Source organism: Hippocampus guttulatus, chromosome 3 (genome assembly GCF_054856545.1).
Source record: "Hippocampus guttulatus isolate MCC_2025c chromosome 3, RoL_Hgut_1.0, whole genome shotgun sequence".
In the NCBI taxonomy this organism is placed as follows: Eukaryota; Metazoa; Chordata; class Actinopteri; order Syngnathiformes; family Syngnathidae; genus Hippocampus; species Hippocampus guttulatus.
Window position 1 is genome coordinate 22,800,404 of NC_141263.1, and position 121,896 is coordinate 22,922,299.

General features: G+C 43.4%; 8 protein-coding genes across 20 annotated transcripts; 3 read left to right on the top strand and 5 right to left on the bottom strand.

Moving 5' to 3' along the window:
- Positions 1-6,464: 6,464 nt before the first annotated feature.
- On the top strand, positions 6,465-15,150 carry brd7 (bromodomain containing 7). 6 transcript variants are annotated; one of them, XM_086107467.1, is made up of 17 exons: positions 6,465-6,579; positions 7,653-7,846; positions 7,915-8,008; positions 8,090-8,150; positions 8,696-8,840; positions 9,942-10,052; positions 10,126-10,289; positions 10,976-11,084; positions 11,164-11,242; positions 11,745-11,852; positions 11,942-12,077; positions 12,395-12,509; positions 12,596-12,637; positions 13,951-14,017; positions 14,139-14,276; positions 14,660-14,791; positions 15,002-15,150. In XM_086107467.1, exons 1-17 carry the CDS (start codon positions 6,531-6,533, stop codon positions 15,073-15,075), a joined length of 1,818 nt encoding a protein of 605 aa, XP_085963593.1. In that variant the 5' UTR covers positions 6,465-6,530; the 3' UTR covers positions 15,076-15,150. The 6 variants fall into 6 exon arrangements, with proteins under 6 accessions (XP_085963593.1, XP_085963595.1, XP_085963596.1 ...); XM_086107469.1 differs by having other exon boundaries at positions 14,142-14,276; XM_086107470.1 differs by having other exon boundaries at positions 12,599-12,637.
- Positions 15,151-15,157: 7 nt separating this feature from the next.
- adcy7 (adenylate cyclase 7) lies at positions 15,158-56,369 on the bottom strand. Of its 3 annotated transcripts, none has more exons than XM_086107465.1 (27): positions 56,198-56,369; positions 35,766-36,280; positions 33,853-34,050; positions 32,935-33,099; positions 32,395-32,544; positions 30,795-30,955; positions 29,001-29,112; positions 28,324-28,451; positions 27,139-27,297; positions 26,631-26,763; positions 25,974-26,162; positions 25,549-25,592; positions 25,250-25,309; positions 23,947-24,024; positions 22,433-22,502; positions 22,237-22,334; positions 22,074-22,158; positions 21,026-21,163; positions 20,830-20,940; positions 20,528-20,724; positions 18,963-19,074; positions 18,686-18,844; positions 18,402-18,548; positions 18,194-18,301; positions 17,606-17,720; positions 16,365-16,489; positions 15,158-16,246 (listed from the first exon to the last, which is right to left on the bottom strand). In XM_086107465.1, the coding sequence occupies exons 2-27, from the start codon at positions 35,928-35,930 to the stop codon at positions 16,100-16,102; spliced, it is 3,354 nt and encodes a 1,117-aa protein (XP_085963591.1). In that variant the 5' UTR covers positions 35,931-36,280; positions 56,198-56,369; the 3' UTR covers positions 15,158-16,099. The 3 variants fall into 3 exon arrangements, 2 of the variants coding, with proteins under 2 accessions (XP_085963591.1, XP_085963592.1); XR_015100494.1 differs by having other exon boundaries at positions 16,223-16,246; positions 17,606-17,715; XM_086107466.1 differs by lacking the exon at positions 25,250-25,309.
- Positions 56,370-57,200: 831 nt separating this feature from the next.
- tent4b (terminal nucleotidyltransferase 4B) lies at positions 57,201-78,922 on the bottom strand. The gene is made up of 12 exons (XM_086107473.1): positions 78,158-78,922; positions 68,731-68,854; positions 67,092-67,138; positions 65,679-65,799; positions 64,443-64,550; positions 64,243-64,371; positions 63,667-63,877; positions 62,883-63,009; positions 62,547-62,650; positions 61,710-61,939; positions 60,505-60,651; positions 57,201-59,137 (listed from the first exon to the last, which is right to left on the bottom strand). Exons 1-12 carry the CDS (start codon positions 78,613-78,615, stop codon positions 58,988-58,990), a joined length of 1,956 nt encoding a protein of 651 aa, XP_085963599.1. The 5' UTR covers positions 78,616-78,922; the 3' UTR covers positions 57,201-58,987.
- An 826-nt stretch (positions 78,923-79,748) lies between these two features.
- Positions 79,749-91,126, bottom strand: heatr3 (HEAT repeat containing 3). Of its 2 annotated transcripts, XM_086107476.1 has the most exons (16): positions 90,857-91,126; positions 89,748-89,920; positions 88,886-88,973; positions 88,003-88,103; positions 87,079-87,188; positions 86,852-86,992; positions 85,450-85,551; positions 85,271-85,383; positions 84,126-84,216; positions 83,853-83,995; positions 82,812-82,894; positions 82,604-82,740; positions 82,218-82,306; positions 81,984-82,127; positions 81,532-81,708; positions 79,749-81,391 (listed from the first exon to the last, which is right to left on the bottom strand). In XM_086107476.1, the coding sequence occupies exons 1-16, from the start codon at positions 91,001-91,003 to the stop codon at positions 81,278-81,280; spliced, it is 1,953 nt and encodes a 650-aa protein (XP_085963602.1). In that variant the 5' UTR covers positions 91,004-91,126; the 3' UTR covers positions 79,749-81,277. The 2 variants fall into 2 exon arrangements, with proteins under 2 accessions (XP_085963602.1, XP_085963600.1); XM_086107474.1 differs by having other exon boundaries at positions 85,271-85,551.
- Positions 91,127-91,798: 672 nt separating this feature from the next.
- Positions 91,799-93,325, bottom strand: cnep1r1 (CTD nuclear envelope phosphatase 1 regulatory subunit 1). Its single transcript, XM_086107477.1, has 6 exons — positions 93,259-93,325; positions 92,903-92,974; positions 92,745-92,818; positions 92,451-92,560; positions 92,151-92,205; positions 91,799-92,067 (listed from the first exon to the last, which is right to left on the bottom strand). Exons 1-6 carry the CDS (start codon positions 93,281-93,283, stop codon positions 92,026-92,028), a joined length of 378 nt encoding a protein of 125 aa, XP_085963603.1. The 5' UTR covers positions 93,284-93,325; the 3' UTR covers positions 91,799-92,025.
- A 1,005-nt stretch (positions 93,326-94,330) lies between these two features.
- LOC147207877 (arylamine N-acetyltransferase, pineal gland isozyme NAT-10-like) lies at positions 94,331-96,463 on the bottom strand. Of its 2 annotated transcripts, none has more exons than XM_086106702.1 (2): positions 96,394-96,463; positions 94,331-95,784 (listed from the first exon to the last, which is right to left on the bottom strand). In XM_086106702.1, the coding sequence occupies exon 2, from the start codon at positions 95,777-95,779 to the stop codon at positions 94,907-94,909; it is 873 nt and encodes a 290-aa protein (XP_085962828.1). In that variant the 5' UTR covers positions 95,780-95,784; positions 96,394-96,463; the 3' UTR covers positions 94,331-94,906. The 2 variants fall into 2 exon arrangements, with proteins under 2 accessions (XP_085962828.1, XP_085962829.1); XM_086106703.1 differs by lacking the exon at positions 96,394-96,463 and adding an exon at positions 96,183-96,382.
- Positions 96,464-97,347: 884 nt separating this feature from the next.
- sdr42e1 (short chain dehydrogenase/reductase family 42E, member 1) lies at positions 97,348-100,688 on the top strand. 3 transcript variants are annotated; one of them, XM_086107763.1, is made up of 3 exons: positions 97,348-97,534; positions 97,845-97,913; positions 98,927-100,688. In XM_086107763.1, the coding sequence occupies exons 2-3, from the start codon at positions 97,852-97,854 to the stop codon at positions 100,023-100,025; spliced, it is 1,161 nt and encodes a 386-aa protein (XP_085963889.1). In that variant the 5' UTR covers positions 97,348-97,534; positions 97,845-97,851; the 3' UTR covers positions 100,026-100,688. The 3 variants fall into 3 exon arrangements, with proteins under 3 accessions (XP_085963889.1, XP_085963888.1, XP_085963890.1); XM_086107764.1 differs by lacking the exon at positions 97,348-97,534 and adding an exon at positions 97,553-97,604; XM_086107762.1 differs by lacking the exon at positions 97,348-97,534 and having other exon boundaries at positions 97,541-97,913.
- Positions 100,689-102,386: 1,698 nt separating this feature from the next.
- wtip (WT1 interacting protein) lies at positions 102,387-121,013 on the top strand. Of its 2 annotated transcripts, XR_015100495.1 has the most exons (9): positions 102,387-104,164; positions 108,230-108,331; positions 115,741-115,808; positions 116,339-116,401; positions 117,204-117,334; positions 118,195-118,246; positions 118,345-118,413; positions 118,632-118,980; positions 119,086-121,013. XR_015100495.1 is itself a non-coding variant. In XM_086107478.1 (8 exons), exons 1-8 carry the CDS (start codon positions 102,901-102,903, stop codon positions 118,782-118,784), a joined length of 1,902 nt encoding a protein of 633 aa, XP_085963604.1. In that variant the 5' UTR covers positions 102,387-102,900; the 3' UTR covers positions 118,785-121,013. The 2 variants fall into 2 exon arrangements, 1 of the variants encoding a protein (XP_085963604.1); XM_086107478.1 differs by having other exon boundaries at positions 118,632-121,013.
- Positions 121,014-121,896: the final 883 nt, after the last annotated feature.

Genomic DNA, 121,896 nt, shown 5'->3' on the forward strand with positions numbered 1-121,896 from the left:
AATGTATTATTCCGTTTCTGGAGACTCAATTATCACTGAGGGTTCCTTAAAAGGAGGCGGGTGTCATGTCATACACAACAGGGAGATGCTGTGTGTGCGTGCGTGCGTGTGTGTGTGTGTGTGTGTGTGTGTGTGAGCAATACAAGAAAGGTGTGTGTGCGTTAAGACCAAGGATTTCTGACGATCACAGCCTCGATTCTCCTCCCGAGCATCTGAAGACAGATGGGGGTCGTGGGGACGGGGGTGCGTTCAAAGCGGGCGAGCGAGCGCAGTGTCGACGGTGCGTCAGATCCTTTCACGTTTGAAAAGTTGTTTCGAGAGCAGAAGAAAGCCTTAGTGAAAAAAAGTAAGGGGTCCAAACCCGCTGTCTGTTTAAAAAAAAAAAAAAAATCACCCACTTCAGCAAGCTTGGAGCTAGGAGCAGACCCCCGCTGCTATGATCCTTCAAAGAAACAATCTCAATCTTTAGCAATGATTTTTTATATAGTTTTTAAAAAAAATCTTTGAATACTCAATAAATCTTCCTTTTTTTCAAAATCTGTGAATCATTTTTTGGCTCCTTTCTTGCATCCTTGTCAATCTGATATACACTGAAAACAAATCGGTCTTCGATAGATACCAATGGCTATGCAATTGTAAATGTTGAACAGGTTTAACATTTACGTCTTGCGATTGGTTGGCAACCAGTTCAGGGTGCACCCCGCCTACTGCCCGAAGACAGCTGCCTAGCAGGCACGTGTCCCGTGTGAGGATAAGCAGATTAGAAAACGGATGGCTGGATGGACGGATGGACATTTACGATTGTCGGCCTCAACTGTTTTCTGAGCATATAGGGTGGGGGAAAAAGACTCTGAACACACCCCACACCATAGGATAATCGCTCAAAGTAATCTTTGGAGACAATTGGACCTTTGCAGAAGGGTCGAATCAATCTCAAAATGCCCTGATTATCAATAAGCGCACCACACTATAGTTCGATTATTTTGTGGCTTTACACTTGTCATATTATTTTTGTCTTCCTCACTTTACGACAGAACTTATTCGTCATGTTACAACTTCATTCTGCTAACTTCTTTCGACAACTAAACAAAACAGTCTGCAGTGAGCCCGCAAGCACTAACATCTTCCCTGCTGGTCAAAATAAAAGGAGCCACGTGATTCTGAAATTCCAATACGGGAGGAAACGGGACATATACGCGACGGGATGACGATAATTGTCTGGTTTGGGCCGAGCAATGCCCGGCCGGCGAGTAAAGCTCAATTACCAGCAGCCATTATTGTACTGTGCCTGTGGCGTGGAGGAATGGCATTACAAAAGGTGTGCCTGGACAAAAGCGAGCGGCGGAGGTGGGAGCCCCCCCGTCACGCTGCTTTTTGCCATGAGCCCTGACAGATGGCGTAGGCCCCGTCTGAGGCCACAGCAATGAGTGTCTTCAAAGGGCTTGTGTAATGTGATGCTGCATCAGAGCCACATAAACACACACATGCACACACAACAATATAAAATTTAAAAAAAAGAAATGATCAGGCAGGCTTGCTTGTTTGGCTTCTTGTCCTTTGAAGGAATCAAGTGATGAATGTTCCCTTTATCCCTACTGAAAAACCAATACATTTGTGTTTAAACCTCTGCCCACCACAATGACTTGTTTTATGATTCATCTTTCTTTTTTTTTTTTAAACTCATTTTATTCTGTGTGCCTGACTCTTAGTTTTCTTTTTCGGTATTTGTATGCACAAGTGTTATTGTTCGAGTTTGGCATTGATATAATAAATATCATGATATTAATGATTTTTATGATTCTCACCATCTCTTTGCCCCTCGTTCAGGATTTGTTTTTTCCTCACTTTGTGGCTACTTCATTTAAAAAATAATTTGTCTTTATCTATTCATTGAAATAAAAAATATATATATTGATCCTCAGTATCTTTTATTTACTGACATATAAAATCCTTTGTGGTTTTCTATGATTTCTGAACTAATGGGTCAATTAAAAACAACAACAATAACAATAGCATCAATTAGCTTTTTCAGCAAATTCAGTCTGAACCAACAGTAATTTGGCTTTGGCCATGTTGTAGAGTTCGGGAAGGGCTTTCTGGGAAAAAATGCTTGCGCATTGGGAGTCTGTGATTAAGGGCTGTATAAATAAACATGCCTTGACTACAATGGATAGCTAAAGTTGCACATCTATCACTGGGGTGGACAGATATTCAGAAGCCGTTTTCTTTGAAATGCATGAGTCTTGACGTGAAAGTTGCACATCAATCACTGCAGTACACAACGACTCTAAAGCATTTTCTTTCCACATGCTGAGTTTTGAAGGCGAGGTTGAGCATCAGTCACAACTGTAGACAACTAATCAAAAGTTTTATCCCATCCATGCGAGTCTTGATTTGACAGTGTATGCGATGAGACACTAATTGATGCACAACTGATGTACAAATTAAACAGTTCATCCATCCATCCATCTTCTACCGCTTATCCGGGGCCGGGTCGCGGGGGCAACAGCTTTAGCAGGGAAGCCCAGACTTCCCTCTCCCTAGCTACTTCTTTCAGCTCTCCCCGGGGGATCCCGAGGCGTTCCCAGGCCAGCTGGGTGACATAGTCACTCCAGCGTGTCCTGGGTCTTCCTCGGGGTCTCCTCCCGGTGGGACATGCCCGGAACACCTCACCAGGGAGGCGTTCAGGAGGCATCCGAATCAGATGCCCAAGCCACCTCATCTGGCTCCTCTCGATGTGGAGGAGAAGCGGCTCGACTCTGAGCCCCTCCCGGATGACCGAGCTTCTCACCTTATCTCTAAGGGAGAGCCCGGACACCCTGCGGAGAAAACTCATTTCGGCCGCTTGTATCCGGGATCTCGTTCTTTCGGTCACGACCCATAGCTCGTGACCATAGATGAGGGTTGGAACGTAGATCGACCGGTAAATTGAGAGCTTCGCCCTTTGGCTCAGCTCCTTCTTCACCACGACAGACTGATACAACGTCCGCATCACAGCAGACGCTGCACCGATCCGCCTGTCGATCTCTCGCTCCCTCCTGCCCTCACTCGTGAACAAGACCCCAAGATACTTAAACTCCTCCACTTGGGGCAAGATCTCTCCCCCGACCCGGAGGGGGCACTCCACCCTTTTCCGACTGAGGACCATGGTTTCAGATTTGGAGGTGCTGATTTTCATCCCAACCGCTTCACACTCAGCTGCGAAACGCTCCAGTGAGAGTTGGAGAGCCCCGTTTGAAGGAGCCAACAGCACCACATCATCTGCAAAAAGCAGGGATGCAATACTGAGGCCACCAAAACGGACGCCCTCAACGCTTCGGCTGCGCCTAGAAATTCTGTCCATAAAGATTATAAACAGAATCGGCGACAAAGGGCAGCCTTGGCGGAGTCCTACCCTCACTGGAAACGATTCCGACTTACTGCCGGCAATGCGAACCAAACTCTGACATCGGTGGTATAGTGACCGAATAGCCCGTATCAGGGGGTTCGGTACCCCATACCCACGAAGCACCCCCCACAGAACTCCCAGAGGGACACGGTCAAACGCCTTCTCCAAGTCCACAAAACACATGTAGACTGGTTGGGCGAATTCCCACATACCCTCGAGGACCCTGCTAAGGGTGTAGAGCTGGTCCACTGTTCCACGGCCGGGACGAAAACCACACTGCTCCTCCTCAATCTGAGGCTCGACTTCCTGACGGACCCTCCTCTCCAGCACCCCTGAATAGACCTTACCAGGGAGGCTGAGGAGTGTGATCCCTCTGTAGTTGGAACACACCCTCCGGTCCCCCTTTTTAAAAAGAGGGACTACCACCCCGGTCTGCCAATCCAGAGGCACTCTCCCCGTTGACCACGCGATGTTGCAGAGGCGTGTCAACCAGGACAGCCCCACAACATCCAGAGCCTTGAGGAACTCCGGGCGGATCTCATCCACCCCTGGGGCCCTGCCACCGAGGAGCTTTTTAACCACATCGGTGACTTCAACCACAGAGATAGGAGAGCCCACCTCAGGGTCCTCAGACTCTGCTTCCTCCAAGGAAGACGTGTTGGTGGAGTTGAGGAGGTCTTCGAAGTACTCTGCCCACCGGTTCACAACGTCCCGAGTCGAAGTCAGCAGTGCCCCATCCCCACTGTACACAGTGTTAGTGGTGCACTGCTTCCCCCTCCTGAGACGTCGGATGGTGGACCAGAATTTCCTCGAAGCCGTCCGGAAGTCGGCTTCCATGGCCTCACCGAACTCTTCCCACGCTCGGGTTTTTGCCTCGGCGACCACCGAAGCTGCGTTCCGCTTGGCCAGTCGATACCCGCCAGCTGCCTCTGGGGTCCCACAGGCCATAAAGGCTCGATAGGACTCCTTCTTCAGCTTGACGGCATCCCTTACTGCTGGTGTCCACCAGCGAGTACGAGGGTTGCCGCCACGACAGGCACCAACCACCTTACGGCCACAACTCAGATTGGCCGCCTCAACAATAGAGGCACGGAACATGGTCCACTCGGACTCAATGTCCCCCGTCTCCCCCGGAACATGGGAAAAGCTCTGTCGGAGGTGGGAGTTGAAACTCCTTCTGACAGGGGATTCTGCCAGACGCTCCCAACAAACCCTCACAATACGTTTGGGTCTGCCAGGACGGACCGGCATCTTCCCCCACCATCGGAGCCTACTCACCACCAGGTGGTGATCAGTTGACAGCTCCGCCCCTCTCTTCACCCGAGTGTCCAAAACATGCGGCCGCAAATCCGATGATACAACCACAAGGTCGATCATCGAACTACGGCCTAGGGTGTCCTGGTGCCAAGTGCACATATGGACACCCTTATGTTTGAACAAGGTGTTCGTTATGGACAATCCGTGGCGAGCACAGAAGTCCAATAACAAAACACCACTCGAGTTCTGATCGGGGGGGCCGTTCCTCCCAATCACGCCCCTCCAGGTCTCACTGTCATTGCCCACGTGAGCATTGAAGTCCCCCAGCAGAACAAGGGAGTCCCCAGCAGGAGTACTCTCCAGCACACCCTCCAAGGACTCCAAAAAGGGTGGGTATGCTGAGCTGCCGTTTGGTGCATATGCACAAACAACAGTCAGGACCCGTCCCCCCACCCGAAGGCGGAGGGAAGCAACCCTCTCGTCTACCGGTGTGAACCCCAATGTACAGGCACTGAGCCGGGGGGCAATGAGTATGCCCACACCTGCTCTGCGCCTCTCACCATGAGCAACTCCAGAGTGGAAGAGAGTCCAACCCCTCTCGAGAGAACTAGTACCAGAACCCAGGCTGTGTGTGGAGGCAAGTCCGACTATATCCAGTCGGAACTTCTCTACCTCACACACCAGCTCGGGCTCCTTCCCTGCCAGAGAGGTGACATTCCATGTCCCAAGAGCTAGCTTCTGCAGCCGAGGATCGGACCGCCAGGGTCCCCGCCTTTGGCTGCCGCCCAGCTCGCATTGCACCCGACCCCTTTGACCCCTCCCACGGGTGGTGAGACCATGAGAAGGGGGACCCACGTTGCCTCTTCGGGCTGAGCCCGGCCGGGCCCCATGGGTGTAGGCCCGGCCACCAGGCGCTCGCCAACGAGCCCCACCTCCAGGCCTGGCTCCAGAGGGGGGCCCCGGTGACCCGCGTCCGGGCAAGGGAAACTGAGATCCTTTAATTTTTTTTATCATAAGGGGTCTTGGAGCCGTGCTTTGTCTGGTCCCTCACCTAGAACCTGTTTGCCATGGGTGACCCTGCCAGGGGCATAAAGCCCCAGACAACTTAGCTCCTAGGATCATTGGGACACACAAACCCCTCCACCACGGTAAGGTGACGGCTCACGGAGAGGAAATTAAACAGTTGTCCATTGTAAAAAGAAAATAAAAAAAAACGTTAACATCTTCTTTTTTCATGAATGTGGGAATTGATTTTACATGTTCAAAACAGTGAATCTTGTCCGGTCCGGACCTCGGCAGCGCTTAAAACCACTTGACCCTAGAATTGCCCCCGTGGTGATTCAAATTGTGGTTTCCCAATAAGAACGACAAAGGTTGAAGGTGAGTTCTTTATGTGTGTGAGGGTCAATCGCCTGGTGTGCAGATGTAAGTTGTCGACTGTACATTTTGCCCGATTGCCTATTTCATTCGCATTCGGCCGTGTTGCTCTGTGTGCAGTGGGACTTGGGCTTATGGGCTTGAGTTAGTGTTTAATGTAAGGAATTACAGTTGATTGCAGAAGTTAGGTTTTGTGATTAAAGGTTAGGGTTTAGTTTATGCTGTTGGGGTTTGGGACAAAGGTTGGAGTTACACGACATCAGGACGGAGCCTACCTCAACTTTTGAAGCTCCCGAGGGCACGCGTAGTTGATGGAAAACACAAGAAGTAGGTTTTGTAGCGTCATTCCGCTCCCTGGTGGCGAGAAAATAAGTAACCTCCAAGCGCCATTACCTCCGCCTCGCCACTAAGTGGCGACCGAGGATGCACTTCCGCAGAGCTTCCTGTCTGCTTTAAGACAGACCAAAGTCCCCCCTAGCGACGGTACTGCCTGAACAAAATACAAACAATGGGAAAGAAACACAAGAAACACAAGTCAGACAAACACGCATATGAAGGTATTTGATCAATGTATATATTTAACTCCTCGCAACTCAAGGTACTATTTTTCTTCGTCGTTTTCGTTTCAATACTTGATGGTCAGGCGCGAAGGAACGGTCATATATTTCACCGAGGACTTAGCTTCGATGCTAATATCATAACCTCAACTAATAACCACATATATGTGATTATCCTAAACTGAATGTTGAAAATATGATTTTTAGATCAAAACTTCCCGGTGTGTATATTATTGTTCCTTTTACGGTAATTACACGTTTGTAGCTGTCACTGCCCAGAATGTTGTCATTACCTGATAACTGAGCGTCAGCATTTCGATGGGTTTTGCCGTTAGTTTGCCAGCTAGCTAGTTAGCGTGTCTCTCTGGGCTTTTGCCGTTGGCTGTCCAGCGTTTGTCTGGCTGTGGTTTTCGTCGCCTAGTAACCGCTGCGTTTCTATTTTATGATATAACTATGTATGTTGCTGAATTGAAGGCTGCCCATGAGCGTGCAGAGGTCTATCTTAAGTCAGGTGAGTTAAGTCTACTTGAGTCGTGAGCTGTTAAACAGTCCAGTCAGACGTATAATTAGGATCATTTATTATTGTCAAGCTCACTTATGACGTAGTATAGCCGACATGACGCATTTTATTTAACATTAAGAGCAATCTTGCTTCTACTTTTCGGCCTACTCAAGTGACACTTCATTTAAGAAACGCAAAATGCGTCTTAAAATGACTTTAAAAAATCGCCTGCCTCAGCTGCATACGTCTACATTTTATCACGTTAAAAGTGTTGATTTAATATTTCACTTTATTAGGGCTTATTTTTACACGTGTTCACAAAAGGAATGTTGCCCCACGAGAAATCAAGACATTTTCAATGGAGTTCATCCAAGTTCATCCTGATTAAAACAAATATATAATACAAGTTTTGAAGCTTCTATGCTATCTGGAGGAATAAACCAAAACCTGAAAGAAGAAAGTTCACCAAAGCTTTTTTTCCAATAATGTCATTTGTAGAAGAAAAAAAACATGTTTCATTTGAAGGCCATATCATCCAGCACTTGCCTGTCGGCGATTGTTGTTTGTGCAGAATACGCAGAGAGACCGCTCAAGCTGGTTTTAAAGGTGTCTGGCAATGAGGTGACCACGGGGAGCTCCAGCCGGGACACTTTTTACGATGACCAGTCGCCGGACTGTGATAAGGCCAAAGACAAGAAGAAGAAGAAAAAGAAGGACAAAGAGAGGAACTGTGGCACACCTGAAAGCGACAAAGGAAAGAAGAAGGTACTGAAGCATCTGTTTTATTGGTGATTTTTTTTAAAACTGGGGTTTAATTGGGGTTGTGATGGTAGGTGATCAAAAAGAAGAAAGGCCATGATGGGGATGGAGAAGACGAACGGGAAAACTGCAGGACTCCCATCCGATCAGAGCTGGATAAACTGGAAGGTACCTTAAAACAGGCATCAGTCTTTACAGTTCATTATGTTATTATTATTATTTATTTTGTTTTGTTAATGACATCTTCAGCAGAGAAAGAACAAACACCCCTACAAGAAGCGGCGAACCAGCTCATCAGACAGCTTCAGAGGTATGCCACCATTTTGTTGACACGGCCTGATGGTTATTGCTCACAACTACAGCAGTATCTTAACCTTCAGGTGCCCAAAATCGGCAGTTTTTCACCTTTTGTGTTGTTGCCTGGTCATTTATTTTGCTTTGTGCAGCCATATGCAAGCATTGCATTAACTGTCTTTGCTGCAGTTAAATTTTGTGCTACTTGTGTGAGTCTATTACTTGATAGCGGCACCGCTTACCTTTAAGATTCTGCAGACATAGTACGTCAAATAACTAAAGTATCAAACGTATCTGTGTTTAAGTTTGAATATCAATCTTAGTGGTATGAGCGGTATTGACAACTCAAACCTTATCGATCCCCCACGAGCCGGTGTAATGGCGGTCTCATCACAGCATTTTGGTGTTCTTTTTGTTGTACTGTATGGAATGGATTAATGGCGTTTCAATTAATTCCGTGGGGAATATACGAGTGATCTTCGTCACAGAACGAGTTAAGTCAAAGTAACCACTATTCTAATGTATGTATTAATTATGTCACGTGATTTTTGTCATGGACAGGAAAGACCCGAGTGCGTTTTTCACCTTCCCCGTGACAGACCTGATCGCTCCGGGCTACTCGGCCGTCATCAAGCAGCCCATGGACTTCAGCACCATGAAAGACAAAGTCAAGAAACAAGACTACACTTCCTTGGACGAGCTCAAGGTAGGAGTGTTTGTTAAGTATGCACAACAAGTTATATGGGAATATTAAAATAATGGACCCTTTTACATGATGGTAAAATGGCAGACTCCACATTTATTTAGGTTATTGTGCCCCCTGCTGTTACATTTGAGAGTTGCATTTAGTGGCAGGAAGTGGTTCATGTTGATTAACTCAAAAATGGTGTTCATCAGCGATGGATGTGTGGACAATAAAGGCTGTTGAAGATTGGTCGACTCGTCAAGTCTTTCTAAACTAGGAAGAAAACCTTCAAGGAGCAGTTACACTGACTACGACACGGGTTTCGGCTCTCGCGGGTTCTTTTTGGAACGTAACACCCGCGATAAACGAGGGTTCACAGTAACACACTAAAACGACAGCTATACTAATATTTTTTTATTTTATTTTTTCAAATTTATTAACAATTGCGTGTTGAAGACCCGTTTTTAAAAAAATATTCCTGTCATGTTTTTTTTTTTTCCTTCAACATTAAAAAGGTAACAACATTAGGACAGTTAAAGTTCAGGACAGCAAGGTAATCATTTTTCAACATTCTCAAATTTCCTACTTTTACCACAATTCTTCATTTTTTTTTCATGGAAATAAAACCCATAAAAATGATCGGGGGGAAATTTGAATAATTTCACTCATCCTTCCACAATACTCTACCGATTCAAAACCATTCCAACTTCAAAATTTTCATGAAATTCAGGACATCTTGGATAGCATTTTTCACATCCCCAAAATTACCACCTGACAACATTCCAAAAGAAAAGTAGACATATTTCTTTACCTTCTCCTTTCACCTTTTTCAACTGGTTCAAACCTCCTCAGCTCATACAGCTCATCTTGGGAAATATTTTTCTGACCTCCAATATTTTTAGTGGAGAAACACTTTCCATGACAGCATTTCTAAATGAATAAATAAATTGTAAAAATGTGCCTCAGTTATTCAAACAAAGCTTTTTTTTTTTCAGTCTCATGTTTAAAATAAATACATACGGTAACTTAAATGAATTGCACAGGATTTTAGTTCAGCTTTGCAATTTATACCAAAATTGCATTCTCCAGTTGTCAATGTTGTCATTGACTTCAATGTTGCAGATTGACTTCAGGACAATGTGCGAAAACGCCATGGCGTACAACAAGCCCGAAACCATCTACCACAAAGCCGCTCGGAAGCTGCTGCACTCAGGCATGAAAATCCTCAGCAAGGTACACAAATGAGATCCACCACACTGGGGCAGCAGAACGCTTTCCACGCTTTACGCCATTCCTCCACCTACAGGAGCGTCTGGAGAGCCTGAAGCAGAGCATTGAGTTCATGTCCGGTCTGGAGCCATCTGACAAGGCCACCCGGAAGTGCCAGGCTCAAGGGCTGACCTGCCTGGTGACCAAAAGAGAAGCCAGTACCGAGGGCAGCGAGCGCTCGCAGACCCCCGGCACGCCCAGGTTCCCTTCAACCTCTTCCGACCGCTTTTCTCTGACCTTTTATCTTACAACACTCATTATCTGCCGGAATGTTATTTTTTTATGAGCTCTGATTCCCCCTTTAAACGCTTGTTGCGCGAGGCCGCAGACAGAGAACGCCAGGAATGTCTTTTCAGCGTGTCCTGTCTCGTTCTGTGACGTCTTTGTGTGCGTCTTTGTCGTTCTGCTGACTACCAAAAACACATGTGACGCCAAGTATCAAACCGGCAGGTGTGCAGAAACATCTTTCCCACCACGTTACACTGAATTCTTAAGTCATTTACAACCGCTGCAGGAACGGGAATTACAGGCGCACACTTCAGAAGTGGAATGATGTCTATAGCCAAATGCCAACATACTGTTAGTTTGTTCACAGCTAGAATGCTCGCAACCTGCCGACACCCGTGTCATCTAATCCAGGTTGCTCCCATACAAATTGTTGGAATATTGGTTGCCATTCAACCGTAGAAATAGAATACAATACGGGTGGGGGCAAGCACGCTCGACGTTCGCAAGCTAGCATTCTGCTTGTAAATGGTCATTTTATTTATATTTTAAGTGTTTTGCAACCACAAAAGAAGTCCTAATGATTCACATTGTACTCTGAGCAGACTGAAAAGTAGCACAGCAAACCAAAGGCTCTTTTGTCGCCTTTCATTTACGGGCAGACCAGACAAGGACGCCAAGGAAGAAGAGGCTGAGAAAGAGCTTGAGGAAATCCGCAAGGTCATCGAGGAGTCTGGGGGGAAACTGTCCAACCGAATGCTGCAGTGCGACGTGAGCAAACATGTCTGACACGATGCCATGAATGCCTTGATTGAGGTCTGTCTCCATTTTTTTTTTATTTCTCCCACAGTTGGAGTTTAGCAGGCAGAGGCAGTCTGATGGCTCGACAACTCTGGCTTTTGTCAACCCGGCTGATCCGTCAGTAGGAGGTAAACTCGTTAAAAACAACTGCCGTGATACTATGGCATTTGTTGATCAAAACACCTAAGACAAGCATCCACTCAAACTCCTTTGCTGTCGCGCATAAGATGCTAAAAACCAATAGAGGGCATATTTGCAAGACATCTAGGATGTTTAAATCCCATTCCAGACAGGGCTCACATACAGAAAAGTAGCAAAAGCTGAATATTGTCACAACTTTACATTCTGAATTGGGTATTTAGCTGTGTCAGCGACAGGCTCTCCTGCAATGTAAAGGAAAAAAAAAAGTTTAACAACAATAATTGCTTTCAACACACCCGCACGGGAGAAGGGACTGTCAGGTGCTTAAAATTACGGTAAATAAAGAAACCGCCCCTTCTTCCCTCCATTTCCAGCATTCGTGTACACACAAAATAGCAAAAGTGTCGCATCAGAGCCGAAACAAATCATTGAGAATTTCTCTGCCTTTGCCTTTAACTTCGAACCCCTTTCATGTGATCGCTTCCACAGAGGCGGGATACTGCAGCGTCAAGCTCGGCATGATGTCCACCCGCTTGCAAAGCGGCGTCAACTGCCTCCAGGGCTTCCGGGAGGACAAGAGGAACCGCATCACCCCAGGTAACCCCCCCCCCCCCCCCCCCCAAAAAAAACTATACTCTTAAATTCTCCACTGACGCCGACACAAAACCATCTTGTCCGCTTCTCAGTATCCTACATGAGCTACGGGCCGTTCACATCATACGCGCCCGCCTACGACTCCAGCTTCTCCAATGTAAGTAAGGATGACTCGGACCTCATCTACAGCCTCTACGGGGACGAGTCCAGCCTGCAGGGCTCAGACAGGTCAGTTTGTGCTTCCGTAGCAGAAGCATTTTGAGTCGAGTACCGTGACGTGAACCTTCTTGATAATAAATGAGCACAAAGTGTTTGTGTGACCGAGCGATATTGTATGACTTAACTGACTATCGTATAACTTGCTTCACACAAGAAATGACTTGACTCGACTTGCTCGATTTGGACCGCGCTAACTAGGGCCTTGCATGAATCTTGAAAATTTAGACTCGTTGACCTACTGATGACTTGCACGTACGTGACTTACTCCTATCTTTATTCAATAGCTATTATAATAACTAATAAATGAGATCAACACGTGTGGTCAGCAGCTTGTCGGAGTTCCTGTCCAAGTCAGATGAGTATGTGTACAAAATGGCCGACAACCTTCTGGACGCCATGACTAATGGCGAGCATTCGAAAAAGCTGAAGGAGACCCAACCAGTAAGCCTCTGCCCCTGTTTCTTTTAAACACTATGTCCTATTTAGCTTATCACAACAGGAACTTGATTGTGCTTGCGTGTGCCCAGCAGGTGGAGGAGCCTTCCCAAGAGGAAAAAGCTGACGCAGAGGTGAGTCAAGTGTGTTTTTGGATTCAGAGGGTCCACGCGCCTGTTCACCACCGCTTACATTCCAGTGCAAAATGTCAGTGAAAGTGGAGAGGGGAAAAAAAAAAAGAAGAGCCTCACCCGCATGTCATGCTTGGAAGTCAAAGCGCATGTTCTACTGAGCAGCTGTGTCAACATGGCGGCCGCTCACTGTGATCCAAATGGAAACATCTTCAAAACGCAGCCAGCCGAGACCCTGGAGGGGAATTTTGTGTTTTCATTTGCCGCCTGCTGACTGGCCACTGACAGCGCGCACACACTTAGTCTGTATTGTTTGCCATTCTTGGCCTCCCTCCAGTTAACTCTCATCCTCTCGGCTTGCCAGTGACAGCTTATTCCACGTATACATTTCTGCAAGCAGGGTTGCCTGTGAAATCTCTTCAAAAGGGGGCTGCCGTCGTCAGGTTTATAGCCAGTCATCAAATTTTGCTGCCATGCTGAACAAACTCAAATATTTATACCTCAGTGTCGCACATCAGTCTAGTATATATGGTTTAAATTTGGCGGCGATCAAACAAATTTTCTCTCAATTCCTTATTTAAGGACCCCCAAAAAATGTCCAAAATGGCCCCTTCTTGACTAAAATGGCTAACTCCTTGTGTCTCATAGTGGGAGTGGTCCATGTTTGCATGCATTGAAGAATAGAAAAGAATAATTACAATTTGGCGTCATCCCAGCCGTTTGACTCGTATAAAGTTCAAATCTTGTATATTCACAATTTTATCTTTGAATAGCATTTGCATTGGGATGGATACTCAAATAGGGAAATATTTGATAGCTGCAGCCCTACCTTGAGCAATGGCCACAAATAATCGAAATGGCCACTTCAAACGGAAAAGGCGGACTTGCAGGGCCTGATGACAAGTCGTCAAAGCTCACAAGAAAGGTCTGAAGAAGTCATGTCTGAAAAAGCACATGAAGTCTCATTTTATGCCGTTTTATGGGCCGTTTGTAGAGGCCCTTTAAAAAAACACATCGTAGCGATTTTATTCAATTGCTACCAAAAGTGAAACACGAGTATTAGCCAGATGGACGATGCTAGTATATGAAACCAATGAGTTTTTGTCATCGCATGTGGGCAAAGCCTGGTGGGCAATGATTTATGACTAGACATAAAACAAAGGCATTCAGAGACTGTCCTTACTGGCAGAAATGTTAAACAACTCTTCTAACATGGCTGCCTCCGACTAAAATGGCAGACTACCTGCGAGTGTATCAACAGTACCTTTACGTTTCCTCAGTTGTCCCACATGGATTGCTTATTTTTCCTACTTTAGCCACTCCGACCTGACGCTTCGGGCTGCAATAAAACGGAGCCTCTTGCTGCTGAGGAGCTCTCTGGAGGTATACACACATACACAAAAGAAAAACCCTTCAACACAAGAGACGTGAATCAAAGAGAACCAGATGTGCTTCATTGAGGATCAATAACATTGATTGTGTGCATTGTGTGTTGTCGTGGCAGCAGACGTGCAGCGGAAACTGGACGAGACCACGCGGCTCCTGCGGGAACTGCACGAGGCGCAGAGGGAACGTCTGAGTGCCAAACAGCCGCCCAACATGATTTGCCTGCATGCGCCCAGCGCTAAGGAGCTGGAGCTGGGTAAAAAAAAAAAAAAAAATCTGAATAATAATCCTTGTATATTATTAGTAGCGTCATTTCTGGACTACAAGCCACAACTTTTTCCACACGGTATGAGCCCTGCGGCTTCAACTCTTTTGAAATGCTTTTTTAACCTTCCCAGTGTCCCCCAAAACTTGACATTTTGAAGGCCGATCATTTTGCCAAATCTTCACAATAAACTTCAAATTATCAGCACTTTCAGTGAGCTAGACTTTTCAAGGTGTTTGCTTTTAAAATGACGTCAAATTTTTGTGCTCCCCTTGTATTTCCACACACACGAAAATGGACGTTGAACAGAAAAGTCTGACTGTACAATTTTTTTTTTTCAAACCATAAAATGTCATGTTTTTGTCTGTCTGCAGCTGAGAACGTGATGGGCAACCTGGCCGAGTTGACGGGCCGAGTGGCCCCGCGTGACATCAGCAGCATTTGGGCCATCAGGAAGGCCATGGGCATCGTGCTCCCTCCCGAGCACCTCATCGACCTCACCACGGGTGAAGACCTTCGTCTTGCGCAAGCTTTTATGGTCAAACGGCAAAACAAATATCACAAAAACCTCCATGTGCTAGAGAAAAAACATTTTTGAAAGTGGCAACAAATACACATTTAAGCGATACATAAATCCACATATACTTTAAAATTTGCTGTCAACCGGCGTAACCAGCATTGTTTTGAACCTCACGTAACGTCCGTGTTCGTTTCAGTGCACGAGATGGCTGAACCCATGGACACCACGCCAAGCAGTCAGGACGCACTGCCCATCACAGCCGTTGAGTAGCTTAAACATTTTTTTTTGTACAAAATAAAAATCCTCATTGTGTCACATTCAATAAACTTATTTTTAATTCACAAACTTCAGACCCCTTGTGAATAATTTATTTAGAACATTTTGTTCATAAGCAAGAAACGGTCACCTATATAACAGTGTTAATCATAATATCCACACACAGACACGATGGTTGGTGGAATAAGGCCACGAGATGAATGCTCCAGAATCGCTCCTTGAGAGGAGAAATGCCTCACACGTAAGCAAGAAGCAGGCATGACGACAACACACCGGACATGAGATCATGCTTGTCGACGACGCAGCTATAAAGATTGTCCCATTAAAAATACACAAAACATGACCTGCCGAACCACAACACGTGGGTCTTGCTCATTACACAGTAACAAAGCCGACAAAATGATCCACAAACAGAATCCGTTATGTAGACTTTTTACAAAAAGTCTACATAAAAAGGGTTTAGTACATGAGATTTTCTTTCATGGTCATTAAGTACAAAGGTTACAGGCCGTTTTTCCCGATCTTGTCCTCCAAAGGCCATAAGACAAGTTAACAAGTGCATGTATCCTGTAAATGTGTGGAATTTTGGTGGTCCACAATATGAGTCCCCCAAATCAGCCCCACAACATAACTTTAAAAAAGTCGCACGGACGTTTCAAAGACCTTTTCCCAGAATTGACCGACAACTCAGTTCCGTCGTCATCGTGTCAGCAAATGATAAAATCCAGCATGGATGTTTATCACAAAAGGATGTACCAAAATCCACGAAGAACCTATGCTGGGAAACACACAGGTAGTCAGGCGTTTATGTTTGTACGGACCCCACCCCAATTTCCAGTTAATTTGAAATATAACCCATCTTGAGCTCATCCAGCGCAGTTTGACACAATTTCCTGTATTTGCAGCACCACCATCGGCCCACAGCTGTATTACAGTCACTCCTTGTGCTGCGGGAGGAGGGGGCGCGCAAACACTTGCCTCGCAAGTGTTGCATTTTTTGCAGCGTGACCTCCCGATCTCAGCTGAGGCCCATTCCTTGCTGCTTGCTTGTGTCCGTACACACAAAGAAGGTCTTGAGCTCGCCTTTGCCTTTCACGCTGATGAAGCCGCGGCACTCGCATGAGTAGCCCAGCCTGTGAAGCACGTCCGACGTCTCCGCCGTCACCTGCCGGTCAAACGCGCACACGATTCACTCACTTTTTTTGGTTTGGCTTGACACTTGAGCGAAGCGTGAGGTCAACTTTTCTTTGTGTTGCCTGCCAACATTCCAAGCTCGGACATACTTGTATCTTTCCCAGCTCGCCGGTGCTCTCCATCCTGCTGGCCACGTTGACCGTGTTGCCCCAGATATCGTATTGAGGCTTCCTGGCACCGATAACGCCAGCGATCACGGGACCGTGGTTAATACCTGCGTGATGATCAACCGACCACAAAGAAAAGTTAAAACGTTCACCGTGATGAACACACCTGCCTAATTTGGTGGATCATCACATTTTTGCCATTGTGATCAGGTCACACGCAATGGCCAAAATTAAAATGTTTTGCAATTTCGAGTCGCCCATTTGTCGTGATTGAAATTTGGTCGGAACGGGACAAAATGTCGAAGACAAATGGCAGACGTCCCTGTGAGTGACCCACGGTATGGCGTTTGGTGATGGTAGTACACAGTTAATGGCATTCAGGCTTATTTTAATCAACGAAAACTAATGCAAAACTGAAATCGAAAAAAAAAAATGATGCACGAAATACTTGATGAATAGATTGGAGTTAATGCCTTCCCTCGGAGGGCCGTTCTGAGAGTGAAACCGAGTAAATGTTTAAAATCATTACATCGTATTATTACTTATACACAAACAAATTGTTGGATTACTCATTTTGAAAATAAAATATTTTTTTGGTTGGTTGTTCAATTATTGTTTGAGTCTAAACAGGATAACAAAATCATTCCAAAATCTCAACGTGATTCATCACACATGACAAATTGACATTTCAGTACAGATTATAGCAAGGATCATGAAAGTTGACGCACATGATTTGCTTTCGCCGGACACATAAAATGACGTGGTGGACCGGATCTGGCCCCCGGGCCTTGATTTAGACACCTATGATTTTGAGCATTCAATCAACCCTTGGAATGTGGGAGGAAAGCGGAGTGTGTGGAGAAAACCTGCACAGGCACGGGAACAACATGCTAACCCCACACAGGAAGGCCGGGGCCGGTTTCGAACCCGTGATCTCTCTACTGTGAGGCGGACATGCGAAACAGTTGTTCACCGTGCTGCATCTATCTATCTATGTGTGTGAGTGTGTGTGTGTGTGTCCACATCCACACAGAACACCAGCACATGGGGGTGGGGGGGGCAGGAAAATGATGTCTTTTATAGGCTGATAAATCAAGTGCGTAATTGTCAAGTGCTGATGAAATTTGGCAGTGGGCAAGTCACGGGAGATGATACAAGCTTTCTCTTCCATCCTCACACTCTCACTCGCAACAGTTAGCGTGTCGATTTGAGTGCACACTCACCCACGCGCAGCCTGAAGCTGTTGAAGGAATGTCGGTTGATGCCGTCCAACTTGCCGACGAGAGCCACGGCGAACTCCACCATGATGCCGATCTGCGCCTGCTGACGCTCCCTGTCCTGGAACAAACGAATGCCGTTCGGCAAGATGCCACGCATTTGGTCACGTGGACGAGGGGCAGAGAGAGCCAAAATAGTTGTCGAGAATATCTCTCAAAAGTCAAATGCATCCACAAGTGGAGGCGACAGTGCATCAATAGCGATCAAGTTCCTCCATCGCTTTCTGTTCTTTGTCTCCATTAGAGTCCTGCACACTCATGGTCCGTCATCCATGGAGTTTTCGCAGATGTTTATGTTTTATAAATATTTACTGTATATTTTGTAAGCCTATTTTTTTTTATGGGGGGTAACTATCACATATAACAAATATTTCATGGAAAATCCACGTTGCATGTTTATCAGCACTTTTGAGGAGAAGGGAAAAAAAAAAAGGGATTTTCGCTATTCGCGCAATATCCCCCCGCAAATGGCGGGGGCCCGATGTATGTATTGTATCAGGGGAGGGATGGTATTTCATATGCAACAGTGCCCACCTGGTTGTTCTCCTGACCAAGCGTCCCGCTGAGTCCCGCCGCCGCCATGTACGTGCTGCCGATGGTCTTGATCTTCTCGACGCCGCTGAACTTGGGCTTGGACAGCAGCTGTCGGGAGAAGAACGCCATCATCCTGTCAGGCCACGATTCAATCGCGTGCTCCCAAGCCGCGCAGAAGCAAAGAAGCAACGGGACGCCTCTGGTGAACCTCGTCGAAGTCGGCAATGATCTCGTTGAGGAGCCGCAGGCATTCCAGGCCCTCTTTGTTGATATCGCACTCGGTGTAGAACTCCTTGAAGTCGGGCACCGAGGCGAACATCACGCACACGCAGTCATACGATTTGTAGTAGAGATCCTGTTCGGGGAAGGAAAGAAGATTTCCAGAGAGTGCATTCACGCAGCCGTTGCGGCTTAACACGGTCACATAATTACAAATGCTTCCCGATACAAATAAGGATGTGCTGCCGTTTTGGGGACGGCCTGACGTCTCACCTCGTTTTTCTTGTTCTCGCCGACAAAGAGCGAGGCCACGTGAGCGGGCAGCACGTTCTCAAGCAGCAAGCGGTTGAGGTTCTCCCGGGTCTCGATCTCGTCCTGCTCTGTGCGGTTCTTGTACTTGAGCAGGAAGTCCTGGCGAAAGCACGACTCGTTCTGACGTTGACATGCACGCGTGGACGCACGCACACGCACACACGCACACACACACACAAGGATTGGTTTGGAAACGAGGATGATGATGATGATGATGAAGAGTAGAGTGGGCGAGCACCTGTTGCGAGATGATGAGCATGGTGACGAGGAACAAGGTGATGTAGATGCAGCTCATCACCTGGGGGTGCTTCACCAGGCCCACCAGCCTCACCATCGACTCGTCGGATAGGCTGCAGACAACAAAGACTTTTCAGACACTAAAACACAATTTTTTTTTTTTACTACATTTAAATATTTCTCTTTCATATCTCTTATTTATGGCTCCACATTGTTGTTTTTTTTTGCCCCTTGCATTTTTTGTATTTTTATATTCGAAATTTTTACTTTGAGAATTTGTACTTTCAATCATTGAAATTTTTCTGACATTCTATTTTTAATTAGTATTTTTATTTAAAAGATTTAGATTTTATATATTATTTGAATTCTTGTTCAACTTTTGTTGATTTTCTCATTTCGTGTAAATGACTCTAGTTTCCTAATTTTAATTTTTTTCATGATTCATTTTTTATTTTGTATTTCCATTTTACTTTTTCATTTTAATTCACATTTTTTTGGTCATTTTTGTAAATTTGCATTTTAACTTCTTAATTTGAGTTTGCTTTGTTCACATTTTTCTTCAGTTTGTCTTTTAGTTCTTGTTTTTAAAATATAGTTTTTCATTTAGAAAGCAATTTCAATTATTTTCATTTTCATTCTTAATTTTCCTTACTGCAATTTTTTTTGTTATGCAAATGTTTCTCTTATTTCCATATTCTTATGTTCATGTGTACCCTTGTTTTTTTTCCATGTTTAATTTTTTCCCCAAAATGTTTCTATTTGCATCGGGAACAACATGGAAGGAGTCGTGTTCTATTTTGTGTGTAAACAGGTACCTCACGAATTCCAATGACTGTACATACAAACATTTTTCCAGATTAGAAAAAGCAGCAATTTATTTAAGAAAGGCATTTATTTTATTTTTCTTAGGAGACCACTTCCATGCCTTGGATCACATCAACAAACTTTTTTCTGTGATTGTAGATGAAGTAATCGCGAATTGTATTACATAGGACGCGCCTCCCCCACAGGAGACTGCCATGTGTCGCCGCCATCTTTCTGCTACGGCTACCCGGAGGAGACAAACTTACCGACTCCTCAACATGATGCCTACAGCATGTGTAACAGAGGCCATGAATTTTTATTTTACTGCATCACTTGAGGGAATGTTTGAAAGTCATTGGGATGACATTTTGCTTATCCCCTCTGCTGAAGATATTAGCGGTCGGCTTGTGAAATTTGGTTTCTCTGGGGTACCGTAGTACGCGTTCTTCAATATGCATGCGCTTCGAGTTTAGGTCCTTTAATACTATCAGTTCACCACTAGATGGGACTAAATTCTACATCTGTAGTGTCAACTTTTTTTAATGCACATTTTAATATGGATTTATACATGACCCACATAAGGCCCGGAAAGCTTGCTCCGGACCACCTGTCCATCACAATAGCGGTTGCGTAACAGTCTTTCCTACATAAGGCTATAAATCCCTCCTCTATGTGATCAGATACTTGGCTTTTCTACACAGCGCCTTTTTTTAAATTTAATTATTATTTCATTACCGACCTTATCGTGGTATCGAGTCCCACCTGCTGCAGTTGCCCTCTCCGGTAATCTGAGCGTGGAGGACATCTGCGTAGGCCACAAAGAGCCGCTTGTTGGTGCTGAGGATGATGATGTAGTAGACGCTGGACGAAAGGGCGAGGAAGAGCACTTTGAGCTCCAAACTGACGCGCAGGAACACGCCACAAGCCATCAGGGATAGGATGCAGCAGTACACAGAATACTGGCGGGAGAGCCACAGTGGAGACAATTTTAAGTCATATCTATTAGCGTGTTGAACAAAAGTAGATGTCAAAAGTTGATTTAAAAAAAATAAATAAAGACTCACAGGCAGATAGAAGAGTCCTTCCTGTAATCCCAGACGTTGGGAATCGTTTCTGTGACCCAGGGCAGAAACGTCACCACTGGAACAGTCTGGAAAATGTGTCTGGATGAAGCACTGCAGGATGGAAGGAAAGGAAAGTCGGAAAACTGAGCCAAAGAGCAACCTTTTTTTTTTTTAATGAAAACGGGGTCTTGTTCACCAGGTTGAAGATTGCCAAGAGAACGATGACGGCAGTGGTGATGGCGGCCAGGGGGAGGCGCACACACGGCTTCTTCACCACCGCCTCAGAGACTGACGCCAGCCATTGGCAGCCTGACAGCTTCTCTGGAAACATGCGCTACGCGCACACACACACAAGCAGGCAGAGAAGTTCCATGGAGAAAGAAGATATCCGACTTTTATTGTCACATGTGATCTGTGAGGGTCGACTATTCCCGTCAAGGACGCAAATCACTGGGTTAGCTACAGAAAGTAGCAGTGTTATTTTGTCATTTGGGGCCCTGAGACCCTCCACATTTGCAAAGCTTTGGAATATGTTTATCATCAACTAAAAATGCGAATAATAGTATCTTCAGCATTTTTCGGAGCGAGTTAAAAGTCCTTAATATCCTTCTTGAGAATTGCTACACAAGTCAATCATCGTAAACGCGATACTGTCACCGATAAGAACATTTATCAACATTTAACCGAGCTGACCACTACGCTCGCTTTAATGTTCAAATCTTACTTATGAAGAGCGTCACTCGTGTCACTCTTCACTTCATCTCGACTGCATCCTCGACGAACACCGACAGCGGTGCTACTGCTTCCTGGCAAGAGCGACTGGCTCTTTGGGTTCCGCGACACAAATTTGGCGTCGCCCCGATGAAGGTTAAAATCTTTGGTAGTTTTGATATAGATTGTTATTTCTATCGCCTTCTCCTCCTCTCCATTCCACTGGGATGACGCCGGGTTTTTTTCTTTTGTCAGTTAAATTGAAAAACTGCCAACGTGGCCGCCAACGCCACCTACAGTACGTCCTTCCATTGCCTTTGATAGGGACGTCGCCCCTGCCCTACCTGGCTGTCCTGGTCTCTATTTTGGCCTGAGATGTTGTTATAAGGTGAAACATAACATAATTATTTTATTGTTTTCTTTTTCACAATGAATTCTTTTTCAGCATCGGCTCCCTCGAGCTCGATGTCAAATCAAGTTATTATTATACGGTAACACGTCAAGGTATGTCCGACCCGGCCCGCCGCGCCGACCTGTATATGAGCTGCAAAACAGATGGTCAGGGTCAGCAGCAGGACACACGCCAACGCCGCAAACGTCACTCCGAGTATCTGCCGACTGACAGTTATACAAAGCGGTTGGTTGTCAGTTGGCCTCCCATTTTTCTGCACTAATTTCACTGCTGCTGATACTCACTCTCCGGTGACTAACATCTGGATGGAAAAGATGCAGAGGAAGATGACGGCGGCGCAGCCCACGTAGTGCTTGAACATTGGCAAATCCAAGGCTCGGTACTTTGGAGACAATGAGAGAGCATTTGAACGAGAACCAAAATGAGGACAAGGGTACAAGAGGGCTTTTTTTTTGTTATTTGTTTTTTGGTTCAACGTACCTGTTTTTCTAGGTCTTTCTTTGGAAACCAGATGGCTAAACTGCCGCTCTCCTCAGACTTGTACCACTGCCTTGGGGAAGGAGGAGAAAACCAAAAATAAAACAGACCGCTGTGTTAAGTGCGGCAGTTGCTGTCTAAAAGCACCGTGATCTTTTGTGAAATAGAATACCGAGAAGTAATGGATGATTAGAAGAATTAAAATCAAAATGATTTTTCGTAAAACATCTATAATTAATGCTAATTATTCAAGCAAATAATTCATTTATCGCGATTGAATGGATTAAAAAAAATGATAGTTATGTTCTTAAAATAAACCACCCGGGTTCAAATCTCAGCTCAGGCCGTCCTGGGTACAATGTTGACCATACTGTCATATCACATGACAATCTGCCTCACTGGTGGCATGTCGGGGCATTTGTTTTGCAGAAATGTTTCACAGTCAAGAGGTTCTGGGGTCGAATATGGGTCATCGTACATATTTGGAGGACTGAAGTCAAGATGGCGCCCGAGTAGGCAGCCGTCAGCAAGTGCTCTCATGTGCCTTGCTTTTTTTGTTGTTTTTTGGTTTGTTTTGTCACTTTGTGTTTGTTGTTACGTCGTGTGGACCTGATGTGGACTTTTTTCAGCATTTCTTGGCCACGACATTCATCAAGGAGGAGACTCTGTGCTCGGTGGTTGCGCCTTCTCGGCAGCATGAGTATACCAGCACTGTTTTTGCCTGGGAGGAATGTCGGCGCCATTTGACTGTCGTTGCTGGACTGTCCCGGGGCGCTTGTGTCTTGCGCCTGTAATGGGCAGCATTTTTCACAGCCCCGCTTTGTTCAGCGGAGAGATCGGTGCTGTTGAACGGTCTGCGGCTGGATGGATGTAAGGCTTGAGGAGCCGACGATGAGAAGAAAGGAGCGTTAGCGCGGAGCGTCGATGCGGATGTGGAACTGGGAGTCGCGGCTTGGAATTGAAGTGGATTTACATGGGACAGGAGATGTGAGCCAATCTCTTTTTCGTCAATGGACGCTACAGCTTCGTGTTTGCTTCCAAAACTTAGCTTGTAGCAGACGTGTGCACATTTTCAGCATGACGTCTCTGATCCACTGGTGAAAGGACACTTTGATCCTCTCCTCTTTCATCTAGAACTGCTTCAGACAACCAAGTGTATGCAGAAAAGTGGTGAAGATTGCACGACTGTCTGTGTCCTATGTGTTGTGTTGTGTTATTTTTGTTATTTTGACTTCAAAATGGCGCCGCGAGAGTGGCTGCCTTTCCAGCAGCTCCTATATTTTGTTGTTCTACTTCTTCCTTTCATAACTTTGCTGCTGTGAATTGGGAATTTCTCCATTGCGAGACTAATAAAGGTTTTTCTTTTTCTCTTTTTCTCATTTCTTACACTTGGATGAGAGCTGAAACTTGATCAAGGGTTTATGAGGGCGGCGGTTTGATCGCATGTCCATGACTTTCTATGGGATTTGTGTTTGGGTTTGTCGTGTTTTCTGAGGTTGCCTTTGGAATGGACCTACTTGCTGCCCAGTTCGTCGATGGTGGTTGTCATCTCGTTGTGCAGCTCCTCATCAAAGCGACTCTTTTGTGACTTGTTCCTGCGCCGATGAAACAGACGCCATTAATGAAAGAAAAAGAGACATACGGCCGGGGATGGGGAGTTAACGGCCGCTCTGTGCACATTAGTCAAAGAGAAAAAGGAGACAGTGCCTGTATAGATCATGCCTGTGGTGCACACAGAGGGGGAGGGAGTTAACCGGATGCTGTGAGTTAGATGAGCGGTTCAGGGGGCTATGGAAAGCCCACTTAGGCTATCTGGCAGGAAGGAAGCCCTTGCACAGATGCACACAGCAGATACATACGCACCCCGCCCTGGTTCGACCTCAGGGGAGCGCGTCGGCGTGATTCTGTGAAGGAGGTTTAGCGGTGTCACGTAGTGAGTCGGAACGAAGAGTGCGACGGCCCTGCCGGGGTTAGTGTTGGGGCGTTAGGACTTGAAGCTTAGATAGTAGTTCTCACCCAACTTCAAGTTAAAACCATTTACTCAAGTGAATTATTGTATTACCTCAAATAGTGGCCATACCTCCAATACAGTGTTGCGTCATTTTTGTTGAGCCGAGGCACATGCACGACTCGAAAGAAGTTTGAGATATTGGGCTCTCGGGTTCTCGCACTCAGGCCCGATCCATGTCTAATATCAAAATATTGCCATGGCGCCACCTACTGGCATCTTGAAATATGTTGAATGGAGGGGATGTCCTAGTCTCATCGGAAAAAACTGCTTGATCGCCATCATGTGACATCGACAGGCAATTTATACCATTTATTTGGGGGTGGGCCTCAATTGGGGATTTTTGCTGTTCAAGGTGCAAATAGTGGTCAATGAGGACACCGACCAGACTCACCAGGGAAGATCTATGAAATGGCGAGACCACATAAAACATTACTTTGAATATAATACTACACATTCTTACAGGAAACACTTACTTTGCTTTTAAATCTCTTCTATGCTTCTGAGGGTTTTGTTTGTTGTTGTTGATTTTTTACTTTGCGAAGCGCATTGAGCTAGCTACCTTTTGTATGCGCGATATGAATGCCTTGCCTTACACCCGACACATGCTACAACAAAGTACAGTATAAGCACATTTAAAACTGAAATCTGCGATGAAGGGGAACACTGTATTCCATAAATTTACAAATGCAAGCCCCACTATTTGCGACAATACAATGAATTAGTGAGTCAGAGCGGTACTTTTTTCAAAAGTACATGTTTCTTAATTTCAGGCTGAGAACTCCTGATCTGTGCCAGGGGCCCAAACTCACTTATGGCTGGTGAACGAGGCCGTGGACAAGGAGAACTGCTCTTCTAGTGACTCATCAAAGCTGTCACAGGAGGAGTGCAACAAGTAATAACACAAAGCACATCACAAACACAGCAGGTAGCGGAGCTGCCATGGCAATCAACGGACAATCACTACCCTGGCACAAATAGAGCTGGTTGACTGTCTTTGGAAATCATGTGAATGTTGACTATTTACAGCAAAGTTGACTTTAGCGATGCTGCAATGCATGATCAAAATACAGGTCGCGGGAGGTTCACTTTTCATAGATTTATTTTTTACCTCTCGGTGATCTTGGAGCTGGGTGCTGTTCGCAATGGGATGTCCTGAAAAAACAAACAAACAATGGCTTATGCAATGTACTGTTTATTGTGGAAAAACTGCAGAAAGAAACAATCTGACTTTTTATTTCAAACTGGATTTTTTTTCTGGGAATGGGCGAGTGCTGACATCAGACACCGCATCAGGCCGATACCTGCCTTATTTCAAAGTATCGGGTACTCATGAACGATGCCGATAGTCGCCAACGATACTTGAGGCGAAACATCGAGTAAGTCCTCCTTGCCAATAGTTGGCGCTACAGGAGGGTCTTTGTTCACGCACATCTGCCACTGAGCCATCCTGTTTAGTTTTATTGTGCGAGGTGGTTAATCATCACAGATAACTAATCATTGGCAGATTTTCTGAAGTCCTGCTTTCCTGCTTACCTTACTGAGTGACTTTCCATTGCTGAGGGGGTCCACGGCGAAACCCTCTCGGCTCTGCAGGTGCGCAAACGGCTTGACGGCCCCCCAGGACTCCAGGTACCGCGTCATGCGCACGGACGCCCGCATCTTCAGACCGTCGTTCACCCGAGGCTTGGGGACGCTGCGGCCGCTCTGCGTCGGATCTTTGGACTCATCAGAGGTATACATCGCCTTTTAAAATGTTATGCAGCGGTAGATAACCTTTTCACACTGCACTCGCTCGGTGGCAAAGTGTCGCTCGGCAGGGCGGACAGATGACGGCGCCCCTGGTGGCCGGCGCGCACATATTTGGAAGTGCTGACGTAGTAGCGACTTGTCGCAGCATTAGCGTCGGAGTCACAAGACGTAATCTATATATACATATATGTAAAGAAGTATAAACTATAAAGAAACAAATCGTGTTCCCTTAATTGCTACCAATTTCTTTTCCACTTGGAGCACTGGGAAGTCAAGGCGCCGCAGTATTTGAGATGTACAGTGAGCAGTATATTCGTATCCAGATCGGCCTCCATACACCCACACATAATGGCAACATACATTTTTAAAGCTATGCTTTCAAGTGCCCGCATAACAACCATCAAGCGCCTTTTCAAGTGACACAGAAGGTCGTAAACTCACCCGAGGGTCAATAACGAGGTAGGTTCTGACGTTGAGCTCCTTGAGATATTGATCCCGCAGCTGCCCCTCGCCCTCCTCTACTTCGTACGCCTTGTTCAAGTGCTTCAGAGTCGCCTCGGTGATGTGAACACGTCTGGAATGACCGCGATAATGTTTGCTTTTTTTTTCTTTCTTTCTTTTGGAACTGCTTTTGGCCATGAGTTGACGTTTAGTAAATGATGCGACAAAAACAGAAAAATGTCAAGAGAGTATTATTGTGGCTGTCAAGTAAAATATGTATTTTCACATTATGGGACGCTCCCCCCCCCCCCCAAAAAAAAAAAACAATGGACATTTTCTTTTGCGTTGTATTTAAACCAGATTTTTTTTTCCTATGAAGAACATTTAACAAAGGACTAAAAATGTGTTTATTATGAACATATATACAGTATATATATGTATATATATATATATATTCCCTTCTTTTTAATAAATATTTAATTTCACCTGCATAGTTAGCGGCACTTACCCCGGGAGGCCTCCCGACTCCATGTGATTGGCCAGTGTCACATCATGTGACCATACGTCAAACTGCCACTTGCGCAGACCGATCACGCCGCACAGCACATTGCCCGAGTGCACACCCACTCTCATGTTGATGTCCACGCCGGTGGCGTCTCGTACCTGCCTGCCACACATTTTTAAAAAAAAAAGAAAAAAATCACAAAAACAAGGCTTTACCACGACGACTAAGGTCATTTTTGCAGAACTTGCTATGAACCTTCCCCTGAGAACAATGTACTAATAGCTAATAGCTACTGTTGGTCAACTTTTATGTATCATCCTGATCTAGGGATGTCAAACGGTGAAGAGAGAGGAATTCATTAAATATGAATCCTGATTTAAGAAGAAATTCAGTTGTATCTCCACAGATCAAAAACTTGTGAACTTTGATGTTCAGCTAGAGAACATCAAATTGTGCAAAAAGTACTGAAACACTGAAGTGGTGGACACGTCCATTCAAACGTTTAGGGAAGGCCAAACTAAGTTCACCTGGAGAGGTTGAGAAGTTATAGTGCATTTTAGGTTCAGCTTGTAAATTCTCCTAAAAACCCAGTATACCAAACAGGGGTTTCCTTGACTTCCCAGTTGAATTTGCCAAGCTCAAAAAACTCATTTGACTCAAATTAAATTGATGTAATCCATTGAAATCAATTGGAATTCCATTAATCTGTTCGAGCCCCCCCTGTAAAAACCACCTCCAAAATGCTGTTACGCATTTTTAAGAAGGAGAAATAGCATTGCATTTTACACAAACATCAAACCATCATAAAAGGGAATGAAACTAGCTTTATGTATGAAGTCCCAATAACGACATTGCTCCTCAGCCGGGCGCTTTTAAATGGGCGGGGCCAATTGAGTGGCATCCGGAAAATTTGGGTTTGTCTTTTTGTTTAGTGCAATAAACGGCTGAAAGTATAGTCTGTTACTGGGAGTCTTTTTATTTTATTTTTTTTTTTAACTTCACTAATGTGGATGGCGTAATCTAAAACTTGCATGTAAATATGATTTTGGCCGATGAAACAATGCAAAAACATAAAATTAAACACAACAAAAAAAGACAAGTGACAACTTGTAACGTAGACTCGTACCAACATGTCGTCCCTTGTTTTCTTGTTATTAATGGAGTCACTTGATTATTTACATAACTCACTTAATGGCTTCGCACATGTCCAGGCCCATTTTCACACAATTCTTGGCATGTTTGGGCAAAGACACCGGCAGGCCTGAGACGCAATAATAGCAGTCGCCCAGGATCTTGATCCTCATGCACTCGTTTTCCTGGAAAGATGTGCACGCATGAAGAGTATTTAGTGAAGCCCCGCACTGTTCATGGCGGGTTGACATTTTACTAACTCGCCCATCACACTGTTGGTAAAAATCTGTAATATCGACAGACCATATGAATATTTGAAAAATATTTTTACTCCTTTGAACACAAACAAAATTGCAAGCATAGAATGATCCATATAATTTGCATTCGTGTGCTACAATGCGCCTTTAAGAGGCAGCGCCAGCGGGGTGACGCGTGACGGCGCCTGAAAGTGACTCGGTGTGAGCTGTGGCTGACAGCAGCGTGTGCATTTTTTTTTGTTTGCTCATTGTGGCTGCGTCTTCCCGTTTAATAAACAGCTGAACAGTACAATACCAAGTGTGGCTCTCCTTCCCCACATGAGAGGGCATTACAGATTTTCACAATAACAGGCGGCGATTATCGCGAGAGATTAAAAGATCGGAAATAATACAACGGTCATATCACAATTTATCTCAAGTGAAACTAGAGTCAAAACAAAATAAAAAGAAGACTGCAAGAAGTAAATACAAACTGACCTTGGCAATTTGGTCAAACTTTCCAAACAGTTCGTTGAGCATGACGACGAGCTCCTTGGGGGAACAGTCGCTGGCCAATCGAGTGAAGCCCACAATGTCGGCGTAGAGAATACTGAAAAGAAGAGCACGTTATCCTAGAAAACACGGCCAACCTTGGAAGCTCAATGCCACGCAAGTCCAAACTGCTCGGAATTCATGAAACATGTGAGGGATTGAAATACTCCTTTAATGTTGCACAAAAATATGCTCGAAGCTTGGCACGCCTATCTTTGGGAAGTTTTGCCGATCACACTTTTTACCAGTTTGGATGGAGATCGTTGGTGCGCAGCCATTTTCAGATCTCTCCACACATGTTCAATCAGATTTTGGACTCTGGCTGGGCCACTCAAGGACAGTCACGGAGTTGTCATGAAGCCCTTCCTTTTTTTGTCTTGGCTGTTTAATTAGGGTCTTTGTCTCATCAGACCACAAAATGTTCTGATTGGTGGAATCAAAGATGCTTTGGAAGGTTCTCATCTCTCCACAGAAGACTGCTCCATTTTGAGCTTTGTGGCAAAGGCTGTGAATACTATGCACATATGATTTCTTTAAAAAAAAAATTAAATACCAAAAAAAACAAAAAAAGGTCTTTATGGTGTTGTGTGTAGAATTTTGAGGAAAACAATTTATTCCACTTTGGAATGAGGCTGTAACGTAACAAAATGGGGAAAAGGTGAAGCGCTGTGAATACTTTCTGGATGCACAGTAAATAAAATAAACGTATAAATTATTAACGCAAAAAAGAAATCCCAAAAATTTTACGCCGGTGACAGTTTGACACCGCAAATGTTGAATTCCATTATTTCCACTGTCCAGTATACTAGTGGGAACATTGAACGAGCTGTCAGCCTGGACTGCTAAGACGGAAAAAAAACAACAACCCCATATCGCCTCTCCTACTCCATAATGACTTGGACAAAATGGGTCAGGTTCTAGAAGGAGAGACTCATGCCACAAAAAGCCACAATGAATGCTTTGACCGGAGAAATTATAAGTGGAGCGGCAGACTTGCAACGTTTTGCTCGACACCTTTTCTCACTGTGAGACAGACGGACTGATGCCTCCGCGGCCTCCTCTTGAAATACACACACGCCCGCGCACACACACACACACAAAATGCCCGTCTCTCTCAAACACACACACACACACACACACACACAGCACTGAGAGTGCTCAGTGACTGGTGATCAATCCCCTGGTGAACATAAAGACAGGCCAGACTAAAAGGAATACAGTACTATACAGTAACTCATTTCCCAACGGAAATAATAACGAGTCAAGTGAATCGTTTGGTTGGGCCAGGAGACGCACTATAAAATGCATTTCTATGAATGAAGCATAGCGGGGATCTCATCTTTCTCAGCATCCATTAGAAAAAAAAGTGTGTGTGTTTGTATATATATATATATACACATAAATGGGATTTCTTACAGGCTGATGCACGACAATTGTGGTGCGTAGGTGGATCAGTTGGCTGGAAGCAAACTAATCTGTCATCCAGACAGAAATCTGTTGTCATGTTGGAATGATGCCGTTTCAAATAAGTGATGTAGTAAAATAAAATGCCGTCCACTTGCCAGAGGCTAAACTGCACCATTTCATTACAGAGTAGTATAGTATAGAAAAAAAATCTGAAAACAGATACGCTGACAATGATTTTGTAAATGTGAAAAAAAAACAAATCACTGGTTGGTTTACAACCAACCGTGACAAGGAAATGGATCCGTTTCTTTGAGTGGCATTTGTATTTGGTACCTGACGTTTTCATGACGTTTGACGTAAAGGCTGTGGAAGTTATTGTCTTTAACCAGCCGCTGTTGCTCCTCCTTGTCTTTGCAGTCCTGCAAGCGTTCCATGATGGCCAGCTTCATCTTCATGGAGATGTAGACCGGCAGCACAGACTGCAGCAGGTTCTCCTGCAAAACACCAAAAGGCATTTGTGGAACTTGCCTTGATGTTGGACAGCGGTAGGATGCAGATATTTTTGAGTCCTGAATCTGGAATGTTACTTTGAAGCAAAATAAATCGTGGAGCGTGGATTGTCATCTAGAAAGGCAGCACTTCATCATGAGGATTAATGAAATAATACGAGAGGAAAAAAAAAAATAATTTAAAAAAATACATATAATAATAATAATAATAAATAAATAAGATGAAATTCCTGGTTGGATTGAATGTGACTGGTGAAATGCAATAATGAAATATTACTGAATTATGCGGAATGATGTGAACATCTGAAAGTTGTAACGATGTGAATTTAAAAAATATATATATAGTAATGAGTTGAAGAGTTTCAAGTAGGAGCAGTTCGAGTTGCCTTTTCTTTTGAAATTTTGGGGGAAAAAATAGGGATGAGATGAGCAGGTGTGAATGCCTCAAAAATTATGCAAATCTTATTTTGGGGCTTTTATTTTTGAAGCGAGCGAAAATGTGGTGTAGGGATAAACTGAGCAGTTTAAAGTTGGATCGTTTGAATCAGTCAAAAAAAATGTCATGATTAGAGGTTATTCAAAAAACAAAATCTTAAAATTTTGGTTAGTAATTCGTAATTTAGAGTAAAAAAATGTAGTAGCGATGAGCAGAACATTTTAAACATGGAATGGTTTGAATCTGTAATGAAATCAGAAAGCAAGTTAACATTCTAATAATTGGCTTTGATTTGGCAATTTTGAAAAATGTATTAGGAAGGCGATCACACACACACTAAAGTCCACAAATGCAGTGTTAAAGATCCCACGGAGGTGATCGTCAGCATTGTTGACAAAAATAGAGAAATATTTCAAAAGATGACTCCGGCGGAGGCAGAAAACTAATTAATGCAGACTTGGCTCGTCACAATGACAAACATCCTCAAGCGAGGTCAACTGGGGGCCGGCCAAGGATTGAGCTTCCCGGAGATCAAAGTAAACCGTGCTGAAGATGAAGAGGACCATCATAGCGATGCTCTTTATTACCGGTAACTCGGCATGTCTGCCATGTTTGCTTTCTGTGTTTGTTCAGTGAGATGAAATCAAAGCAGTAAAATCTATAAAAAGGAGAAATACTGTGCTTTATTATATTTGACTGTATGACATTAGAGTCATAAAGTGAATGTGTGTGGGGGGACGGGGGGGTGGGATTGCCAAAGCGATCAGGTGTCATGTCATTAAAAACATTTTCACTCATGAAGGCAGCACTTCAATTGCCACACCATGTGTGATTATTAAATTGAAATTTCAGTTATGATGACAACTGTTTGTTGACGAGTGATCGAGTTTCAGAATTGCGAGAAATTTCGGAATCCATTTTATCCCCGGTAAGTAAGCGTAAATGCTGCCTGGCCTGATACAGAGCGTCCGTAAGGATCTAACCGAACCTGTTGTCTCTTCTCGATTTCCAGCTTCATGCGCATGCTGAGGCATCGGAGCGTGTCCTGAAAGGTCTGCCTGAGGGTTTTCTCCATGAGGACCTTGTGAAATGCTCCCACCACGCTGCCACAAAGGAACACCACCACATTGGACAGCAGCTACGCACAAATGCACAAACAGAAAACAAAAAAACGCAGTGAAAGCAAACAGAATCATTAGATGGAAATCATGTGACGTGAACAGCTAATATTACTGCTGTACCGAGAAGCTCAGAGAGGAGCGAATTCTCCAATACCTTATATCTGTCTGTCTGTATTAGACTGCCCCCAAGTGGCCAAAGTGTATACTTTTCCACATAAAATGACATCATCTTGCAGTATTGCTATAATATTCTTCTAACATTACAACGTTTTTCTGCACGTGGTGAAGGTGAGACACAGCAATTTTTCAGGTCATGTGCGGGGTCTGGCACATGGGTTGATATGTTTAAAAAATAAGTTGTCCAGTGTGGTCCCCGCTTAAGATGAGAGGTTGCTGTAATGTTTCACCTGGTTGGCGAGGTGCGGCGTGGGCACGTCGCTGTACATGGTGAGCCGCAATGTGAGCGCAACGATGTGGGACAGCGATGAGAGCGCGCTCAGTGCCACCGCGTACCACCATGGGAATGGCAGCATGGTGTACACAGTGAAGATGATGAACAGGAAGAATGGCACCTATGGGAAAAAAGGTAGTCTGTCTTCAGTGTCACTGTCTTCTTGCAGTGTCATGAAATTCATTTTCTTGCATTTCCGTTACATTGTTCTTGCAAAATGTCAAAAAAAAATTGCAAGATCATTATACTTTCTCAAAATTACCCATAGTATATTCCTAATTAGCTTTTTTTTGGTTTTGTTTTTTAATTTCCATTTTCCCCCCCGAATTCAAACTTTTTTTTCTCATAAAATATTTTCTTACACTATTGGGCCATCATTCTCACAAAATGACACCTTCTCTTCTGCATAGTCTTTTTCTTGAAACATTCCCAAAATATAAAGACAGGTTTTTGCAATGACATTCTTGTAATATTCTGCCCCCCACCCCTCTGAAATGCTCTTCTCTTGCAAGATTGCGGCATTATCTTAGAATAAAAAGTCCCGTTCTTTCTCTTTCAATTATATCACCTTACTGACAACCTGACAGTTTCTCTTGCAATATTGTGACATTATTCTTGCAAAATTCCACCGTAACTCATTCAGTACCAGCCAATTCTGGACCAAGTCTGAAAAGACGTTTAAAAACGTCTTTGGGAGTGAATGAGTTAAATATAAAAATAAATTTTCTTGTCATATCGCTGTATTATTTTTGCAAAACTGCAGCTTTTTTTCCCCCTCAGTAAATCGCTCTTGCAACAATCTCTACATTATTCTCATTACTCACGAAACATTTTTTGTTGAATGACTTTCATTTTGCGCAAGTGATGGTTTCACCTGGTCCCACGGGAGGACGACGGGCCCGCTGAAGATGAAGGTGAAGCCCATGGCCAGGTGCGCCGCCCACACCAGCAGGCCAAGTGGCCGGCGCCAACGTTGGGACAGCATTTCGGTGCACACCAGCACGAAGACGGCCAGGAAGACGCACAGGCCGCCGCTCGCCACGCTCACAAAGGCGCAGTGCTCCTGGGCGCTCTGAAAACGTTCACAGCCTCATGAACACCTCGAAAGCATAAGGACAATAAAGACGGTCGCAGATATTCTTATGTAAGAGCACTCAGCCATCAGAGCGGCTGCAAAATCAATACCGGAGCACGACTACACTCCTAATGGCTTTGAGGAGGTACAGATCCACTAAAATGCTGAGAACCCCCCCCCCCCCCCCCCATGTAATTATAAGCTCAACAAGCTACTAATACATCTTCCCAAGGGACATTACTTGAGAAATGAAATATAGATTTATTTATTTTTTGGCAAACAGACCACCCATTCATCTTTTTTTTTCTTTGAACTTGTCCTTCAATGATGTGATGAATGACAATAGAAACGAAATCAATAATAATATTAAAGTAGGAGTTGAATATTTTGAAGAAATGTATAAGACAGACAAACAAAACAGCAGCAACAATAACTGGTCATTCATACGTTCATTCATTGATTGTGATCGTCAGGGTTGGTCGAACCTAAGGGGGCTTAATGAAACTGTAAATGTTTATCTTTTGGAAAATGCTACGTACTTTCTGAACTCGTTTTTGGCAGTGCTGCGCTGAATAGGAGGCGACCCAAAGCTCAGCATACAACCACGTGGTTTAGAAGAGACAATGTAGGGTTGAAAGCAATGGAGTTAAAAACAGACTGCTCCAAATCTGTAGTAATGGATCTTTGCTTGGTGAAGGCCATCAGCGCTGGGTATTTGCAGCGTTCTGGTTACCACAGCAACCTTTTTTTTTTAAAGGCCCCACATCACTCACTGCTTCTTATTTTGCGCTGGGAGACTTGACAAGGCAGGGGCGGGAAAAAAAAAAAACAATCCTTGTGAATGAACGAACTGTACTGGAAGCCACATGAAAGGCCGCTAGCTATTCTATTCTGATTAACATTGCAGAGCTTTCCTTTAACCATAAACAAAAGTCCCTATAATTACTATATTGATGCATTGCTCGATGGGAGGGTGGACACGATCATTTTTTTCAGACTTGATAAATTGTCATTTACATGCATGCTTGTTTACACACACACACACACACACACGCCTGCCCCCGTATGAAGTTGAGTATACCGTGTTGCACATCTGGATGGAGTAGAATGAACCCCCTCATATTTGTGGTTGGGCATGCGTAAATTTGTGGATTTCTCATGGGGACTTCCGTTTCGCTGAAAAAGTCAACTATTTGTTGTTTTTTGTTCCAGACCAAAGCCATGCCTACTGTCAAAAAAAAAAAAAAAAAAAGTTTCGGCACCATCTGGGCGTCAAGTAAGTTGGACTGAGGGAAGTAGCTTCAATTGAGCATTAATTCAGGTCATAGCTTTATTTCCAGTCAAAGAAAAAAGGCAATTACAAACTTTTTGCGTGAACAAGTCTCAAGTAGTTTCCTGTCTTATCCTTCAAGTCAAAGTTGCCACTTTTACACGCATTGACAAGAGTGTGCGCAAACTGTTATCGTAGGTGAGCATGCGATTTAGCGCTGCCTATTAGGGATCTTTGTAAAAGATGATAATCTTATAAATCAAGCGCACCGTTAGCATGAGCAACTTGTTCAGAGCAAACATCCGATTTACTCCCGCAATTTAGGACCTTAGTAAATCGGGCCCTGTGAGAGCACTCAGCACACCACACCCTTATTTTGTCACCACGTGGTTCCCGCAAAGATGTTTAAAAAAAAACAGTGCATGTGTAAACAGAGACTTACCAGTCCGAGAGCGAAGAAGAGAACCAGGAGGACACCGCAGGAGATCATGGAAAGGCCCAGCAGGAGCACCAGTGGCTGGTACTGGCTGATGCATGAGAACTTGCGGTAGAGTGCCTCGTTCTTGAGTTCCTGGTCATTCAACAAGTATTTCCCTTTGGCTGGCATGGCCAAGTGTGGTAAAAAATGTTGCTATTTAAAAAAAAAAAGGGGGGGGGGGAATAGGTTTGTGGTCCTTGCTAGCTCATGGCACTCCAATGAAATTTGTCCCCATCATCTTGCATCTTGAATGTACTCCTGTCTACTTCTTGAATCTGAAGTTGTGTCTGCCAGCTACAGCTCTCTGGAGTAATAAGGGAGGCTCGGAGGATTTAGATACGCAGGAGGGAGGGCGACTGGAGACCGGGGAGGAGAGGTAACAGAAGAACAGAAGCCGGCAAGGGCATCAGAAGAGGTCATCAACGCCGGGATTGGGCTCGCGACACAGCAACAAGGACGGCTTCATACTGGCAACATACCTGAATGGAAGAGACAAACTCAGGTTTGAATTCGATCCAAAATGGCATAGCTGTGATGGTGATCAAACTATCAGAGTTAATCAGTCATTAAAGCTTGCTTTTTTTAGTATTGTAGCTAACAGCGTCTACATTCAAGGCGGCTGCTTTAGCTAACCTGAACCGGCCCTTCTGCGAATGCTAACTAAACCGAACCCTAACTAACCCAATCTTGAACGAAACAAATTAGCCCTAAGGAAACATTTTAGGCTTAACTCTTCCCGCGGTCAATTGTGTGATTGTATCGTGGAATTGTGGGTAAGAAGTGGGAAAACAGATTTGAAAGCAGGAACGCGCTGTACGTGGTCAGAAACATTGACATTGTGTTCACTCTTTGTAATTGTACTTTGGTTAATCTGGATTTCATTTTTTGGGCTGTTTACAATGTGCTTTGGGCTTTCGACTGACGTTCCAAGTGTGTATTTTAGCAGGAGCCTCAATGAAGTGTTTGGAAATAAACTATGAACGTGTTTATTGACACACCAGCATGCGTTTCCTCGTCCTTGGCTCAAAGAAGGCAGCCGCATTAATAATGGGGCAATGCTGCCCAATTTGTGTCCTTTATTGGGAGCATAATACAAACAATAGACTGGAACGGAATGACGTCCTATAGGAGTGGCGAGGGCAACCCACATGACTTGACGTTACCCCCGGCTGACCTGACAAAAACAAAAACGACATCAACTGAAAATGGGAACATAAAAGGTGACTTCTGACAGTGAGCACGTCGTATTCCCACTAAGTGGGCCCGCCATGACCTCACCCCGTGCACATGTGACTGACTAACATGCAAATTAATAAAGCTTACAGGAATACACCTACATTGCTAGTAATACTGTGACCCCCCCCAACCACCCCCTCTTTGTACTGCTACCAAACCTTTCGTTACAATAGAGTCGCAAGAGAGCTACGCGAGCGTATAAGGATTAATTCAACTCCTTTTAAAGTTTTTTTTTTTTTTTAAATGTTGGTTAGCATACGGGCGGCCCGGTAGTCCAGTGGTTAGCACGTCGGCTTCACAGTGCAGAGGTACCGGGTTCGATTCCAGCTCCGGCCTCCCTGTGTGGAGTTTGCATGTTCTCCCGGGCCTGCGTGGGTTTTCTCCGGGTGCTCCGGTTTCCTCCCACATTCCAAAAACATGCATGGCAGGTTGATTGGAAGCTCTAAATTGTCCCTAGGTGTGTGTGGGCGTGGATGGTTGTTCGTCTCTGTGTGCCCTGCGATTGGCTGGCAACTGATTCAGGGTGTCCCCCGCCTACTGCCCGAAGACGGCTGGGATAGGCTCCAGCACCCCCCGCGACCCTAGTGAGGATCAAGCGGTTCGGAAAATGAATGAATGAATGAATGGTTAGCATACGTGTATGACAATTTAAAAATATATTTTTTTAATGTGACTTGAGTGACGTAGCTCCATCCAGCCCTAACCGTAACTAACCCTAACTGTAAGGTGCTAACCACTAGTCCACCGCGCGCTGCGCCAACTGTACATTTCCGGCTAATTCTTTTCAGAGCGAGGCAAGCAGGTTGCAAGCTCACCGGAGACAAGGTGGACTTTGCGCCACTGTCAATAGAAAGCTCATTTCCGCCAGCTGTTCATATGTGTAGGACATGTTTGTCCTTCGCATAGCAACAGATGCGACGGGCCATAAAAAAAAAAGAGAAGGAGGGTCAGGCAGTGGAGCAGCCGAACAGCGTACGGGAACGGACTTAATGCGATGAAGCGCGTCGTCATCATGGAGCGGGCGTGATGACTGGGGAGTTTACGAGAGCCCGGACAACAATAACAAAGCAGACTGTGCCTACAGATAATGCCACGAACACAATGTGTGGCTTACTAAAAGCCCGGCGGCGGAAGACAACGCACATAGGCAGAGGTGGGGAATCACGGCCTTGTCTGTAAAAGCCGGTGCTTTTCGTACCATTTTCCCCTTGTGTTGTTCTGAATGGAGTAGAGGAATGAAGCTGACCCGACCCCCACCCGGTTGGCATCTGCAGCCTCTTTCACAAAGAGTTCCTGCAAATTGCAGTACCAGAGTCATAACAAGCGATCAGACATTTATATGCCTCAGACTTTTTACACAGAACCCAGCAAAGGTGGCCTTTCTAAAAGCAACACCGCATCCCGCAAAACTTTCATCACCTTTCTATGACATGTTTACACATGGCAACAAAAGTCAACAATATGTCTACAGTACTTTCACAGATCGTGCGTTTTTTTTTTTTAAAAACTTTTTTACTCTGGTGTCCTGCCTCGATGATGGCACTGATGCTACCTTACAGGGCAAAATATTGGTATTTGGAATTTGGAAGAAATGCTCGCCGCTTTATTGCAGCTCTGATGCAGCTCGTTTTTGGAGAAAGCTTCCTGGCTATTTACACAGCAGGAATCAGTCAGCCACTAAATGTCAGATCTAATGTACTTTCAAACTGACTACATGAGAGCGGCGTAAAACAGTTTCTTGTAAATGTCACCAGAAATTCCTGTTGAAATAGATCAGGCATATTTTCTATATATGTCTTTATGGTGGCATCCTTGAAAACATTCAATTCAGTTCCGTGTTGACGATTTAAAGGCAGACATCAACATTTTCCTGTAATATCAGCGTATCCATATCAGGTCCATGAACGCAACACATGAGTTTAAGCATGAATTTAAAGTTTATGGGGAAATTGGTTTTTAATAGTATATACAAAAAAAGTGTTGGCTCTCTCGAGTTTTTGCCCATCCGTCAAGTTTAAAATTAAACAACCAAATCGAATTTTTGTGAGCTGCCTACTTCCCAAAATGTGGCTGATTTATTTAATGGCGCATTGTGTTTCGCCAAGATCTGCATCTGCATTTCTAGCGCCGGCTGGACGACAAGCAAGCAGAACCATGTCAAAGCTAAAAAGGTAAGCAGAGCTGCCCTGTGAGCATAGACACATCATGGATAGCTAGGCTAAATTAAGTTGGTTCTCTATTATTATTATTATGTTTGGCAGTGTGTCCACTGCATGCACCACATGTAAAAATCTGCCCGCAGTCATCACGGTAATGAAAGCTTAGCGCCACAGTAGAATGGCGGCCAGTGGTTTCAACCAGACTGTTAAAAGTGGTTGTTAAATGTACTGTAATTCTTGAGAAGTTGTGCACAGTATGTCTGGAATTGCATCATGTCGGGTATCGAAGCTCTGTGTCCAACTAAACGTGAACAATAGACTAGGTGTGGAAAACGCAAGGACGGGAGATTTTACTGCCACACGTCTAACGTTACCATGGCCCCACCAGTCTCGAAGAAGGAACAACAGTGAGGGCCGATGACGTACTGACTGAGAGGGGGGATGAATGGGCAGTCGGGTCTTTTCAAAGCTTGGCAACGGAGGGCGACGGCATCGCAGCCTTTTTCGACTGGCGTCACCGAACCCTGAAAACAAAGCCGAGGAACGTCAGCGAGGACTCGGTGTCCGAGATGCTGTTCACTTAGGCATGAAAAACAAAAAGAAAGAGAGAGAGAAAGAATAAATTGGGAGTCTAATTTTTTTCATGCTGTAAGAAATATTGTCAAGTCTGTTAAGTCAATAAAGACCCAAGCAGCTCGGTAAAAATAACGGTTTGTGCATCTTGCCTCACAACTCAAGGTTGTGGGTTCGAAAGGTTGATTGATGACTCTAAATTGTACATAGGTGTGACTGTGACATGGCCCCAAAGCACTTCCAGTCTTCAAAAACTGGATTTATGGACCATGAAGTGAACCAAATACTCTGCTACTTATAAGTTCGCCACTGGACTTGTCGCAGTTTTCAAAGTCAATTCCAACCGTTCCTGTCGTTCAGTCAACAACATTTGTATTTTTGAAAATATTTTAAAATTGTTGGGAAAAAAAGGGGAGAAAAAAAATCTGGAAATATTCAAATCAGTGTGTGCCGGACCTGACGAGTAAGCAGGGGTGGACCGTACTTATCTTCGGAGTTCAGAAGGTTGAAAAAAAGTATCGTGCTTAAGCAGCTTACATTCTGAGCCTCATGTGCTTAACAACACACTGTAACTTTAACGTTTGGTTCTTGATTGACTTGAACATTTTTGCTCATTTTTAAATGTCATTTTTGTGAAATTTTCTCTCAAAATGCACTTCCCCTCCAGTTTCTTTCGAACCACAAAATCAACTAAACACCAGCAAAACTACAAATTCCAAGTCTAACTTCCTCTTTTGACCAAATCTCACACCAAAGTCCCAATTTTCAAAAATACGCTTCTCGTTAATATGACACAAGCATAACAAAGTACATCATGTATTTGCCCGCATGTAATCTTTCGCAAAGCGACAAAGCATGCATTGTCTTGATTAACATCCCGTCATTTTTTTTTTCCAACATCACGTCAGTTAATCGACTGTTATGTTTCCCTGTCAACCGAGGCACTTCATTCAAACGTCTATTGTTCATTGTGCCTTTATTTACAGTATATGCAAATTTTCCAGCAGACACAGCAGCATATTATGCAATGTATTAAAGTAGGCCACTGTATGTGTGTGTGTAATATATCTCTCAATCAAATGACTAGCAAGGTTGGTGTTTGGTGGAATCTGATTTCTGTCGCAAGAGAAATCAAGACTCTTCCAAATGTGGATAAAAATTAGCCTACATACACGATACTCATATACGGTATGAACATATACGATAGATCCTAAAAAAAAATGGGTATAGGCAGCAAATTGGAATTGGGCATACGTACCATTTTTTTGTTGCCTATACCACAACCGATTCATCTCATGAAAAGGAGAGAAGCATTAGAAAAGCCAAAAGAAAGTGATTAAAAAAAAAAACAGTGACTCAAGAGCAGACGTCTGTTGGATTCTATCTCTTTATGGACATTTGTAATGTAGGTGGTACTGGTCTAGGTGATTGCATCCCCAAAACGATTACTTGAAATGATCACCATAGAAACAAGCAAAGGCCAGTCTGTCATTGTGTGGTGACTGAACAGATTTTCCTTCTTCTGGGATCGCTAATATATGATGTGGTCAAATCTTGAGCCAAACCTCAGCTTGGCTATTTCTTTTCTTTTTTTTTTTCTTTTTAAATCCCTTCCGCAGCAAAGGCAAAGGGGCCGAGCAGCTCCTTTTTGCAAAAAAAAAAAAAAAAAGCACATTGCTGCTTTTATAGCATCTCTTTGTGTTGGCATTCAATAAGAGACAAAAGGGTGACCTCTGGAAGGGAAAGCCAAGAGACACATTTCTCAGCCTGTGCTGAGCTACCGTCAAAAGGGCTCGAAAAAAAAAAAAAAAAAGGCAGACGTGAACAAATGCCCCAAACCTCTCACGTCTCTTTTAGTGCACACATGATTTCATCCAGTTAGGATTCTCTCGTGGGCCACTACGGGTGTCCCAATACACCAGCAATCACGTTTGGGTATGCTTGTTTTTTTTACTCTTTGGTATCTAAATACAAAACTTAAGGGTGCTTTTCTTTGATGGGAAGTTCAACCTCAATGGCGTCTTTTTTTTTTTCAGGGAAGTAAACCGTTGACAATTTCTTCTTTAAAGGGAAGTACAGTGCAAATCCGTGCTTTCATTTTTTGGAGAAGTGCACATCAACAGCCCCTTCCCCTCCCCCAAGGACTGGAATGTGCAACATCAATACTTTGTCTTCTGTGCACAAAAGTGAAACATGGAAAATTTGCCTTTATTTATTTATTTGTTTTTGCGGAACGTGCACTGTACAAACCTTTGAATCGAAACTCAGAAGTGTGATGCAGACGCGCCAAGCGATAGTACGCACCGTGCTTCCAAGTGAGACCCGATTGACATAAAATGGCAGTTTTGACCAATGCGAGGTAGACGTTACTTTCACGCTACCTTCCCAGACTACCTCATGGACCTCCATCAGCAGATGACTGATGAGTGTAGCAATGCAGCGGGCAGATTGGATTAGGAGCCCGGTCCTTGCCCCCCTATGCTGCGCTCCCAGCCTCGTGTAACGATATTGAATTAGCTTCGTTTGATGCTGGAACCACTAACAACATTAACACACCGCTGTATCAGTGTTGATTTAAAATGCCGCGCGCATAACAATAATAAATAACTGACGTGCGAGACAAAGACAAAGCGTTGATGATAAAACGCATTTGCATCACGCCGGAACCGCGTGACCATTAATTGACAATTGTTGAGTCCAAGAAGGAATTATTGATTTTTAGGGCATATAGAATGGGGCCTAAACATATCAGCTGTGAGACAAATCCGATATTGAAATAGCCCTGATTGAATTACGTCGGGGCCATTTCCTTCTCAAATGCTGTTTGGTATTGAAAAACACTTGCACGCTCACAAAACAAACATGCTATCATGCATCGCTTATGCCGATGCTTGACTTAACGAGCCAAGGACAAATTATTAAATGTGATGAGGAACTGACGGATGATGCATATTTTCTTTTCTGTCCCACTTATTTAAGAAGGCTTTTTTGTTTGTTTATTGAATGACTGTAGTATGAATTTTCTGGAGGATATTCATTGTAGACGTGGATTGCAGTTTTGGTCCCGCATTTTTCGAATAGTTATTTTAATGTTCAATGTTAATGAAACTGATGTCCTGGGCTTATCCCCCCCGCCCCCCGGGGCACTATCGTGAGTGAATCCTGGGAGGAAAAAATGGTGAGTTTTTGGGCATATTGAAGCCCTTTGCATTTCTCCCCATGGAACCTCCGCGCAGCTATTAATTGAAAAACTCCCCTATTTGTGGCTGTCAGCATATTTTTGTGCTCTTTCTGTAAAGCCCTGAAATGCTGCCAAAGGGCTGGTCAGTAAGAAAGTAGCCAACGATATTTTGTGTCACTGGCTGTGAACGTGACACACATGCCAGGGTGCGATTATCACTTTGGGTGCATTTATCGAAAAGAAAATCGGAATGAGTCTTGAAATTATTCATTCATTCATTTTCCGATCCACTTTATCCTCACGAGGGTCGCCGGGGGTGCTGCAGCCTATCCCAGCTGTCTTCAGGCAGTAGGCGGGGGATACCCTGAACCGGTTGCCAGCCAATCGCAGGGCACACAGAGACGATCAACCATCCGCGCTCACACTCACACCTCGGGACAATTTAGAGTCTTCAATCGGGCTGCCATGCATGTTTTTGGAATGTGGGAGGAAACCGGAGTACCCGGAGAAAACCCACGCAGGCCCGCGGAGAACATGCAAACTCTACACAGGGACCGCCGGGGCGCCTATTGAAATTAAATTACCATAAATTGTTTTGGGATCATCGTTTGGGCTATAATTTGGGTTTCAGATAATAATGGCAAACACTCCCCATTAATATGCGAGGACTACTTTAATAATAAGTGATTCCGAGGAAGACTTTGCACTATACGGTTCTCGGTTCTTCATGATAACAAAAAAAAAAAAAAAAATGTAATCACGTGATTCGAAGAGTCACGAGACCCGTTTCGGTCATGTTTTCAACATCATCATTGCCACGGCGACATTCTGTCATTCTACGACCTCACAAAGTTCCTAAAGAAGGACTTCAAAGCCTCCATGCCGGTCTTTACGCACCCAACTTACCATCCTGATACATCGAGAGCCCAAACGCGACAAGAAGGGTGCTACCAGCCTGCCACCAGAGCAGGCTAACCCTGCAACAAGATGGCCTTTCTTTCCAGCCTGTGGAAAGCTTTGGCGCTTCTCCACAGGATGGCAACGCAAGTGGTGGTCAGCGTGTTTTTTGGTACTCTGGTGAAGCAGGTAAACGGCCTGAAGGACCAGCTTTGGATGGTGAACTTGAGGATGGAGCTCCAGTGTCAGAGGGTGCAGGAGCTCTCGGCCGAGCTGCAGCGAAAGGAGGAGGACAACAAGCCCCTGTGGGAGCAGGTCGAGTACCTGACCAATCGGCTCCAGGCCGAGAGGAACGACGCCAACGCGGAGAGGAAGCGGCGGCGAGAGGAGGCGGCCAAGTGTTTGGCGGAGGAGAGGCGGCGGGCGGGAGCCCGACGGAGGCGTGAACGGGAGGACCTCCTTAAGGATATCAAACTGTTCCAGATCAAGTCCAGGGACAACCAGAAGAGGCTGGAGGAAGAGCTGGCGGCCAAGGCGGCGCAACTCGAAGCCAGCAAAGAACGTGGGCGACGGTTCCAGGAGACTCTGAGGAAGGAGAGGGCGTCGGCGGCCCGGGGCAAGGCGCAAATTGGACCGCTTCGGGGCAAGACTTCACAAGACTAAAAGGTGGGGACACCAACGGTGTTAACAAGACTGGACTTCAACTAAACGTCGTGAGTTTCCTGAGACATTTGAAAATCTGCATTTTCCAGTCGTCGCGCTTTTTGTTTTTGAAAGAAAAGTGACTTTTTGTAGAATGAGTTCAAACCTGGCAACCCACCAGTGGGCTATGAGGGTGGAGTATAAAGGTCATCTCAAGAAACAAGGATCACAGAGCCGAAGAATACGTTTGATTACAGGATGAGGTTTTTGATTGAATCGGGAAAAAGCAAATGGCAACAAACTACAACATCTAATGCTATCGATCACCATTAACTCATTCATTCCCAAAGACGTTTTTAAACGTCTTTTCAGACTTGGTCTAGAATTGACTGGTACTGAATAAGTTAAACTCACTCCTAGTACGTTCATCGACTTCAGTTTAGTTCAGCGATAGCTGATTCAAAGCTTCACGAAGCTTCGCGTCACAACTAACTTATGCAAAGGACGGAAACTGAGTTCAAATTGGCTCATGTGTGAATAGTTGTTGTAACTGAACAAGAATGCCCTCTATGACCTGATTTATGACCTGCTTGATCCAAGTAATAACTTCACTTGATTTGTTTGAAAGATCGTGAGGATTCAAATCGACTGATTAGATTTTTGCCAAACTGATTAGGCGCTTGATTGGAACTTCATTTGGCTCACACCTTTGGAACGTCCACTTCCGGCACCTTCCAATTTTTGGTCCCGTACCAGCACAACACGCGCTTGCCTTGAAGAAGGAAGTTATTTACAGCGTACCGGTACATGTTTCGTGAGCACGAACTAACGTCGCAATCTTTCTTTGGTCAAATGTTGTTGTTTTGGATAAAAAGACAATAAAAATGATTCTGAGTTTGCTTCCGGCCATGGAGACTATATTTTACTTGAGGCAGAGCATCACTCACACACAACTTGGAAGATTGCTGCTTCTGTCCTTCAAAATACAACTCAATGACTCTGATTATTGTTTTTATTCCAGAACTAAACATTTGCTGAATTGATATGATGGCATAACAGCGCAGCTCAACTTGAGTTTATTTATAGAGCACTTGGGGGAAAGAAAAAAACCCAGCTGCAGCTGTAACCAAAGTGCTGGACAGAAGCGCTAACATAAAACGCGCCAAATAAAATATTCTATTCGAATTAAAACAGAGAAGAAGCTAACAATGTGAATTAGTCGGTTTAATAGTCTATTCTTGTAATATATTTTTCAAGTTGCGTAATTTGTTATAAGTAAAAAAAACATTACTTGGGTGACGTCTCTGATCCACTGGTGAAAGGACACTTTGATCCTCTCCTCTTTCATCTAGAACTGCTTCAGACAACAAAGTGTATGCAGAAAAGTGCTGAAGATTGCACGACTGTCTGTGTCCTGTGTTGTGTTGTGTTATTTTTGTTATTTTGACTTCAAAATGGCGCCGCGAGAGTGGCTGCCTTTCCAGCAGCTCCTATATTTTATTGTTCTACTTCTTCCTTTCATAACTTTGCTGCTGTGATTGGGAATTTCTCCATTGCGAGACTAATAAAGGTTTTCTTATCTTATCTTAAAATTACAACTTTTATCTGCTGAAAAAATAGAACTTTATTTTATTTTGAAAATACAACATAAACCAACTTCATTACTTACTACTTTACTAAAAGAATAAAATTTTACGAAAAAACAGATTCATCCGCCGTCCTCCAATATGATTATGCCCAGAAAAAAAAAGCTTATTAATTCACACAAAAAAAAAACTTAGAATATTGCTACACTTTTGCTTGAGGACACAAATTAAATCTTATTCAGGTCCCTTGAATGGCCACATATAAATTGAAGTACGAATTCTGATCTATCTGGCTACGCAAATGATCCGCAACGTCAGTCGCTGTGATTCGTTAAAAAAAAAATGAAAAAGTTAAAAAGCTCAACTGTGGTGGAACAACACGAAAGCAGCGACTGAAGCCTCGTCATTGTGACTCATCATGACAAAGCAAAGCAGCGGTTTATGATATCTCACTTGTTTTTTTGGACAGCGCCAAAGCATTCTTCCTCTGATGTGCCTTGTGTGATTTGTATTTGTCATCGCAAGGAAAAACCTTGTTATCGTCCCGTCCAGAACACGGCACCAAACTGTACGTTCTGTCCTGTATCTTTTTCATGGATTAAGTCGTGAAAAAAAATGTCATTTGGAAGAGGGAAGAAAAAATGGCCTCTCTGTTTTGAAAATGCATCTTGAATCCTACTTAGCAACTGGATGTTTTTGCAGTGGGCTGAGGTGTTTAAAAAAAAAAAAAACATGACAGAATTCTGTGGAAATTGCGTGTGAATGCTGATGAGCCGTTTGACTGTGGAGTGTGAGAGTGGACATTGGAATGGTTAGAAGTGGTCAAGACATTTGTCAGGAATAAGAAATAAAAAGGAATGAAAGAGCTAAAGCAGCCCAGGAAATTTTTTTGGAGAAAGGTGAGAATTTGGGCACTGGGATCACGAGTTGATGGTTTATGTCTTGAATGACCTCGACAGTTTGAAGTTGGAATGCTTTCACTGGTTTGGAAATGTGAAAGGAGGTAAAGAGGTGAAATGTCTGTGTTGATTTGGGAAAGTTGTCATGGGAAATGCGAAATCATGAAAATGGGGGTCGGGGAGGGGGGGGGGGGGGGTGGAGGATGAGAAAAAATGTTCTGAAGATGGCCTGAATGAACTGAACCGTTTAAAGTTAGGTTCGGTGGAGATGAGGAACGTTTTGTGGAAAGCCTACTTCCCTCCAATGTTTCATTTATTTATTTATTTTAAGGTGGAAAAAGTGGAATCGGAAGGGTGGACTGGAGATTTTACTGAGCGTAAAAAACAAAAAAGGTTCCATGAATGTCCTAAATTTTTGTGGATTGGAAGTTTCACTTGATGGAATCATAGTGGTTAGGAATAGAATGTCAAAAAAGTGGAACAAAGAAGAAGAAAAATAGTTTTTGGTTCAGAATAACGTGTAGCACAGATTTTCCAGAAATAACATCATAAAATAAAGGTTGAATCGAGGTAGCCGGCAGTGATTGACAGGGGCGTTACATCGTAGGTATTACACAAGAGCTCAAGAAAAAAGACAGATGACCAATCTGCTTACAGTGTGTGTGTGTGTGTGTGTGTGAGGAATAATTTGATGAGAATAATACTTATGATGGTGACACTGGCACACAGTCTGAAGACCAAAATAAACAAGTCCCCATTTTATTTCAGTCCGTTTGACACATATAGCTTGCTGTTTAAAAACAAGAGGGACTTTGTGTGCTTTAGCACAACGACACAGCATCCCGCCACGGGATAATTAGATGACGCAAGCGTCTGGGGTGACTTGTAAAATATTTGTTAGACAGCCACAATTGCTTTCCATGCCACAGGGCCGGAAACGTCATTGGACATTCTGTTATTGCACACAAGCCAGTTTCATAGAGTGACCCCTCAAAAAAGTGATTTCACACAGTGAATCCGCAAAAAAAAAAAAGTTTGAGGCATAACAGAGTTGGTGTTTAACTTTGCGCCCCACTTACACACCGGCAGCCTTCCACCTCATATGTGACCTCAGAAGATGCACCAAATCCTGCCCTCACTGGATTCCGTGTAACAGGCAAAGCCGCATCGTGTTGATGATGCACCTGCTTTGCAGCATCTCTGTGTGAAACAGGCTTGAGAATGGATGGACCACAAAATAGGCTTTGGATTGCGCTTTTGTTTTGTTTTTAATAGACCGGCTGTTCCATCGCGTCCCACGACAATGGACAGCTCACCGTTAATATCTCCAAAATAGAAACAGACTGCGTGTAAATTAGGTTAGCCACGAGGATGTGGTAGCATGCGTGCACAGAGGATTCAATTGCTGTAAATATTAAAAGAGCGCATTCTCTGTGACAGACGAGCGATAACAGCTGCTTAAATCTGACGCTCACAACATCGTGGAACCGCGCCACGGATGCATTTTGCTGCTTCTTTGGCTATCAATAAAGTAGGCGCATTTAGTTTTACAGTTTTTAGATGTAAGAATGTTAAGAAAGTAAGAGGACTGTGGTATTTTGTGTAGATGATGTTACACTGAAATTCCCAGTATAAAGAAATGCGTCATCACAGTTCAGGTGGGGGGGTTGTTTTAGTTTTCATCAACTAAAGGCGCTAAAACGTAAGCCGTACGATTATATTGTGATAATAAGAGCGGTTTCATACTTGTATCAAAGTTAAGGATGTGACTTGAAACAGCCTTGACCTGTTAGGAAAGTTTTTACGATGGCGACAGAATGGACCTGGAACAGATGATTCCTATTGACGTGATTTCCTATAGGGACGTACACTAATTTAAACGCAGTATGCGGATAGTACAGCTGCTTGAACAGTAAGCTTGGAAGAAAAAAAAATAACGTGAGGGGAAGAAAAACAGAAATGCTCACTGTATGGATTCAGACCTCATAGATGTCATCTATGCAGGAGGCATGAAGTCAGCAGAGCAAGCTGATCTCATTACCTCAAATGACTCCTGGGAGTTATGGCTGACTGGAGAAGGACTCGCGCCGCAGGATTCGCATATAATAGCATCCTTGTCTTGACGAAAACGGCTGCTGAGGTGTACTCCTGTAGCGCTCGGAGATATTTTTCAATATGGCACTACGACGGACTTTCAATGGAGGTCCTGTCAAAACTTACAGCTCGTGGCCGGGATCAGGTTACGCTTTCTTTGAAAGGCCACCTTCTATGTTTTGCCGTCCAGAGCCAAGGAATGTGTAGGAAACATTGGAGGCTGTTTGAACAGTTCAACAGTAAGGAATGTCTGGAGGCCGCGGCAGCCTTCCCGAGGTTTCTGTGGCCGAGAGGCGTTTTTCCCGAAGCCAAGTTCAACCGCCACAGGGCCAGGATGTCCCAAACAAGCCGTTTCTGAGAATACTGTCGCCATCGGAACAAGCTTTATTCAATGGATGGGCAATGTTTTGAGGAACGCTTTTGATATTCTTAAATGACCTTTAAACAGTAAGCACAAAAAAAAAAACCACAACATTTTTGGATGATAAATGACAAGCATGCTGTAGGTAGCTGGCAATAAACTCCCTAGAAGTTCTTCCAAGTCCTGGAGTTTGCCTGCTTCAAATCAAACTCGTCGACTTAAAAGTTCAACTTTGGCCATTGGTCCTTGAGATTTTTTTATGCGTCGTGTTACGATAATCGTGCCCACCCAATTTCATGAAGACTCGTCGAACTGGTGTTGAGGGCAGGATTTTTTTTCTCAACCTTTACCCTCTGGTAAATCTTCAAAAGGGTTCTCACTGTTGAGCCATGCTCCGCACACATTAGATGGTGTAGGCAAAAAAAAAAAAAAAAAAGCACGGCAATTTTGCATCAACTATCTCTTTGGGATGATTTGCTTCAGATTTGGGCGAATTCCCTTGTTGGAATTTGTCAAAACGAGAGCCTTGGAATTTGAACAAAGTGGCTGCTTCATAGCAAAATGGCGGACTTCCTGTTCAATTTAGGACATGGGTTCTTGAGATCTTTTTTTTTTTTTTGTGCATGTGCATCCTGTTACGATAGATATGTCCACCTAATTTCATGTAACACCAATGTAAAAAGAGAAGAAAAAAAACATTTATAGAACAAAATCTGACTTGGGCACCCAAAGGTAGCATTCTACTTAAAGTAACACAAAATTGTCGCCACTCTTTTTGTCATTTATTTATTTTTTGTGGTTACCTTTTCGATTTCATCCAGCAGCGTTAACAAGCACTACCGATTGCCCCGAGAGCGAGATTCAAGGCCAACGGCAACAGTCGACCGCACACGCTCTCACTTCCTTGGCCACCGCGTGACTCATTTCCCCATTCACGCTGCAAGGACGGCTCGGCAAAAACATAAATAAATAAAAAACGTTTAAAAAAATTAAAAAAACAGGAACCTGAAGCCAGTGAACAATTAGGGCCTCAAACCCACGAGTGTTGAAAGGAAGCAAGACAACACTTCATTTTTGTCAGGAACAGCGCAGAATACAGGAGGGCAATTGAGGATCAATGAGCTCTAGTTTTAAAATTGAGTTCTCAATTAGACCCATTCAGCATTCATATATCAACCCGTTGTATAGATAATGAAAGTGGTACCATGGCGGTTTATCTGCCCAGCATTTAGGCTAGATGATGATTAAGACACGTAAACAATATTTTCAATCAGTTTTCCATACCATCCATCCATCCATTTTCTGAACCGCTTTATCCTCACAAGGGTAGCGGGGCGTGCTGGAGGCTATCCCAGCCATCTTCGGGCAGTAGGCGGGGGACACCCTGAACCGGTTGCCAGCCAATCGCAGGGCACACAGAGACGAACATCCATCCGTGCTCAGAATCATGCCTGGCAACAATTTGGAGTGCCCAATCAACCTGCCATGATTGTTTTTGGAATGTGGGAGGAAACCGGAGTACCCGGAGAAAACCCACGCAGGCCCAGGGAAGACATGCAAACTCCACACAGGGAGGCCGGAGCCAGGATCGAACCCACGACCTCTGCACTGTGAGGTTGACGCGCTAACCACTGGACCACTGGGCCGCCCAGTTTTCTATACCACTTATCCAAAACACTATCATGTCAAAGATAACAGGTAAGCGGAGCTGCAGTGTTATCATAAATTAGGATTATCTTCTCATAAACAGCCCATACTGGAATAGTCTTTAAATTTGTCAAGGTCGGGGCAGGCAGCAATTTTGTCTGGTGGTGTGTTCCTTCTGCAGACCAGCTGACACAAAGGTTGGTGATGGAGTACTACCCCCACAAGGGAAATAATCTGATTTTCATGGGCTGTCTGAAAACAAGTAGCCACTTGCCTTATCGCAACGTCCCACCTGCTGTCTTTAAGATAACAAATACACAACCTGGGTGGCCCATGATACTTTTTTTAAAAAAATTATTAGCGAGGGTATAACATAAACATGTTTCCTCTACTACAGTATAACCTTGCATACGCGCGTTTCGGCACATCTGAATTGTGTGTGTGTGTGTGTTGGGGGAGCAGTTTTCCCACTTAATGAAAAATTTTGGCTGCCTCCGTCATTTAAGTTGCCCTGTCGTGAATGGAACCGCCCCTCAAATCAAATGATTTCAACTTGAGTCTTATAGGCGGACGTCAAGTGTGCTACAAAGGAGTATTATTGTCAATCAAAACAAAAATCTGGAAACAAAGTTGCCCAGGCATCACGATAGGAGGAAGAATTATCATGACACCATTAAAAACTCATTCAGTACCAGCCAATTCTAGACCAAGTCTGAAAAGACGTTTAAAAACGTCTTTGGGAGTGAATGACTTAATGTCCATGGCTTTTATGGCTTTGATGCAGTCTCATGGGCCACCCTTTTACACCCACTCCAGTCTATTCAAACGAAATGTTTTGTATCAACAGACAGGCTTATCACTCATTATGCAGGTCATTCAAATTATTTACACGTGAAACGATCACTCTTTCCATTTTAAAATCTTGGAAAGTTCTCCATGAAAGAGATAACCGATGAGCCCTGCAGTGAGGAAATAAAGAGAAAGACAAAGTGGTGGTGACGGTACATTTTGGTGTCGTTTCCTAGGTATGTGAAACTGGCCCTAAGCTTTTTCCGAAGGCCCTTGTCCAGATGAGACTCTCACCGGCATTACATAACATCCTTGAGCCAAAGTAAGCAGAAAAATATTCAAAATGTGGAGAGCGAGAGAGAGCGAGAGAAAGAACAAGACACCCACACATTTGCAGAGAGAGAGAGAGAAAGAGAGGAAGAACTAGACACCCACACATTTGCACCGCCTGAGCTACTCAAACACGAAATCCACAGGAGGCCCGACATTGGCTCATTGTGTGCGCTTCCGGCTCTTTTCGTTGAAGCAAATAGGGGGTCAGGGTTCAATGCAGAAAGTTGTCCCCTCCACCAAAGGAGGTTATGTTTGTTGCTTGGTCTATGAAAATGATTTTTTTTTTTTTTAAACTGAATGGTGGAGAGGTGAACAAGAGACAAGGACATGTGTTGCTTTTCTTCCGGTAACCAACCGACAGTGTTGGCATTATTTAAAAAAAAAAAAAAAACATTCAAAAAGGTAGAGAAAATGAATTATTTTTGGGAAAGAGAAAATGAATTCATTTTGTGATGAAGCACAATCATAAATTCGCTGGTTATCATCATATTTTTCTGGATGGCCATTGCTCTTGCTTTTCAGTGGAGGGATCACAACAAAGCCAAAAGAAGAAAATTAATCTCTTAAGAGTTAAGCCAGGACTTTTTTTTTAGTTCGGAAAAAGTTCCATTTCCGGGTGTATGATAATCGTCACACTTTTTAAAAGAAAAAAACTCAAGACATCTGATCAATTGTATTAAGATTTAAATGTACATTTGTCACTGTTTTTCCAATTTATACTATTTAACGAAAAGGCCTATTTTTTTCTGAAAAGATTTTCAAATTTTACACCATCAAGGTGTGAAATTTTATTAGCAGTAAGTAACTAAATTTTTTTCAATTTAAATAAATTTTAAATTATTTTTTAATTAGTTATCAGTTAAAAAAGGTCTTAATAAAGATAACGCTTGTTAAAATGAGTCATTTTACTACACTGAAAAGAATGGTACATTGAATTCACTCATTTTATACCATGCACTAAATAAAACAATTTGAATATATTTATTAAGTAGATATATATATATCTACCTAAAAATGTATCTAAATTCAACACACATTTTTTTCCCTCAGTGTACAGATTGCTCATTTTGGTTCAGAATGGGGAAATGCAATTTGACTGCTGCTCAGTGCAGGGGCTATTCTAATGAGACAAAGGATGGCAGAGAACCCCCAAATCCTGAAAATTCCCAAACTATTTGCCTTGTCATCTTTAACAGTTCAGTTCAGGGTCATTCAGGTTGCCCAAAGTCAGCTGAAATGGGCTCCAGCTCATCAGTGACCCTCGTGAGGATAAGCGGTGAAGAAAGTGGACCAATCTACCTTTTCTCTATATATTTTTTTTAAATCAAGGCATGAATTTATGAGTGTTTGAATTTGTCTTTGTGTACCTGTATATATGATTCCAATTCTATAATGGCAGCGGTAGGACATTCAAAGACATTGGTGGTGACTGGACATAAACTTGTGAACCCTGTAACGTCTGTTTGCCGGTGTGTCGCTATCAAGTGCAATTAGGAAAGCCTCTCCACTCTACCGTAAGGCCTTTGCTATTGCAGTTTCCCTGGGAGACCTCTCCCTCGCCCACTGTGTCATTATTACCTAATCTGCCTTCAGATGCACTAAGGGCCACGGAATGTTGTTTGAGTGGAGGCACGCACTCAAAACAAATCAATTATTTACACAGCACAAAAGATATCATGTTTGCCATTGCGTCAATCTCTTGTCGAGTGTATCATGTTTATTCTTTGGCCTTTTTCTTTTTTCTTTTTTCTTTTTTTGGTGATTCCACCATCCAAAAGACATTCGTGGTGGCAAAGGTAAAAAATTTGGCAATAGCCATAACACACACGAACTGGACGTTGCAATGCCGAAAAGTGGCCCTACTAGAACAGCTGAACTTTATTTGGGGTTCAATCAGAGGCACTTGAAATGGTGGCAGGTGTGTTCTGATTTAATCTAGCGTGAAATTGAATGTGTTGAATGTGATCGCTTAATTCTGATCAGAAATTCCCAGTTCAGAGGGTGTGCACACCGATGCAACTATGACCCTTGTTGTAGTATCAAAATGCCAACTCGTAATTTTGCCTCACTAGCAACATGTAGCTGTCCTCCAGGCATATATTATTTTATAACCTTGATATCACGGTTCAGGTCCATGGACTAGTATCTTTGTTCTCACTAGTAGGACAACTTTACAGCAACAGCAGTGGGGGGAAAAAAAAACGTAACTAGTAAGACGGAGTCCTTCAACCAGCGAAATCTAGAGCTTACTGTAAATGGACATCAAATAAATGCCCATACCCACTCCAGGTTATTATGTCTATCGTTGCCTGTATTGCAGATCTGAGGATGTGAAAGAGATGTGAAATCATGTGCTTGCGAGAGAAACGTTTGGCAACCGACATGTTATCATAGCAGAAATCGCATGAGGAAGGAAGGTAGCAGTTCAGTTTTAAGCTGCACCATCTTTACATATTCTCACCGGACACAACATTAGGTAAACCTGCACAAGACTAGAAAACGGCGCACTGCAGCAAAGTGGAGACTGTGGAGCGTGTGTATAGTACTGCAACAGCAAAACGGTCGTGTGTGTCTATTTTGCCTTTTGTAGCTGCACATTCGGAAATGTTACAATGATGTGGCGACATTACTTGAGATTAGACTGAGAGAAGCAAGAAACCGGAGCACTGCAGCAAAGTGTAGACTGTGGAGACAACATGGTAAAATGTTGACATGCGTGTGTCCCCCCCCCCCCCCCGCAATGATCATTTTTAACAGTGACACTGAGGTGGTGCTCGAGAGAAAACTGAGGGGCAGAAAAAAAATGGACCTTTGCAGCCAAGTGGAGACTGCGGACTGTAATATTGCAGCATACAAAGCTAACGGTAGCATGTGTGCATACTTTTGTCATATTCAGCCAAATCTCCACAAACAAAACCTACAACGATACGGCCATTTTATTCAGGAGGCAGCGGGAAAACGTGGCTCTGCATTAAAAGTGTAAACTGTGGAAGGTAACAATGCAGTCCACTTGCTTAATTTTGAGCTGCGTATTGACAAATGTTACAATAACTCAAATATTGTATCCAAGAAGATAGTGAAAGTATCAAGAAATCATAAGACCAACATTAGCACACGTTTGTTTTGTCATTTACTGCCCTGTATCCTTAAATGCAATGCTGTCGTGCTATTCAAGAGGAGACTGAGGACAGAAAGAAAATGTAACCTTTGCATCAAGTGAAGACTAAGGAATATAAGGCTGCAGCATACCAAGTTAACTTTGGCATCCCTCCTCATTTTTGTAATTTCTAACCTCAAACGTTAACACAATGCTGGAATTTTACTCAAGTAGACTGAGGGCAGTGCAAAACAGGAGCTTTGCAGCCAGGTGGAGACTGGGAAGTATGATACTGCAGGGTACAAGATTACGTGGGTTTTTTTTCTTAATTCCTTACTGTGTAGGATCAAGTTAGAAAGATGTCAGAATCTTATTTCAGAGAAAACTGAGGACTGACAGACAAAAAAGAGTGATGCGGCCAAGTGGAGACTGTGGAGTGCAACAGAATAAATTAACATTAGTATGTTTTGGGTCATTTCCAGTAATGCCTTCTCAAATGTTGTCTGATGACGGACTAAGTTTAAAATGATTTGTTACCCTATTTTTCCCCAAACGGCCGCATCCCTCCGAATATTATACAACAATAATTAGAATCACTCAGCACCTGTCAGTCAGTTCGACACGTTACAGCCACAACCACCGAGAACGTCGATCAAGTGGAAATTCCCCTTTCACTCGTTCAACAACCACAGCAGCATTTCGTCGTTAAGATAGAAAACGATGCCTTTAAAAGTTCACCTTTTTCAATTAAATCACTTTCAATTGACTAAAGCGACTCGCGTTTGCGTAAATGTGTGCAACCTTGACGTAACATCAACATAAAAAGCAAACGAAAAAAAAAAAACAAGTGAAGCAGAACGCATACATCAAAATTCAACAAAAAAAAAAGTTCGGGGTACTACCTTGTGTTCCACCATCACCAACGTGTCCCGCCAACGAATGCTCCCGAAGTGAACGCGGAAGGTGGTGCCTTCGTCCGGGTCAAAAGTAGCGAGTATACGGTGTCCTCCTCCGGATACGCGTTTGTGTGCGCATGGGTAAATTTGTGTGAGCTTGTATACGTGCGTGCTTGTGAATGACAGAAGCTCCCCCGGACTTACCCACGCGCGCTGCAGCTTTGAGAGTCCAAAGACCCGCCCCCTCACCCCTGTCTGTCAAACATAACCACGCCCACTCCAAAACCAAAACAGTTGTAAATGGAGAAAACTGTCGTTTTGTCTAAAAATAATATCTGATGTACTTGATAAGCCTTTTGATTTTTTTTTTGTTACATGTTTTGGCTTTCCGTGTTCTAATATTGGTTGCATTCTTATTGTGTGGATTTTCCAGCTTGTGCTTATTGAGTTTTCAGCTTTTAATGGCATTTAAATTGGTTTAATGGTTTATTAACCCTTGTATTGGGGCAGCATGGTGTAATGGTTGCTATACAGTGTATCTCCCTCACAGTGAGAGTTTGAATCTGTGGCTTTCCCTCACATTCCAGCATCATACAGGTTTATATTGAATACCCTAAATTGTTAATCGATGTGAATGTATGTGCTTGTCGAGATAGATAGATCCGTACTGCCTATCCTCAAGAGGGTCGCGGGCGTGCTGGAGCCTATTCCAGTCGTTCAGGCAGTTGGAGGGGTAAACCCTGAACTGGTTGCTAGCCAATTGCACACATAGACGAAAAACCATGCATACACACAAACAATCACACTGAGTTACAATTTAGTGTTCAAATAACTGACCAAGTAAATTTTTCAACGTGGGAAGAAACCGGAGTACCCAGAGAAAACCCACACAAGCACAGCACATACATACGTGAGTACACACAGTGTATACAGTACTGTATATGTAAATTAGGAAATCAAATTTAAAATGTCTAAAACAAAGGGGAGAAAACATGTATTGGCAATGCTGTTTGTTGTTGTTGTTTGTTTTTATTGCATGAAATTGGTGAAAAGCAGCAAAGACGATACAGTCGATACAGTTGGGAACCTTCCTCGACGACCTGGAAGGTTTGTGTTCGCTTCGGGACATTCACACTTTACACGGCCAATCCTTTCAACTTTCAGGGAGCCCCCCCCCCCCAACTTTATCCCGTACTCCTATTGTGAACATAATCATATCGTCATGTCCTCATATACCACAACACAAGTGCTTAGGTGCTGCATTTAAATCTAGTATTGTATTAAAAATGGCTGCCAAGATTTTCTAAAATGTAAAATACAGACGTCTGTATTTGCTGACTGTAATGAATAACAACTGGATATTTCTCATTGTTGATAATTAATAGTAGGTTGCAGATATTGTGTCGAACATTTAAATGCAGTACGAGGCCAAAGGGTTGTGGTTTCACAGTGGGGTAATAGCACCACCTATAGGTTACACGTTGTACTGCAATGACAAAAGACAACTGAATTGGGGGCTGTCTTAAAAACATGGTTTTCCCAAATTTGAGGGGGGTATTGAGGTATTTTAATGATCATCCAAACACATTTTCGTGGCAAAAGTTGTCACAGTTGTAGTAAATTATTGAACGTTTGAGAAAATTTTCCTTTCAATTCATACAACAAAATGTAACCTCCCTTTTTTCACCCAAGTAGACCAGCCACATTAAAATCAATAAAGCAAAAATATATATATATACTGTATGTATTTATCATGACTCGTAAAATGGTCTCTCACACTTGTCAACTTGGTCACAACTGCCAATAATAATTAGGAAGAAAAAAACATTTGTTGTCATTGTACCTGATGAAACCTCCCCCACATCGCAGCATCTAAACATATAGCCTCCTCAAAGGGCTCATATTGTATATATTTATCCATATATCCATATACCATAGCCATATAATCCATAAAAAAATAAATACATTTAACAAATACACAAGTTTGTCGCCACAGTTGTATCGCTAACACATTTTTAATGTATATAGATCTCAATAAAATTGTGTAAATGCCGCTTAAACTCCACCCTATAAGGCAGGGTTTCCCGAACGGTGTAGTCAGGGGGCGGGCGTGAAATCGGTGTTTAATTGATCGTCCATTTTTATTTATTGTTTAGTATTTTTAGTTTATGTACAGCATGTGTTGCATTTTCAGTAGGTTTGTGTGGGAAAAGTTGGGGAAACCCTGACATATACGGACACGTGCAAATACCAAAAAGGTTAAAGACGGACAGTAAAAAGAATGATGCTGATGATGATGATGATTGGTCATGTTGGCATGGCAACGAGACACCCGTGACAGAAAAAAAAAGTTGTGGGTGAATTTTTTTGTAAAAAGATCATCCTATGAAACAGTTTGTTATTTTTTTCTTTTTAGAGTTTTTTTCCCCTACAAACTGTCCTATGACCTGTTCAGACATAACAAAAATCACCCCCCCCAAAAAAAATCATGCATAAGTTACACCTCAATGCTGTCATTGAAAAAAAAACAACAACAATATATTTTTTTTTACATTTGAAGCCGTTTCCACTATTTTTTTTTCCTTTTTATAGAAACCTTTTTCCCCAACAGCAGAAGTCTGTGGCGTATTGCTCCAAAAGACGAGATTCCTCTCCTGTACATCAGGAGGCGCTCGAGGCAAAAAAGAACAATAGAGTGCTGGCTCGCAGAGAGAAAACTGCTCGTTCTTCTCCTTTTTTAATTTTTTTTTCCTCCTTTAAAGAGTCATGGCGAGTGGGGTGACAAAGGCTACTTCCCTATCTGCAGAGCTCCTCTGGTGCAGAGTCCCGCAGATTTTTCCTCTTTTTACCGTTGCCCTGGTGGTGTGGCCGGTTACTTGGTTGACTTTTGCCGTTTCCAGAGGAGCGAGGGGAGCTTTGCTGGGTGCCCTTGTGATGAGAGCGGGCCTGAAAGGTAGACGTAGGGAGAAAGGGTGTATGATGATTGCCTGGAGGAACTAATTCAATCACAATTATTTAACACTGTATCGGGCGAGGGCGGCACAATGGTTGACTGGTTAGTACGTCCGCCTCACGGCACAGAGGTCGTGAGTCCGTATCCGTCTCCAGCCTCCCTGTGTGGAGTTTGCATGTCCCCCCCCAACCCTGTGCCTGTGTGGGTGTTTTTCTCGGGTATTCCGGTTCAGTTTCCTCCCACATTCCAAAAACATGCTTAATTGAACACTCTAAATTGTTCGTAGGTGTGACTGAGTGTGAATGGTTGTGCGTCTATGTGTGCCCTGGCAAGGATTTCAGGGTGTACCCTGCCTACCGTCCAATGACAGCTTGCCTATCGATAGGCTCCAACACACCCGCGACCTGAGTGAGGGTCAGCAGTTCATACAATGGATGGATGTATTAGTGGAGCAGTGACCTAGCAGTTAGCATCTCGGCCGCGCAATTGAGAGGTTCTGGTTCAAAAATAAACATTCTGGGTTCATTGAAGACTAGTCTGTATTGTCTGGAGGTGCAAATTTAAATGTGGTATTCATTTGTTTGTTCAGGGTTGGATCTGCCAACTCTGCTCAATACTAATAATAAAACTCAATTTCCGCCACTCAGAACAATGTTTGGCCACTGTCCCAAGTTCACCGCACAGACATTTGTTGTAGAGGCACACACACACTCAGTCAATCGGATATGGTTGTCATCGAGGAATTCAGAAAAAGTAAAAAGATGCACATGGTGTGGGGTCGCTTTCAACAACAACAAAAAAAGGACAAAAATAACGTTTTATTCCTGCAAACTTATTTTTCCTTGGGTCCAATTACCTAAATATTCGATGGAATAATTGACAGGATAATCGATTTAAAAAAGGTTACTTAGCGCCCGCTGTATTGCCTTGTGAATGATTGGCAACCAATCGATGGAGAATAGGTCTCGCCACAAACGTTTTGAACCTAGTGTCTGTATTTTTGAAAAAAAAAAAAAAAAACAACAACAACAAAAAAAAAACATTTGAGCGTTTCGTGAATATAGCGTACAAGAAGAGACCATCGCCAAAATCCACACAGGAAGGCCAGAGCAGAACCCCTCAACTGTGAGTCAGACACACAAACCACTAACACACCATGCCTACTTTGTGATTAAATTGTCATTAAAAGTTGAACAACTTGAGTGTTCTTTCAGGTCGATGTTGCTGCGTAAACGACATCCTGCTCAACCCGTATTGTTTTGTGTTTTTTGTTATTGTAAAGTGTCCTTGGGTGTCTTGAAAGGCGCTTATAAATAAAATCTATTATTATTATTATTATTATCATGTTAGCGGAGCACACCTTTCCTCCCTTGTTGCCTGCTGGTGGAGTGCTGGTCGTGCGGTTTTGCGTCCGGTGACTGGTCACCACGGCTGACTTTTCTCTGTGAGCGCTGGCAGCTCGACCGGACTGCTGCTTGGCCGTCTTGCATGGTGTGCCGTCCGAGTCCTGGGAAAAAAAAAAACCACAGGATGATAATGAGGACTTCGCTGTACAACTCCGAATAACGTACAGTGGCCTAAGATCTTCCATTCAAACGTTAACCAATTGAGTATTTAACTTGAGGTCTTAAGGAAAGCTGCTCATCAACCACAGCTGCTGATTGCGCTGGCAAAAATCGGGCAACTTGATCGTCATGGCATGCATGCTAGCACTGGCATTAGTTGACTCGTGAGCATCGCTCACGAGTCAACTACACGTGTAGGCACCACGTGTACGTTGTTGTCACGGTCGCATTCCGATATTATTGCAGAGTCACCAATTGTGGAGATGAGATGACACAAGGAGACGAAAGCGAGTCGTGTCTCTTTACTCTGCACAACAAAACTAACAGCTTTCACAGGAAGCAGCCAACCACTCCCTTTGAGCCCGCTGACATGTATGACTTCCTTAAAGGTACATGTCTGGTGTATGTCTCTCTTCTGGGTCACCAAAATAACTTTTTTTTGTTTTACTTGCACCATTTTTTGCTTTGAAACAATGAAAAGTGCAATAAAACAGCACCCTGCTACTTAATATGATTTTTTGTTTTCACCTTCACACCAATCCTTTTTTTTTAAATTCCAGAAAAACAAAACATAATAACAATCTAGATTTTGTTAGGTCACAAAAGAATGATGAAAAACAAACAAGCAAATAAATATAATTCAATAATTCAATAAATAAATCCTTTCCTGTTGTCGCCATGTTTTGGCTTCATTTCATTTTATTTGCATGTCATTTGTTTGTTGTTTGATGTAATCAAAATATATACTGTATATATTTTTTTAATGGAGTTTTTTTTTAAAGCACGTGTTTTTTTCCAACTTTAGGGGCTTTGTTGTATCCCCCCCCATTTTTTACATTGTTGAAAACTACAAGCATGTTTAAAAATATCAAAGATTTTCTTTTCATTTCCATTAGGTATGAAGAGAAAAATCCTTAGCGATGTTTGCAAAAGAGTTTTGAGGGTGTCCCCACTGCACTTGCATGAAACAAGAACATGAGGTTCAAGATGAAGGACGAACCCCGTCACTGGAGCTGGAGGATGTGGTGGAGGGCGAAAGTGGGGACAAGGACGGCGACGAGCGCAGGGAAGGAGACGGCGATGAAGAAGAGTTGGACGATGAGGTTTTGCTCCTCGGCAGGATCACTACCACGTCGTCCTCCTCGTCGTCCTCCTCGTCGTCCTCCTCGTCCGGAACATTGTTGTTGCACTGGTCCAGCTGTTGGGACTCGAACAGTGTCACGTCATTTCCTGAAATAAGCACCAAAGGGATTCATGAGCCAAGATTTCAGGCTTTACAGGCAAATTTAAAGCTTGCAGTATGTTTTTTTTTTTTTGGGGGGGCCTCCCACTTATTCTCATACCATAAAATTAAATGTGACCTGCATAAAAAGTTGATGAGAAAATCCGCAAAATCTGTAACACGGTGCAAAAATGCTTTAGGTTCAAAATACAAATGTAACAAAAGTTGAATGTTACGAGATATCACAGGTTTTATTTGAAACACTTAAATGACGCTCCTAGTGCAGACACGAGTCACAAAAAGGCTTTCAAGCGAAATTTCAAATTGAGCCAAGAAAGCATGACATTTACAGGTGAACTTCAGTTGACCTCCAAACTTTTGAACATCCAACTGTTCAGTCACAGGAATATTTGCACATCTTCTTCTCTAAGGAGCTGAATGGCAAAATTCACAACAGGTGTAGGACTGTTTAAATATGAAATTTTAATTGATACAGGAAATGTATTGATGGTCTGCTCCCATCTGCCTTTGATTTTTCTCTCTGTGGCCCTCAGTGGAAAAAAGTTAGGATATCCCTCGTTGAGTGTGAGTGAACTTTTGTTTTGGGTGACGTACGGTTAAGCGGCAGATCCTTCTGGGACGAGCTCCCCCAGTTCTTTCGGATCCACTCCCTGTACTCGTCCACTTCCTGAGTCACGCGGATGATTCGGCCAAGCATGCTGCGAGTAAGGAACAACAGTGTTGACACAGCAGAATGCCACAGATGAGCTCGCACAACGGAATGGGAAGTATTTAAAGTCTCATTACAAGAAACGCAGGCAGTAAGATTGTATATAAGAACCTGCAATTACAAAGATGCTTTTTTTTCTCCCCCCCGCTCCTCGTGCCTTCAAAACAAACTATCGAATAAATGAGGCTGGCTATTTGCCATGAACAATGAGATGCGCTTACCTCTCTGTGTCATTGTTGGGGTAGTATTTGGCGATGGGTGAGACGGCGTGGCTGAGCACCACGTAGGCGTAGTCAAATGCTTGCTTCACCTGCATGGCGCCGTAGGAGCTGCGGCCAACGTCATTGTCTGCGGGATAACAAGAATATAGTTGAGAAGACGGGAAGCTGCGGCCAACCGGACACTGTGGAGTTCAATACTGCAGTGTCCATAGGTCAAGGTAATGTTAGCACACGTATTTCGTTTTGTCATTTCCAGACGCTTTTCCCAAAATGATAAACGATATTAAGATAAGAAAAACCTCTATTAGTCTCGCAATGGAGAAATTCCCAATTCACAGCAGCAAAGTTATGAAAGGAAGAAGTAGAACAACAAAATATAGGAGCTGCTGGAAAGGCAGCCACTCACGCGGCGCCATTTTGAAGTCAAAATAACAAAAATAACACAACACAACACATAGATGAGAAGAAAGGAGCGTTAGCGCGGAGCGCCGATGCGGATGTGGAACTGGGAGTTGGCTTGGAATTGAAGTGGATTTACATGGGACAGGAGATGTGAGCCAATATCTTTTTCGTCAATGGACGCTACAGCTTCGTGTTTGCTTCCAAAACTTAGCTTGTAGCAGACGTGTGCACATTTTCAGCATTACGTCTCTGATCCACTGGTGACAGGCACTTAGAACTTCATTCGAGAGGTGACTGAGCGGCACGAGAAACATGACCGCTGCAGCAAAGTGGAAACTGGTGCAAAAGAATGTATGTAGCGTGTTCATAAATAAATTCCCACCTGGCTGTAGAGGGTCCTCGATGTAGAGCATGGAGGGCCTGTAGCCGTCCATCATGTTCTGAACCTCGTCTTTGGCCACGTAGCAGCCGCCGTCTTTTATACGGATGCCAGTTTTTAAGTAGTTAAAATGGCGTCCGTAGAGCTCAAAGAACTCGATGAGCAGCACGCCGAAGTTGATGTTGGGGCTGCAAACGTCCTCCCTGTAGTGGAGCTAGTGGAGGGAACAAAAATAAGAACAATGTCCAGGATTGTAAATGGTGGCCGTGGTGGATTAGAACAGCAACTCTCAAACCTCTGATCTGTGAGGCATCACTTTAGGGGCTATAAAATGTTAAATAACAATAACACACTGTACTAGTAGTGTAAATACTTTAGAAAAGAATGTTTCAGCCAGTCAGGGGCACATGTGCATATAATCAGAATTGTGTCTGTCTCCCCCAATTTGTGCCAGGAAAATCCTTGTAAGAATTGGCTTTCAAATAATGAGTTGGCCCTTAAAAAACAAAAATAACATTCCCAGTGGACCCAGAAAGTTTCATGAAACACTGTGTTAGTGTGTTTGGAGCATCAACACACCTGCAGGAAGCTGACGGCCATGAGGAAGAGACTGTAGGAGCCGATTCCGCCGGTGAAAACCTCATTAAGGTCCCTCTGCAGGAGGAACTGCTTGAGCACCAAGACCAGGTAAGGCAGCACGGGGTATTTCTACACACCAGGAATAGCATGTTGGCATATCTCGCTGGCCTCAAAGCGAAGGCTTCTTGAAGCAACAGTACCTCTTTGAATTCTTTGATGAGGCATGCCGCTTTGACGCCGCTCTTCACATTGAAGCTGATGTCCACTTTGACGTCCGTGTAGTAGTCCGTCAGCTTGATGATGGGTACCTGGGAAGACAGGACACCAATAACAATGAGAACTCAATGGTAATATCCTACTTTTTTCCCCATCTCTTTGAAACCTTTTTTAACGTGACACCGTTTCGAAAGTATTTGCCGACTGTCAAAAGAAAGTACAGGAAGAAAAAGAAGTAGTCATGGCGACGTGCAATATACAGTTGAGTATTACACGTTAGTTGCCATGACTACTACATCCACTTCTTTTCCTTCTACTTCAATTTCTTCTTAATTTTCGACTTTATTTTGGCAGTTGGCAAATACTTTGCATACATTTGAAAGGCAAAACGATCAAAGAGGATTCCACCTTTGGCCACAATGCAACACAGGATTGTAGTTGAGGGCAGCCATTTTAAATTAGAAAGAACTAAAATACTTCCATAGTTTGAAGTGGAAGTTTTGAACCCAACTGTTAACACGATTAGAGAATGGGGATTTTGGCTGCGAGTCCGAGCACTGTTGTTCTTGGTCAAATTAATTTCCCCAGAAATGCAACATGGTTTTTTTTTCTTCGTCATGATGCATTTTTTGACTGGTGCGACCAGCGGAGCAACTTAGTCTGAAAAAGAAGATATTTGACAAAGTTGGTTCACAGCTGCACATCAATATGCAACTGTTCCTTCTATAAATCTTTACAAGAGTTCAAGAGTTTTTCAAATAACCACTTCTACAACATTCCTGGGAAATTATCATGTCCCATCGCAAGTGAGCTATTTTTCGAAGAGGCCTGCAGGCAACTCATGTGGTCCCCGGGGGCGACCTGGTTTGACATTTTAACCGCAATCGTTTGTTTATTCATCAATGGTGGACAATTATGATGTACTATTTCAGATAATGAGACAATGAAAGCTTACTAAGAACAATAGGAGAAAAAACATCTGTTGCAATAGAAAGGGAAAAACAAAAACACTGTCACCCGCGTTCACCTTACTCGTTCCTTGTCCAAGCACTTGTAAAATACAGGGATGAAATGTTCTGAAAGTGGGGCACGCAAGGCAACGCCATCACAGCACTTATTAGCCTGGGAGATCATTCCTTGGGGTTTCCCTGTCTGACAACTTCTCGCTTTTATTTCGAAAAGTGAAGACTAATGTGTACTGAAAGTATGTTCACGCTCACCGTGGCTTTGTCCAGAACTTTGATCGAGTTCTTGTCGGCCACGTTCCTCTTTCGCAGAGCCTCTTCCAGTGTCCACAGGGGGAGTGTCTCCCACTTTCCAAATACCACCAAGTCGATGTCACTGTGGAGACCACAGAAGGAAAAAAAACACACTTAGAACTTAGGCAAGCAAACAGATTCCATGAAGTTTGGTGTTTTATTTTTTGTTTTTGAAATTTGATGATGTCAGAACCAGAGATTACCATTGATGAGAAAAGAAGAAAAATGTGGTAAACGCAACACATGTAAGGCAACTTCTCTGTACCGTTTTACAGAGAATTTACTGACCAAACTGCAGATGGGCGGAAGTGTGCATTAGGGGACGCCTTGTACAAATATATTGTTAATGGTACAGGACAATTTGTGTCAGGTGAAAAAGGAGTTTAATAAACAACAAAAACAAAAAAACAAAGAGACTGAAAGGAGAGAAATGCAGCAAAACCGGGCGAAATGACTATCTCGGGCCCGAACACAACACTAGGGAGTAACTACATTGTCAGAGTCACGTGGAACGCTACCTGCCATTAAAGGCATCGTCTCCGCTGAGCTGGATCAAACAAACAAATTGTGCAATAAAAACAAGAGGTACACACATCTCCGTTCACTTCTTTTTATACTTGTAGGACAGCTACGAATATAAAAACGCAGGCAAACTACTTTAAGGGTGAGAGTGTACTTGATTAGTTTGACATTTTTGTTCATTTCATGCATTGCAGGCTCGGCATTTGTTTGACAAAACATGCATTTTTAACGGTATAGTTGAATATATGTCGAGTGAAAATCTAAATTAGAAAGGCGATTGTGCAAATGCAGCAATATTCGGCAGATTACATAAAATACAATCACACCCCATTCAACCTGAGAGACTGTTTGGGTACCTCAGTCGGTGCTGCTTGTTGGTTAGCAACATATTTCAAAGGCTTTAACGTACTGTATACTAGCGTGAATTAAGTGAAAAGGTTAATGCCACTCGTGGTATTTGTCCTCATTTGCAGGGATGGCAATGGCTAGTGATGAAAAAAAGCGTAAAGGGGCGTGGCCTGGACGGCGCGACCAATCACAACAAGTAAGACATCATACACGTCCAATCGCAGGGCTGTTTACAATTGGAAGATGGAAAGACTGATCGGGAGAGCTCGTGAAAACTCGATGACAAGGTACCTGACCCCCCCTAAAATTTTCTCAACGGATTTAGACGATTCACAAAAATGATCAATTTAAGAAATAAAACGTCGGATTTCCGCGTATCCGCGGAAAATTGCCATCCCTGCATTTGACTATTTGTGCCAACTTAAAAAAACAAAACAAAACAAAAAAGTCCTGTACATTTACTTAATAATTGTTCACTGATCCCGACAAGTGTTAGTGACTCACCTTGTTGGCAAATAGAGACCCGTGCTGAAGCTTCCAAATACCTGCACCTATAAGGAACAAATATAATTGCACCACATTCAGTACACAACAGAAGCAAACATGCAAATACAGCGAAACATCGGTAACAATTACGGGCTAATGGTAGTTGGCGAGGACAGGCCAGCTGGAAATAAAAGAGCTATAAAAGAGTTTATTCCCCCCCTCCCCCCAACTCTTTTTTTAACGCAAATGGCGTTCTCCAAACTCTCATGAAGCATTCCACAGGTGTGGTGCAAACATTGTTTTTGTTTTTTTGTACAGTTCATCAGGTTCCACCCACCCCAATTTCCAGCCAGTTCCAACGAGGAGCATGTCGTCGAGCAAATCAGAAGTGACAATAAAGACAAAAATAGGACTTAAACCCAATGATCTCGTCCAATCTTCCAACTTTTAAATCTCCTGTTGAGCAACTCACGCTGCTTGCTGAACACAAATAGATTTAAGCCCTCCCTTAAACCCCGAGAATAAAAATGTAGCGTCTGTGTGTGCGTGGACGTGGCTAAGCCGATTGCAGAACTGTGTTTCTGAATGAACTCTCGCCGACCGGTTGTCCCAGGCTACCCATCCGCAGCCTGTGCAAGGCGATGCCTCGCTGGCTAGTGTTGTGTGGGGTGTGTGTAGAGGACAGGGGGTGCGCCAACTCAATGGGAGTGCAGAACGGGGTGTGTGGCGTCAGAATTTTGCAATAAAATGTTTTTCAGATTTTTTTTCTTCCTCTTAGGAGTGCTCTATTTTTATTTCTTCAATGTTTCCATTGAATGATTAAATGATTCACTGACAATTTAAGAGCTGTGTTTTGTTACTGCACAAAGGGGAATTTTTGACCGTATACTTCAATGAAATCTGTCGACATTACTATTTTGTGCTGCAGCATTGACAGGTTACAAATATATTGCATTTGTTAATTGGTTTGAACCACTGCTCCACTCAAACGACAGCGCAAATGTATACCGGTATTTATTATGATTCAGCTCGGTTTGGTCTGCAACATCTGTCAGAAAATCAGCAAAAATGTTGATGATTACGTGTTTGCAAATGTCTTATTGGGGGGGGGGGTAATCAATCTGCTTTCATGGAGCCCCAGAGAAACCTGAGAATACATACTGGTGAGCGGTTGAAATTTAGAGGATTCGGACAATTTTAAGTTTAACAAGGTATCTTCACAACAGGGGGCAAACTCAAGGCCCTGGGGCCACATCCAGCCCGCCACATCATTTTATGTGGCCCGCGAAAGATCATGTGCGTCACCTTCCATGATCCTTACTAAAATCTGGACCGAAATGTCAAATGCCCGCAACACAAATGAGCTTGACACCCCTACTCCACACATAATTAATTGTTGATGAATAGTTGCACTTCCACAATTGAGACGATTTGGAAGTGCTCTGTATTAGCAGATACTCAAAATGGAGTGACTCTTGCAAAAATGTGTGCTTGGGACATCTGCAGCATCAGGAGCTAAGACAGAGCTCGATTCTTTGTGGTCATTTTTGTCATTTCTAGCTACGTGTCTTCAAACATATATTGCCAGAGCTTTATCGAAGGGAGACTGAGAGTTGAAATGCGTTGTACTCAAGTGGAGACTCTGGAGTAGCTATACCTCAGCGCTCGGCCAAAGGTTGTGGATGACGCCTTTAATTCTGTCCACCACCTCCAGCCTCATCTTCTCCTCTTCCGGACGTGGCGAGATGTATGCGTAAAAGTCTTTGATTTCTTCATGTAACCTGGATGACAAAAAACAAACAGCAATTAAAAACATGCAGCTATTAATAGTCAAATTAAAAAATTGAAGCTATTAATAGTCAAATATTACTATTAGTAGTCAATGAATAGTACATCGGAATCAAAAATTTGTATGGCAAACCCATCATGACAGGAAAAAAAGTAATATATGTGCAGCTTGACAGCACATACCTGCGGTCAAAGGTTTCCAGAAAATAAATGAAGAAATATACAAAATAAACGTAAGGTGCACACAGAGCTCAGATTTCAATCGGTCATAAACACAGGTACAAAAACTGCTCAACAGGACACGTTCTGCTACTGCAGAAAAAGCCACAAACGCTCATATGAATTGACCTTTACTCATAATGCGGGAAGTTAATAATTAGTAAAAACAAAAGTGGAATGTGCACCCATGACAAAGGCGAACGTATGGCGGAGGCCAGCGGCTTAATTAGCAACCAAGGCAACAATCAAAATGAGGAAGCCCATCGGCGGTGTCATGTGGCCGCAGTGCCGAGGGCACACGTCCTTGAGAACAGGTTACCCTGCCCGCATAGGGCGACCTCTTTCTCTGACCGCCTTTATCTGCGGAGGGGGGGAACGGAGCACGGCTGCAAAAACAGCCGCTGAAATACTGCTCCAAAAACTCACAAGAGCCATAAACAACCCAAGCTCGGCTCATATCAGTGGATTGTGAACCCGTTTGAGAATGGTTTGGAGATCAAATAAGATGGTTGGTTCCATTCAGATTCATCATCTAAGTATGGGCCACAACCAATGATTAGTTCAGTAACCGTCATTTATTTTGTCGATTTATTGGGCAAAAAAAATGATTTCCTTTCCATTACTTCATTCAAAAACATGGCATTAGTGTATTTTCAATTTGGTCGGTAAAATTTCAGAAAATATGCATAAATGTTGGCCATGCTTTTCCAAAGTTAAAAAAAAAAAATGTTGTCAAATGTCTTATTTTGATTAAATACCAAGATAAATTAGCTTGCGGCGTTTTCATCTTTTTAAATGGATTTTATATCACTGTAACAATCCTTGTACAAAATTGTGTCAAATGTTGCCCACTCGGCATCTATTGCAGCCTGGTCATCCTGGAAGGGGGATTCTCCCATCTGCAGCCCCTTCTCAGGGTTTCTCTTTTTTTCCCCCAGATGTTTTTTTTTTTTTGTCCTTTCCCTCCTGCGGGTTAAGGTGAGGGGATGTCGTGAATACTCGTCAACTGTGGGCATGTGAAGCCCTTTGAGACTGTTTGTAATTAAGGGCTATCGAAATATATGTGACTTGACTTTTAATTTTTTTTTTAAAAGGTTCTCTCAACAATCAATAGATTCTGAAAATAATGATCAATTATCCCTTTAGTTGTTGAGGAATCCTTGCACCTCTACTTTCAAAGCTTTGTTGGGTGTAGGTCAGGGAAAGTAAGTGAAGTGTGTCAATGACTGGTCTTCAAGTATTCGACACCTCATCAGAATTCAAAGCGACGCCCATTATTGACATTCACTTCTTTGCAACTAAGGAGCCTGTTCAACTACATTGCTATTTATGAAATTGTTTTTGTGTGTGAGCCCTGATGAATTATGCCAAGACAAGTCAACAAATGTATATAATACTGTCCCCACACTGAGTTTCTCCACCCACAATTTGGAATTAGGCTAGGTGTGCAATATTAATCAGAATACCATGCTCAGACTAGTGGGGTGGGGTGGGGGCAGAGAACACATAGTAAATATAGAACAGATGATTTCTTTTAACTTGACTTCCCCTTCAATGAAGAAAAAAAAAAAAAAAGCTATCTTGTAGTTTTATTCCGTATATGACAATATAAAACCAAAAACAGCCCATTTTGAATCGCTTTAACTATCACACAGAGATAGCCGATTACGTTTGTTTGCTTTAAATCATCCAAAATAGCAAGCTGGGCAAAGCTCCAATGTAGCGACTAATCCCCTTTTTTTTTGTTTTGTTTTCCTTCTCTCCCTTCCCTTGCGCAAAGTGCAGGATCCAGCCTCCCATCACAGGACCATTAAGTTTCATTTGACACTAAATGAAAGTCAATTTTCCACTCTGCGTGTTCACAACATGGCTCTGGAGCTTTTGGGGCCAAAATGAAACGGCACAACATATTTCATACATGATGCTGGTTCAATGTCTTTAAAAAAAAAAAAAAAAGATTGATCAATCGATCGATCGATAGATATTGAGGGGGGTGACTAATTAAGGCTTTTAGTCATCCAGCAAAGCATAACTCTATTTTAAGTTTCATTCCTAAGTTTCATTTCACGGTAAACGGGCCAGGTCACAGAAAGTCTCCTCGCCCACACAATCTCCTTGGACTGAATTACAGTTCCTGTGGCCCCGCGGCACCGTTCATCCGATTAATCCCCACTTGCCTGGATTATAGTAAGGTTATGTAATCTTTTGCAAAAAACAAAAAACAAAACAACAACAAAAACAGAGTACTCCTGGGTGAAGGAAAACAAGTGTTTCCAAAACAGCATTATGCTCCACTTGATTGCTGTGAATAGTAGCATTTCTCACCGAGTGCTAATTTTGCGAAAGAAACCAAATAATACTTGAGTGAAACAGAGAATTAATGCTGATCCACATTCCGATTGTTTTACTTTGGCTGAGGTTTGCGTTCTGCTGGGCACCCTTCAGGCTGACACATAGAGAGTGTACAAACATAACACAGCACCAGTCTTAACATAACTAGGGCTGTAATCAGATGCTAGAAATTGCATTAACTCATTCACTCCCAAAGACGTTTTTAAACGTCTTTTCAGAATTGGCTGGTACTGAATGTGTTAAGTACTTTAGTTTGACGGTGTGGATTCAGTTTACACTGGGTATAGTAAAGGAGAAGAGGAAACCATAAGGCGGCTTAAAACTTTTCTTATTAGGAAAGTGCCTCATAAGTAAGTGCAAGAAAACATTTACAAGTGTCAGAATGATTTTGCTATAAAACTAAAATGTGACGTTTCGCACCAATTAACAAGTTTAACATACGGCCAACAATGTACAGCTAGCTGTAACATCCTTATGCCAGAGGCTGAGCAGTATTGTGTTCGTTTACGGAATAGACACGTGGCTAGCATGTTGAGGCATTTCCACTTCCTCTCCCTCACCTAATGTGTTCCGTGTGGGAACTCAGAAGACCTCCACCAAGCAAACATTCCTTACCGAAAAATCCGAAAGCATATTCCAACTAACAACTGTTCCCAGGTGCATGAAAACGCCAATAGTCGAAAACTGGCTATGAGGTCAAAGAGGTGTTTGTGTTACCGTCTGAACAACAGAACCGGTTACCACATACAACGCCGTGTTAACGAACAACTAGCGCATGCATACATTTATCTATTAAGACACCTTGGAATGCTTTTAAAATGTCCTCCCCCCAAAATGCAGCATGTGAAACCAAAATAACAAAATGTGGCCCCTCAAGTCTGTAATTATAAGTGAAATCTTCTACTTCCGTGTCACCAGACGTCATGACTCTGTTTTGACCAATGTGGCCCAACCGATTGCGACCAAAAGATTCAGAAGTGTCACGTGACACCGCCAGCCGAGACTTCAGGGTGTAAGAACCATACATGGCACGCTGCTTCTTTAAAAAGACGACAAGCATAAACAAGAGGCAAGGAGGTGTCCATGTCTCACAGATGGCAGATTCTTAAATGTTTAATCCATGAATTGATCCGAGGTGCTAATTGTTGGGGGGGGGGGGGGGGCTGCAGGGACGCGCAGCACCGGCTCCTGTTACACCGGCGACTACGGTGTTTGTCTGAGACCGTTTTCTGCTTTCAGCACCTGATTAATTTTATTATCCAAGCTCGCATGCCCAAAATTGGAATCTAGCGTCGCCGTGTTCTACTGTAAAAGTTAATGGCAGCCAAAAAGGGACATTGCTGAGTCATGTTTTAATGCTGGTCTGGATGGAGGGAATCGCAATAAGATGCAACTTCACACTTGAGGTGCAAAGAATTTCATTTGTTGTAATGACAGGCAGCCTCATTGGCCGTGCGCTCAACCAGGCAATTTCACACGGTGAAAATTGCAGCAGAGTCATAACCGCAGATATGGAAACACAGAACCCAGGAAAGGTGGGTGCACTTTCACACCGGGACACGACATCCGCCAATCACATATGAGATGACCTCAGTGTTCAAGGAAAATATGATGCATTAAATACTTTTTTTTACAGCACAACTGGGGAGATGTTCGGGTGTTAAACTTCTAATAAACTCGTAAACTTCTATTTTGTTTCAATGTTTTTGGAAATAGATTTGTAGATGCCACGTTTCATGGTTTTCACATTATTAGTAATTCGCCCTGCCTGCTTTGCTGTTTTCATTGCGGTGACTATTGGAGCACTAAATTTCCCATGTGGATGAATAAAGTACCCTGGTGCCTTGACATATGAGTGAGCCCGCTTGTGGATTTTTCCAGATAAGGGCTGTCAATTGGATGGGTTTGGTTTTTGTGGGCTTTGTCTTGCAAGTTCAAACTTGAGATACGAACAACTCAGCTCACATCAAAATAGCAACACAATACAATGCAATACAATTTTGATTCATTAAGATTGCGCTTTTCACAACAGCTGCAGTTGTAACAAAGCACACATAAAATAACAATACTACAACTATATGAAAACAGTACACCAGGAAACAATAGAACAGCGTCAGTCTCATGTTGGGTCGAAAGTCGAAGAATATGGGTTGTTGCGTGCTGGTGAGAGATTTTCAGTGTAACATATGTGCATTGGCTCATTGCAAAGTTGGGAAACACCATATTCAACTCGTACTATCACCACCACTGCTTGGCCAGAGCGGAAATCTTGCTGTCCCTCTTCAGACAGCAAACTAGTACTGGACCAAAATCAAAGTCATGGCGCGCTCCATTCTGCCACAAGTGCTTGGAGACATGATTAATCAATTTCACACACTCTTTACGATTCATCGATTACAACGGCCCATCTCCCGCCGGCAATAAAACATTCAAACAATCACCCCGTGTCCGGCCCCTTGAACAAAAAGTGCAAACGTTACTGGCCGTATCAGCGCGGGCCACATGCAGGCTTATCCGCTGGATAAGAACCACACGGGAGGCCTGAGTTATGTTGTCCACAGGCATCTCAGACTGGACCTGGTGGCACCAAGTATGCAGGCGGATGGGGTCACATCACACAAGAGACGCACTCAGTACAGTATTTAGTAATTGACACATTTGTGTACAGGAGCGGTATGGGTGTGCTGGGACAATTAAACCACAGATGCTTAAGTGATTAATCGCTTCGTGCATTAGCCCAGAATTACCGGGCATTGTTTCATTGCCTTTGACTCAACCGCCATTTTAGGAGCTGAACAGATGTGGTCCAAGTGTAGCCTTTGGGCCACATCGAGCCTGCTGCGTTTTTTTTTTTTTTTTAATCAGAGCCCTGAGCATTTTTTTTAAACTGTTGTAATAATTTCATGTTTTAATAACACAAAAAAATGGGCATTTGAACTGGGATGTGTTGACTTTTTATCCACTGTATTTTATATCCCATCGATGCTGTGTTTTGTTTGTAAGCTCTCGATGTGTCACCTGAGTGTTTTGGACCGTTTGAAAGTTTTTACAATAAACAGTGGTTAATGTCTTTTTCACTTATGTATGAACACAAATATTAGAAAAATGTGCCCGTAAAAGAAGTCAGAGGTTTTACGGTGGCCACAGCTGAACCAGGGAACAGATTACTTCTATTCCCATTTTTTCATACTGGGAAAAGTAAAACAGGACTTGGGCCAGCGTCTGCTGGAAGTTCCTTAATTTGGACCAGCTCAACAACTACAGACTACAGAGCACATTTCACATGAGAAGCTCTCCCTGGTTATGCTGACTTCCTGGATCCATATAAAGCAGCTCAACAACGGAGGTACACCAACATAGGGGAACAAATAGGGGAGGGAACTTTCCCCCGATTGGACGTCCACAAAGGGGGCTCAGGTTTCTGCCTTGAGAACTACAGACTTGACTTCCGCAAACCCAAGTCTGTAGAGAGCATGTCAAAATTATGACACGGGACGCTCGGGTTGGACTAGGAGAGAGAAACAGCAACAGAGCGATAGAGAAGGAGAGACAGAACAAGAAAAGTGGGTGTGGAAAAGAAATAAACACATGCCTTTGTCTCACATGTCCAAATATAGCATAGACGAAACCCGGGGCGGAAAACTGCATTCAAGACGTACGCCCACCTTCACCCTCCTCGCCTTTGCTTGCGAGGACACAAATCATGTTGCGATGGCTCGCAGATTTTCAGCAACTTGTAACCTCAAATCACAGAGAGATGAATTTATGCAAAGAGAAGGAGCACAAAAAAAAGGCTCCGTTAGTCCAAAAAAACAAGCCCGAGTCGCAAACAAGCACACACTACGGAGCTCTTGGGCTGGATTTATATCCACGTGGTTCAAGTGACACAACTGCAGTTTTTGCTCTCAAGTGGTGAAAATCAGCTATGCGCAATGGCAGCATACAGAAGGAAAGAGAAAACTGAGACGGAACCGGACATTTTCAGGTCACAATGTCCTCTTTCAAATGTGGGTATAAACTCGATAATGTAAGGAATTTCCAACAACATTACACACCCGCGCCTACCCAAACACACATATAAACAGCAAAAATAAATAAAAAATAAAAAAACAACCTTTGTGAAGCTACAAAACCGATAGACAAAATTCACAAAATAACCCGGGTGACGAACGATTCCCTTTACAAACAAAATGTGCCATGATTAATTGTCATCCATCCATTTTCCGAACCGCTTGATCCTCACTAGGGTCGCGGGGGGTGCTGGAGCCTATCCCAGCCGTCTCCGGGCAGTAGGCGGGGGACACCCTGAATCAGTTGCCAGCCAATCGCAGGGGACACAGAGACGAACAACCATCCACGCCCACACTCACACCTAGGGACAATTTAGAGCGTCCAATCAGCCTGCCATGCATGTTCTTGGAATGTGGGAGGAAACCGGAGTACCCGGAGAAAACCCACGCAGGCCCGGGGAGAACATGCAAACTCCACACAGGGAGGCCGGAGCTGGAATCGAACCCGGTACCTCTGCACTGTGAAGCCGACGTGCTAACCACTGGACTACCGGGCCGCCCCTGATTAATTGTCTCCATTTACAAACGAGTCTTAGCATGGAAACAGAAAGCTCAGTCGTGCTCTGTTACACACCATTTAAACATCGTTCCATGCATCACACGTTACACCGGCTATCTTTTTTTTGGGGGGCTCCAAATTAAAATCAAAATAAATAAAATACAGTCCGCTGATGATTGTGTTTGCAAAACTACATGTTGTTATTTTGGGCATCGCAACTGATGTGCAATGCTTCCACAAACAACATGGTTGCAAACAGAGAGACGCTTGCTTACAAAAGCAGTCCATGTTCATGTCAACTCAGCAATTTGGTCACAACTTTTCCAATCTCTCTTAAATTGACTTATAAAAACTAGTCAAAATAGTGACCAGTGAGTGTAATTCCTCTTAAGAAACAGACATGAGCATAATTTTCCCCACATACTAATCGACAATAAAACAGACTTTTCCCATGACTTCCTATGAGAATACTTGCTAGACAACTTGACCTCTCCTGCGGTGCAGCCCCTGTGGTAAAACAATACGTCTTGTCACTCAGCCGAGGGCGACCACGCTCTCACTTGTACTATATCGTAACACAGGGACCACGAGGCGGCGTTTGACATATTGACTAACATGCCGTCCTACTATATATACACACGCTGTACATGTGACTTACTGTACACGTGCCTGAGGCGGCATTGTAAAACAGTTTCAACTACAGGATCTACTACGAGCACAAAAATGATCAACTTGGTTATATTCCCTTGAAATAAAATATCAACTATGCTTGATTGCAAAATGTTCTGTGTGGAAACCCAAATAATTACACCAACCATATTACATAAATGTAGCTGCAGAGGGTTATCATCATTGTTCTAGCTTGAACGGGAAAAAAAAATGTAGCAGGCCTTCACCAAGCTGCATAAAATGGCACGGAAGGCCAGAGATGGCCTGCGGACCACACTTTGCCCACCGCAACTTTGCATGCACATGACTTGAAGGTCCGTGAGTCTTGCTGAAATACGACCTCTGCACATGCCGCGTGAAATGTACTGCATGCATGTTCGAGAGTGGGTGGATCACGTGCCTCATGTGTCAAGTATGGAGTGGAGTGGGCGGACTCGGTCGCATTGGCTGCACGTTGTGTACATATGCAGCAAAGCTGGCCCAAGGCATGAGCCAAACAAGCACCTGCTTAAAGCCCAACGACCACAAAGCTTGGACCATTGAGGAAGTTCAGAATAACATTAAACTAAATGTTTTGATATAGTTGTAAAGTCTAACGATTACATTTTATATCCGTTTATTTTTTAACTACATAACCCGTGGTACACGTGAGAATCACTAAATGTGAAAAAATATACAAACAAAATAAACAAAGTAGAATATACAGTGTGAAACCTTGAAACGTATCAGAAAGAAAAGTCTGTGTTCACAATTTGTTGTCATTGTATTCAATTAAATATTACATTCCAAAAGTACAATATCAGTTAGTACACAAAAAGTGAATACTCTGAAATGGTGTCGGTCTGGGAAAAAAACTGTACATGTCATCCCTTTTTAAAAATACATTTATCATGATCATTTGGACTGCCGCCCTCCCTTCTCGCGGATTGGACTAGTCCAACTTGGTATTGCACAAGTAAAAACAAACGAGTTGGTGCTTGGCGAGGAAAATGAGTTTTACCAGTGGAGCAGAGAAGAAGAGAAAGCAAGTGCAAAACAAACCACTTTTACAAAACTACCAAATATTTTAAAATTTTATCGGGATGACACCAACAGACAACAGCACAAGCCAGATACTTTTTGCATCGCTGGAGCACTGCTGTCAGAGTCATCCGAAATGAAGTGGAGACTGACAAAGTGATGCTTTTCACCTCGAAGATTAAAGCTGACAAATGTGTCATTTTAATAAAAGATGCCACTCAAAATTACAGTAAAGCGTGTAGATGATTTGTTTGTTAGATATTAATTAATAGAGATTTGAAGGACTTTATCTAACCCAGCAAATGAGAGAATCGTCCCAAATGTACACTTTTTAGTTAACGAGAAACACTTATATTGATTGAAAAATATTTGCAACGTAAGGATATGGGGGGCCCCTTGCTTGGGGGGTTGGCCTTGGGCCCTTAAATGCTTAAAATATGCACCCCAAAACACAAACTTTCTCTTACCCAACGATCCCTTCCGAGTAGTTCCTGCTTTTCCACGGCGTGCCCGCGTACACGTCGCGGCCCTCCGTGCCGGGGCTACCGTTCAAGAGACTGGAGTTGAATCCGAAGGTGCTCGCCTTGTTGTCCCGTTTCCGCTTATTGGGGTGCCCGTCCGCCGGGCCCCTGCTGCTCGGCGGGGTCGCTCGATGGTTGCGGTTGCCGGTCTCTAGCGGCACAAAGTCCCGCTGCTCCATGATCTCGCCGTCCCCGGTTGGACTCGTCATGATCGACTCTGACGGCCCGGTCCCAGCAGCGAGGAGGACGGCTCCTGACGCCGCGTTGAGGCTCGCTTTCAGGATGCCGAAGCTGTTGTTGACGTGCAGATAGCCAAACCCTTGCGTCGTCTCCCAGATCTGCATCCACAGGTTGTTGGCGGGTCCACGTTGTTCTGGTTGGAACCAGGAGATTCGCGGATCCATCAAACGAGAGTAGACAAGAATCACCCACCCCCTTCCCCCACCCCTCCTCCCCTCCCTCCCGTGAACAGCTAGCCAAAGCTAGCCTTAGCTCGCCTCGCTTTGCCCCCCAATTACTTCTTCCAATTTAGTCCCTTGGAGGTGGCGGAGACACACGGCGATAGAGCACAGGAAGGCGACGAGAGTACCGAGAGACAGTTACCGGTACCTGTTACGGCTGTTATCCCTTTTTTTATCACCCCAGGGGGGAACACGAGACTGTGCGGTTCCGATGTAGAGCCTCTCTCTCTCCCTGACCCTTCCCTCGGAATCGTAACTCCCTCAATGGCGGAGCTTGGCTGAGCTGCTGCGTAGTGCACATGCGCGAGTTGGGGGGGAGGGTGCGGGTGGGCGGGGAGAGCTTGTTACGTAATAGCGTTTTTTTTTCTTTGCATGCTCGTTACGTAACGACGTCGGGTTTATGTGAACCCTCCAGATGTGTTGGAAGCGATAGATAGATAGATAGATAGATAGATAGATAGATAGATAGATAGATAGATAGATAGATGGGATTTACAAAGTAAAAATAGTAATAAGTATCTGGTCAATTTCTCCCCCTCTCCCTCCCTTGTTTCTTTCTGACTTTCGGGTTGAGTGAACGCTGGCGCGTTTTGGCTGCCGCTGCTCAACCCGTATTGTTTTGTGTTTTTTGTTATTGTAAAGTGTCCTTGGGTGTCTTGAAAGGCGCTTATAAATAAAATCTATTATTATATTATTATTATTAAGGATACAATTATCGAATGTGTTGCTGAAGAAATTGATCTTGAGGAGTCCGAAATTATGTTTACTTGAAACCAGGCTCATGTATTGAAACATTTCAGATGAAATCGTTCAACAACGATTGACAATATGCAGTATTCACTAATGTCATTAAAGTGGGGGTGGGGAAACAAGTGCACTCATGAGATCTGATGTACTGGACCACCAAGCGGTCTTAACCGTCTTAAAAGCTGTCACTAAACCAAATCAAGAAAATAAAAATGTAGTTGTATACAGACAAAAAAACTGTCTATATGGACAATGTAAATTCAACTTAAGACATGAACGGTGCGCTACATGTGTCCATATGTTGTTTCAATAAAACATGTCAACCAAAATATATTTCACAATCTGCTTTTATTTAAAAAAGGCAGTCACAAGATATAAACAATCATAGGATACTAGTTGGCAGACATTGCAGTTGTCCTCCATTAAGCGATTTTACTAGTATCCCCATTAGAAAGTTATATGCTAAATGTACATTATTTTTGCAGATCAAAAAAGCAAATTTGACCATTTACACCTGCTGTTTTAGGAGACAATACATAGGCACAGTATGAGAGACCAAAACATTTGCGGTTTTACTGAATATTTCACAAAAACTTCAGTCTGCAGAGTTGTCCAACCGCTTCCTTAAGGCAGCACATTTGCAAAAAAACGACTAATATCTAAGAACCACATCTTAAGCGTTTTGGTGATGAGTTGCCATTGGCCTAGCAGAAGGAGCAGTGGCTCACTTGCATGAGACAGGGCCAAGTGGTCAACTCTCAAAACAGGCTAATTTCAGCAAGGCTCAAAATAGGATATGTAATTCTTCATCCCAGGTGTATTGTCATAGTCATAGGCATGTTACCAAAACACTTGGGGACAGTTTCAAATTATGGAAACTGTATATTCCTCCTTAACTCATTCACTCCCAAAGACATATTTATATGTCTTTTCACACTCCACACATTCAACCCGATACTTTTTTTCCCTTCAATTTTTCCAAGACTTAGGGTAAAAAAAAAGGGGGTCTAGAATTGGCTGATACTGAATGAGTTAATTACATTTCTTTGGCATCAAGCACAGGGTGACTTCGGTGGAGTCCTCAGTTTTTGATATGAGGTTACAAATGTCGAAAAAAAAATGTGATCATGTGGCATGTTCAATTAGTGCCAAATTTACTGTTTGACATTATATCGTTTTATTTTTAGGCCCCAAAGTGCTTTTATTCAAATATTTACTGTAATTGTGACCTTACAACTACGTTAGCGTTGGTTAATGATGAAATGGGGCACATTCTGACTTGTGCCACTTTTCTTTTTGATTACTACATGAAGGTAAGTTTAAGTTTTGGGGAAGACTAACACAGGAATAGAGATTTCATGATGTTGGGCCCTTCTACAAACCACCAGACTTAACAGTTTTGGTAATAGAGCTTGAAAAAAAACAATCAAACAAAAATCTTGTCTCACAACGTAGCCCATGCATGGAGTAAATTGACCATGGCTCAATTGTAAACTAAGAACCCCATAAATTTATGACACGTCAATTCTCCCTCATAAGGGGTTCCTGGACACAAAAAGGATGAGAAGCCTGCTGTAAGGCACTTGATGCATTAATTGTCCAATTCTATTACATAATCTATGACACTTAGAAAAACCCCAACAAATAATAAAAGGAAGCCATTTTTGGATCCTGCACTCCGAGTTTCGGAAACCCTGCTTTATGATATCAATCGAGAATGATCTCTTACTGTCAACTTCAACCAGCAGTTGATTTATTCACAGTAAAGAAACCTCAAATAAGAACTTAGGAGTCAGGCCAAACAAAAATAAACAACACTGAAAATAAATACTGGATGGTTTTCACCACCATACTGCGGTCACTTCTTGGCTAGAGTCTCAAGGTAGCCGATGAATCGCCTCAGATTGACTCTGACGTTGTCGAGCACGCACAACTGTTGCGGGCTGTACTCGTCTCTGCCCGCCTTCCGGATCTGATGACAAAAAAAAAGCAGCATATGTACCTACAACCACACGTCTCATCTCAAATGCGGTCAAAAAAATGCACCCACAGGAATTGCTAATGTCACGTGTGACGGTTTGAATTTCAAAACAAAAACAAAAAATACAGTACCTTGGCCTTAAAGACAGGCTGAAGCATCTTCAAAGCAGGAAGTAACTGGATGGTCTTGGCCGCCGTCTCGGCCTCCTTCCCATCAGCAAACACATCGAAAAGGGCGTCTAAGGCCTCGCCGTTAACTACCAGGTCAGCATCATTGGTTGCGACTTGGAGCAAGCCGCTCCCAATCATCTGTGAAGGAAATGGTTCTTTAAAATAGAGAGAAAGACAAAAATACAAGCCTTCATTTTACACACAGAGATCCTACAAAATAACTAAAGCGGGATTTATCACTTTATCCATAGATGGAAAACTGCATTGTCCCGCCCATTCGGCGTCGGTGCAGTTCATACAACAGCAACAAGGAGAAACGGGTAGAAAATGACAGCTTTTCACTGCACCATTGATACAGAATGAACAAATAAAGGTGGAAAAATTCTGACTTTTACAGGCAATGTGAAACAAACCTCAAGGGTTGGAGCTGAGCCTTTCTCTTTGGCGAGGGTGCTGCCAGTGATGCCCAGGATGGCGACTGCGTTGACTCTCACGCTGACAACATCACAGCGGGAAGCAGCTTCACTGAGGCTCATTAGCTGCTGCAAGTTAATCGACTAATAGAAACCAAACAAAAATTGTAAAAAAAATAACAAAGATGATATCGCAATACCCCCCCCCCCCCGCAAAAAATTTACATTCGTTACCAGAGGGATGTTTTTCGAGGCGGTCATCTGCAAAAGAGCCCGCATCGCACTGATGACTGCCTCCAAGAACTCCTCATCTTTAGGGATCTCTATGAGAGTGGTAAAAGTCAAAACAAAAAATGTGCACACTTTTGGGAAAGGAGCACAAAGTGCAATGGGATGTCTAGTTAATTGGATGACAACAAGAAAAAGTGTTGTGCCGTTGGTTATTGCAGGCTGGATGCGTGGGTTTGCAATGCCGACAATGAATTGGTCAATCTCTGAAGCTTGGCTACAGGAAAAGTAGTAAAGTCTGGACACTCTTGATCTACTGTACGTCCTACGTGTCTCTAACTGTACTGAATCAATCTATCAATAATCCAGCTCAATGGAGTTCACAGCAGTACCTGGTGCTCCAAAAACCAGCGCGGACAAGTGCTGCGCAGCCTGCTGCAGGGCTTCTGCCCCGCCCAGAGACTCGGCGTCCATGCCGGACAGGATGCTGTGGAGGCACGTGAGGGCACGAGACTGCACGCGCCGCATTCTGTCCAAGGAAAAGGGCAGCGTCACTGAAATCCCAATGGCTTTAAAACCTCTTGTAAGGAGTGAGTTTACTTCTTTTGAAGCCCTCTCCAGTTGGTAGTCTGGCGGCACACGTCCATGGCTTCTTGCTTGGGGAACAACGTCTTTTTGAGCACCTTCGATCAAGACAACAAATATTAGTATAGTACAAATAGAAGACAAATAAAACATACATGCGTTATGAATGCACAGGCACGCACGTGGTTGGACATTATAAAGGTTTGCATTCACCTTCACAACCACATTGACCTCCTCCACTGAGGACATTTTGTTCTTTCTTGGTGAGCCTATTTAAATTTGCGAAAGCGCAAACAATGCATGATATGCAGTTGTTTTTTTTTTTTTTACTCTGCTCACCCAATCTTTCACACTCACAGTGACTTTCTGGTTTAGCCTTGGGAGAGGACTGTTCTCCTTGAACTCTTATTTACATGATATTAAAACATATCGATCTACCTCCTTCAGTGATTTTCCTCATTAAGGCTGCAGATGAGCCAGAGCCTATCTTAGCTGACTTTGAGCAAGAGAAGTCGGCTCCAGTAATAGAGACTGACCCATGCAGGAAATTGTGCATGCGTGCGTGTGGGTGAGAGAGAGAGTGTGTGTGTGTGTGTGTGTGTGTGTGTGTGTGTGTGTGTGTGTGTGTGTGTGTGTGTGTGTGTGTGTTGGGGGGGATTAAATTGACACCCCCCCAAAAGTGTTTAGAACTGCTGATATTTCAACGATAAATAATACACACAAACTATAATCCCAAAACATTTGAATGTCATTTCGACTCATCAAATATTACATTAAATAACGTGAAACTGAGACTTGTCACTTCTTCAGACTTCCAATTGCTATTTTATAATTATAGCGGACATTGGCGCCATCTTGTGTAATCTTAATGTTACAGAGTACAACAATACACACACACGCGCGCAGCCACATACATACGGGATTCACACACACATTCACACCTATGGATAATTAAAGCGTCATCAATGACCCCAACATGCATGTTTTTGAAATATGAATACCCATGCAAGTACATGACAAATAGATTTCACTGTGCTGTATATTTCTCAAATTTGCCTTTTCTGGGATGTTGTGGTTGATGAGGGCAGCGTGCACCTCTGCCGACAAACATAGCGGCGACATGAGGCTAGAAAATCCATTGGCCGTCGCTTCACTTTCGTCGCCGCTTGACGATTCCTCCCACTCGTCGTCTGAGGGATCTGAATGGACACACATCACAAGGCTCTTCGAGAAGGCGTCGTCATTACATCTTTCACCAAATGCGAAAAAAAAAAAAAAAAGATAACATGGCAGCCATGTCAGAGGGAATCATGTCAGTGTTAGCCTCACCGTCAGAGCAGCACATGTTGACGAGGATCTCCAGGGACGTCTGCTGGGCCGTCAGCAAGGCCGCCGCCTCCCTCAACTCCTCCAGCTCCCTCTGGACGCAAACAAGCCGCCTTGTGAGTGAAGACACTGGCCAAGATTGTTCAGCTGGTTAAATCACAACATCCATGTCTCTGTGTGTGCGTGTCTGTGTTTGAATACACAAAGCCTGAATGGGGTATCTCAGATGGATGTTTGGAGTGGCTGCAGCATACCAAACATCCACTTCAATCTCATCACTTTAGAGATGGCTGAGGGTGACACATCTGTCTAGCCAAGGTCGTGGTATTCGCCTACTGGGTACCCTAGACAGTAAGTACCAGCCTGAACATGCCAGCTGGTTTAAGATAAGAAAATCTTTATTTGTCTCACAATGGAGAAATTCCCAATTTACAGCAGCAAAATTATGAAAGGAAGATGTAGGTGTGTGTATATATAGAAGAACAAAAAGTATATAAATAAATATAAATTATATAAGCATATTAAAATGTCTTTTTTTTGTGGTAGCAGTGTCGAACAGCGGCAAGACACAATGTTGATAATGCTGTGTATCACATTGTTGAATGTGATACAATATTGATACACCATTTTTATCCATCTCTGGGGGCGGTCGTTTTGTCACTTGCTGACGAGTGAAACTGACATCACAGTGCCCAAGGCTCACCTGTCTTCTGGGTTTAGTCATGTAACGTTTGCAAGAATACCACATTTAGAATGGTGGGGTCACATTGAACATCTTATTGTAAAGATGTGTTGGAACTTGACTTTCCCTTTTAATGTGAATATTTTTCAGTGAAAGTGCTTTTCAATTTCAACTTCCTGGTGTGTGAGACAGTATATTCTGAAATGCTGAAATAGTACAGGAGTATACAGTAGTTTCACACTTCTGTTGTCCTACTGGATTGTAAAGAATTTTCAGTGTTCATACTTCACTCCAGAAACTGGCACAATTGAACTATCTGTACAGAGGATCGTGTGTCACACATTTGAGACGACTGTCATCTTCGTTAAATTTGGTCTAAAAGGCGTATGCTAGGATATTTAGTTTTAAATCGTGTGAGTTCTTGTCATAGAATAAAATGCTGATCAAAACCAGATAGTGAACTTACAGGCAAGAGATCAGAAAAGTCATCATCGGAATCTCCATTTTTCACTCGCTGTGCTGTTCCCTCCTCATCCATCTCCTCCACAGCGGGCTCCCCGCTCGCGTGCGCCTCCATCCCTGACGCGGGGGGAGCATCCTTGAAGCGTGCCTCCTCTGCTCTGTGAAGTTGAGGGATGAGCTCACCCGCGTCCAAATCCAGACATTGGGACACCGTGGTGAGCACAGCCGTGAGGGTCTGAGCCTGGCGAGCAGCGGGGAGGCTTCCCATCATGTTCCACAGCGATCCTGTGCCAAAACATTACATTCAGACGATTTCATGGAAACATTATGCAATCTACCTTCATGCAACATCCAAGCAATTTATCTCCATATACTACAGCAATTGTGTACACGTTCATTCATTCCCTCAGCAACACAGCATCTAAGAAAAAGCCCGAGCTTCTGTTGTAATGTATAATATACGGTGCTTTTGCTTTTTTCAAACTTTTTCATGGTGCTTCTGTACCTTCAAGGGAGAAACAAAAAATGCCGGCTCAACTTCATTCCCCTATGAGAAATCAACCCTGTAATTTTCTGCCTTTGGAGGAAGTATCAAAAACCCATTTTACACGTTCTGGCATGGATTAAAGGCACGGAACGGAAACCAAATGGGGTGGAGGAAGTAGACCTTCGATGTAGCATCAAAAGTCCCATTCACACTACCTGTTAAAAACTGATTATTTATTTACTTATTTACTTACTTTCATTGGGGCAGTGCACATTAATCAACAAATGAATAAACAGTGTCAATGCACCGGACTTAGCATAAATGCTAGTTATCAGTCAACGCAGGTATCTTAACATAAACATAACATAAAATAACAATATAAGATAACACAACACATATGTCCGTGTTTTATGTTGTGTTTATTATTTTACTTTATATTAACTGTTTTGTTAAGCGCTTTGTTACAGCTGCCGCTGTTGTGAAAGCGCTATATAAATCAGCATGTATTGTATTGTATAACCTAAAACACGGACACTCATGCAATCTTTGCCACTTTTCATGCATACGCTTTGTTGTTTGAAGCAATTTTTAGATGAAAGAGGAGAGAATCAAAGTGTCCTTTTCACCAGTGGATCAGAGACGTCAGGCTCAAAATGTGCACAAGTCTGCGACAAGTTAAGTTTGAAAGTAAACAAGAAGCTGCCGTGTCCATTGACGAAAAAAAGAGATTTTTTGTTAACGCAACGTTTTGTGTGAACAGTTCATACACAATATGATGCGATGAAGTCAAATCAGCATGAAGTCTGCATCTTTTTCTGTGTCGTTGACTCACTGCTCAGTAGAAAAGGTAAAAACGTAGAGAAAGGCAGGAAAATAAATATTCCACAGAGAGTGTGAAATAGGCTTGTGTACCACCATAGGGGGGAGAAGTACACCCCCCCCCCCATCAGCTTTAAAACCTGCATTCCGTGTCGGTGATACCTTTCCAACGCTTTGACTACATGCGACCATAACATTAGAATCAAATTTATCACAACCATTTAGAATTTGTTACATATTTAGTACTAAATGAGGGTATGAAGAAGTGATAAAGAGCACCTGCAGCCAGTGTCCTGAGGAGAATGTGCGCCATGCCAGGCTGGTTTGACAGCAGTATGCCCTCTAGAGCTCCATGCACATGGCCATTGATGCTACAGAGCAGCTCGGGGTTGTCCTCCGACACCGTGTGCAAACAGTGCGCTGTTTAACGGCAAAATAAAACATGAGCTGTAGCTTGAAGGTTTGGGGATTTCAACCAAACCTGTGGACTGAATGTCAATTGTCACCAGCAGAAGTGGCTAACTCCACGTTGTGGGGGTGTCTCTCCAGACAATGGACTACCACGTCAAGAAGACCTGATTTGTTGAACAGGAACAGTGCCTGGTTGCTGCTCTCGCTGGAAAGGACATGACAAAGAATCAAGCAACATGTCACATAATGACGGACAACAAATGGATATGGTTTGGGATGTTGGTCTTCAGTAAAAAATAACTAAGGTAATTTTTTTTGTGACTGTCTATGCATAAATCTTTATGCATAGGAATGCATTGAATCTTGCAAGGCTGTTCACCACATCCCAAACCAACAGCTGATATTATAACTCCAAAGAAAGTCAATGTCCACAACTTTTCTGTGGTGTGAGAGTGGCTGCCTTTACAGCAGCTCCTATACTTTTTGTTCTTCTACTTTCTTCCTTTCATAACTTTGCTGCTGTAAATTGGGAATTTCTCCATTGTGAGACAAATAACGGTTTTCTTATTCTTATTTTCCAGGTTTTTCACTAAACTATTTTAGGTTATCAGAAGCTGAAAGAATTTGAAGTAACATCTGGAAAATGCATAGTAACATTTGTGTAATGAAAAAAATAATAATAAAGGACTCGAACATTGGTACAATCACTTGTGGAAAGGCCACAATAACAAAACCATGAGGAGGGTGTCTCACATTCAGGATGGATTGAAACATCAGTAAATCATAGAAAGAATACAAATAGAAGTTGAAATTTGAATAGTGCCGGCTGCTCGCGTCTGGCACACCATCAGAGCTTTGAGCACATCTGAGGGCTTCCATGTTAAAATAATCCACCGGATGACCACCGCAGCACAATAACAGCCATTTGTGGTGCTGTCCAAATATTTAGTCTTGCCGTGCGCACTGCCGCATCATCGCCTCCCGAAACACAAACCGCCGATGGATTTAGCGGTGCTTACCAGAGATTCCACAGTAGGCTCACTGCCTCATTGAGGACGTTCTCAGCTCGGTTCTTTGACTCTTTGGTCGGCACTGCGGCACTGTCGAAACCTGCGCAACACTGGGAAGGAAACAGACAGCTGTATTGAACGCACAGGGAAAAAAAACCTCCAAAGTATGCATCCGCTTAATTTGGCTAGTCATCAAACAACAATGCCATGTGCCAGCCACACGCTTGAGCCTATACACTTTTTTTACTTTACAAAAATCTCACAGCACACCCAATAACATAAATGTGTCAAAATACATTTTTGTACAGTATAATTAAAGAGTGTAGAGGGAACCATGAATAATGGACCCCCAAAAGAAGATGGTGGTAAAGCACCACTTTTATGTGACACTGGACATGGCCTGTCTAAATGAAGCTCCTCACCTTCATTCACGGTAGTTCCTTGGCACCAAGATGTCACAACATAGTGCCAAAGCAATAGTTTTATATTAGACATGGCTATGGCCTGAGACAAATACTGCAAATAGGCGAGTCTTTCACCAAATAGCGGCGGACAGGTTGCCCACAAAAAAAAAAAAAAAAAAAAGACCATAAATGAACATACCAGAACGAAATCACTACTTTGTAACTCATATAAGACAAGCTGCTACGTTCACCTTGGCAAGTGACTTCAATTGTTTTGTTTTGTTTTTTAAATAGCTGCAAAATTTGGTGCATACCATTTGAAAAGCAACGTTAAAAATGACACAAACATCACATTGGAGCAATCAAGTTGAAGCTCAATCCCAGCAAACAAAGGTGATGATGCCGATGGCTGCCGTCAGCCCGATGCTTAGACAGCTGCTGAGCAAGAAGAAAAAGAAGTGATGCGGCCAGTGGTGAAAAGTGCTCACGTTTCTGAGCAGTGCTGTCAGAGGAGTCATGACGTCGCGCTTCACCATTTCCTCGCACACCTGCGGGCCACCACACGCGCTCAGATTTCTGTCAGCGGACACACAAACGCACACGTGCAACCAGTTTGTTATGTTTGATGGTGAATTGCTTTTTGCAACTTTTCCATTTTAAGTAATAGTTCTTATTTGTCTATGAAATGTTTGCTATCGGCGGAGACGACAGAGGTATCTCGATGACAGAACGCAAGTACAAGACCATTTTGATGTACGTTTACTGGATAACAGACGTCTGGACTGGAGAAGTCATTTGAAGGAGAAAGCTGCTTTGTTATTACAAGGCGCCCTCTGTAGGTTAAACCAGAGAAGTACAAACACAACACTGGAGTCTGGCAAGCTTCAAGATCCTGTGAAGTGAATTCAGTGATTTGTTTCTAAATGCATAATACATGTTTGACGATTTTTTTTGTTGTTATTGCTGAAAACGTACAAAGACTTGGAACTATGTACTACTCAATTGTAGTGACGTAACGATAATCAAACGTCACCATAGAATATCATGACATGAACCTCACGATAAGATAATCATCACGATATTGTGGGGCGATTGTCAATGTAAAAAAAAGCTCACGATACTGTACAAAAGCTGGCAATATTGAGAAAATATATATATTTGAGTCCTCAATGAGTCGCCGCTCACCCACTATATAAGAACCTGATTGCCTTTGTTTGCATTAGCCCCCCCCATTCAGCGCAAATGTGACATGCAGTTAGCTCGCAAGCTTTGCCTCTGATGGCCCCTTGAGAGTGCAAGGAAAGAAAAAAAACTTTCATGCTGCCTCTACGAGGAGCATTCTATTTGCACCTGAGTGCTCCGGCGGCGGTCTCCCTGACGGCCAGGCTGCTGTCCAGCAACATGGGACCAAGCCGCCTCACTGCGTCCCTCTGCAGAAAGCTCGGGATGCTTTGACTCTGCTGGACTACCCGAGAGATGCCGGCGCATGCACACTCCCTTACATCCGCGCTGGGACTCTCCAACTAGGGATGGAAACACTCGTTACCTTAATGTGATTTTTCCAGCATATAAAATTTGAAGGTGGCAATCTCAGACATCAGTTGAGAAGATGTGATGTTGTACTGTATGTAGAAGTGCAATGATTAATTGAATAGCTGACATCTAATCAATATTTTTTTCTGATAATAGATTTTTTATTTTGATACCCTTTTTAATTTAAAATTCTCAAAATCCTCAGATTTTCAGCCTCTCAACAGTAAATATTCCTCGATTTCTATACAGTAGTTTTCCATGAAAGTACAGTATACTAATTATATTTGTTTTGAGTCAAAATAAAACATTTGCCTTTAATTTGGAAAACAATGATCAATAGTTTGGCCCCTTTTCCGACATGCTAGGGATGAAACCAGCAACTGGAACATAGTTAAACTTCTGCGCATATTCTACTCTGTCACTCAGAAATAATGACCTGTTTTTCAACAAAAGAATGGAAACCAAAAGCTGTTCATTTTAATCGATTATGGAAATAACTGTTAGTTGCACGCCTTGTTACATGCATACGCATGTGTGATGATCACAAGTGCCACCTCTGCCTTAGTTCCAGCTCGGGGGAAAAAAACTTCGTGAATTTGGTCATTACTGGAAAAAGGACGCGAGGTCATTCTATTGAAATAAGGGAGTTTTCTGTGTTCATTTATCCAGAACAGCATTGGTGAGGTCATACTCAAAGCTTACCACTGTTGGACTTTAGCCACATTGCGATTATGCACACTGACAGCTACAAATCACGTTGAACAACACTAGGACGACAACGGCGAAGAGACTATGCTGTGGATTTCTCCAAATTTGCTTGTAATAGACTACACTTACAAGTTTTGCATTCTAGGGGAGTTACGTCATGAAGTCGTTTACATGCAAAAGTCGTTTTTACACGAAAATTGGTTGCTGCTCTCTCCTACTTTCTCCAGCAGTTCCACCGCCGGGCAGTCGTCGTCGTCGTCCGCGAGTACCTCCTCTTCTGCGGCCGCTTCCTTCACGGCGGTCACAGGTAGCCCGACAGCATTGAACTGAGGACGTTTAAACTTTGTCGTCCTACTTTTGCCCATTCTGAACCTGTTTTAAAGTGCAAATGTGGAAAATTCGAGGTTAATCAGTCGGAGGTTTCAGCAAATAACCCTCAAAAATGACGATGAACTAGTAAATGTCCATGTGGAAGGTAGCTGCCGTAAAATGCGAGTTTTGCTGTTGTACCGTAAAGCAATAAAAGATGTCGCAATCGTGTCGAGAGAGCTGACAGTGATCGATAATAAATACTGTACTACAGTAATAATAGAAACGTAATAAAAGTAATAATGACCTTCATAGTAACCACTCATTGATAATAAAATTATCATGAAGTTTTAATTGATGATATTAGCTGTATTAGGAATTCAGTTTTGAACGTTTAATTAAATCTAGTTGTTGAGTCAAATGAAAACCAGATTTGATAGGTCTGAAAAAAAATCACGAAGAAAGAACAATTACAATTAAAATAATAAACAAGCTGGCAAAGCTTGTTTTTGATGATATCTTTCCAAGCTATCCTTGTTCCCTTCATACCACCCTTTAACCATCCTTCAAAACGATGCTTATTTCCTTGCTTCCGCCAATCAGTCCACACTTCCATCTTTCCTTCCACACAGCTATTTCTTTATTCCTTTGTTACCATCTGTGTTTTGCATCTTTTCAATTAATTCATCCTCCCTCATCCTACTTCTATTTCATCTCTCCTCTTCTCCCAACCTTTCATACCATCCTTGCTTCCTTCCTCCTCTCTTTTTTTCCCTTCATCCCTTTCATACTATGCATTAGAGTTCTTCAGAGGCAATAATAAGAATAACACATTAATAAGTAATACAAAATACATTTTTATAGCTGGTATATTTATTGAGTAAACACTTTTAAAAAATAGAAACATTTGGATAAAATACATGATCAACATAAACACACAGACGTACTGTTAAGAGGAACTGAGCAGCTTCAACATAAGCACACCTACAAAATGGCCGTGTCCATTCTTCTCTTTCTTGACAAACCATATGAGGTTAATGTCCCACCAGATGTCTTCGGATCACCCACAATCGTACACTTACTGGATGTTCGGCCGTGGTTTGAGTATAAGCTTTCCCGTCTGGTAAGAGCCAAAAATAATGAACACATTGAGACCCAGAAAATGACCCGAAAACACGTGCCAATAAATGCATATTAACTCACATCATCACAGGACATATTGTATTCCGCTAAAACTGTCCGACACCTTGCAGCTATACTGAGGGTGAAAAGGGTCAAGGAAGAATATGATAACCGTAGAACAGAAAATTAGATGGAAGGGAAAGGTCCTGCCTATTCAGTTCTATTCTATTATGTTAAATTATGTTTTGAATAAATACAGGATTGAAGAATGAAAATACAGTAAAAGTAGTATGAAAAAAAGAAAAGTACAAATGAAAAAAATCATTTGGAAGGACAATTAATATTGTGCTGAATTTTGGTAGTTCCCACTAAAAAGGATACATCGACGGTGCCACCACTCGCTTGTGTATCCCGGCAAAGAAGAGTGCGATGAGCGTGATACAGCTGATGGTGAAAAAGGGATGATTCCACAGCGATGAAAAGAAAGACACCTGTGGGACAAGAGGAGCACAGCCACAACAGTCACAGACACAGTTCTCAATCTGCTAACATGGTGAGCTAATGTACTGCTGCATCACAATCCAGCTAAAATGTTGAACTATTTATATACAAGCAAATAAAAAGTAATGTTTTCATCTCTATATGTCCCCACTGAAAGAAGAATTTAATGCATACCTTCTGTGTATCGGGGTCGATCAACCAGTTCCAAGCGCCTGTGGCTGTGCAGACTGACACCACGATCAAAATCACTGAGAAAAAAAAACAACAGAAAAAACGAAGACATTATTATGAAAAAATAATTAAGCGGTGTATGTATCTTTTGCCTGACTTACTTCTCCACCTGCCTGTTGCAGGTTGTAAACAAGAGACATATTCTGTCAATCTTCTCTCAAAGGCTTTCAGGTCTGATGGAAGAATGAGTAATTGTGATTAATGTTGTGAATTCGGAGTCAAGGTCATACATGTGTCATGCTGTGTTATACAGTACATTATGTGCACATCTGGATTGTAAGAGCTAACATATCAGCCACAATGCTACATGCTAACGTCGAAGGGAGACGAGTCTTAAATTCAACGCCACGTTCATTTTAATGCCTTCCTGAGATATTAACATTTAAGACTGCTAATCGAATAGGTCGCTTTATAAAATCGCTGAGCGCTGAATAAAAGACCTTTTACGGCGTCTTACCTTCGGCCTGCTCCAATGAGTTCATGTCTATTAGTCGTGGTCACGTGGTGTGTTCCTCAGCAGCCGGCGGTGGGTTGTGCCGTTCGCTGCTCTTTGCATGAAAGACAGGCCAAACGGACCAATTATCACCTGTGGATTGATAAAACTCTCGCTCAATAGGCGGTTGTAGTGAGTAAAGCCCCGCCTTTTCGTCGCTCTGGCCCAATCATCAAGTTTGTTGTAGTCCCAGACCTTGAGACTAGATGCCACTGCTGGGAAAGAATCAAATAAATAAAATACTGTACATTTATTATTATTATTATATTGTTTTCGGCGGCCCGGTAGTCCAGTGGTTAGCACGTCGGCTTCACAGTGCAGAGGTGCCGGGTTCGATTCCAGCTCCGGCCTCCCTGTGTGGAGTTTGCATGTTCTCCCCGGGCCTGCGTGGGTTTTCTCCGGGTGCTCCGGTTTCCTCCCACATTCCAAAAACATGCATGGCAGGCTGATTGGACGCTCTAAATTGTCCCTCGGTGTGAGTGTGGGCGTGAATGGTTGTTCGTCTCTGTGTGCCCTGCGATTGGCTGGCAACTGATTCAGGGTGTCCCCGCCTACTGCCCGAAGACGGCTGGGATAGGCTCCAGCACCCCCCGCGACCCTAGTGAGGATCAGGCGGTTCAGAAAATGGATGGATGGATATATTGTTTTTGATAGTGATAACAATTTCATAAAGAAATTAGAACTGTATTGTGAAACGTAAATACATCAACAAAAAAGAATTTACAGAAATGAACTGGATTTAGGTGTGATTTATGCCAAGTGACTCACACACTCGCACACAGTAGTATATGTGATGATGTATGCCTTTAAAGAGCATAGTGTAATGACTGACGTCAGGAGTCCGAAATCACACTGGAGTGTGTGTGTGTGTGTGTGTGTGTGTGTGTGCGTGCGCAGTGTGTATATATATATATATATATATATATATATTACACTCTCCAGTACATTTGACTTAATGCCATTATTAATTTTAGTACTTGTTTTAATTCCTCACCTTTGGCAATAAATGTATCACTATAAAGAAGTCAAGTGCATATTCCAAGCCTTTAATATGCTTTTTTAATTAATCACAGGAAATAAACAATCAAGTATTTGATTCAAAATACATATTTTCCAATCAGAAATATGCAATTCCACATCAGGAAAAAACTATGGAATCACCGATCCCAGAGGATGTTAATTCTGTTGTTTAAATTTGTCGACAAAACACAGACACAATGCAAATCTACTGTAAAGTAATTTCAAATGGCAACTTTCGACCTTTAAGAAAGTTTTGTGTCACATTTGTGATTTATTTTCCGCTATATATTTAAACAACTGTCAGACTTCAGCCTTCAATAATGATATAGATAATACTAAAACAATTAATGTACTCACTCACTGCAGGTGAAAATCAAGCCAGTTCTCAAGATTAGTTTTAAAGAAATATATATTTCTTCTGTAGTTTGTTTGCTAAATTTCCTTGTCACATTACAGTATAGTTTTAGTGACACGCATGTCGTAATCTGTAAAACGTTCCAATAAAATCATCTGTTGCAAATTATTTTGCAGACCCCCAAATTACGGCTCACGGACCCCTGGAGTTTACGACACCATTTTGAGAACCACTGCTTTAGAGTGTGTACTTGTATTGGTTGTTTACAGGCTGTAGTTTGTTCGGCAAACGGATGTTGAACTTGTTTTTCAGGAGGCTCTCTATCTCCTCACTGGGCACGTCCCTCATATCATAGACGTCCACGCCCTGGTTGACCTGGAAAGTGACTTCACTGTAGGTCCATCCAATAAGAACCCTGAAGCCTGTTGACGTTTGCAGGGAGCAGATGGACTTGTTGATGAACAGCGAGGCGGGGTTCGTCTGGAGACTGTGAGTGGCATCTATGAAATATCCGGCGTTGCGTGGCGTCAGAGTGAAGCAGTACAAGTTCCTGATCAACTGCCTATTCACCAGATTGGAACTGGCAAACTCAGGATTGACAATCTCCGGCTTCCTGTCTGTCTTCTCCAGAATCCAGAAGTCTCCTTTATCAATGAGACGGAAGTTTCCGGGTACCTGGACTTGCTCCTTCCCAGAGACGAGCTCCAGCGGCTCCCACAGTTGTGAGGACCCCCCGAAGCTGACGTCTTCGATGTAGGGCTTCCCGTCAATCACCACCTTGTTAATGAGGTGACCTTCCAAGGGGGAAAAGTCACCGATGGAGCGTTTGAACACCCTGGCGGCCAACACGATGACGTTGTAGCCCATTTCTCTCAGCGCCCAGGACAGCAGCAAGTTGTTCTCCATACACCAGCCACCACGGCCCTGACGAACTATCTTGTCGAAGATGACTTCTATGTCCATGACGATTCTTCTGCCACAGTGCATGTCGAGGTTTTCAAAGGGGATGGACATAATGTGCTGCTTGTGGATCAACTTCAGCGTGGTGAGGTCCGCTTTGTCATGCGGGCCCTGGAACCCGATTCTTTTGAAGTATTCCTCAAGGTTCATCTTGCCTGCAAAAGAGAGGACATATATTTTTGACAAAAATTGTTGTAATACAGTGGTACAATGACTTCAGAAAACTTGAAGTTTATCAAGTTACGAGCCGTTGCTTACACTTTTTTATACACATTGCCACCATTCATTTATATTAACTGTAGGTTTAGAGAAATGTTAAATTGATCCGAATGCACGTTCTACAGGATCTGTCTTTGTAAAAAAAAAACACTTGATTCGCACAATCACTGTCAGGTGAAACGGCTGTGTGCCCTGCGATTGCCTGGCAACCAGTTCACAATCACAAGAACATGCAAACTCCGCGTCAGCATTTTTGTTTACTGCCTGTCTAAACGTTGTCTTACTACACAGGAACAATGTTTATTGTGGATTTATTTTGTAAAGGGCGTCTTACCTATGTCACATTTGCACTTTGGCGTTTGTACCAGTGTATGTGCGTGGGATTCTCGTTGCGAAAATGAAAAAGAAATGGTATTGTTGCAGAAGGCGCGGCCATACTCAACACTCGAAATTTACGCAACAAAAGCAGCGTAATGTATTCCACCGGTCAGCTAAGTACTTATAGTTGCGCGTTAAAAGTTTACAAACGGTTGTTTCCACCCTACCTTTTACTTGCAAAAGTGATGCGCCCAACCCGAAAAGTCATTAATTTTGCTCTGTGTGTTCACATCCGCTATTGCTTCTCCAAATAAAATAGCTTCGTCAAACTAATCAAGTACTGTATGCGAACTTTACTTCCGCACCCTCAATTTACAGAATAATTTTTTTGCTGAGATGACATGGGCAAGTCTTTTGGGGCTATGTCTCTCTCTTTTGCCCATGTAGAGACGGAATTTTTACCGATTCCTCCTTGCAAATCAGCGACAGCTAAGAAGAATTGGATGGAGGGCATGTGTCAATAGGAGTTTTCAGATCTTTCCACAGATTCTCAATTGGATTCAGATCTGGACTCGGATTTAGCCATTCAAAACCTGGATGTGTTAGTTTTAAACCGTTGTAGGTGTTGCTTTATGTTTCTCATCATTGTCTTGTAAGAAGGGGAACCTCCATCTAAGTTTCAGGTCTTTTGCAGACTCCAACAGGTTTTCTTTCAAAATTGCCCTGCATATGTTTATCTGCTCATTCGGAGCATCATCATGTTCGTTCACTGCTTTTCGAAAACGTGTTTTAGCAGGAAAAAACATATTTATGTTCTCATTTATTTTTAAAAAGTCATCCTACCCACTTCGACTTAGCACTTTGGAATTTCTGCCAGAGTACGTGCGTCGTATTTTAGTTGCAACAAAAGAAGCTTTTTTATGTATTTATTTATTGCACCAGTCATCTAAGCAGTCATATTTACATGTCAGTTTTTGAAATAATCGCCCCACACTTCCTGTCTGGTGCAAAAGTGACGCGCCCAATCACAAAAGTGAACATTTATGCCATAGGTACTCACATCCGTTGTTGCTTTTCAAAAATAAAATAGTTTAAGTGAATGAACCAAGTACTCTATGCGAACTTTACTTCCTGGTGTGTTTATTATTATTTTTTAATTCTTATGTTTTATTATTGTTTGTTCCAGCTCGCGTGTATTTAGGCCATATTGTTTGGCATCAAAGACGGGTTTTTTTGCTCATAAATTATAAATATGACATATAAAGCTGGACCAAAGCGGGTTTGTCATCGCCCACCCCCAGTAAATTACGCCTCAGCGGAAGACGTAGCGTCGCCACTGCATCTCAGCGGACCGGCTTTGCATTAGTGGTAAGACTTACTTTGACTAGACTGGTGCTTCCCAACTTAATCTCTAACCGTGTGCTACGTTCCCCCCACGGTTGGTTCTGCTTTAGTTTGGGAGCTATGGAATTTTATTAGTTTCATAGCGTGTGTTACACGGTGTACTGTAACTTCGACCACGCTGTTGCTAGCTGGAAACGTGCCATAGCTCTGCTTGCAATGCTCAGCAGCCTCGACGTAAAATCGCATGACCGTGCTCAGATTTTTTTCACATATTTTTCACGATCACCTTTTTGTCTGCAATGCCTTGTTTAATGTTCTTAAAATAACCTTACAGGCTCGTGATGGAAACTGCACGCTCTGAAACATGCTTGATAACAGGAGGATGTGGATACTTCGGCTATCGGTAACACGTCTTTTAAACATTGTTTTTGTTACTGGTACTCATCACGAGATGGCAGCGCCACATGACTTAAAGGTTAAAGTAACTCAAATCAGTTCAACGATTTTGCATGTTTTATATGTACATTAGAGGTTTAAATAGGATGTAAAGTTATGAGTAAACAATTTTACATTTACATTACTTATATTGTATTTTATCGAAATTGATTATGAATACAGTGAAACCAGTATCTGTGTAATATAAAAAAATTAATATCTTTTGTTCCCATTTTAACTTTTATTTTTGAGGGAGCGACCGATATGAATGAACTTTTTTTGGTTGAGAAAATGAAATGACCTCTCCAGCCATCATATCAACATTATGTGAACTAATACTAAAGAGGGAAAAAACGTTTCCTATACTACAGAAGTCAATGAAACAACTATTCTTAATCATTAGTAACCTCCCCCCAAAAACTTTTTTTTTTAACTGTGACGCAACAAAAATAGTCAAAGCCCAAATAATGACATCGAGAGGGATGCGTTTACCCATTTGTCCTCAAATTGGGCAATTGCAGTATACAGTATTTCTTTTTTTAAATTCAGTTATCTAATTGTGTATTTGGTATGTTGATCAATTGTAAACAATAACATGTACCGGTAGGTAAAACAAGTAGTTTAAAATCTATTTACAAATGTCATGTATTTTATGAACGTAGTATTTGATTAATGAATTGTAATAAAATTAATTGCAGTTGATACAATTCAAAATGAGATTTTTTTTCTTAAAACAAATATTTTACAATTTCAACACATTTTAACTTTTTTTTTAATGACCCGTATTGCCATTATATTGAAAAGGGATAAGCCAAAAGGAGAAGAAGAAGATTGCTATTATGTTGACCAAAGAAAAAAGAGAGAGATTTCCCAGGAAATTGTGTGCCTTTATGATGTTCCGTAATTTCATAAAAGCTAAGTATGACGTGAGTGTGCAGATGCTCCACTCATTTTTTTCAATGTATGGCCCTCACCCCACAGCTTGGCAGCCCACCTGCATAAAAACGGAGCCAAAGTCATCCTGTTTGACCTCATCCCTCTGAAAGGTGACATGCTGGAGGGAATTAAGTTTGTCCAAGGAGATATTCGCAACTATGCGCAAGTGGTGAGTGCCGTTTCGGGCGTTGACTGCGTGTTCCACGTAGCGTCCTACGGCATGTCCGGCAGGGAGCAGCTGAAGCGGCTTCGCATTGAAGAGGTGAATGTGGACGGGACCCGGAACATCTTGGACGCATGCATTCAGTGTGGCGTACCGCGGCTTGTCTACACCAGCACTTTTAACGTGGTCTTTGGAGGGCAGGAGATCCGAAATGGAGACGAGAACCTCCCGTACCTGCCGCTCGATCTCCACCCGGACCACTATTCCCGGACTAAGTCCATAGCGGAGATGGCTGTCCTCAAAGCTAACGGAACGGCACTAAAGGGCGGTTCCGGGGTGCTGAGGACATGCGCTTTGCGCCCGGCCGGAATCTACGGGCCCGGGGAGCAGCGGCACCTCCCCAGGATTGTGGGGTACATCGAGAAAGGGATCTTCAGGTTCGTTTACGGGAAAGCAAACAGTTTGGTGGAATTTGTCCACGTGGACAATCTGGTGTCGGCGCACGCGCTCGCAGCTGCAGCTCTGACTGACCAGAAGCATCACCGCGCCGCCGGCCAGGCCTACTTTATTTCCGACAGCCGTCCTGTCAACAACTTTGAGTTCTTCAGACCCCTGGTGGAAGGTTTGGGGTATCCTTTTCCAACGCTGCGCCTCCCCATCACCTTGGTTTACTTCGCCGCCTTCCTCATTGAAACAGTCCACCGCGTGGTGGCACCACTCTACGATTTCCAGCCACTACTGACCCGCACTGAGGTCTACAAGACGGGCGTGACGCACTACTTCAGTACGGCCAAGGCCCAGTCCCATCTGGGGTTCCGGCCCAAGGAGTATGACCTGGATGAAGTGGTCCAGTGGTTCCGGAGCAGGGGGCATGTGAAGAAATGGCAAAGCTCCGGCGCCAGTCGGCTGGTGGTGAACCTTCTGGTTGTTGCTGCTTTTATGACCGCGTTGCTCTCTTTTTTACCAGTTGCTGGCAGCTGATGGTGTTCAAGTATGTCATACAATTTCAAAGCACATATAAGGTGCATTTTCCTCACCATTTAATACAGTTCTCAGGTGTTTGAATAATATTTCAGTTTTTTTTTTTAATAGTAAACCTCTGCTGTTCATGGGGAAGTGGGACCGAGCCCTGCCACAAATTGCTAAAAAAAACAAAATTGCGCTATTATTTAAAACATAATATACCTTATACCACAACTATGATTCCGTAGTTTAACATTTCAAACTCATTTTAAAGCATTACCCTAAAAAAAAAATGGCTTCCAGATTTTTCGTTTAAAAAAATGCACCAGAAGTGTATGTACAGTAAGTTATAAACTGTCTCCACACCCATGATATTAAAAAAAATATATATACATTTCTTGATCTCAATCGTTTTTGAGTTTGTACAGCTCAATTGGGGGAAAAAAATATTTGAGCGGGGATGTATCGGAGGAAAAAAAGACGGTTGCACGTGTGTGCACATCTTATGATGGGTGCTCTCCACATACTCCAGCTACCTCTCTCAGTCCCAAGAAAATCATGCATATCATGTCAATCATAGACTGCAAATTGTCTTGTACTAAATGCCCCAATGAACCTTTTGTTTTTCAAACTAAGAACCTTTGAATAAAATTGTCATTCATTCATGCTGACGGTTCTGTCCATGTTTGTGATTGAGGTGTTTATTTGCTTTTACTCTTGATTTCCAGTCACACAACACACCTTCCAGACCAGACTGAATGTGGCAAATATTCCTGATTAATTCCCCTTACATGCTTGCGTTATTAACTCCTCCAATGTAAAACTACACAATTTGGTGACACTGATTAACTTCCAGCATGACTGTGAAAACATCACTAGGTGGCAGCCCTGCAAACGCCGTCCTGTTCTTTTTTCTGCTTTGGCGGCTGCAACGTCGGAATAGTTTGTCTTTCTCTTAGTTCCATCATGCAATACAATACACCTTAAGCACTTTTACAACAGCTGTAACTTTAACAAAAGACCTTCACAGACCATACAGTGTCACTATAATGGATGTTGAAAGTTACAGCCAATTAAGGTTTTACAATGAATGCACTTTTAATGTAATTTAAACTACAGTGTGGGGCTGTGTAATGCCACAAATGAATGAGAGATGTGTTAACCAACTCAGGATACAGCAACATTTATTTTACGGCACCTAAGTGAGCAAAAGTAGTGGATCAATCATTATTAAATGAACTTAAGTGAGTCACATTTAATATTTGGTGGCATAACCATTACTTGCAAAAACTGCATCAAGCTTGAAACTCATTGACTTCACTAGACTGTTGCATTCTTCATTTGAAATGCTTTTCCAGGCCTTTACTGCAGTCTCTTTCAGTTCTTGTTAATTTCTGGGAGTAGGGGGTTCCTTGTCAGTCTCCTCTTCTGGAAGAAAAATGCATGACATGACCTCCACCATACTTGACAGATGGGCTTGTGTGTTTTTGGATACTTTTTAATCCATAGTTTGGCTTTTCCATCACTTTGGTTGAAGTTTATCTTGCTCTCATCAGTCCATAAAACTGTGAAAGATGAGATCAAAACCAGTAAAAGGTAAAATGGTTCAAGTAGTCCAGTGGTTAGCACGTCGGCTTCACAGTGCAGAGGTACCGGGTTCGATTCCAGCTCTGGCCTCCCTGTGTGGAGTTTGCATGTTCTCCCCGGGCCTGCGTGGGTTTTCTCCGGGTGCTCCGGTTTCCTCCCACATTCCAAAAACATGCATGGCAGGCTGATTGGATGCTCTAAATTGTCCCTCGGTGTGAGTGTAGGCGTGGATGGTTGTTCGTCTCTGTGTGCCCTGCGATTGGCTGGCAACTGATTCAGGGTGTCCCCCGCCTACTGCCCGGAGACGGCTGGGATAGGCTCCAGCACCCCCGCGACCCTAGTGAGGATCAAGCGGTTCGGAAAATGGATGGATGGTTCAAAGCAGCTAGATGTTTCAGTTTAAATCATAATGTGTTTAGACTAATGGGGACACATTGAACAGAACGTGATGACATATTTTGATTTGACTTCAACTTCAATGATGTACCAATGAGTTTGGAGCACGTTTCAGTACACAGTTCCACTAACTTTATCCTAATTTGTACTGTTCCATTAAAAAAAATAATCATTTGGTGTTCTGCACTGCGTTAACCTTGTTTTGGACTGTTTTCAACAATTTACTCATGTAAAGGCACTGGCGGCCGTTTGAAAAGCTCTCTTGGGCCACATACGCCCCCGGGGCCCCATGTTGGTCTACCCCCTTGTTGTGTCGGAGGGCCGGCAGCCCCTCACTGAGTTGGTCGCGATCATTGTTCCTCCGCAGCATTAACCACATTCCACTGGGGCGCAGCGCATCCCGTCTCCATCCCCCGCATTCCTTTGGCGCGAACGAGTCCCCCCCAATCTCCCTCCTCGGAAAAACTCATTTCGGCTTCCGTTTACACTCTCGAAACTCTTTCGGTAACGTGTTTTTTTCTACCTACTTCATATTTATTTCGTCTCTAGTTCCCGCTTACTTTGTTGTCCGCGTAGGGAGCAATGCAAGTCGGCCAGACACCAACCAGGGAGGTGAAATTCCTCCGCGCAGCGCGCCATTGACTGTAAGGACCTTTCAACTTAAAAAAAAAAAACCCTCAAGTTGACAAACCGTTGGCGCAGTAGCGCGGTTCAGGCATTTTTTTTTTTTTTTTTTTTGCAGCTGCAGTAGGAGCGGAGAGGACGGATATGTGGCTCGCGACGACAGGGAAAAACACCTTAGCACCGGCTCGTTTGGATTATTCGCCGTGTTTTGTTCGTCCCGAATGGACCTCCGCTAGTGGTCCACGCTAACTTGTTTCCGGACTACAAAAACTACAACAACAACAACATGGAGCACTATCAGCACGACGTGGATCTCCGCGCCGGCCAAATGATGGACGAGCTTTCCTTGTACGACGCTTACCGCCGACGGGACGCCGCGGGAAGGGATTTGGACTCGACGGCGACCGCGCTCCGGCAGCAGCATCACACCGTGGAGAACTTCACGTCTGCGAACAAAGTCTACAACGCGGCTCCGGTGCGTCCGGTGCAATGCAGCCGGACCGTCCCTGTGGATTTCTGCACCCCGCAACGGGAGGCGGGCTACGCCGAGGAGGGCTGCTGTAAGTCCGAAGTGGCGCTGCCCTGCTACACCGGTGCCTCCGAGAGGCAACGACGTTACTCGCTCGAAGTGCACCGGTACAGCACCGGCTCCGCGTTCGACGCCCTCCACAAGCCGTTGCCTCTGCCCGGCAACAGGTGCAACAGCGTGTGCATGGACGGCAGGCACCACAGCCCGCGCTCAAGCCTGGCATCCTCATCCGTCTCATCGCAGGAGCAAAGCAAGCACGCCAGCCCCCGGGCGAGTCTGGTGGTGGCGGTGCCCAGCCTGGTGCACTGCGAGGGGTCCAGCGTCCTGAGCCCGAGGTCCAGCTACGCGAGCACGGCCAGCGACACCAGCAAGCACTCCAGCCCCAGGACCAGTCTGAACAGCTGCGATTGCTGCAGCAAGCCCAGCAGCAACCGGACCAGCGGCATCAGCATGGGCTATGACCAGAGGCACGCCAGCCCCAGGTCCAGCACGGCCAGCCAGTACTCCTTCACTACCAGCCCCAGGTCCAGCTACTCGGACTCGCGCTACGGACCCCACGTCAGGGATGAGTTTGAGGGGGCCGCCCCGCTCGTGGCCAGCCCCAGGTCCAGCATTTGCAGCCAGGATGGAAGCGCCAGAGCTCCCGTATGCGTGCTCAGTCCCCGCTCCAGCATCTCCAGCCACAGCTCAAGAAGCTCCCGCAGCTCCAGGGGTTCCATGAGCACCTACCCGGACCTGCAGCTGCCCTCCCCCAGAGCCTCCATGCTGGGGGGACACGACGACTCGCTCCTGCATGAGCTGGGGGACCCCAACGGGATGCACCCGCGCCTTCATGTCCAGGAGCACCCCTCGTCCCTAGAAGTGACCTCCAAAACACCCACTGTGGGCCAGAGGTTCAAGGTGCCTTATCAGGTGACCCCGAGCCGGGAGAGCGGGCCCAGTCAGGCGGAGAGGCGACTGGAGGCGCTCACCTTGGAGCTGGAGAAGGAGTTGGAGATGCACATGAAGAAGGAGTACTTTGGTAGGTGCTCGCTTGTATGTTGTGCTTGCTTGGGTTATGCGAACTTGGCCACATATGCTCAAGTTGTTCTTTCCGACAATGTTGAAGTTTGGACTTTGGATTCCATTGTCAAAAGTTCGGGAAGGATGGCCAGTCACAATGCAGTCAGTCTGTTGATAGGTGTTCGGATCGGTCGTTCTTACCAAAATGTGTGTTCGGTTCAATCAAACGCTTTTTGTCTTTGATGTGGAGAAAACCTGCATCTTGCATCACAATCATTGTAGATCAAAACATTCCATATTTATGAAAAAAATGAATGTTAGGTTCACTGGAGACTAGACTTTGTTGACTGAAAAAGGTACATTACGTTCATTGGAGAGTCTGAATCGTCATCATTTTTACAAACTGTCTTACGTCAGGTTAATTGCTAAATTGCTCGAGATGTTCCCGAAAGTACAATAGTATGGTTCATTTTGTTCAGTACAAAACATGGATGTTAAATCCATCTAAGAGTAACAGTCTAATCTCAATACGAAACCACATTATATATTTGAAATCAAGTTTTAAGTTTGGCTCTTTGGAGACTGTAAAATAGTTTTTGTTTACTTTGTGTCAGTTCAAAAAAAGGTTTATCGAAGAGTCAATGTTGTCTTGATAGAAGATCCTAAACTATCTTTGATGTTACCAAAAAATGTATGTTGGGTTCGTTGAAGATGCATTAGGCACTAAATGGTCTTTGATTACAAAAATGTACATTCGTATACAATCTGTAAATTCTATTTAATGGCATTTATGTTAAGTTCTTTAAAGCCCTTGACCGGTCTGTGATATGACCAAAAATTTACATAATGTAGTTTTGATGTGAGCACACACTCACACACACACACACACACACACACGCACACGCACAAAGGCGTCAATGAAAACCTGAACTAGTTGTTCAGGTGTATTATTTTTTCAATTAACTAAATTGTTCTCTCAAGAAAAGGTAAGGTGAATGTAATGGAAACAAGACCAATAGAGAGGGATCTGTTTCCTTAGTGACAGTGGAGAAACTGCTGCGCTTTTTTCCTTTCTTTCTTTCTTTCTTTCAAAGGGTGTGCGGTGCAGAAGTCGTGGCCATAGTAGTAGTCGTCTTGTTTGTTGTGGTGGTAACTGTAAATCAACAGTTTGTGCAATACAGGCCTGCAATTGAAGCACCCCCGCTCTCCCTCCCCTCACCACCACCACCACCACCAAAACCTCCTTGCTTCATTATCTAGCCAGTTGGGAGTCTGGCACGACCAGAGCCTTGGCACACGCGCAGCATCGATGGCGGTCCAGACAACGATGAGGGGAGTCAGAGTGGTTTAGTCCAATCTGATCACCTGTCCTGACCGAACACTATATCAAAGATAACGCAGCTCACTTTTGATTAACCTTGTCAGAGGTATTCATTGAACAATATGTCCACGCAACTTGGAGCTTGTTCCGTACTTGAGTGCAAAGGTGCAGGAATGCAGTTGATTTTTTACCATGTCTCCCTCCCCCCCCTGGAGTTGAATGCTCAACATCCTGTGCTTGCCACACGTAGGCCTTGCAAAATGGGCACACAAGGGATTTGGCATCCTGTTTTTTTTTTAATGTTACACGCCCGAACATCCTCGCTGTCTTGTTAAACACTAACCAACATGTTTGTCCTTGCGATCTGTGGGTATTTTTTACTGTGATTCACACGCAGCAGATCCAGGAATGAATTTAAAATTTTAAAAAAAACACCTTTTGGCACAAGGTTAAAGCTCCATAAAAATCTGTGTGATTATAGGAAGGATTGTTGCGACGAAGTTGATACAATGTAAACCATAGGAAATACAGAGAAGATAACACTTTGATGCCCAGAGCGAAATTTTTGGCATTACAGCAGCATTATCGGGTAAAGCAACACGCAGATAGAGGTTTTAAAAAAATACACAAATAAACTCAGTTCAAAGGGCCACGACCAGTAAAGTTGCGGCGGCCCTGTCACAACCTGCACTCATTCAAGATATAATATGATAAGAATCAATGTTTCAATGATTCATTTCATTTTTAGCATCTTAAAAATGTGTGTTCGTACCGTCAAATGGCTTTATCGAGTTAAATGGATAAAACTCAAAAGTTTGGGGTCAAAAGCAAGAATGTGTTAATTTCATGATATTTATTCATGAAATTTGTACTGGGTCAGTTGGTCCGGTGTCTGTAGTGGACAGATACAATGCCCTATTGGCCCCGGGCCATCGGGCCACCGTCAATGTTGAACCCAATAAACAAATAGAATAAAAATGTTTTGTAAGACTTAGAAACTATTGTGCTAATTTAAGAACAGTGGCTCCTTCCCTCTGAGAACATCCTATTTGAAGTCTCACAATTTCGAGACGTAACGGAGATCAGTTGTTAGGTTTCGTCATAGTGTCAAAATGTAAGCAGCATGATGAAGAGGACCCTTTGAATACCAATTGTAATGGAACCAGGACAGTTGAAATCTGAATTTCACCGCAGGCTGTAAACTGGCATATGTTGCATCCAGTCTAGGCTACTGGATGTTGGACGATTATCAGAAGTTGCTTTCTCCGTGGTACTGTTTTTTGTTTGGTTAAACTTCCCAAAATAACCAGCAAACACTGGCAAACTGTTAGCAGCGTGTGAGAAAGCGAGGAAGTTGCGCTCTGTACAAAGGGAGGAAGTAATCAGCAAAGCAAAATGAGTGACTACTACGTGAACGACAATAAGCTTTTATGATCTAGTGTAAGCAAAGTGTATCAGTGTCCCTCTGATAAGGCCGTTTTTCTTTTGTAACCTTTTTAAATATACACAGAGTGGCCTTCCTTTGATGCGTTCATGACGATTTCAGTTAATTTTGCTGGCTTACTGCATTAGTTTAACACCGTCAGCGAGAATGAGCTTTTTCAGCTTGTAAGCAGCTCGATTTTCATGTAGCTTTGGTAAGGCACCATATTTATGTTATTAAATTTATGTCATAACATACATGGCGGCCATATATTTTTCGCGAAGACGTCAGACTCAAAAGTGCAGAGGTCGTGGGTTCGAATCAAGGCCGCAACAGGCTTCCTGCGTGAAGTTTTCCTCCCACGTCCCCCCCCCCCCCCCCCAAAAACATGTAAGTTAGGTTGATTGAAGACTCTAAATCACAAGTCTCAAACTTAGGTCCTCGAGGGATCGTAACCAGGCTCCTGTAGAGCTTGCCCATGAGCTGATCATTTGCATCAGTTGTGTTGGAGGAGGGAAACACCTGAAACATGCAGGATAACCGCCCTGGAGGAATTTGAGACCTGTCCTCTAAATGATCTGTAGGCGTGAATGGTTGTTTGTCAATACAGTATGTGCCCTTTAAGTTGCTGGTGACTTGTTCAGGGTGTCCCCCCACCTCTCTCCCAAAGACAGGGAGTGTAGACTCCAGCACGCCAACACAAAAAAGCAATCAAGCCTGTCAGAATGTAGGAAGAGGGCCACTTTTTCCTTCCCTTTAGAGGGTTCAAGCCACTCTTTGCATCTTTTCTCTCCTACAGTATTTCAGAGATAATTTTTTTTCTTGCACGGGGAGGGAGGGGTGGCAGCCAATCGAGCTCACGTTCTGTCGACACCGTGACCCCGGACTGACCTCAACCAGGCTTTGACCCCGCACTCCTTGAGGAATGTGACCTCAGGCTAGGTTGTCCTGTGGATCTACTGCTGCCTCAAAATACTTATTTATTTTATTTTATTTTTTTTAATTACAAGGTCAATGTGCTCTGTAGTTATTGTCAGTCTTCTTCACCTGTACTGGCCTGTCTATATCGACTACACCAGTCGATACGGAACCTAGATCTGGTATGCAATACGTAGAATGGTCAAATGCTTAAAATAAGATCATGTATTTTGGCACTGACAATTTAAAATTGGAAGAAAAAAAAACATGATATTTGAAAAAGCATAATATACAACTTTTGGGGACGTGAACACGAACTGCAAAATAACGAGGAACACCATACGGCATTGATGTACATTTTCACTGGGCTCACATGTGCACACTTGTCATTAAATCAACCCGTCTGTGTTCCTTTTCTACAGGTATCTGCATTAAATGTGGCAAAGGCGTGTACGGCGCCAGCCAAGCCTGCCAGGCCATGGGAAATCTTTATCATACCAACTGCTTCACCTGCTGCTCATGTGGTGAGTGGAAAAAAATATTGTACGATAATACTAATCAAAGTGCGGTGCAAGGTACAAAATTGACCAGCTGCACATCTACATCTGCGGTTGCCATAGTAACTGATGGATCATGCTTCAATGCACTCGTCCTAATACATATTTCAAATGGCGGTGTGTGTGGAGTCTCTTCATGTTCACATTTATGCGCAGAGCAGAATCATTGCTCGGGATACTTCGCAGAAGCTATGAATATTATTTAGTGTTTATGAACGTATACAAAAAAATTGGTCTCATCCCCAAAATCCCCATTTCCTAATCATGGGTGTGTTTGGAAATATGCTGTGAGCGCCCAGTGCTTGATTCCGACCGTTCAGAAAGTCAGAGCTTGGTTCAAATGTGTCATTTAGTTCTTTAGAGTGCTCCAAAAACAAAGTGCCAGAGACTAATGCCACATAGTACGAGGAAATAGTCAAGCACAAGGCGCCGATTGCTTTATAACATATGCTGCATTCGTAAATCTGCGTTTTGTCTCTCCAAACGCACACACACACGCACACCAAGCGCACTTCGTGTTGATGGCAGTGAATAAGTTCTGGTTGCATTTGCGGAAACATTTTTCTTTTTAGTTTAAAATGACTTACCTTTTAACGAGAATCTCCTGTTGTATTGTGGCCAATGATAGAAGAATCCTGGTCGATTATTGCGCCTTTTGCTGCTCTAAATAGTGAATTGTTGTCGGGAATGAACAACGCGCGCCATTAAAGAACAGAGCAGGCTGGAGCCAAAACTTTATTCATTCATTCATTCATCTTCCGAACCGCTTCATCCTCACTAGGGTCGCGGGGGGTGCTGGAGCCTATCCCAGCTGTCTTCGGGCAGTAGGCGGGGGACACCCCGAATTGGTAGCCAGCCAATCGCAGGGCACACAGAGACGAACAACCATGCACACCCTCACTCACACCTCGGGACAATTTAGAGTGATCAATCAGCCTGCCATGCATGTTTTTGGAATGTGGGAGGAAACCGGAGCACCCGGAGAAAACCCACGCAGGCCCTGGGAGAACATGCAAACTCCACACAGGGAGGCCGGAGCTGGAATTGAACCCGGTACCTCTGCACTGTGAAGTCGACGTGCTAACCACTGGACTACCGGGCCGCCCTCCAAAACTTTACCTGCTCCCAATTTGAAGTCTCGCAAGATTGACTGAAGTCTTGCGCGACCAAGTTTTGTCCGGCTTGAGAGCCGTGTTTTTCTGATCATTCGTAATTCAGCGCAGGTTCACTGTATTGTAATAAGCAGCCTAGACAGATGTGTGTGTGTCTTTAAAAAGAAATAAATAAATGAAAATACTGTGTGTGTGTGTGTGTGTATGTGTATATATATATATATATATATATAGAGAGAGAGAGAGAGAGATACCAAAATTCCGTTTCTCACCAAGATCTGCTGAAGCTTTCTGCACGTGATATGACTCAGCGACCCGTAGATGATTAAAATCAACTCATTGTCAATTTTATTAAAGTCTGCTAGCAGCTTGTCACTCATTTTCAAAGCAACTTGGAAAATGCCAACTCACTCTTTGTTCCGCCCCTGAAAATTAATTAGCGTTACCCTCCGGCTGGCTGCTTTCGAAATTCCTCCGGTTTCTGAAATTCCGCTGACATTATTTGTCTTTGGGGCCTGTAATTAAATCCTCAATTCAGTTCAAGTACAGTGCGCAGAGTGTGTGTTTGTGCGGTATAGAGATTCCTGTCACCCGACTCCAGCACCCCCCCACCCCCTTCCACCCTTCCCGTTTCCAGGGGAAACCAGGCGAAGATGTCGGGAGAAAGCCTTTTAGCCAGGTTGCTCCCATTCATATGTACGCCGCACACGGATACTGATCCGCCTCTGGAAGCGCGGCCCTATAAATTTACACGAAACCAAAGCTGCATACTTTCCTGTTTATTGTGTGAGGAAGAGTGTCCGGTTGCTGGGATTGTGGGATTTTTGGACCGTGTCGCATCCGACGTGAGAAATATGGTTGCATCTATTGGGGGAAATCACATCTCCCCATTAGCAAATGCTGTTTGTTTGAAGCTTGGCAGGCCGCCCTTTCTCTCCACAGATGGTTTATGGCTCATGTAAACTCTTCTGATGTATCATTTGACCTCAAGTTCAATGGGAATGTTTTCTTTTAAGCAGCAGCCTTGTCATAACACACTTTAGCGATAAATCAGGAGCTGCGTCCGTGTGACTGTATTCGGGGTTTTTTTTTTGTTGTTTTGTTTTGTTTTTGGCCTTTCTTTTTATTTTTGTTGTTGCCCAGACAGCTTCGGCTTTGTTTAACCATGCATAATTGAACCCTCCTCTTGGCTCACTCCCATGGTTGCACCCTTTTTTCATGAAATGGCCAAGAATGCAAAAAAAAAAAAAAAAAAAAAAAAAAAAAATCGCCTCCTCCACTGGAGCCAACCTTTCCCGGAGGACCTCAATCAGACGATCAGGGAGCGTACCAAGCTCTGGCATGTGCTCTCACAGGCAAAAAAAGAAGGGGGGGGGGTGTTAAATTTGTCACAATGCGAATGGAAAAGCTGTTGTATGGTTGAGCAAAACGCAGGTACTTTATATTGTTTACATCAGACCATCTCTCAACCATTCGGTGTTTGTGAGGGTATGGGGAATATTCTTTCATGCCTGTGAGTTCACTTGGATGCCCAAAAAGATGGCTAAATTAATGCAAAAAATATTCCATGTGACAGGAAAAAAATTATTTGGGGCGTGGGTGCTGGATCGCATCAATGGAATTTCAATACCTTTTGATGGGGAAAATGGATTTGACATACAAGTAATTTGAGTAATGAGATACTCAGACCAAATTAAACTCCTGAATCCAGGTGCCACACTCTCTATCAGGTTGGAATTTGGTAGTAATTAGGTGAGTTTTGCTCGGGGGAGCAGCTCAGGTACAATCATGAAAATGGCCAACGGTGACTACCTGATTCTTTTTTAATTTATTTTATTTTTTTGTGTGTGTCCTGTCATGATGAACGTGGCGGCAGCAAATTCTTTTGTACGAGACTAAGAGTGTGCGATCAGCAAAAAGTGAACCAACAATTTGTTTGGTCAAGGTCAAGGTCTTGTCCACAGTTTATCTTTGGCCTTCTATCCTGCGACCTAGCAAGTGTTAAACTTAACAAACCCAATGATTATTATTTTCCACGGGACTTCTCCGCATGGCCCCGGGTGAGCAGACTGTCAGTCACTCATACGATGACTCAGTCCTAATTATAATCAACAAAGCGGCCTCAGAAAGGTAGAAAAAAGCCCAACAGTTGTACCTGCCAGACGGCGGCAAAACAGGAAACTGGGAAAGAAGGACACATTCCGTTCTGTATGCTTTTGTTCCTGCTGTAGTCGTGTATATCATTAGAAGTTCGAGATAACGTAATCAAGTGTGTGATCGATGCCGATCTGCTCTTTACATGCGCCACGGCATTTCATCAAATGGGCAGTTTGACAGACTTGTCATGTGCAGATCTTTGGAAAGGACATCTGAATTTTCAAGATTTTTATTTATTTATTTATTTATTTATTTATTGGTAGACTTGTTCAAATTAGTTCAGTATTTCATGTTTTCCTACCGTGTCAGGATCTGTTCAGCTCTTTGAGAGTTTGTACTTATAAAAAGAAGCCCGTCTGTCGCAGAAGAGTTCTGTGTGCTCTGTTTGGAAGCCGTCATATTTCCAAGTGGCTGTCAAGGCATAGCAGAGAAAAAGCAGTCCGTCGACATTCCAATTCACCGTTTATATGACAAAAAGATTACGTTTGGATTGGTTTGGCAAAACGATTTTTCTACCCCCTGGTGTAAAGTCAGATTAAATTCCAGTCAAACGACATCTCTTTATTTGACATGAGGTGGTCATATGGGATATTTTTTTAATATGTTTTGGGGCTTTTTACCTGATGCTCATCTGAACGCTTCATATAAACCAAGTTATGGTTGTCTAGCACTGCCTGCCAGGAATAGATATGGTTGGGAATGCTGATAACGCCATATCATCATTAAAACTATAAAAACATTTTGGGTCATTTCTGAAGCCGACCCTCACATTCTTCACGCAACTTAAGTGATCATCCAGTGCTTGAAGAACCCACCGCCTTTGGCGGTCAGGAGGGACGAAATAGAACTGCGCATGTCACCACATGTTCACGTTGATCCGATTGTCCGGAAGCGCTGCTCTCGTCTTTGCCGCCCTCCCAGAAATTTATCAGTTTCAGCTGGCTTATCCCTTGATTGGAACGTTGGATAAGACATGGCTGGAATGTTGTTTGGTTTTGACATTTCCCCTGAAGGGTGTGGCAAGAGTTGGTGGTCAGAACTCTGGGAGGGCATCTCTCAGGGTGTAAAGTACAGTCTGCCGAGGAAGCGAAGTTAAAGTGTTACTGGATGACTTTTCGTCAAAATGGCTCAGACATGCCAACGCATAAATTGTTCAAATGAAACACAATCAGACAATTGTTATTTCTTTTGTATCTTTTTAAAAGTGATCGCCAAATTCTGTGCCTCATTTGGGTTTAATTCTACAGCACAGGTGTCAAAGTCAAGGCCCGGGGGCCAGATCCGGCCCCCCGGTGTCATTTTAAGTGGCCCGCAGGAGCAAATCGTATGTGTCAACTTTCATGATTCTTGCTGAAATCTGTACCAAAATTTCAAATTGTCATGAGTAATAAATAACGTTGAGAGGGAAGCCGTAACTCCAAAGTGGCCCGTGACAAAAAGTGAGTTTGACACCCCTGTTCTACAGTATTAAATATACTGGCTACAGTTCCTTGATGCAATTAATTAGTCCTCCGTTCCGATGGCGGCGACTGAATACGCACACAAGTCAAAATATAAATGTGCTGTAGTCGATCACTAACCGACGCTAGCGCAGTAGTTAGGTCACGATCACGGTAAATATTTGTATAAAAAAACACATCTAGGCCATAGATATGTAACTATCAAGTGGAAAAACATGTAGAAACAAGTACAGCAGTAATTGAGCATGCCTCTCTGTTTTGCACTGCTTGTAACCTCGAAACCTCGAGCATCGGGTTCGTTACAACTTTTCTTTTTGACTGATACCAGTACAATGATGGCGTAGTGCTACACTCGCCTTACTTGTGTGCAGGCAGCGTGGGATCGGTTCCCGCTCTGTGACGGTGTGTATGTGTGTGCGATTGGCTGTTCGTCTCAGTGAGTGCCTCGAGACGGACTGGCGACCAGTTCACGGTGTAGTCCGCCCCGCCTTCCGCCCATAATCAGCTGAGATAGGCACCGGGCCATCCTGTAAGGGATAAATGGTGTCGAAAAAGACGCATGATGCGACCAGTTTTCACTCTTGGAGTATTCAGTGATATCGAATACCGATACCTCTAGTAATTTCGATTTCGATTTCATTTAAGACAATGAAAAAAAAAAATGGGAAAAGACCTTTTTTGCTGATACAAATGATGAGTTGCTGATGTGTCAATCTCCAGGAGGATATGCCAACTACTGCCGAGGAGGATTTACTCATCAGAATGATTTATTTAGTTTGCCTTAATGAGCAGTGGCTGGTACCGGCAAGCGTGTACGAGTTCCTGATATCTTAAAAAATAAAATAATAATAAAAGACACGCTGGTATGGACCCGATAGTGATAACTGGTGTCTGTACTCTCTCACCCCTACCGATTTCATTGTCTTTGAAAGCTTCAGGCAGCTATAAACGCACCCTCTGCCCCTATGGCCAATCCTGGAAATGGTCATCAAACTTTGATGCGATGCTCAGCCCAGCCCACATTACAGAATGTTGGCAAAAAATGCTCACGAGGCCTCACTTTGCACACCCCAACCTTAGTGGTTCCACTTTATTTAACACTTTGGTTGTCCCAAAACTGCCGGATTGCAGAAAATGCAGCTGGTTCTTTGCACCTCTGCCGCCGGGTTTGTCTTCTGACAAAAGGCCGGAGGAGAGCTAGTGGGCATAGAGGGGACCCCCCGCCCCCGCCCCACTTCCCACCCCACCTTCCCCCACCCTCGTTCGGGGGCGGGTTTGAATGGGTCCAGCTAGTGACCTCAGGCAGAAGGAATGTCCCCGTTTGCTCAGTCGGCCCGCGTCAACGCCGGGGCCCTTTTGTGTCCACCTCCCAGACTGCCAGAAACCTTGCAACGCCACGCCAAACCCCCACACCCCCTTCCCTATAATCTCACTCTTCCTGCAAGGTTAGGCCTTTTGAGGACGCGAGGGTGGCTTCCTCCCTCTGCGCTGGCTAGAAATGCTAATTGCTCCTCAGTCTGCCTCGTCTTAAAAGTCTCACCTATTGTGTGTGCAGCATTCCTGGGCTCCTCGGCCCATTTGTGTGGGTGTTAACGTATGACCGTCACCCGGCGGCGCGGTGACGTTTGAAATATAGCGATTGCATAAATTTCACTGTTAAACGAGAGGACCTTTTTTAGCCATTAAATCAACGGTGGCCCGGGACAACAATTAAATCTCGACTAACGCTGCAGATTTACGATCCTCGACATTGCCCATACCCCCCCCACCCCACCCCACCAGCCCCCACCGCCATGCTCGAGTGAAGTCATCACGCTGCTGCAGAGATGCAGCGCAGTGTTAAATGAATTTGAAAAGGGGGGCATGCCCTGAAAGATAGAAGCGGGAGGGGTGGGGTGGGCACAAGAAGCCTGTTGCAGATTTTCCCTTTTAGATCGGGCTCAGGTCTCATGAATTAAGACTTGGCCGTGGGAATTTAGCTCAACCTCAGAGTACAACATGAATTTTAATAATTTACTCATATTTATGACCAATGATAAAATAATATAGTTCTACAAAGTGGTTGCCCTAGGTCAGGGCTGCCCAACTTATTTTTTTCACCCAAAACTTTGAAAATGGCCTCAAAGCCTCCTAACATCCTTCGTGTGTCAACGATGAACTTCCTGTCTCCGTTCGGCTATTCTCGGCGTGTTTGTGAGCGGCTCGCACAATGCACGGAAGAGGAGGCGGATAGGGTGTGTTTTGGGCGGGCGGGGTGACGTGGGGGGGGGGGATGTCGAGCAGTCTGCTGTATTGATCGTGAATGGATTCCTATTGAGATCAGCGGTCAGAGTACTTAAGTTGAGGCACAATGTGGCTTGCTTTGGGCCAGACCATCTGCTCTGCACCAGACCTGCTGCTGTCTGCTTGAGCCACTTTGAGGCCACTGTTTAAAATAGGCGCACTTGTGTATGTGCCAAAAATATGCGTGTGTAAAAAAAAAGTTTTCGTGTGAAGTAACTCAGTAAAATGTGTTAAATTTAAAGAGGGCGGGGGTACGGAAAATTGCCAAAGAAAAAGCAAAAACATATCCAGAGTTCATTGGTCACTTAATCAAGGTCTCACACTCATGTTGTTCATGCGTTGTATTTCTTTTTTTTTTTCTTAGGGAGGAGGTTGCGAGGGAAAGCCTTCTATAATGTGAACGGGAAGGTCTACTGTGAGGAAGACTTTTTGGTAAGTCACTTTTACAAAGTCAACCCGGTAATGTTCAATATTCAGATGTAGAGTAATAACAGGAAACCTCTTCGCGCTGCATGTAAAAGCTGGCATTTCACCGTCTCTTTATTTTTCATAGTTTGGTCATTTGAAAAAGAAATCAGCAAATGTTCTTGATCCCCTCGAGACACTCAAACCCAGATATGGACGCTGCAATTAGAGTTTGGGAACACCCATCCAATTCGCACTGATTTTCCTGAAATGAACCTCCCTTGAGGAGGTTCATTCGCTTGCCCCCCCCCCCCCCTTCTGGAGGTTGATGACAGATGGTCCATCCAGAGTGTGGAGATGCACACACTTCCTCGATTAAATGTTTTACAAAGGCTGCCATCATCTTTATCACAGTGATGGGCTACATAGGGCCCCTCCAGATCATTGGAGCCTCGCCCACGGTGTGACAAATAAGAAGTTATACCCCCCCCCCCCCCCCCTGCAAAGAAAATGCCAAAATGATGACACTAAGTCTTGCCTCTGATTTCTTACCACAGTACTCAGGTTTCCAGCAGACGGCCGAGAAGTGCTTTGTGTGTGGCCACCTCATCATGGAGATGGTAAGCCAACCAACGTTAGCAATGACGCTAGTACAGTGGAATCGCGATGAAACCTTTTTACGGTTCACCGATGACCCATGATAAGATTTTCAACTGTTTGTATCACTGTTTGAAGTTCTATTGGGAATTCTAGATTTAGTAGAGTATATTTTGTCCGCGTGGGTTTTCTCCGGGTACTCCGGTTTCCTCCCGCATTCCAAAAACATGCATGGCAGGCTGATTGAAGACTCCAAATTGTCCCTAGGTGTGAGTGCGAGCGCGGATGGTCGTTCGTCTCTGTGTGCCCTGCGATTGGCTGGCAACCGGTTCGGGGTGTCCCCCGCCGACTGCCTGAAGACGGCTGGGATAGGCTCCAGCACGCCCCCGCGACCCTTGTGAGGATTAAGCGGATCAGAAAATGAATGAATGGATATTTTGTCTGTTCGCGTGAAGGCAAAACAAGAGCTGCACTCGGCGATGTGTGCCCACCACGCCGTATATCACTGTCGTCTTTGTCATCGGTAAATAAGCCATGTACATTTTATGGGGTCTTACGTGCTTTAAAATTAGCATTTCTTTTCGCAATACTGTGACAATACCTCACGTGTTCGTTTTGGTTACGGTAATTGTGATAGGAAATTCTTGGACCGTTTCTTATTTACAGTATGGTCAGACACCATCCAATTTTTCCAACATTTCGGAGGTTCCGCTGTGATTGTTGTTGCGATCGTCACCCACGGTCCAGCCGCGTGCCCTTTATGCCTCCTCGATTTCCATGGCTTCAGTCCCGCTTCTCGTGTGCTTTTCCTATGTGGTGATGAAGATCCTCCAGGCGCTGGGCAAGTCCTACCATCCAGGCTGCTTCCGCTGTGTGGTGTGTAAAGAAGGTCTGGACGGGGTGCCCTTCACTGTAGATGTGGAGAACAATATCTACTGTGTCAAAGACTACCACACGTAAGAAGTGCTCTCTGCTCTCTACTGACGCCGCCTGGAAAAAGGTGGCATTTTTCTCTCTTCTCGCCTTAGTTTGGATTGAACGGCACCGAGGTTTGGGTTTGACTGCGTCAACTTGTACTCATATTTATTCAGCAATTGTGGCAAAATGCTTTTACTCTGATAATTTTATCTATCTGTATGTTGTTGTTTTTTTAAATAGTAACAATGTTGCAGGGTTATAATCGTGATTTTTGTTCGTGATAGATTTGATTTCGATTTCAGTTATTTTTAATGAGTTTTTAGAACCAGTTTGGTCATTTTGATTTTTTCAAAAATACTTGCTTTCAAGTTTCCTTTTAGTATTAGTTTTATGTTTTTTAATATGTAATATGTACCGTATATGTAATATATGGAATGCTTGTCGAGTGCTAGAGGTAAAACAAAAACAAAAAAAAAAGGGCCTTTTGGCTAAAATTATGGTTATTTTTATCAACGTAAAATGTACTGTGAATTCATTTTCATTTTTTAAAAAGCATTTTCAATGTATGATAAGATCAGATAAGAAAACCTTTATTCGTCTCGCAATGGAGAAATTCCCAATTCACAGCAGCAAAGTTATGAAGGGAAGAACTAGAAGAAGGAAATATAGGAGCTGCTGGAAAGGCAGCCGCTCTCGCGGCGCCATCTTGAAGTCAAAATAACAAAATAACACAACACAACACATAAGACGCAGACAGTCGTGCAATCTTAATCACTTTTCCTGCATACACTTTGTACTTTATTTTGTCAACTCAAATGTTTTGTTCAAATTTAGTTTATTTCATTCGTTTTTGTGAACTGGAATAACAATGTTGCTAAGTGGTCCTTTTCCATTGCAGGGTTTTTGCTCCCAAGTGTTCCTCCTGCAACCAGCCCATTCTCCCAGCTCAGGTACCCACAATATAAATAGTCTTTACATATGCAACAGACTCGAGCGCTAACATTGTGGCCATTTTAACATTGAAAACCACCTGGATTTTTCCCATCAGGGCTCCGAGGAGACCATTCGGGTGGTCTCAATGGACAAGGACTACCATGTAGAATGTTACCACTGTGAGGTGAGGTCTCAAATGGGCTCGACGGTTACTTCTTGACACTCAATTTTGAACAATAGTGCATTTTATTGACGATGTACAGATCAAAAAAGCCTACAGATTAGTTTTGATCTGCTATTCCAGGTTCCCTTTTGACAGTGGCCAAAGGCCCTTTTAGGGGCAGCCGCTACAAGTGGGGTTATTCTATTGATCTGTAACTGGTTGGTTGTTGTTTCCACCAGGACTGTGGCCTCCAGCTAAATGATGAGGAGGGTCACCGCTGTTACCCTCTCGACGGCCACCTACTCTGCCACGGCTGCCACATCCGTCGACTGCAGTCTGAGGTCCCGGGGCACCCGCCCCCGAGCTACCCGCTTCACGTCACCGAGCTGTGAAGGGGAATGGGAGAAAAAGGGGGCGTTGCAAACACCCCCCCCCCACGTGGGCCGAGTGCCCGGGTCGTGGATTCGCCACCGCTGGCTGGACCAGTCAGCCCTTGTCTGGCCATGTCGTGCCTGTCTCCCAGCGACCTGCTTTGAGCTGGGAAGGGGAGGGTGGGAGGCAACGCCAACCCCCACCTGTCACCCCAAGGTGGGCGGAGACGCCAACCTGTCCCACCTTCTCAGCATCCAACTTGTGTGTCTTCCTCTTTTTCTGCCCTTGATGACCCACTCTTATTCTTCTGACCCCCTCCAGGCTGGACCGCTAAGATTCTCTCGGGTATCGCCCGTCACTTTATTATGAGATGGGGAGATCTTACCCACCTACTGGATAAAGCTTCCATAGAGTGATGGACTTACTTTGCTGCTCAACCCCCCCCCCCCCTCCCAGTGGTGTCCCCCAACTCTTCATACGAATAAATAACTGTCGCCCAGAGGGGCCATCGCTGGCCAGAGGGGAATACCCCAATGCGGCTGTGTTGTGCCTTTAGAGAGGGGTCTCCGTGTGGCTGCTAACACTGAGCTAGTGCCCACCAACCCAACTTCACCCGTGGCAACCCTTTCCGTTAACATTGACATTCCACGTAGACATCTTTAGATAATACCTCCAGAGATTCACTGTTTTAATGCGGAAAGAGGAAAATGCTGGACACAGATATATATACATACACACACACACACACACACACACACATATAGAGAGGGTGAAAATTGTTGCTGTCCTTGTGGCATTTCAGCGCAAGACTGAAAGATGTGGTTTGTCAACGTCTTTGAAAACTCGGAGCTGCTGGTCCCGCCCGATTTTTTCCAAAGGAGTCGTTTCCGCCACTTCCGTTGGCTGGCGCTAACGAGTGTCAAGTTGTCTGTTTTGATTGGCACTTTTCCCAACCTTGCTATTTTTTGGCCGAGTTGCTGCACCGGTGGCAGGACCACCTTCATCTGCGCCTGGCTGTGATTGTGGGGGCAGCGCAGCACCACCCTAAAAGAAACACCAATGTCCGTTTTTCACCAAGACCTCCGCCAAGGCTTAAAATGCAATTGGAAACAAAAAGCAAAATTCTGAGATTTGACCAGAATTGGATTTCATTTGGCCTCCCTGTTATGAATAGTAAAAGCAGTAAATCCCATACTGATTTGATTGGTCAAATTTTAAAGTCCACTTTTATTTGGTAGACTATAGCTGGAAGTATTTTTTGTTTCGTAATTGAAAAAATATACATTTCCAGCTGAGTGATGAAAATTTCATTTATCTAAATTCACTTTAACTTAAAATATAGGCTTAATTGTTTATTTTTTTCTCCTCCCATTACATATATATATATATATATATATATATATATATATATATATATATATAAAATGTCATCACAATTCCAGATATTAATTATAATCCAAGACAGTCTTGAATAACTTTCCAGCCATCATTCATAAAAAGGGGGTAAAAAAAACCCAAAATTTAAAGACAGTACTTTGATGATAACTTCCTCGGCGGAGGCAACAGAAATCCATTCTCATGTCATTTGGCACTGTTGATTAAAACCCAGACAAAATGGGGACATTATGTACTGTACACGCTTGTCCATGAGCTCTTTAGCTCTGATTGGCCAAAGTTCACCTTGGGTCCGCCTCTCAGGTGCAGGATGGCGGAGACAGACGCCATCTTGTTCCCGCTCAATACTACTGAGTAGAACGTGTCCATGAACAACACACTGACCACAACTAACTTATCATGACGCGAATGTAACGCAAATGATTGTTTCTACCCGACATTCCCAGCATCGCCTTACGTTAATTCACCTTTATTGTTATTATTATAGTTATTATTATTATTATTATAATGATGATTGTTATGTTTTCAAAAAAAATACTAGCACACGCCTAGCATCCCTTGTACATAAAGAGTCTAGTTTTGTATTTTTGTTCTCTCGGAAAGAGAGGAGAGGACGGACGGCTCCTCCTCCGACTGGTTAGTTGCCACAAAGCACATGTCACATGATTTTTTTTTTTTTATCTCGATGATGATTATTATTATTACCTAGATGGTTCATACAAAAAAAAGACTAGAGCTATTTATCTAAACATGGAGAGAGACAAATTATTTAATGTATTAAAAAGAAGTCAGGATGTACCGTTTTAACTGTAGAGGACATAATCTGCTATTCAATAAAGTGGTTTTGTAGCTAACTCCAATATTCAGACTCTTGTTGTTGAGATGAAATCCGGAGGGTTCTTGTTCTGGTGGATGAATAGTGACGCAAAGTTTGAAGACCGAAGTGGTCATGAACTACAGTCGCACAGGTGTCGCCACCATGACACCACATTGACAAAAGTTGACAAAATTAAAAACCAATTGACAAAATTGAGCAAATGTAGCAAACATCAAAAGGAAAGAACAGCAAAAAAATGATGGGAGTAACAAATGGATAAAAAGTAAAAACTGGCAAAATGAAAAAAAGTGACATGTAAAAACACATTCCAAAGGAATATAAACAAATGTTCAGGAAGCATGCGGGGGGAAATTTCAAAAGTCCTTAAAGATTTACAAAAAATGTGTCTTTACTTTTCATCCATTTCATTTAAATGGATAAAAACTAACACATTTATTCATATAAAAACCAAAAAAGCCCAAATAAAAGAATGCAAACTACATTAAACTAAAAACCAATTTCCAAATAAGTAAAATTCAATTTACAACAGGTTCGAATAAAATTATGAATAAACTAAAAACCACTTGACAAAAAGTAGAATAAAAAATACACAAACAAAAAGTAAAAACAGTGTTACAAAAAAGTGAAAAATTGAAAAACAGTGTTTTCAAAACATTTATCTCATCAAACATTGACCCAAATAAGTGCGGGGAAAAAGTGAAAAGATAGGAAAGGAAAAGCTAAATTAAATAAAACTACAACATAAAGCATTGCCAAACAAAATTATAAAAGTAAACAAACTAAAGGCAATTAACAAAAGCGCAAATTAATTTACAATGGTTAAAATGTTACAAGTAGAAAAATAGAAGTTGTTTAGCTAAATTTACACATACGAAGAATTGCTGGCATAAGTTAAAAAA

Coding starts and splice junctions, on each gene's coding strand:
- brd7 (XM_086107467.1), top strand. CDS start 6,531: ATGGGAAAGAAACACAAGAAACACAAGTCAGACAAACACGCATATGAA. Junction 14,018..14,138: donor TGCTGAGGAGCTCTCTGGAG/GTATACACACAT, acceptor TTGTCGTGGCAG/CAGACGTGCAGCGGAAACTG. Junction 14,277..14,659: donor CGCTAAGGAGCTGGAGCTGG/GTAAAAAAAAAA, acceptor GTCTGTCTGCAG/CTGAGAACGTGATGGGCAAC.
- adcy7 (XM_086107465.1), bottom strand. CDS start 35,930: ATGCCAGCCAAAGGGAAATACTTGTTGAATGACCAGGAACTCAAGAAC. Junction 20,941..21,025: donor TCTTGGCAATCTTCAACCTG/GTGAACAAGACC, acceptor TCCATCCTGCAG/TGCTTCATCCAGACACATTT. Junction 18,302..18,401: donor TCATTGCCGACTTCGACGAG/GTTCACCAGAGG, acceptor TTCTCCCGACAG/CTGCTGTCCAAGCCCAAGTT.
- tent4b (XM_086107473.1), bottom strand. CDS start 78,615: ATGGATCCGCGAATCTCCTGGTTCCAACCAGAACAACGTGGACCCGCC. Junction 64,551..65,678: donor AAGTTCTGGACAAAGCCACG/GTGAGCGTGAAC, acceptor CTGTCTTCCCAG/GTACCCATCATCAAGCTGAC. Junction 59,138..60,504: donor CAGGCAACAAGGGAGGAAAG/GTGTGCTCCGCT, acceptor TCTACCTTTCAG/GCCCGCTCTCATCACAAGGG.
- heatr3 (XM_086107474.1), bottom strand. CDS start 91,003: ATGGGCAAAAGTAGGACGACAAAGTTTAAACGTCCTCAGTTCAATGCT. Junction 88,104..88,885: donor TGACAGCACTGCTCAGAAAC/GTGAGCACTTTT, acceptor TTTCCTTCCCAG/TGTTGCGCAGGTTTCGACAG. Junction 81,392..81,531: donor AGCCTGTCTTTAAGGCCAAG/GTACTGTATTTT, acceptor TTTTGTCATCAG/ATCCGGAAGGCGGGCAGAGA.
- cnep1r1 (XM_086107477.1), bottom strand. CDS start 93,283: ATGAACTCATTGGAGCAGGCCGAAG. Junction 92,819..92,902: donor TGCAACAGGCAGGTGGAGAA/GTAAGTCAGGCA, acceptor TTTTTTTCTCAG/TGATTTTGATCGTGGTGTCA. Junction 92,068..92,150: donor ACAATATGTCCTGTGATGAT/GTGAGTTAATAT, acceptor GGCTCTTACCAG/ACGGGAAAGCTTATACTCAA.
- LOC147207877 (XM_086106702.1), bottom strand. CDS start 95,779: ATGAACCTTGAGGAATACTTCAAAAGAATCGGGTTCCAGGGCCCGCAT.
- sdr42e1 (XM_086107763.1), top strand. CDS start 97,852: ATGGAAACTGCACGCTCTGAAACATGCTTGATAACAGGAGGATGTGGA. Junction 97,914..98,926: donor TGTGGATACTTCGGCTATCG/GTAACACGTCTT, acceptor CTCACCCCACAG/CTTGGCAGCCCACCTGCATA.
- wtip (XM_086107478.1), top strand. CDS start 102,901: ATGGAGCACTATCAGCACGACGTGGATCTCCGCGCCGGCCAAATGATG. Junction 116,402..117,203: donor GCCACCTCATCATGGAGATG/GTAAGCCAACCA, acceptor GTGGTGATGAAG/ATCCTCCAGGCGCTGGGCAA. Junction 118,247..118,344: donor AGCCCATTCTCCCAGCTCAG/GTACCCACAATA, acceptor TTTTCCCATCAG/GGCTCCGAGGAGACCATTCG.